Source organism: Alnus glutinosa, chromosome 2 (assembly GCF_958979055.1).
Source record: "Alnus glutinosa chromosome 2, dhAlnGlut1.1, whole genome shotgun sequence".
Lineage (NCBI taxonomy): Eukaryota > Viridiplantae > Streptophyta > Magnoliopsida > Fagales > Betulaceae > Alnus > Alnus glutinosa.
The window spans coordinates 12,114,796-12,258,974 of NC_084887.1; the positions used below are offsets into that span (position 1 = coordinate 12,114,796).

Below are 144,179 nucleotides of genomic sequence, written 5' to 3' on the forward strand. Positions count from 1 at the left end.
ATGAGTTTTTACTCCTAACTCAAATACTATCTATGAAACAAATAAAAACTTAAATACAAAATTTAAAAAAACTTAAAATTTAAATACCAATAAAATATTTAATCCCGTCTTTTATTACCCCTATGTGCCTTGTTAATGTCACTGGTTTCTGATGCTATGCTAGACACAAAGCCGCGATAAGGCCCATCCTTTTGTGACAAAGCCCACGACAAGTGGCATCTGGGTTGGGCGTTGGGATCATCAAATATATGATGAGACATCCATTGAGAATCAATGAATCATTTGAGACAAACTTTTTCTCCACCAAGTGAACAACAGGCAGTTCAATCACATCACACCCCTTGAGAAAAGTTTTGTTCAACAAGTGTATACAAATTACATATTAATTCCATGAACCAAAAGTTCAAGTTTTTACATTGATTGTTTGTGTTTTGCAAACTTAGCCTAATGCACTCTTGTTTTATTTTATCTATTAGGTTCCGTTTCTTTCTATGATTTTAGAATTTTTTTTTTTTTTTTTTTTTTTTTTTTTTTTTTTTAAATTTTATATATATATATATATATATATATATATATATATTTTGGTATTTGGTATGAAGAAAAATAATAGTCAACCGAAAATATTTTCGAATCGACGAAAAAAGCTTATTTAATTCTTCGTAAAATATTTTTCCTTTTGTGAAACCGTAAATCATTTTTTGAATTTAAGTTTCTCATTCTTCTACTGGACCTCCACCGGGCCTCCACAGGCAACCGTCGGAACTCAAACTTTTAGGTTAATTTTTTAAACTCTTTTATATTAATATTTTTATGTTGTGAATAAAAATTGATTTTTCTTGCTTAATATGAATGAAATATATATATAAAAAATATTTGTTATTTTCTGTACGTGTCAAATGTCTAAAAATATTTTCAGTGAAGAATATTTTATAGAAAAATGATTTTTTTGAAAACATTTTCTGGCAAAAAATATTTAAGGTCAAAACAAACGAAGCATAAAATAGAATTGTTAAAAGTGGAACACGACATGCAATGTATATGGGAATAAAGAGAAGGATCATTTCTATTTCATTTGAAATGCAGTGGAACTAGTTCCTTATTCAAAAGGCAAAATTGTCTAAGAAAAAGTAAATTGACAATATTACCCTAAAGAATCGGTTCCTCTCCATTTCATTTATTCCTAAGAGGAAGAATCCTGTGGAAATTACCAAGTAAATACATGTACTACTGTTGCTACAACAGTTAGTTCTGCAAATCTTTCCATTCTATGAAACTAGTTCCACTTGGTAATATCAGTCCAAGAGGCTCCACAAGCCTGCACGGCCCATTGGGCTCAAGACTTGGACGCTACTTAAACGAAGAAAATTAAATTCTATTTTTAGTCATAGTGATCATGTTTACAAATCGGGATTAGAAAATTAAGTGCTTCTTCTATAATTTGTCTTGTCATGTTGATTCTAATTTCACTATCTAATATTTCTCTGTTTTTTTTTAATTATTTTTTTAAACACCAATCGACCATTAACGTAGGCTTTCCCCAACCCATTCTTTTCAATAAATTAATCATATACTTACAACTCTTTTATACTTTGACGGTACTAAAAAGTTGTAAAAGAGTTGCAAGTCTAGTACTTTTTCATTTTTTTTTAATATATAATAAGAAGAAACTCTACGTGCATAGCTAATCATAGGGTTATACTGTGCTAATGTACGGATAAACGTTGAGCCCTTAAGTTGTCCCTCATCCAAGCATTAAGCCCGTCTAGAAATTCGAACCTCGGCCAACAATACGGAGAACAAACCCACTTTTACATGAAAAATTGAAGTTCATCTTAGGTCACTGATTAAAACTTTTTTTCTTCTTACAAAGATACTACTTAATTGCTTATAAACATTGAGAAAAGTTTACACTAGCTAAAAGTATGAGTTAAGGAAAGATACTGTAATTAATGTGTCTCACGTTCATCTTGGATTCAAATCTAACTATTAAAAGAAACGAATCTTAGAGTTGAAGTAAAATAATCATAAAAACCCAACTTTTTTTTTTCACCAATAGCTTTTTGGCCTAGTGGTGTTCTACTTTAATTTATAATATAATGGTTTTGATTTTTGAGTTGTAAGAGATCAAGTATATATGAGTTTATCCATAGTTTTTACCCCTAAAAAAAAATAAATTATAAAAATCATTTCCCAGTACATTTGTTGTACATCTCTGTACAATGAATTTACAAATTTACGAATAAATTTGCAAAAGGAATGAACCGAAAGCATACGAGAGAATGACATCTAACATCTCTTAAAAAATAAAAAATAAATGTTTCATCAAAGTGGATAAGCTACACTCGAAAAGGTTGCGGGGGTGGTGGGGAAGTGTAAGGAAGCATAACACATGATAAAACTCCTTAGAAGAAGTCTCGATGTCCACATGTTTTTATGAAAGAAAAAGACTTAATCCATTGGGGGGGGGGGGGGGGGGGGGGGGGCGGGGGGGGCAGGGGCCATTGTAGCGTGTGAATTACTTGACCAACTATTCCACAATCAATGTCCTGCTTTATAAAAGTACTTAAGTTAGGTAAATGCAGCCAATACAAAAGCAACACTTTGCTGTTATCATTGAGTTTTAATTATTATTATTATTATTTATTTATTTATTTTTAATTTTGTGGGGAGCAGGATATTACTCATTCTCCAAGCAACCTTCAAATAATTAATAAACACATTAAACTTGCTTGGCTTTCGCTGCATATATGGCCTACATATAATGTATGGCCTACACAGTTTCCAAATTATCTTGTCCTTCTTAAGCCACCCGATTTGGGGAAAAAGATGGCTTTAATCACTGATTAATCTATGTCTGGCTGGCTATCATCACAAAAACTGTCTTTTTGATTGTTTCATCGGAGACAGAAGACAACCTGTAAATGTGAGTCTCATATGGTATGGATGCCGATTGCCGGATAGTGGGTAGACCCAGCATGTTTAACACCCAAACATGCATACTAGTGGGCCTAGGTGGCATTTATACATGTCCGCCTAAAATATCTTTTGGATTTTTTTTTTTTACTGTTTGGCACACCGGAAAATATTAGTCAATTTAAACATATTCATAAGCCATTTGTTGCCATCCTTTCACACCCTTGGACATGCTATTGTGAGAGGGCTCCTTACGGGGCTACCTGTCCAAGTCGGTTTCAATTGTCTAAACACCTGCCTAAATAACTATGCTTTACAAATGTTTTCTTACAATTACCTGCCCAAATTGCTAATAATATGAGCATTGGGCAGGAAATTGCATTGAATCTCAATCCACCCTTGAAGGCCTTCTATTGTTATATACTCTCTTTTTCGTAACTCTTCGTCGCCGTCTCTTTTTCTTCCTTTGACCTCCTCATATTATTTGAAAATATATATATATATATATATATATATTTGTTGATTTTCTACACGATTCAAACGCCCGATAATGTTTTCAATTGAAATTAACATTTTATACTAAAACAAACGATGTCGTAGTTAGGAAATGTTGAAACGTGCAATTTGGATTTGATTCGAGTGCTGTTAATTAAATATATGCTACAACTTTGTTATAATCTTTTTACAAATTAATGTGATAATTCACATGTCACTCATCACATTAATCATTAAAATTTGAAAACTCATTTACTATATAATTAATCACTAAAATGTGAACGATCAGATGACGATTAACGGGACACTTATTTTGAATTGTCATGTCATTTGATTCATATTGTTCCCAACTTCCCTGTGATTGGCAACTTGGTTCAACCAAAACCAGCCAAACATGGCCCATTTGGGGCCTCCACAAATGATCACCTATTAGGCATACACACCCAACAATTGGCTCATCCCTTCTGGAATGGAATGCTTACATTGGGCCCGTTGGTTGATCGAAAGAGAAGTCAAACTTTGCCCAAATTCTCAATTAATTATCCCATATTATATATATATATATATATATATATATATATATAATCAATTGCCTAAGCATTTAATTATTTGAGAAGGTGACACTAATTAAATATAAATAAAAAACTGGGGTCGGTTATGAAGTCGATGGTGATGTGAACAGGCATGTGATTATGTTGTAAATATAGGCCATGAGAGAAACACTTTGTACAAAATGCGAATGGAAGCCACCTAGAAAGTGCTTATTCTTAGTCGTTTTGTTTGAAGATCGGACTGAGACTCCAAGAGAAGTCAATTATCAATTATGCATGATTTCTTCTGCAATAGCACCCACGCAAACGCCAAAATGTGCCTATCTCCTTGTATTCTACATTTAATTCGTCTCAAATTCGATTGGTTTTCTCTAAGGTTATTGAAAGTGACAATTTTTTTTTTCCCTTTTAAATTGGACCGTGAGTTTCTTTATGAGATGGTCTTAATATATGTTCTGTTTGTTTTAACATAAAATATTTTTTAGAAATTATTTTTTTTTTTTTTTTTGTACTTGGTACGACATAAAATGGTAGTCAAATTGAAAATATTTTCAATTGACTAGAAAATCTTATTTAATTTTTGTAAAATAGTTTCCATTTTTTAAACCCTTAAATCATTTTCCGAGCTTGAACTTTTATTTCTCAAGTTGTTAAACCACTGCCAAAACTCCACCGGACCTCAATTTTTTAGATTTTTTTTTTTAAAAAAAAAAACTTTTTTATGTTGTAAGAAAAATTAATTTTTATTGATTAATATGATTGAATGAAATTATTAAAAATATTTTTGATTTTTCATATAATTTAAACGCCGAAAAATATTTTATTAAATAAATATTTCTGACCGTAAACATTCTGAATATTTGGTATGAGGCGGAGATATTTTATCAGTTCAATTAATTAGTTGCCGTTCAATCAAATCTCATGGGGACACCTTTATTTCTTCCTTTTTGTGTGATATACAATAATACATATATGTCAAAAGGGATTGGCTGTTTGGTCCAATTTCAAAAGGCGGCAAACCTTTGCTTCAACCTTATCACACACATACTCAGATATATATTTAACGAAGAAAAAGACATTATACTAATCTCTAATCTCCCTTCCGGCCCCCAAAAAAACACCATTAAAAAAAATAAAAACAAAAAATCCAATCAAACAAACAAAAACACAGAATAAAACCACGTAGGATCAATATCCTCTCTAATTGACTGCCCTTATGTTATGAATTTAGTGTCAGACTAGTTTAAGCATAATCTGAATTATGTCTCTAATGAGCTTTTAGACACATTTTTCTTACAAATTGGTTTTCAAGAGCGAGTTCTATTCAAGGTTTATCATTTGGGATAAGAGCCGGTCACCACGTCGAGTATGAGATCGGATGCAGTTCGTCAAGTATAAGAATGGATTGCGACTTTGTGGTCGAGTCACGGAAGAAATGACTTATAGGCTGGATTAAAATGTCTTGATACTATATATGAGCATTATATTATGTCATTGAATACTGATAGATGAGCGGAGCCGCCATAAACGTTGACAGTCGGTGTCTACGCAGCGTGTATAATATGCTCTTGTTGAACACTCTTCCTTTACTAATTTTCAAAGTGACTTTTACTTAAAATTTATATCACTGAATTACAACGAATCTTAGCTATGTGTATAATAAATTGATCTGAGTCATGGTCATTACCTGTGACTCCACCATCTTAATAGACAGTTTGGAGTTGAGAGCACATGGAGGATACATGGCCGAGGTGTTAACATAGCTCACATTTTGTCGGCCACCCCAATGTACATATGAATCGATTTTTGTGTAGGAAAGTTTCTTAATTATGCATGTTAGCGTAAGGGAACATATATGGTAAGTTTCCGTTTGTGGTTGTCAAGAATCTATGACGCAATAAATAAAAATATCTTGTTAAATTTGAATTTTCAGAAAGTAAGGGAAAAAGGTCTTACTCCTCTTGTGGTTGACAACGCATCCCTTGCAAGAAAAGAAAAGGTCAGTAGCTACCAAACTCTCTCTTTCAAACTCGTCTCGTACAAGAAAGAATCAAACAAGACGAGTGGGCCTTGAGCAATTAACGCTGTGGTCCCTCGTTCCTTTCGTATACATTTTTCTTACTCAATTTTACATTACTAAAAATATTTACGTCGTTTATTTTCAAAATAGAAAAATGTAATTAATGTTGTTTACAAAGAAAACACGTGTTTTTTTTTTTTTTTTTTTTTTTTTTCACCTAATAAATAATCAATACAAATATATTTTTAGCTGTTGGGATTAATCCCGCTCGGTCCCGTTCATTTGAGGAATTACAAGCCTCTGAGTTCACATGGGCTCACTGGTGATCGTGGGCCTGTGGCCCATCAGATATGAACCTGTGAGTACGAATACCTAGGAGCCTCGGGAAGGTATTGTCCTGGGACCAGAGCAACGGATTGGAAATTCGCTATACACGATCCCAGATATTTTGGAATCGCACCCAATCCCTAGAAATCCGGGACTAAAACTAATCCCGAATTTGTTACCGGGAATCTCGCTTTGAGATTGCTAAGGAAAGAATATTAGTATGGAAAGTAGAGAATACCGAAGTTAAGGCCTTACTCTGACGACGCTCCTAGGTCAAAAAAGAAAAAAACTAATGCAGTAAGGTTTCTTATCATTCAACCTATAAATAGGCTTATACCTTTGGTATGAAAGGGGACAGAATTATTGTGCTTAAACATACTTTTCACTAAAATACTGACTTAGGCATAGGGGTGAGCAATGCCGGCCACCCCGGCGTGTTCTTTTGACATTATCTATTTTGTAGTGATCTGGAGACGTGAGGAACATTGAAGGGTGTGTTGTTAAGGTCATACCAAAAACTGTACCAACAGTTTGGTGCCGTCTGTGGGAACGTTTTTCGTTCTTATCAAAATATATCCGATATGGCAGTAACAACTCGCTCTGACAACCGAGTCACCTGGCCAAGAAGACATGCACCAGAGCCAGCGGCTCAACCAAATTCGCCTCCAGAAGGCCATAACTAACCACCACCTCCTTCGCTAGTCCCTCCCCCAGGCGATGTAGAACAGAGCGAGATGGCGGCATTAGAAGCCCAAATAGCATTCTTGACTCGATAGAATGCAAAGTTGCCGCTCTAAATCCCCATACAATCTTACTCTGAGATTACAAGAAATGGTAGGGGGAGGAAGAGCATAACAACAGGGCAAATCGCCGAGACCACCATGAGGACAATTTTTACGAAGAGGATCGATGGGAAAACGAGCCCCCGGTGGTATATCACGATGAGATTAATTTTAGGAGGGATTGATTGAGTCAATGAATAAAGGCGCATTTCTGACTTTGACGAGAGAAGAAGCATATCGAACCTTGGATCAGTTGTCCGACAACTCCCAACAGTGGGATTTTTCAAGCTATCGGGATAGATCAGCTCACATCCAAATGAAAGGAGGCATCTACGAGGTGAAGGAAGATATGGAACTAAAGATGAAGTTAGATGCCCTTACTAAGAAGATCGATGCCCTCGTTATAGGGAAATCCATCAATGTGGCGAACCCATTCCACGTGGATTGCTGTTCTATCTGTGCTAGCCCCATTCACTCAGCACAAACTTGTCCTTCTTTGCCAACCTTTGCCGAGTCATCAATGGAACAAGTTAATGCTTTCAATGACTTGGGAAGCAATCCAATGGACCCTTCTCCGAGACTTACAATCCTGGGTGGCGAAACCATCCTAATTTTTCGTGGAAGCAGAGCCCACCAATGAATCAAGGGGGAGGACCTCATCAAGCCCATAATCAATATCCCCCCAGATTTCATCATCTTGTTCATCATCATAGTCGCCAAGCACCACCAGCACCAGCATACCAACCCCCTACTCAAGCCCAAGCCTCTTCTTCACAGTTCACGTTAGAGGACACTATTAAGGCCTTCATACAGCTTACAGGCCAGTCCATCAATGAAGTGAAGAATGCGACCATGGTGAACACCCAAGCGATTGCCAAGATAGAGGTTCAAATTGGTCAAATCGCAAATCACTTGGGTGAGAGAGAGAAGGGAAAGCTTCCTAGCCAGCCCGTGCCCAATCCAAAGTTACAATGTACTGGTGAAAGTTCTTATGCACACAGGCAGGAGCATGTACAAGCTATTGTCACACTAAGGTCTGGGAGACAAGTGGACAACCAAGTGGTTCTTCATGAAGAGAACCCTGCTAAGCCTCATGGGCGAGATAGTGGCAACAATGAGGAGACAGAAGAGGAGCCATCTAAAGCCACACCCATCGTTGATGATCCTCCTAGGTCATTTGTGCCTAAGGCACCATACCCAGAAAGATTACTAGCGCCTAAGAACGGAGGGAAGTTTGAGGACATTTTGGAGGTGTTCGAGCAAGTTCAGATTAATATCCCATTTTTGGATGCCATCCAGCAAGTTCCATCTTATGCCAAGTTCTTGAAGGACTTGATTAAGGTTAAGAGGAAAACCAATGTCCCGAAGAGAGTTTGTCTAACCAAGCAGGTTAGCTCAATCCTTCAATGCAAGATGCCATTAAAGTACAAGGACCTTGGGTGTCCTACTATCTCTTGCATGATAGGACTCAGCCGAATTGAGAAGGCTTTATTAGATCTTGAAGCAAGTGTGAATCTTTTACCCTATTTGGTTTATCTGCAATTGGGGTTAGGGGAATTAAAGCCTACATCCATGACAATTCAATTAGCTGACAGGTCGGTGAAAAGACCACGGGGAATCATTGAGGATGTTTTGGTAAAAGTGGACAAATTTTATTTTCCTGTGGATTTTGTTGTGCTTGATACAAAACCAGTTCAGAATGTTAGGATTCAGATACCGGTAATTCTAGGGCGACCATTCTTAGCTACGGCTAATGCCCTGATTAATTGTAAGACAGGGGTAATGAAGATTTCTTTTGGCAACATGACAGTGGAGCTGAATATCTTTGATGTCATCAATCAGCCGTTAAAGTATGATGAGGTCGAAAGTGTATGTTTGATTGAGGAAATCAAGGAGGACATTGTAGATAAATCAAGCATTAAGGACCCCTTAGAGGCATGTCTTGCTCAATTTGGAGAGGATTTGAATTTAGGAGTCTACTCCTCTGGTGAGCAGTAAGAATGAGGAGAACATAGATGAATCAAACACAGAGGACCTCTTAGAGGCATGCTTCGCTCAATCTAGATAAGATTTGGATAAGTTACTTGAGCAAGCTGATGCCATTTTGGAGTCTGCTCCTCTGGTGAGCAGTGAGAATGAAGAGGTAGCAATACCTGAGCATCCCAAGAATGAACTTACACCTCTACAAGACATTGTTAAGTATAATTTCCTAGGCAGAAGATGTTTTACCAGTGAGTAGAGCTTTGGATTTGCTTGATGCTCCAGCGGAAAAGTTACCAGATGTTTTAAGAGAGCACATGAAACATAACGGCTGGACTATTGATGATAGCAAGTGGGTGGGCCCGATTCAAGACGTGCCTAAGCGGGTTGGTTTGACTATAGTAAAAAACAAGGATGACGAGTTTGTGCCAACTCGTATTCAGTCAGGATGGATAGCATGGATAGACTACTGCAAAGTGCATGCCGCAACGAGGAAGGCTTATTTTTTCACACCCATTCATTGATCCAATGGTAAAATACTTGGCGTGGCATGAGTGTTTGAGACGACCCTGTTGGAAGATTCTGGCTACTCAGAGTGATTATCGTCTTTTGTGGGAAGTCTGGCTGAAGACTAAAAACTTAGCGCTTGTGGGAGGCAACCCTCATTCTTTTACTTATCACTTGATCTTGTTTGTTTGTTTTGTTTTGTTTTGTTTTTCAGGAGCAGTGTCTGCCATTCAAGTTTGGGGGAAAGTTCTTCTATGGTACACCCTACTTACATCGTCCATTCGATATTATATTTCTGGACACATTGGGGACAATGTGTTATTTTAGTTTGGGGGTGGGGTAGACATTTCTGGATGTTAGTTTTATTGCTTTTGTGTGTCAAAAAAAAATATTGCTATGTTGTTGATTGAGCATGATTACATCTTACTATGGTTTGCATATCATTGGTTTGCTTAACATTCTGAACGTTGCATATCATTAGAAATTTGAATTTGTTGACTCATCTGCTGGATTTGAGAGACCTTACTTGTTTTAATTGAAATTCACAAGCACATTTGCATTGGTTTTGTGGGGCATGAAATTTGAATTGAGGAATGTGTATCATAAGGTTTGTAAGATGATTTATTGATGAAACCTTGGCTGTTTAAAAAAAATAAAAAATCATCAATTTGAGTTCTCATTGAGTAACATGGTCTCATGCCTCATTAAGCATTGAGTGTTCGCGTAAAAAGCTGCCGAATTTAAATTTAATTGATTGTATGGCTAGTTTAGCTTCGTAGCCTTGTTGACTTGAGTAATTAAGCCCTTAGGGATATTTCTACATGTAGTGCCCTAAAACCATCTGGTTTGGGAGTCATTGGCCCAACACTCGCTACATAGGTCAATTAGAAAGTTTAAGGGAGTCAAGCATTGCACGGCCTACACAAAAAAAAAAAAAACAAAAACAAAAACAAAAACAAAAAAAAATTACAGCCTTGGTTGTTTTCATCTAATAAAATTCCTATGAATTTTGGGTACACAAACTTGGAGAAAAATTGAAACCTCATGAGTCTATGTTAAATCTCACTTTGCACTTATTGGAACATGTGTTTTATCGATTTTCCAGCTATGAGTTAATTGATTTGTGATGTCTGATGTGATTGTGATGTTCGCCTTGTTAAGCCTACTCATGATATAAGAACCATGTGTTTGTATGGAAGTTTTTGTCTTAACAACAACATAATGCTTTAAAATGTTTGTGGGTATCATTTCTGGCAAACCCTCACGAGACTTCACTCGTCCTCTAGGGAGTCCTAGAGGTTTAAAAGGCTTATTGCATACACTAAATGCAATCGTCTCTCCCACGAAAGCGGATTTTATGTTTCTTGCTTTGATTTTATTTTGTTTTATTCATTTTGTTTTGCTAAGGGGCTAGCAAAATGTAAGTTTGGGGGTATTTGATGAGTGTCAAATATTGTATATTTGGACCCCTTAATTTGCATTAGTTAGACCTTTAGTTTTGTTATTTTCTAATATTTTTGGTTAGTTTTTGTATTTTGGTATTTTGCAGATCATGGAGAGAAAACGATAGTTTTAAAGTGAAAAAAATGCAAATTTTGGAAGTCAAAATCGGATTGGATTAAATTTCAAGTTCTGTACAAGTCATATTATTTTGATCATAACTTTCAGTTCAAGTATTAGATTGAAGTAAAATTAGTGACATTGGAAAGATAATTCAAAATGCTACAAATAATTGTGAAATAGAATTTTCCTAATTCAAACGTGTACTACGTTATAAATGTTCCGCAATATAAGAGCAAGAATTTCCTTGTTCCTGGCGGCTGCAGACACCTCAAACCCTAGCATTCTTTTCTCTTATTAGGGTTTTTTAGGGGTAGAGGTGGCATTTTGAAAATATGGCCCTAAACTCTATCGTTCTTTTCTCCTATTAGGGTTTAGAGGGGTAGATGTGTCATTTTGTAAAAGATTGGTTTAACCTAATCTTCTGCTATAAATACCCCTTGCTAGGTACCACTTAGAGCATCAATTTTTCTTCAGAGCATTGTTTTAGCTCTCGTCTTTTTCCTTATTTTGTAAGTGTTACTTTGTTCTTATATTATTTTAATTCAAAGTTATTTGTTTTTTTTTTAGTTCTTCTTTTCTTTTATCGCTTTAGTTTTATAATATTTAAATTTTCAGTTCTTCTTGTTCTTCTTCCTTATCAATTTTAATTCATAGCACTTTTAGTTTATTGTTATTTAATTTTTCGATCTCTCTTTCTTTTCCATTATTTCGTTTGTTGTTTTCTTTTATTTCTGTTCTTTTGTTCTTCATTTTTCTTTTCGTTTTATTTTATTATTATGATTTCATTTCAAGATTGCTCGGTGTTTTTAGTCATGAGAGGCTAAAATCCTCAACTAAGGTTGAGGATGAAACCTCATCAATGATAACACATTCGCTCTTGTCATGATATTCATAAATTCAATATTTATTTATATTCAAACTCTATATCAATCTCTTTAGATAGATGATTTTATATATATATATATATATATATATATATATATATATATATATATATATATATATATATATATATATATATATATATATATATATATATATATATTTGTGTAATTCAATCGATGGATACATCGATTGATTTCTTTAAAATTGGAGTATCTATTGTGATTTCCGGATACAATAGATGGTTTCAATTAAAAAAAAGGGATAATCGTTGTGATTTGTGAGTTGAGTTATTCAAATATTTTCATGTTTTGAATTTGAATATCGGGCCTATTAAATTGAATTTATGAATAAAATGTAAGAGTACGGTGTTTGATTTGGTTTGTGAATTCCGATACCTTAGTGTTTGTTTTATAAATTGTTCTTGTTTATTTTAATTTCGTTTATTATTTTGTTTACAAAAAAATTCCACATCTTTGGGTCTAGGTTAAAATAAGATTAATTTAAATAGAAATTGATTTTTTCTTTTGTTTACACACACTTCCCTGTGAATATGATCTCGTACTTGCGCATGCACTATGCTACATATGACTCGTGCGCTTGTGAGTATTAAAATTTGCACATCAATGGCTCCAAAAACTTGATGTGCAAATTTTAATACTCGCAAGCGCACGAGTCATTTGTAGCATAATGCATGCGCAAGTACGAGATCATATCCACAGGGAAGTGTGTGTAAACAAACGAAAATCAATTTCTATTTAAATTAATCTTATTCTAACCTAGACCCAAAGATGTGGAATTTTTTTGTAAACAAAATAATAAACGAAATTAAAATAAACAAGAACAATTTATAAAACAAACACTAAGGTATCGGAATTCACCAAACCAAATCAAACACCGTACTCTTACATTTTATTCATAAATTCAATATAATAGGCTCGATATTCAAATTCAAAACATGAAAATATTTGAATAACTCAACTCACAAATCACAACGATTATCCATTTTTTTAATTGAAATCATCTATTGTATCCGGAAATCACAATAGATACTCCAATTTTAAAGAAATCAATCGATGTATCCATCGATTGAATTACACAAATAAATAAATAAATAAATAAATATATATATATATATATATATATATAAACAAAATCATCGATCTAAAGAGATTGATATAGAATTTGAATATAAATAAATATTGAATTTATGAATATCATGACAAGAGCGAAGGTGTTATCATTGATGAGATTTCATCATTAACCTTAGTTGAGGATTTTAGCCTCTTATGACTAAAAACACCGAGCAATCTTGAAATGAAATCATAATAATAAAATAAAACGAAAAGAAAAAGGAAGAACAAAAGAACAGAAATAAAAGAAAACAACAAACGAAATAATGGAAAAGAAAGAGAGATCAAAAAATTAAATAACAATAAACTAAAAGTGCTATGAATTAAAATTGATAAGGAAGAAGAACAAGAAGAACTGAAAATTTAAATATTATAAAACTAAAGCGATAAAAGAAAAGAAGAACTAAAAAAAAAAACAAATAACTTTGAATTAAAATAATATAAGAGCAAAGTAACACTTACAAAATAAGGAACAAGACGAGAGCTAAAACAATACTCTGAAGAAAAATTGATGCTCTAAGTGGTACCTAGCAGGGGGAATTTATAGCAGAAGATTAGGTTAAACCAATCTTTTACAAAATGACACATCTACCCCTCTAAACCCTAATAGGAGAAAAGAACACTAGGGTTTAGGGCCATATTTTCAAAATGACACCTCTACACCTCAAAAACCCTAATAAAAGAAAAGAATGCTTTTCGAGTGTCTGCAGCCGCCAGGAACAAGGAAATTCGCGCTCTTATATTGTGGGGCATTTATGACGTAGCAGACATTCAAATTAGGAAAATTCTATTTCACAATGATTTGTAGCATTTTGAATTATCTTTCCAACACCGCTAATTTCATTTCAATTAGGTACTTGAGATGAAAGTTATGATCAAAATACTATGACTTGTGCAGAACTTAAAATTTAATCCAATCCGATTTTGACTTCTAAAATTTGCATTTTTTCACTTTAAAACTACCGTTTTCTCTCCATGATCTGAAAAATACCAAAATGCAAAAACTAACCAAAAATATTAGAAAATAACAAAACTAAAGGTCTAACTAATGCAAATTAAGGGGTCCAAATATACAATATTTGGTACTCATCAGGGATCAGGGAGGAGATGCTAGGTACTTGGAGAGAAAGGTTGTTGACTTGGAGAAGAAGTGTGCCAGTATGGCTCGGGAGATGGAAAGGAAAGACATGGGCAAGGCTGCCATGGTGGATAGGCTCTTGATGGGTACCAATACTCTGTTCACCCGGTGGCTGACTATCGCTTGCCTGAGAAGTTCAAAGTTCCTTAGATCCAAAGCTATGCCGAGATCGGGGACCATATTGAACATCTGGAAAACTTCAGGGTCCATCTCGACCTTCATCTTAAGGCCATGATTAGTTCAAGAAGGCCTCAAGAAGTAGCTCTAGAAATGAAGTTGTTTTGAAAGGCAAGCAAGGAGGAGCGGAAGCCGGCAAAGAAGTTCCAAGATTACAACTTCATACCTCTCAAAACAAGAGCAGTAGAAGCCCTCATGGAAATAAAGAAGAACCTAGAGTTTCGTTGTCCCCTAAAGATATCAAGAAATCCTCCTCCCCACAACAAAGACAAGTATTGTGACTTCCACGAAGCTGCAAGCCACCACATCGAGGGGTACATAGCTTTGTTGTTGCTGATTGAAAAATTCATTACGAACGGGAAGCTGGTCCGGTTCCTAGGGGAACATAGAAATCAATTGGGAAATGACCGGCCACAAGACCAACATCGGGATCACCATCCTCAAAACTACCAAGCTAGGGAATATCTGCCCAGGGACAGAGCCCCGGGATTACACCTCACGAGGACCTCCTCTGCATAACAATTGGGGACCAGACAATGCCCTCCCATACACTAAAGGAAGAAGGGAAGACTGCCAGTGGGAAAGAAGCAGGAGTTAACACTGCCGAGAGCCGGACAATCAAGAAGTTATAGCGGAGATCCGGACTATATCCGAAGGATTTGCTGGAGGAGGTGAATCCAATTCGGCCATAAAGTCCTATGCTCGGCGGGTTGAAGAATCAGGAAGTGCATGCGATAGAAAGGCCCCCGAAGTTCTAGAAGAAAGAATCCATGGTGATAGGATTCTTGGATGATGACTATAAAGGGATTTCTTAGCCCTACAGCGATGCCTTAATGGTTGCCTTGACGATAGCAAACCACAATGTCCATTGGATCTTGGTGGATAATGGGAGTTCCGCAGATATACTGAATTGGTTGGCTTTCGAGAAATTTAAGTTGAGCCGCGATCAAATAATCCTGGTTCACTTTCTGCTCATGGAATTCACGGGCGAGCAGGTGTAGTTGTTAGGGTCGATTGAGCTTCCACTAATAGCCAGAGCAATCCTGAAGCAGGTAACCATCATGGTGAAATTTCTGTTAATAGATCGCCCATCAATATACAATGCTATCATCAAAAGAATGGTTCTCAATCAACTTAGGGCCATAACCTTAACACCACATCTCAAAATGAAGTTCCCCACTGAGAATGGAGTAGGGGAGGTTAGGGTGATCAGTGGGCAACTTGTAACGACTCACTCCAACGACACAATATTGTTCGCTTTTGGCTCCCCGAATCAGACTTCCCAATAGGTCACCCATCCTGGTACTACTATCGCAAAAGCACACTTAACTGCGGAGTTCTTATAGGTTCATATGGCTGTCACGGCTTTAAAACGTATTGTTTTAAGAAGAGTACGAATATACATATAAGCTCATATCCATTCCTATACCCATCGATTTGGGACATCACAATTACCCCCTTTTAGGACCCAGCGTCCCCGGTGGTGATTCTCATGGGATCACCCCATTCTTGGCGTGATAGCATTTGTAACGACTCACCCAACGACACTATATTATCCGCTTTTGGCTCCCCCAAATCAAATTTCTAGGAGGTCACTCATCCTAGTACTACTCTCATAGAAGCACGCTTAACTACGAAATTCTGATAGGTTCATGGCTATCACGGCTTTAAACCGCATTGTTTCAGAAAGGGTGTGAATATACATATAAGGACATACCCATTCCCATACCCAGGCGATGTGGGACGTCACACAGCTCATCAGTGTTATAACGTGACTCTAAAGGACATCCCTGGAAAGCCATGCCCCAGGATAGAATGTACACCAGAGAATAGCAGTTGCAGAGCGGGGAGCCAGTCGAGGAATTGGAAGAGGTCCCAATTGAAGACTCCAATAGGAAAGTGAAGGTAGGTTCGCAGCTAAATGGGGAATTGAAAACACAACTGATGGCCTTTCTTCATAATAATATTGATGTCTTTGTCTGGAGCTACGAGGATATGTCAGGAATAGACCCCTCTATTATGGTCCACAAGTTAAATATGGATCCCAATTACGGGCCGGTAAACCAAAAAGAATGAGCTACACACCAGAGAGAAACAGAGAGGCAGCAAAGGAAGTGGAAAAACTGCTCCAGGCCAGGTTTATCAGGGAAGTATACAATCCAGATTGACTATCCAATGTTGTAATGGAGAAAAAGTCCAGCGGAAAGTGGAGGATGTGTGTAAACTTCACTAACCTCAATAAGGCTTGTCCAAAGGATAGCTTTCCCCTACTCCGGATAGACTTACTAGTGGACTCAATTTCGGGCCATGAATTTCTCAGTTTCATGGATACATTCTCGGGCTATAATCAGATATGCATGCATAAAGTGGACCAAGAAAAGACAACCTTCATAACTAACCAGGGACTATATTGCTACAAGGTCATGCCATTGGGATTGAAAAACGCTGGAGTAACATACCAACGATTGATGAAAAAAAGGTTCTAGGAGCAGATAGGGAAGAACATGGAGTTTTACGTGGACGATATGTTGGTGAAAAGTATATAGGCGACCAAACACGTCCACGACCTAGATGAGTCATTTTGGAAGTTGAGGAAATACGATATGAAATTAAACCCTTCTAAATGTGCTTTTGGAGTATCCTCAGGAAAGTTTCTTAGCTTTGTGATATCCAGGTGAAGGATAGAGGCCAACCTGAAAAAAGAGTAGGCAGTGCTAGACATGTAGTCACCCTGGAACATCAAGTAACTACAGCAACTCATCGACAGAGTTGTTGCCTTGAACAGGTTCATTTCGTGATCAACGGACCAATGTCTTCCATTCTTCAAAATTTTAAGGAATGCCTTTACATAAAGCGACGATTGCGAAGAAGCTTTCAGTCAATTGAAGCTGAAAATATTTCTTGACTTCTAATTCAAACCTAGTGTGTGTGTGTTTGTGTGCAAACAAATATCTTAAATGCAGAATTTAAATAAGACAAGATATTTGTTACGAACCGGAAACTCTATGAAGAGAAAAAACCACTCTGGGGCAGCCAAACCTAGGAAATTCACTATCCAAAAACAAAGCTAGTTACAAGATACTCATACTCACATAACCCTATGCAATAGTCATACCTTTAACTCTGACGTGTAACCCAACATGAATGCTTCCCAACCAGATCTTCCACCTGAAGGGATTTTTGATGGATTCCTTTACCTTAGGGCCGACCCCTAAGATTGACTTCACACGAACAACTTAGCACACACCGGCAACAGCTTGAGAGTTAGCGGATCTTTGATTATCCCTAAACACCCTATCAAAGCACTATGGAATTCACTGTCGAATTCTATACAAAACACTAGCCTAGACCCCCCTATTTATAGGCTTCAAGAGACCTCAAAAACTGTTGAGATTCAGACTCTGGCTGGCGAGCGTTCGGACGGAAAATAGCCTCTTCCAGACAGTTTTCTGCGATATCCTTTCAGAAACAGCGCAATTCTATCTTTATCAGGTTCACGTCCGGACGGTTTGACCGAGCGTCTGGACGGTATTCGTTAAAATCCTTTCTGTGTTCGAACAGAACTCTGAAATATTCTGAACTACTGGGCATCGTCCGGATGTGTTGCCACGTCGTCCGGACGGCTTGCAGAGACTTCCCAAACAATGTTGACTTCTGAAATCAAACTCCTTGTTGAATACTGATTGACCTATCGTCCAGACGGTGTTGCTCTGACGTCCAGACGGCTTCAATGTTTATCTGCTGGACACTGAGGAGCTTCCGGATGCCTTCAAAGGCCCGTCCGGATAGTTGCACAGGAACTGGTTGTTTTTGTCTTGGATTTTGCAAGGACTCTTCATGGACATCTTTAAGCAGCTTGTGATCAGTTATTGTCTTTGATTTGATCATTGTCTGAATACATGAAGATTCTGAATTGAAAACCGACCATCCTGTTAAAACACAACCATTACATAAAGTGTTTTTGTTTTATTCAGAATGTAGCCAATATAAAATACTAATAGAAGCGATACCTCTGTAGTCCTCCCTTGCTCAGCAAGGCTACCGAGGGAGAAATTCTCTTTCTCTACTTAGCCGTATGACTATCGGCGATAAGTTCAGTTCTGTTATGGGAGGACCAATGGATCTAGAAGCCAGTATATTTCACTAGTAAGGCCCTTCAAGGAGTGGAGGAACGATATCCCCAGATAAAAAAGCTGGCACTGACACTAATAGTCTCGGTAAGGAGACTGAGGCCATTCCAAGTGCACACAATCAAGGTCCTCACCGAATATCCACTCATGAAGATCCTCCAAAAACCGGATATATCCGAAAGAATGGTGAATTGGGCGATGGAGATTGGAGAGTTTGATATTGATTTCCTCCCAAGAATGGCGATAAAAAGGCAGCCTTCGGCAGTCTTTTTAACGAAATTCAATGGATTCCCGAAAGAGGTCGGACTCCCTGATGGTGAAGCATAGGTAGCATAAGTAGATGGATCTTCCATTCAGAAGAGGAATGGTGGAAGTGTTGTACTTATAAACCCAGAGGGGGAGCATATAGAGTTCACCATAAAGCTTGCTTTCACTACTACAAACAATGAGGCAGAAACTGAAGCTGTCATTGCCGACATGGAAGTAGCCCAGGTGTAACGACCCACCCCAACTACACAATATTGTCCACTTTTGGCTCATTCGAACCAGACAAAGAGGTCACCCATCCTGGTACTACTCACACAGAAGCACAATTAATTGTGGAGTTCTGATAGGTTTATGACCATCATGGTTTTTAAAACGCATTGTGTCAAGAAGGGTGCGAATATACATATAAACACATCCTCATTCCCATACCTAGGCGATATGGGACATCACACCGAGAGCTAGGAGTCAAGATCCTAGAAGTAAGAAGCAATTCACAGGTGGTAGTCAAGCATATCTGTGGAGAGTATGAAGCTCGAGGAGAAAAAATGAAGCAGTACTTGTCAAAAGTACAAGTAATAAAAAGATTCTTCGAAAGAGTGCTGATTACAAGAGTCCTCGAGAGGGTAATACTCGAGCGGATTCACTTTCCCGATTAGGTTCTGGAACGGATGAAGAAAAAGAAGCCTCGAGACAACAAGTACAGACTCTAAACCAACCTTCTAGTACATAGCTTGTGAACGTGATGCAGGTGCAAGCCACTAAAATTCCCGAGTGGGCTGACGAAGTCCTCCAATACTTAAACGAAGGAAAACTCTCAAAGGATAAGAAGAAGTCCCGGCAGGTACAAATGCACTCCTCCCGATACACAATGATTGGGAACACACTCTATCGAAGGGGTTACACGCTACCCCTCTTCAAGTGTATCTTGAAGGCCGAGGCAAACTATGTCTTACACTAAGGAATATGCAGCAACCATGTGGGCAGCAGAATGCTGGCCCATAAAGTAATCATATCTAGCTATTTCTGTCCCCACATGAACGAGGACTCAGCGAACATCACGCAAAGTTACGACAAGTGTCAAAGGTTCACCAAAGTGATGAACTGTTAGTATTTTGGCCTCATTTGTGATTGGACAAAATCACTTGTATATGTAAAGGGGTTGTAAACAGGGATTCCACTTGTCAGAGCATTTTCAGAAGACTCTGCACTGAAGATAGAAGATTTCAGATTCCCTGTCAGCCGTCCGGACGAAGTGTCATCCCGTTCGGACGCCCATCTGTCCACTGTTCCATCCGTCCGGACGAAGTGTCATCCCGTTTGGATGCCCATCTGTCCACAGTTCCATCCGTCCGGATGACATGTCATCCCATCCGGACTCCAGACAGACCAGCGTCATCCGTCCGGACGACGTATCTTTCCGTCCGGACCTTCCATTGTATCGAGAAGCTTCTGTTCTAGCTAGCATTCGTCCGGACGTTTCAGCAACACGTCCGGACGCCCATCAGTGATCGATCAGCTTCAGATTCTTTCCAAGTTCAGAATATGGGAAGATTGATACACCGTCTGGACGTGCTCATAAATAAGGCAAGAATCGCAGTTCGAATATCACCATCCGGACATCAGTCAGCATTGGTCCAGACGCGTGCTCATTAGTTAAGGAAATTGCCGATTCGACTTCAACCGTTCGGACTTCTGCCTCTCATGGTCCGGATGCACGCATAGCAGATATGGAAATTGCGTGTTGAAGAATTGCCGTTCGGACGTTCATCCCCCTTGGTCCGGACGCGCGAAGCCTTATATTGAAATTACTTGAAGCGGACGTGCAACCGTCCGGACGTTAGTGTCTCACCGTCCGGACGCGGCTCTTAAACAGGAAATATTTTTATCGAAATATTTGGAAAATCCTGTCGCATAGTTGTCCGTTCGGACGGCGTCCGTACATATTATAGCAGTCACCCATTCTGCACCTCAGCCTATAAATAGAGGCCCCTGGGCATTGAGAACTGCAAGAATTCGGTATTGAATTTCACAAGAGCTCAGAGAAGTTCAAGATCCCTCTGAAGCCGTTACAAGTGTGATGCGCTACATCTGAAGTCTATCTTAGAGATCGGCTCTAAGGTAAGGGATTCCATTGAAGACCCCTTCAGGTAGGAGACTTGGTTGAGAGGCGTTCGTGTTGGGTTACACGTTAGAGAGCAAGGTACGACCACTGCATTGGGTATATGTGAGTGCTACTATCTTGTATCTAGTCTTGTCTTCTGAATAGTGGAATAACTAGGTTTGGCTGCCCCGGAGTGGTTTTTCTCTTGATTGAGTTTCCACTTAGTCAACAAAAATCTGTTTGTTGTTTACTTTCCGCATTATTATTTTTGTTGCACACTTTACACACACTTGTCTTATTTTAGAAGACAAGATATTTGTTGACGAAGTGGAAACTCTGTGAAGAGAAAAACCACTCCGGGGCAGCCAAACCCAGAAAATCCACTATCCAAAAACAAAGCAAGTTACAAAGCACTCGTACTCACAAAACCCATTGCAGTAGTCATACCTTTAACTATAACACGAAGCCTATCGTGAACGCTTCCCAACCAAGTCTCCTACTTGAAGGGATCTTTGATGGATTCCTTTACCTTAGGGCCGACCCCTAAGATAGACTTCACACGAACAAGGAGCACACACCGGCAACGGCTAGAGAGCTAGCAGATGTTAAATTCTCCCTAAACACCCTCTCTAAGCACTATGGAATTCGTTATAGAATTCATACAATTTACAAGCCTAGAGCCCTCTATTTATAGGCTTACAGAAAACCTAAATCTGCTTAAATTCAAACTTTGGCTATCGAGCGTCCAGACGAAAGTTAGCCTCATTCGAACGATCTTCTGCTACCGCCTTCCAGAATAGCGCAAATCTTTCCATAACAAGTATACGTCCGGACGGCTTGGCCGAGTGTCGGATGGTATTCGCTATAACTCCTTTCCGCGTTCGAACGAAAGTATGGAGTATTCTGAAAAGCTGGACGGCGTCCGGACGTGTTGCCACGTCTTCCAGACTTCTTGCAGAAACTTCCCAAACAGTGTCGACTGCTGAAATCCAACTCCGTGTAGAAATTGGAGAAGCTAGACCTAGTGTCAGGACGGTGTTACTCTGACGTCTGGACGTCTTCAACGCTGAAGCTTCTAGACACTGCGGGGTGTCTAGACACATTCAAAGGCTCGTTCGGACGGTTGCACAGGAATCAGTTTTTCTGTCTTGGAATTTGCAAGGAATCTTCATCTTCTAGAAACTTGTGATCAATCACATGTTTTGAAATGAGACAATGTCCATATTACTTGAAGACTCAGAATAGAACCGATAATCCTGTTAAAAAGCAACCATTACATAAAGTGTTTTTGTCAACCAGAATGTTGCCAATATAAAATACTAACGCATGTTTTTGGTAGTGGCGGTAGATTACTTCACTAAATGGGTCGAGGTCGAAGCATTGGTAACAATCACAGCTGAGAATATCCGGAACTTCTTATGGAAGTTAGTCGTGTGCCAGTATGGCATTCGACAAGCTTTTGTAATAAACAATGGCAAGCAATTCGATTGTGATTCTATCTGACTATAGTGCGTGGAACTGTGTATCCGTAATTACTTTTCTATGCTAATTGAACTCGTAAGCAAACGGACAAGTGGAATCAACCAACAAGACCCTGGTAACAACATTGAAGAAAAAGCTCAAGGATAGTGAGGGAGCCTAGGTAGATTTCTTACTGGAAGTACTATAGTCATACAGAACAATGACTCGAACCCCCAGAGGAGAAACCCTGTTTGCTCGAGGTAGTAATACCGGTTGAAATTGGGTTGTTGAGTTACCAGGTTGAGCATTAAAACCTGGGGCTAAACATTGAAGGAATGAAGCTGCATTTGGACCTATTACAAGAAAAAAGAGATAATGCATAGTTCACGATAGCGGCGTATCAAAGGAGATCGAAACAGTATTTCAATAAAAAGGTCAGACATCGAAACTTTGGGATCAGAGATTGGGTTTTGCGGAAAGTAACACTTGCCACTTGAAACCTAGATGACAAAACTATTACCGAAATGGGAATGCCCCAATTAGGTAGTTCAATCTCATAGAAAAGGCGTCTACTACCTCTGAGCAACTGATGGATGACCCTTACCAAACTAAGGAACACAAAGCACTTAAAGAGATACTACCAATTATGTCTCAACACTTCATTTTTCTTTTATGATTTATGTCTATAAGATATATTATTGCCTTTCAACTGTCGTAAATCCATATCAATAAAAACAAAAAATTCTCTGAATTGAAAGATATTCCCAGCAACAAGACAGGGAGAAAACCTTGGAAAAAATAAGGCAGGGAAAAAACCCTAGAAAAAACAAGACAGAAAGAAAACCCTAGGAAAAACAAGGCTGGGAGAAAACCCTAGGAAAAACCAATCTTCCAAAAGGGCCGGGTTCCACCCTAGTCATAGGGTTTCCCGGCTCAAGGTCTAAAACTGATTTTTTTCAAAACCAAGTGTAAAAGTAAGAGCCGGGTTTCACCCTAGTCACAGGGTTTCCTGGCTTAAGGTTTAAAACTTGATTTTTTTTTTTTTCAAAACCTATTTTAAAAGGAAGGGCCAGGTTTGTTTCACCCTAGTCACAAGGTTTCCCTGCTCAAGGTCTAAAACTTGTTTTTTCAAAACCAAGTCACCAAGGAAGGGTTGAGTTCTACCTTAGTCACAGGGTTTCCCGACTCAAGGTCCCTACTTACAAAGTTTTTTTTTTTTTTTTTTTTTTTTCCATTTTTTCCTTTCTTTATTATCCCGGGCCAAATTATGCTTTAGCCTCGGCTATTGGGGGGCACACATAAGTATTATGTAGTGAAAAACACAAAGGAAGAGCAATTGGAAAATCAGAAGTTTTTTTCCATTCATTATCAAAAGATTACGAAGGGGCCAAGATACATAATCAATAGGCAGAGGCAGTTTCATCTTCATCTTCAGAAGACTCCTTGGAATTCGAAGGAAGCGGGGGAATCTCAGTGTCTGCAGGGTAAAGGCCGTGAATGTTGTCCTTAGCAACATCAAGGAAAAGTTCTGCCCCAAGCTCCACCACCTCATCAACCACAGTCTATGGGATAGGCAAGAAATTGGCAGCCACGTGTTGTGAGTTTTAAATGTACTCGCAAGCTCAGGAATCGTTTGCAATATAGTGTGTGTGCAAGTGCGAGGTCGAAGTGCGTTGCGAAAATTAATCTCTATTTAAACTAATCATATTTTAACCTAGTTCCAAAGTTAGGGCTTTTTAACAAAAGAAAACATAAACTAAATAAATCAAAAGATAGGGTTCTAAGGTTCAAGAATCCACATCCACCAAATCATAGCACCATATTCTCATGTTCATCAACACACATTTGAAGTTCTCACCATACAAAAAATCTTATGTTTGTTCTACTTTGCTTCAAAAATCGTTTAAATCATTCAATAAATCCGTTCTTTGCACAAATCACAAAAGATATATGATTTTTCACCAAATCATCAAATGTATCCATTAAACGAAACACAATAAATATCCAACGTTTTGATAGATAAAAACCAACCAAACAATTAAATGAGACAATCTCAAATCATCACATGTATCCGAAAATCACAATTGATACCCAAGAATCATCTCAATAATGGAATGGAAGTAGAATAATTAAAAATTAAAAGCCCATAAAATCAAATAGCATAAACTAGCATGAAAACATTGTTGCTCTTCAATGGTGAGGCTTCATCCTCAACCTTAGTTGAGATTTTAGCCTCTCCTGACAAAAGAAAGCATAAAAAAACTACAAGAATCCACTAAAAATCAAAGAAACTTACAAAATATGAGAGTTCTAAGTGAAAATCACTCAAGAAACCCTAAAAACTAGTGAAAACGGCACCCTTGGCGCACTGCCTAGTGTTCTGGGCAGCCTCTCCCGAAAATGAGAAAATAGTCGTATTTATAGACAAAAATTAGGTCTTCAGCGTGCAGGTGACACGTGTGCGCTTGAGCGCAGGTTAGGTTGCGCTCGAGCGCACTTGGGCATTTATCAGGCCTTGCGTAGTGCAGCGCACGAGCACTGCTTGCCCTGTCTGCAGGGGATGCGTTTGAGCAGTTTGTCGCTCGATCAGCATAAAAGTTGCTCGACTGACTTGTGCTGTCAAATTTTTTGTCCTCTCCTTGATTCTCTACAATTACACATGAAAAACACTATTTTTTTTTTCTCTCAATGACCTACAAAGCACTAAAACACCAAAACTAGCCAAATACATCAGAAAATAACAAAACTAAGGGTTTAACGAATGCAAATTAAGGGGTCCAAATATACAATATTTGTGACTCATCACCACAGTTTCTAAAGCAAACTGTTTTCTCCTTGGTTGTAGAATCAAGGTCCTAAACAACTCAAAACCCCAGGGGAAGCCTCGAGTCCACACTTGGTCCTGAAGCCAAGGTATGAGGGATAGCTACTTCATATACCAAAGAGCCTTGTCCTTCTAGTGCCTATACTTCAATTTGATCTTGTTGAAGGCTCACTCAGATTCTTGCAAAATAGCCTTCGTTGCCGTTAAGGAGTCATGAACCTGTCCCCGGGATTTCTCAGACTCAGCTAGTTAGGCCCTCGAACGTCACAATTCTTCTAGTTTTCGAGCATGCTCTTCAAAAGCTTTAATGGTGGCAGAGTCAACCTTGGCCGCCTGAGCTAACAGCTCCCGGGGTTCTTCTCTTAGCAATTGTCCAGTAATGTAGCCAACTTATTAGCTTGAGCGTTCTTCCCCATCAAATCCCGGTCCTTTGCTTCCAAAACCTTCTTCAAGTGCTTCTCCTAGGCACTGCACTTCACCAGCATATGCTGGAACTCCACAACCTCCCAAAGGTACCTGCCTCCTTGCCTCCTCAAACTTTTTGAAGAGTCCCGTCAAGCGAACTGATGACTAAAAAGGGGAAGGAAAAACCCAGGAATAAAACACAAGAAAAGAAAACTCATCCAAAACAAAAGCAGAAAGTTCAAGGGACTAACCATAAAGTGGTCATGGATGAGAATGTCCATCAATTGTTGGGGACAAAATCCTAGGCCCCTTCATATAATCTGCCGGGAGAAGGTTGTAAAGGGCTTCGAGAGGATTCCCCTGCAAACCCTTGCCAAGAGACCTGAGCAAAGGCGCCCTTCTCCCAGAGGGTCCCATCATCGGAGGACCTCTATAGACCACATTGGTACTCTCGGGAGCACCAAATGTAGAGGCAACTCTTGGAGAATTTACAAAGGGCCTGGAAGGAACGATGTCCTCGGGCACAGAGAGGTTATGAAAATTTGGCAAGATCGTCGACAGGGCAACTTCAAACATTCCCCCCGTCACCAGAGGAGCGACCAGAGGGCTAGAATCCCCCCACTTAAAAAAGCTCGGTCAGGGAAAGGCGAAAAGGGTCCTCGAAAATAGGTTAGAGAGTTGCCCGTCCCGGGTCCCCAGCCGGGTCCTTTTGGAAGGCTTGCCGACTTTGGCCTTTCCTTTGTCCGACTTACATTTCTCAGCAGGGCAAGGCTGAACTTCGAGCGGGCACCGCCCGGTTCCTCCCATCAAACTGAGGTCCCTCCAGAAGATAGCCGTCCGAGTTTGAGCCGAAAGAGATGGTCATAGGACCATTGCCTGGCTAACATGCCTCGGTGGACCCTCTAATAGCTGTTTTCGGTGGGAGAGAAGTTTTCACCATCTAGGACAGTCTGGGTGAAGGTGGAGAAGTCTTCGGGGAGGAGTAGCCTTGGGGGACCTGGGCGGAGTCTTGCTTACGACTGGGACTTTCCTCTTCGCTCATTCTTTATTCCTCGAGGTTTTCTTCGCTTGAGACGCCCCGAGAACCGGTGGCTTCAAAGGCCTAGCGGCTTTGGCTTTCTTCTTATTCTGCCTTCGCTTCAGTTTGACCTTGCCCTCGTGAATCTCGTAGCCGAACATCTCCTGGAGAGTAGCTTCAGTGACACTGGCGTCATAATTCATCCTCATGGCGTTCTCCGCGAGCCAGGAGAACTTGATGGCCTCCTTAACGCGCTTCTTCTGGGTGCGGGTCAAGTCAAGAAACAGTTCCCCTACAAGAAAATATACAAAGAATCAACAACAAAGAAATATACATATATAAATCTAGCATGAAGAATTAGTGAAATACTTACAATCTTTCTTCAGTGTGCCCTATTCCTAGGGCACCCTTTGATCTTCGAGCAATCCTTCGGGGAGATTTGACTCCCAGGAGCTCAAGACAAAGAAGAACTCTGCGTACCAGTTCTTGTTGTCCTAGTAGATCTACTTTATCATGATGATCTGAAGCTTCACTTGGATGATGAAGGCCAAGACCCCCATCTTAGAGTATACGGGCCGATAGATGGTGAAAAACTCTAGGATAGACATCTGATGCCCGGGGTTTATCTCCGGCCACAACATATATGAGGCGTGAAAGAGTCTTGACCCGTTAGGCATTATTTGGAATGAGGACAGCCATAGGTTACACAACAACTCTCGGGCGATGGGTTGAAGTGCGAAATGAAGACCAGCTAAGAGCATTTGTTTATGAAAATCGATGTCCTCAAAGCCGGGTTTCGGAAAGAGATTATGTTCTGCCTTTGGAATGCTCACGGATGGTAGGATGTCAAAAGTGACGCTGGAGGAACTTGTCCCCTGCTGTGTAGATGGAGCGTAACCCGCATGCATACTGCAAGTCGGGAGGAATGTCTCTGGCGATCGTGACCTCATTCATAGCCAAGGCTTCCCCATCATGACTAACCCCCGCAGGTACCAACTCGCCACGAAAAGCGGGACTAGAGACGGGGTTATCATCCCCAAAAAGATTGTTGCCGGAGAAAAATGAGCTGTTGGAGGATGACATTTTTTCTGGTAGAAGGAGGTTGGATTGCAGAGCGTGAGAGAAGGGTGAGAAAATTTTCAAAGTCAACAAATACAAATGAAGAAGCGCTGAGTTAGGAAGGAAAGGTTTTATTTATACTAAAACCCCAAGGACATGTGGCAATAACACAACAGCTGTCACCAGTGGGTAATCATTAAATACCTCAGGTAAAGCCCGGGACTGTTACACATCTGGAAGTGTAACGGTCGAAATGTCATGGCAGTGGAGCGACACTTGAGGTACAAAGATAGCTCATCATGAGGGATCCGTTGAATCCTCAAGAAATGTGGCGGCAATGCGATGGGTGACAACAAGTAATCATTAAATGCATCAGACAAAGCCCCGGACCATTGCATCTCAAGTAGTCTAACGGTTGAAATGTCAAGGGACTGGAACGATGCTTGAAGTACAGAGACAGCTCATTAGGGGAAATCCATTAAATTACCTAAAACCAAACCATAAGATTATGGATGTGTGTCTCGGGTGACGCGGCGGATAAGGAATCTTAAGGGTTACAATTGGTAGGATTTCAAAGCATTGACACGCGAGCGCAATAATGACACATTATACGAGGAAGCGAAAGACCGTTCTATGCCCCGGGAAAAATCGAGGCTCGGTTCATGAAAATGACAAAATTCTCATGATTCGAACTCTAAGCTCGGATAAGAGAATTGGAGGGTAACTGTTGGGAATAATCCCGCTCGGCCTGGTCCATTTTGAAAATTACAAGCCTCTAAGTCCATATGGGCTCGCTGGTGATCGTGGATCCATGGCCCATCAGATATGAACCCGTGAGTATGAATACCTTGGAGCCCCGAGAAGGTATTGTCCCGAGATCGGAGCAACGGACTGGGGATTCACTATAAAGGATCCTAGATATTTCAAAATTGCACCCAATCTTTGGAAATTCGGGACTAAAACTAATCTTAGATTTGTTGTCGGTAATCTCACTTTGATATTGCTAAGGAAAGAATCTTGGTATGAAAGGTAGAGAATTTTGACTTAAGGCCTTACTCTAATGGCGCTCCTAGGTCAAAAATGAAAGAACACGAAACCCTAATGTAGTGAGGGTTCTCATCATTCAACCTATAAATAGGCATATACCTCAGGTATGAAAGGGGGACTGAATTATTGTGCTTAAACATACTTTTCACTAAAATACTGACTTCGGCATCGGAGTGAGGAACGCTGGTCACCCAGATATATTCTCTTGACATTATCTGTTTTGGACTGATCTGGAGACATGAGGAACATTGAAGGGTGTGTTACCAAGGCCATACTGGAAACTGTACCAACACTAGCTACTCAAATTATCAACACAAATATATTTTTGTGCACCTCATAAATAATCAGCACCAACACTCAATATCAAACTTGAAAATAATTTATTGACTTATAATTTAAACCAAGTGTGTATTTATGTGCAAACAAATATCTTAAATGAGGAATTTAAATGAGACAAAATATTTGTTACGAAGTGGAAACTCTATGAAGAGAAAAAACCACTCCGGGGCAGCCAAACCTAGGAAATTCACTATCCAAAAACAAAGCTAGTTACAAGACACTCGTACTCACATAACCCTATGCAGTAGTCATACCTTTAACTCTGACGTGTAGCCCAACACGAACGCTTCCCAACCAGATCTTCAACCTGAATGGGTTTTTGATGGATTCCTTTACCTTCGGGCCGACCCCTAAGATAGACTTCACATGAACACTTGAGCACACACTGGCACCGGCTTGAGAGTTAGCAGATCTTTGATTCTCCCTAAACACCCTCTCAAAGCACTATGGAATTAACCACCGAATTCTGTACAAAAACACAAACCTAGAGCCCCCTATTTATAGGCTTTAAGAGACCTCAAAAACTGCTGAAAATCAGACTCTGTCTGTTGAGCGTCCGGACGGATTTCTGCGATATCCTTCAGAAACAGTGCAGTTCTATCCTTATCAGGTTTGTGTCCGGATGACTTGACCAAGCGTACGGACGGTCTTCGCTAAAACCTTTCTATGTATAGACGGAATTCTGGAGGTATCTAAACTGCTGGATATCGTCCGAAAGTATTGCTGAGTCGTTCAGACGATCTGCAAATACAGGACATCATCCGGATGTGATGCCGAGTCGTCTGGACGGATTGCAGATACTTCCCAAACAGTGTCAACTTCTGAAAATAGACTCCTTGTAGAATACTGATTGACCGAGCGTCCGGACGGGGTAGCTCTGACGTCCGGACGTCTTCAATGTTTATCTGTAAGACACTGTGGGACGTCCGGACGCATTCAAAGGCCAGTCCAGACGGTTGCACAAGAACCGGCTGATTCTGACTTGGAAATTGCATGGAATCATGGACATCTTCTTAGAAACTTGTGACCATACACATGGCATTAAATGAGAAACTGTCCATATTACTTGAAGACTCTGAGTAGAACCGATAATCCTATTAAAAAGCAACCGATACAAAAAGTGTTTTTGTCAACCAGAATGTTGCCAATATAAAATACTAACAAAACTCTCTAAACATACATAATCATAAGCAACACCAATATCAACACAAATGTTGGGAAATAATCCAATGGTGACCAGCCCATTTAGGAATTATAGGCTAGTAAGGTCTTCATAGGCCTAGGAAGACTTCCTCCTTACCTGAAGCCCATGAAGATACAATTATTCACAAACATCTTTTGGTCGGTGTTGGCTAATCTTGGATAGAGGATGTATCAGGATTATCATATCTTGGGAGCGCCAAGAAGAATACTCGTACCGGGTCACCCCAGAGGCATATACGCCCTAGGAGACCATGATCAATGAGTATCTCGCAAGCCAGTCTCGGGATAGCTATTGCCCGAGACAACGAAAAGAACTCATACAGTACATCCCAGTCCAGATGGTCCCGAAACTAGAGTTTTTTGGGACTGTCATGAGGTGACTGGAACACGGGATATGCGGGATCCTTATCCCGATATTCTAGAAAGGATTTGCGGGAAGAATCTATCACGTGATTCTTGGGAAGGGTGCAACGAGGTCTCAATCCTGGATTCTTCGGGATAAGCTCTTATCCCACACGATTTGGGATAAGAGATCTATCTAAATTCAACTAGGGAACAGTCTTGGCTGAACAAGACTCCCTCCAGGATAAGCTCTAATGAAGGAAAAACCTTTCTGTCTTCCTACTAACGCTTTTATCTTTAATAAAAATTTGTGTTGCCTTTGTGTTCAGTTGTTCTCATCTGTACAGCGAACAACAAATTATAAGATACTTTCAGAACCTTATCCGGGAAAGAGTCAATGTTGTTTTTTTGTCTCTTTCCTCTGTCCGGTACCAAAGCCATACCTTTGAGTGCAGTTTGAACTATTGATTTACGTAATTGGAAGCAGTTTCCAGTGCACCAAACACGTAGCTTACCGAATCAGTTACGACACAGATGGGAATGCATGCTACGAAAGATAGGATCGAGTCTATCCTACACGATTTGGGATAAGAGTTCTACTTGAATTCAAGTAGGGATAGTCCAGGCTGAACTGGACTTCTTGCATACAAATAGGCTCATACCCTAGGTATAAAAAACTCTCGGCTTTTATTGTGCTTTCACTACTCCATACGTATTGTAAAGAGAAACTAACTTAGGTATCAGAGTGAGACCCCGCTGGCAGACTCGTCAAGCTTATTTCTTTATTTTCTTTGTCTTGTAGGTATTAGACAAAGCACCCTCGAAGCCGTATGTCACCAAATCAGAAACTGTACTAACAACAAATATTAACACATGTTTATAAAAAAATAAAAAATCATAATCATAGGATTTCTCCTAACATACCAAAAAAAGAAAATACAAAAACATCAACAATATCAAAGTCTCTCCAAACTGTGAAACAAACTTTCATGGCTCCTTCATGCGAAAGACGACAACTTGTGGATCCAAGCATATGCTTCCAGCCTAAATAGCCAGGGACCAAACATATTGAGTAAGGCCCAAACATATGTTTGATAGTTTGGAATATTTTTGTTCTATTTTTTTTGGTTCTTTGGGATCCTAAAATTATTGTGACCACAAATTGGTATCAGAGCTCGAGTCTTGTTTTGTAAGATGGTAACTATAAAATTCGAAGTAGAAAAGTTTGAGGGCAAGAATATTTTTAAACTTTGGTGTGTCAAGATGTGTGCTTTGTTGTGACAATAAGGCTTGACAAAGATTTTGCATGGCAATGCGCCATCAACATCTTCAAAGGAAGAAATTACAAAACTTGAAGAAAAAGCCCAAAGTGCAATTCTGTTGTCTGTTTCAGATGGAGTCTTAAGAAAAGTCGTCAATGAATAAACTGTAATTGGTCTACTGATGAAGCTAGAGAGCTTGTATATGAAAAGTCCCTCACTAACTGGTTGTATTTGAATCAACAATTATATATCTTCAAGATGAAAAAAGTTATGCCTCTTTGTGATCATCCAAATGAATTTAATAAACTTCTTATAGATTTGAAAAATATTGATATTAAAGTTGATGATGAGGATCAGTTCCTGATTTTGTTATGTTCATTACCTGATTCCTTAGATAATTTCATTAATTAAACGTTGTACGGTAGAGATACCATATACTTAGTGGAGTTTAATTTTTCTTTCAATTATATAATGTTGAGTACAAGAATGAATAAGAAAGGTAGTGATAATTAAGCTGAGGATTTATTTGTGAAGGGTCATTTAGAAAATTCCTCTAATTCTAGAAGTCGATCTAGTGAGAGAGAGACACATGTAAAGGAAAAAGTAAAATCAAGAGGCCAATTGGGGTCTAAGTCAAATAAGAAAGTTAAATGTTACTATTAAAAAAAGTATGGACATTACAAAGCCGAGTGTCTGAAGCTGAAACATAAAGGGAAAGATGACAAGTCAAGTTCCTCTAATTTGGCTGGTGATGTTTAGATATCCTTAAATTAATTAACTAGTACGTAACATGAGCTTCCACCATTACTACCATAATATCAGAATATATGCAGTGGAATTGTTTAATTGATCTGAGGTTACCGCTATTTACCCTTGTGATCATTTTTTTTTCAAAGATTATGTGCAGCGGAATTGTATAAGTGTTCTGATCCCGTGGGACATATGGTACAATTTTGGTGCTTTGATATTGTACATAGCCAGCCATCATACATATGGCCTATTATCTCCCTTATCCTATTTAGGTTTACATGTCCTATGGGATATATGATATATCTCGGTGCCCCAATATTGTACATAGTTAGCTACCCCCTAGTTGCTCGACTGGGTTGATCCCCTGGTGACACACACTAGTGATGTCACAATGACCCCACCCATGGGAATAGCTCTCATATTTACAGAAAAACATTCACTCAACTCACTACTAAGCCATAGAGTCAAGTCCGTATAAACTAGTATGCACATGCCCCAGATACTTCACCCATTTTTTCATGGTGGCATGCCATAAAAATATTATCTTTCATTCTAGATACATAGACACAACTTCATCTGTGAATAAAACACATTATTTCACAATCCAGTTTAAATCAACAATTTCTCATAAATACAAGGGCTCACGACATATAATTTAAATTATTTCGTGTAAGTTAAAAGATGCACATTTATAACAGTGAAAATGATCATGCTCAGAAAAACAAATTGTTTAGGTGTTCTCATGGGCAATTACTTACTTCGTGCACAAAAGTTCAAGTTTGGACACTTTGAGAAGTCTAGCTTTTTAATATGCATTTTTACTCTATTATTGGTCATTTTCCTAAATTAGAAAACTATAATTATCACTTAAAATCCTAACTTTTATTTTCTTACCTCCACCATTCAATTGCAATCCAAAGATCGCTGTTTCAATCCACGTAAATTGACCAATCAGTGAAAGACACCATTTTCTGACCAAGCTCCAAACATTTTACCACCTAATTGTCTCTTATGAGTTATAGAGTTCTAGAGTCATCTATTTTATGAGCCTTGAGTATCTTTGGGTTTTAACAATACTAACTTTGACTTAAAGCCATTAAAGATTTTAACTTTCCTACCCATTTTCTACATGGTGAGCTCGAAGAAACCATTTATATGCATAAGCCAGGGGGGTTCATTTTTTAAAGAAAATAATATCATGTTTGTTGGTTGAGGAGATCATTCTATAGTTTGAAACAGTATTCAAGACAGTAGTATAAGTGTTTTGACAACTTTATGGGCAGTCATGGTTACTTTAGAGGTAGCTATGACAGTTGTGTGAACTACATGCAATTGTGAGAGGGTTTGTTTGTCTATATGTTGCTCTATGTAGATTACATGTTTATTGTTGCTAAAATAATATTAGAGATTAACACATTGAAGTTTTTGTTGGGTGATGAGTATGAAATGAAGGATTTTAGTGCTGCGAAGAAAATCATAGGGATTGAGATTCAATGGTATAGGAAATTGGGAAAGTTGTACTTTTCACTGAAAAAGTGCATTGTGAAAGTACTTGGAACGCTTTGTTATGCACAATTTTAAAAAACTAGTGAGTACTGCATTTGTTGTCCATTTCAGACTTTCAACAGGTTTATCACAACAGAGTGATGAGGAGGAGCAATTCATGTTACGTGTTCTTTACTCTAGTGTTATTGGGAGCATCATTTATGCTATAGTATGTAGTCGTCTAGATATTTCATAGGCAATCAGTGTTGTTAGTCGCTACATAACCAATCTGAAAAGGTTCACTGGCAGAAAATGAAATGGATACTTCAATGTTTACGATGCAATATAGATGTTGGTTTGGTATATAACATGGTATCGATTCCATTCTCATTGGATATATTGATCTAGATTATGTTGGTGATATGGATAAGAATAGATTTTTCATAGGTTATGTTTGCACTCTCTCGAGTTGTGTCATTAGTTGGAAGGCACCATTATAGTTGACAATTGCTTTGTCCACCGCAGAGGCAGAATATATGGCAACTGTAGAGGTAAGGAAAGAAGTAATTTGGCTAAGAGGTTTATTTGGCAATTTGGGTTTGCAACATATGAGACTATTGTGTTTTATAATAGCTAGAGCGCAATACATTTGACTAAAAATCAAATTTATCATGAGAGGACCAAACACATTGATGTCAGATATCATTTTCTTCGGGAGGTTGTAACACATGGTGATATCATAGTGAAGAAAATTGATACGACGAAAAATCCAACAGATTTGTTAATTAAGCCTGTTTTGGTTCTCAAGTTGAAGCACTTGGATTTAATTGATGTTTGTAGCCTATGAATAACCTTAAGGGTTTTGGAGGAGACATCATACGGAGATTTGCGTTGAGACTTAATAAAATTCAAGTCAATGTGAGGATTTGTTGCATGAATGACATGATTTCTTCAAGTCAACTATAACACCCCCAAAATTAAATAATTGTGTTTCTTTAACTTAGAGAGTTACTGGTGATTCCTCTTGACCAATTAGTTGGTAACTGATTGGTGGAATTATCCATAAACTTATCAAAGTAAAAAGCATGCGGAAAGAAGAAATCATGATTAGAGATTACTAAATTTAATCATCCACTAACGACACTAAGTGTCATCAATTATAGACTCAGAGCTTCCAATATCATTCTAAAATAAGACTTAAATCAACCAAACCTTCTACTGCAAGCCATTCCATAGGTGTCTTCATCCTAGCGAATTTCTTGCTCTGTATATTGGCAACCTGCTAAATCGTAGACACCAAGGTGTTCGACGAGTGTAAGGAAAGTAACTGCATAAGTCCTGGACTTAGTAAATAAATTATTACAAAACCGGTTATGCAATGAGCCTTAGGTGGCAGTTTATACTTCTTGGATATTAAACGTGAGTTTTTCACAAAAATGATGTGTGTTGCCTCCGTTATTATGCCAGATAAAAATGTAGTTTATTTTAAAGAAATGATGAAACGTAATTTCAGTAACAAGTACCAATATTTTAATGCAGAGAAGACATGTTATACATATTTATATAAAGTCATAGCTATCCACCAATGGTTTACTCAGGATATTAACACATTCCTGGCAGGGTTGACGCTGTTCCGAGGAACCTGTAATACAATAATGGTACTCCGAATATTATACGCATGCCATCATATACTAGCAGCCCGATCGAGTTCGACCTCGGGTTGCCTGTACTACTAGTAAAGCCGTAACCATGACTCCATACATGGTGTGCCAGTCACAAAAAAAAAACCATTAAATCTAAGGGTCATCATAATATAAAAGTAATTTTTTGTGACCATAGGGTCAAGCTTGTATAATAAGCTCATGATCGTTCTACCGTATGTACTAGTGTACCATGTCATACAATACAAATATTGTTCATTTATTATCATTATAAAATAAGTAAATATTCATTTCAAAGTAATTATAAAAATTAGTAGGCTCATGACATAATCCTTGAAAGTAAAACATGCTCAGTCCACTAACATATTGCATGTGCAAGTAATAACGGTTTCGTAAACATTTACTTACCTCATCTGCTAATCCATAATCTTGGACATCTCGAATTCCCGCTACTGTGAAACATAGTCTAATATTATTAATAATAACTCGAGAGTCTAATCCATGCCCGTAAAACTCTAATCATGAATTAGACACAAAACCCAACATTAAAACCCTAATCATTCATTCTGAGAACTGTCGAACGTTCGGCAAGCAAGGGTCGATCTTTCGACCAAGTTTAGTAGAACATTCAATAGATACCATAATGCATGAAAGACCTAAAATGTATCAACCCTTAACCAAAGTTTTTAATGATAAAACATATCAACGCGATGGGTCATGAAAATTATGAGTAAGTTTATAACTTCTTAGAAAACCATTTTCTTTAAAAGAAAAAGAAAGAAAGAAAGAAAAAAAAAAAAAAAAAAAAAAAAAAAAAAAAAAAAAAAAAAAAAAAAAACTACATTTATAAGACTCTACTATGTATCTTTTAACTTTATTTTATAATATATATATATATATAAATAAATAAAATAAAAAATAAAAATTTGAAGGACAATTTACTGGTAGTTCCCCCTTACCTGCGTGTGGCCTTTCCGAATTGCTGCTCTACCATCCTCCTTTGTCACTACAGTTGGTTTTTGGCGTTTTGTTGTATTTCTATTTTTTTTTTTTTTTGGTGTTTTTCCACAGTTTTTTGTTGTTGTTGTTGTTGTTGTTGCTTGTTTTGTGTTATTTGTGTTATCATCTCCTTACAATTATGCAAACTAATTTGTTAGTGGAGACTTTGGTTGCCGGCGTTTGTTCCTCTTTGACGGTTCCTGTATAGTTATTGGCAGTACTTCCCTTGTAACAACCATTTAACTGTGGTTGTTACCTTTACTGTTTGAAGCTCCTAACTGAGCCATTTTGCTCTTATTTACCGCTTCGTGCGACCCTGATCATTTTTTGATTCATTACCTACTATTTGTTTTCTTCTCTGTATTGCCTTTTCCTTTTAGTTTTATTGTTAGAGAGTCTATCTCGTTTTATTTGTTTTTTTTTCTCTATAACTCTTGTCCCATTATTGAATAGAAACAAAAAAAAAAAAAAAATAGTTTTTATTTTTTATTTTTGTAAAGAAGTTACCTTTTATGGCAAATAACCATATAAAAATATGAAGCAAAGGACGGTACTGGTACACTTCCTCCATTATTCCACTTAAAAAAAAAAAAAAAAAAAAAAAATACATATCGTCCATTATTCCCCACGTACTATTTATAATCGCAACCGTTGCTTTCATTTTCGACCAAAGGACTTTTAAAGCTAGCATTCAGGCACGGTTTAACAAATATTTAGTTAAAATCTGCTTAAAGAATATTGTTTTTCTATTCTAATTATTCATTTTATTAAAGTATTTACATCCTCTTCAACATTTTACCTATTCATTTTTATTATTTTATTTAATATATTCTTTCTTTATCTACTCTAAATTATTTTTTTTATTAATATAATTTATATATTGGTGAGTAACTTGAGTTCTCATATCCAGCAAAATTGGTTGAGCATATAAAAGATTATGGGCTTAATTCACTTTTAAAAGATGTCTTGAAAAAGGAGTAAACATCGTAATTTATAAAGTGCTCAATTCATATATCTCTTAGCGATATATGAGATTTTAACATAGCAATGTAATAATTCAACAAATTCTTAATTATTCTGACTAGCCCAATGTAAATTCTTAATTACACTATTAGTGAAAATAACGTTTTAACTATTTTAATTTGGGAGGCTAGCCTAATGAGAGTGCTAATCACCAAAAGTATAGAAATGGCATCAAATTCAGTCGCGTGCTTCAAGTTGAGTGATTAAAAAGTACAACGCAAGCGGCTTGTCACTGTCGTTAGGTCCCCCGTTATAAAACAATGATGGTGTCAATATATATCAACGGCAAATGGATTATTTTCACTATTTAATTTCAAAAAGTTTTATTTTCTATTATTTTTTTCTAAAAGAAAATGCATTTATCCCTTTGAACACACACCTTATTTACAATTACTCTAAAAATTATAAAAGTGGCAGCCATTAATTTTCTCTTTGTTCCATTGGTTAGTATTTTTCTGTTAACTTGAAACACAAAAACTGTCGCACGTAATTTAAAATGTTCTTTATGCACCTGCATAAATAAAATAATCAAAAAAAAATAATAACAAAAAAAAAAAAAAAAAAAAAATACAAAGAGAGGAGGAGACCTACGTTCCAGTCAGGGGTGGAGCCAACTTTTAGACTTTAGGAGGCAAATTAAATAAATAAAATAAAAATTAGGAGCTTTTGTTTTTTTTTTTTTTTTTTTTTTAGGAAAACCTTCCCCCCTCCCCCCAAAAGCCATTTTTAATCTACAGGTATAATTGTTTTTTTTTTTTTTTTTTTCATATATGATAAAAGACATTATGGATAATTTTCATCATACGTGGGCCACATGTTGTATTTTCTGTTCATTTTTTTTAATAAAAAAAAAATTAAGAAAGTGGCAAAAGGAAGGACACAATTTTTTTACAAATTGATTTGTAGGAAATTCATATAAACCAGTCTCGCAAAACGACTCGTGTCATTTTAAGCTATCAAAAAAGGAGATATGTTAGTTGCACAACAATGCTGATGTGTCCAGCATTTTTATTTTTAAAAAAAATTATAGACACATCAGCATTGTTATGCAATTGTTTTTTTTTTTTTTGGAACAAAATAACCAAAGCTACCATGCATTAATCTGAAGAGGCCCGAGGACAAATACAGTGAATAGAGGCACATTGGCACCTTACAGAGTAAGCCAAAAAAATTGACTTGGGTGCTGCCTACAAATAAACAAATATTACAAGGACAGATGTTTGAGCCCCTCTTTAACAATAAAGCACTCCTAACAAATAAACTATGGCTAATTTAGCTAACAAGCCATAAAAAGTCTAGTAAAATCAACAAATTTAACAAACAGACTTTCAAAAACTAATCTAAAAAAACTACTGAAAAGCAAATGCAATTTAAAAAACATATACTTCTCAAATGCAAAAGAACAAATGTCACTATTAAAAACTGATTTGTTTGAATTTCCTACGAACCAGTTTGTAGGGAATTTATATCTCAAAAGAAAAGTGTATAGTATTTTGAAAGATAGAATTGTCATTTTTAAAATTTTGGAAATTAGGATTATAAATCGAGAATTAGTTCAAAGAGGCAAATTAAAAAAAAAAAAAAAAAAAAAAAAAAAAATGCCGCACCCTGTAAATTAATGTGATTAGTACTTATTTAATTGGTTTAGAACAAAAGTTGGACACGTGTATTTTCAAACAGTAATGCTAGCTGGTGCAAATTTTAATTTATTTTAATTGGTTTTGGCGGTGGTATTGGAAGTCAGAACCCAAATTTCTTACAAACGATCATTAATTTGCGCCATGCTTATTCAAAACAACCACCGCTTACAAAACCATGCGCACATGCATTCACGTTCAAATGCTTACCGTGTTAATACTGTTATGAAAGACTGCCTATCATATAATTTTATGATGCGGTCGTAAAAATTAATTAGTGTATCAACATTTATAAAAGAATAAAAAAATAGAAAAGAGTTGATTTTCATTGTCACGTTATGTAAGTTGTATGAGAATTATGTATTATTTTACTAAAAAACATATTAACTTCGTATAGGCAAGGGTGTATTGTTTTTCAAAAACAAATTCTATTGGTATTTGTAATTTTTTAAAAACAAATTAGATTTTATTCAACTTTTTTTAATTTTGCTTCGGAATTCGTACAGTAAATTATAGTTGAATTTATATTTCAAAAAATTGAATACTTAAACGCCCCATAACAATTAGAGCTTTCCTCCACAAAAACTTGAGAATATAATTGACCAAGAATATTGTATTGCTAGATCTGCTCCCTCCTCCTCTCTTTTTTCCTTTCTACTCTTCACTCCTACTCTCTCCCTCTATTCTGGTTTTTTTTTAATTTTGTTTGTAGGTGTTCTCCGACCAGATCAGCAATTTTGGCGTCTCCGCTATGCATCTATTCATCTATCTCTGTGCTGTCTTGTTTATCTACTTTCTGACCTCCGCTGCTATTTGCTGATTGTATTTTTGTTTTGAATAAGAGTTTTTTTTTTTTTTTTTTTTTTTTTTTTTTTTTTTTTTTCTTTAGATCTGCCTTTATGGACAATCTATGAGATGGATGTTATCTCTCATGACCTGAATAGTTTCGGTGTAAGGAATTATTTCTTACCGCTGGTTTAAATAATTTTTTTTAGAATAGTTGACTATTCTTATCTTAGATTTAATCTACTTGGGAGCGATCATCATTCAACGCCAAAGAAATTGTCATAAGATTTGGGTAAGATCATGTTCTCCAAAACGTACTCCAACAAGTCAAAGTGCCATTTAGGTTGATTCCAACTCATATAAATTCAAAACCTAATGGCATCGATATATCGATAATGGCTTAAAACATATTTTAGGAGATTTATATATAGGATTTCATTTTTTGGTAAAGTGAAAAAATAAAAACAGAGAAAATTATAGGGTTGATATTTTGAGATCATCAATGATGTCTTAATGGGGGCACAACTGCGACAGCTCCGACATTACTCTGAAACCTACATTTTCAAAGGACAAAATATGCGTGAAACAAATATGAATATTTTGCCACTTTTATCTCCTTTTTCCTTTGAAAAAGGTCTTGATTCTTGAATCGCCTACCAGAAAATAACTTAAAAAATTATTTTCAATTCAATCTTTCTTGCCGGGGATAAATATTTTCCCATCATTGTTCTTATTTTAGAATCAAAAAATCATCATGATTCCAAAATTTTCAAAGCAAGGATTGGAGCCAACCCCACATGCCACAGTCCAAAGAGTCCACGAAAAAATAATTAGAATAAATCTCTCTCTCTCTCTCTCTCTCTCTCTCTCTCTCTCTACATTAAGCATTATAAAAGGTGCTTGCTTGAGACAGCTTTTCCTTCAATCCTCGTCCTTTTCTTGAGCGATTCCGGATCGAAACCCAAGGAAATTAATGGGTTTCCTACTATTCTTCCAGGCCTGGTTGTTTCTGTTCCTGTCTTTGTTTTCCCACCAAACACAGGGTGAGGATTTCATTTCTCTCAGTCTCAGCAATGCTACCCATTTCAGTGCCCGTAAACTTGCGGGCAAATGCAATCCGTTTAGCGGTAAATGGGTTTACGACGCTTCATATCCTCTTTACTCCTCTTCCTGTCCCTTCATAGATCCCCAGTTCGACTGCCAAAAGTACGGCCGCCCTGATAACTTGTACCTCAAATACAGATGGCAACCCTTCTCCTGTTCCTTACCCAGGTACCCTTTTGTTGCCGTCTCTCCCTCCTGTTTTTACACAGTACAGTACTTACTAGTGTGTATAAGCTAGCAAGCTCAGATTAACGTTTAAATTATGTAGTAGTGAATTTACTACCGGTGATTTGAGTACTGAAGTGGCAGTGGCACAGGTTTAACGGGCTAAATTTCTTGGAGAAGTGGAGGGGGAAGAAGATTATGTTTGTGGGAGACTCGCTGAGTTTGAATCAGTTCCAGTCTTTAACGTGTATGATTCAAGCGCAGGTGCCAAACTCTAAGACCACATTCATCAGGAAAGATGGGCTGGCTTCAGTAACATTCGAGGTGATGTTTCTGATTTTTGCTTCTTTTTACTGTTGTTATTTACACTTTATCTCTTTTCATGTTGAATTTGAATTGGAAGCAATCCTTGATGGTCTGTCTGGTCATACCGCATGCACGTCTTCTCCCTTTCTCCCCATCTTTTGAGAAAAGTAAAGTTGTTTTGAAATTTGAATTACACAAGTGCTTCTGTTCCAAAATGAAATATGGTACGGGTACCCTTCATATGTGTTATCATCAATTCCCTCCCTCTCATGTCGATCTCGAAATACGAAGCGCTCAGAATTATTTCTATATTGCCGGTTAGGATGTTCTTAGTGTTTTCCGTGAGGTTAAAGTTAGGATATAGTTCAACCGGTTTGAGAGAGTGCTTATAATTTTCTTATCATATTTAGACTCTTTCTATCATTGTTATCCGGCCATGATAGGTACTATTGCAGTGACGTATGAGTAGAGTAGTCATTTTGGTCGTTTTTTCTTGTATTTTTTGCTTAAAAAAAGAAATTTCACTTTTGTGAGTAGGCATATTTGGCGGATTAAAATCCGTAATAACTATATATTCGAATTGCTAGTCATTCAAATAAATAATATAAGAGATTTTATATAAGATATATCTGCTCAAATGAATTGTCGAACAATCTACTCGATTTTAAATTGCGACGAATCTGCTTTTATATATGGGTTGCCAAAGTTTTGAAATGGTTAATCACGAGGAATGAAAGTGCAGCCCTGTGGGGGTGTAGAGCTCAAGTTGAGGGCTCCTTTTGGCAACTATTTTCTCCTTTCTTTCTCTTATATTTATTTCTCTAAAATAAAATAGAATTTCAAAATGTTTAATTTTTTTTTTTTTTTTTTTATTTCGCATTAATAATTTTTTTAATAATAAAATTTATTACAATACAATCCTTTTAAATTTATATCACACAAATTACTATTACTACACCTAAAAAAAGTTTAAAATGAGTTACGAAACGGGCCAAACCTTATCAATATGTGTGGGTGTGAAAGAAGCATTGAAAAAGAGGAGCGTGATTGGTGGTATGCAGTCGAGGCAGGACTTTTCACTTTGTCAGAACATGGCAGGTTTGTTATAAAAAGGATTTGGCTTTTGTATGCCCTAATAAATGATTGAATATTTAACCAGACAAACTTCACTTTCACTGCTACTTCTCACTTTTAAACCAAAAGGTAGCAAAATAAAACCCTCTCTTCTTTTTTATTTTATTTTATTTTATTTTATTTTTCTGGTTGTCACAATTTATATCAACTACATATACTTATACTGTAAAATTTTGTTTTTTGAAAAGAAAGAATTATCAATAAACTATTTTATTTTTCATTTATAAGATCTCTAGTACCCGGCCACCAACCTAAAAATGAGTTGGTTACCCTCCCATCCAGCTATAACGTCATGTCATGAATCATAGGTGGGTCAAACATGTTGACAGTACCAAATTTATACGCTGTTCTACCCCTCTAAATACTAGAAAACGACCATAAAAAAGTTTATTGTCATTAACTCGTCATGGACCACGATACCATGTCCTAAAATCTCATCCTATGTCATAACATATTGTATTTACTCAAAGAAATATATATATTTGTGAAAATATTAAGCTATTTATAATATTTTAAAAATATATTAATACTCCCTTTGTTTTAACGTAGAATGATTTTTTGATTTGTACAGAAAATAAGCAACGGTAAAAAATGGTTGGGGACTTCTGGCGAAGGTCCAATGGCGGTTCAATTGTGGTCTGACAGTTTGAGAAAAGGAAATTTAAATTCAGAAAATGATTTACAAAATTTAAAAACAAAAACTATTTTCCAAAATTAAACAACTATTTTTAGTCAAATCGAAAAAAAAAAAAATTTCAATCGCATCAAACAGCAAATATTAAGAAAAATATTTTACACCTAAATAAACTGTCTAAACAAGTCTTACCTTATATATATATATAAGCATTTAAGTCCGTAGGCCGGCGATGTGGTTCTACGGTAAGGACCACATGTTCTGCATTATATATATACGGCTTTTGTTCCAAAAAAATCTGCGAGGGTCGCAGTCGGTCGACCATTTGATCAGAGTTTGACAATCTAAATAAACCTAACGTGTAACATCTTCTTGTGCAGATCAACACAATCTTATGTGCAATTATTCTTCTTCCTAATTTCTCCTATTTTTTTAAAAATTATTTACAGTTGTTTTTTAGACCGAAAATTCAACATTAAATAACTAGTTTTAGATTTTTACTGTTATTTATTTATTTATTTATTCTTTTTGTTTCTAAATAAAAAATTAGTTCTTCACTTAATTATATGATTGTATACAAAATGAGTATAAGACTGAACCAATTAAGTTCTCGATTTGCAAGCAAATGCAGAGTAGTTGAAAGTTGAAGTTATTTATTTATTTTTAGTTTGTTTCTGAATCATTTAATTCTTAGTTTGTCAAACATTTATTTTCTTCAACCTTTGGGAACTTTACCCCATTATTATTTGAGTAATGCTATATATATATATATATATATATATATATTACATTTTTATCTCACAATTATTTCGTAACGTATGCGTGTACTCTCAATCAATCATTAATTTTTTTTATTTTTATTATTCTTTAATAAGAACCGATCGATCCAACGGTTAATAATTAGACAATTAGTTGAATTGCAACTTTGTTTGTACACTTTGTGGGTGCAGGAGTTTGGAGTTAAAATACTGCTGTACCGCACACCATACCTGGTGGATCTTGTTAATGAGAACAAGGGCCGAGTTTTGAAGCTTGATTCCATAAAGAGCGGCAATGCATGGAGAGGAATGGACGCCCTGGTTTTTAACACGTGGCATTGGTGGACCCACACAGGAAGAACCCAACCGTAAGATCGATCTCATATATATATATTAATTAAGCTTAATTAATTATTGAGCATGAGTGCTAATTATATAGTTGTTTAATTTATTAATTGTTGCAGATGGGATTATATGCAAGAGGGCAATAAACTGTACAAAGATATGAACCGATTGGTTGCGTATTATAAAGGGCTAACAACTTGGGCTAGATGGGTCAACCTAAATGTTGATGCTTCCAAGACCAAAGTCTTCTTCCTTGGGATTTCTCCCACCCATTACGAGTATATATGCAAACCTCTCCTCAAAAACTCACACATTTTATATTTCTCTACTATATATATCTTAGCATTATTACATTTTATATTATTTCATCACTGTAATTGTAACTTTGATGGTCCAATATTGTGGAAAGTAAACATCATAAGGTATAATGAGATCGAAAATAGTGCAATTAAATTAATATGCTAATTCATTGATGGTTGTTTGCATAATGATCAGGGGCAAGGATTGGAATGAACCATCAAAATCATGCTCCAGTCAGAAGCAACCATTCTTCGGGCTAAAGTACCCGGCCGGCCCACCATTGGCTTGGGTGGTTGTGAAGAAAGTGTTGAGCAGAGTTAAGAAACCGGTGTATTTCCTAGACGTTACAACGCTTTCGCAGTATCGGAAAGATGCGCACCCATCGGCTTATAGCGGCGAGCATGGGGGCAGCGACTGCAGCCATTGGTGTCTTCCAGGGCTGCCGGATACTTGGAATGAGCTCCTATATGCAGCCCTCTTTAGTTGAAGACAGGGTAGGGTGTACGTGGGCAATGTACTTAGTCGATCGAATTAGAAAGAAAACCCATTGTTTTCAATTCTAGGAGTTTAATTATTGTTATTTTTGTTGTGTAAGTAGGCAATAAGAGGGCTGATACTCAAGCTGTAAATTTTTAAGATTTCTTTGGCAGAAAGTTGCCTTGAATTGGAAGCATTAATATATACCCTTTGCCAATTGAAAAGCTTTTGAGTTTTAACATCATTCGGATACCAAACAGCTGCTAATTACCATGCACAGTGATAAATCTAGCAAGCATTTATTACTTGCAAATCTTTCACTTAATGCTTAAACAATGTTAACGTATGCGTGATCATGATCTCCCCACCCCTCACCTGTTTTTTTCCCGTTTTCAGTTCAGTAACAAGTAACTTCTATACGGATGCCAAACGTAATGCTTAATCTCTGTCAAGCCTTAAACTTCACGAAAACGACGCCGTCATGCAGGCCTTTTTGTTGGTCAAAGAGAAGCTTGATGGGAAAAATTTGGCTCCATTCTCAAATTTCAGATCTGGTTTTTCCTCCTCCAAAAAACAACCAGATCTGTCGCTACAGTCATTAGCCGTAAATGAAGGCCATGGATGCTGATTAAGTTGCAATGGGCGGCATTGAAGCTTGATGACTGCATAAAAAACAAAATGAGAGAGAGAGGGGGTTGTTGCATGTTAAAACAGTTTCTGGTATGGTGTAGATATCACGTTCTTCAATACTACTCTCATTCTCACGATCACCGTAAAACAAACAATGTCCAAAGAACTCGCCGAAGGGGGCTGAAGCCAGACGGGTTTCACTCCGATGTCTAAGTAAGTTTCTGAGAGAAAAGTATGCTAAAGTGCAATAGTTTAGTCTTGGTTTCATACCTGGTGTAGGAGCCTATTTATAGGTTAGGAAGTGGAGTAAAGCAAATTAGGGTTTCATCCCCAGCCAGCACAAGGAATGCCGCCAGAGCTCAATTTGGACTTGGAATATTTATTAGACCCAAATTGGGATTCTTTCCCTATTCGTTTTGGAGTAGGATTCTTCCCTTATTTGCCTTGGACTAGGATTCTTTCCCTATTCGTCTTGGAGCAAGATTCTGGCTGAATTTCCTCGGATCGTATATGATACCGGGTCTACCAGAGTCGTGACCTTGCGACCTATTTAAGTAACTCATCATTTCCACTATCAGCGACTAGGTTGACATATCGGCTTTCAGAGAACATTTTATCCGAGGCACGACAAAAGAAGTCAAACCTCAGGCCTGTGACATGTTTGTTCTTGGGACTTGGAATCATCACTATGGCATGGCGATTATTCATTAAGCCAACATCAACTTAATACATCTCATAACATATACATAATATATCAGAGATAAAGATTTGAAGCGGAAACAAAATTCATTGACGAAATAAAGTAATACAACATCAGAGTCATACATCTGTCTATCTATTTAAGGCCTAATAAAAATATTATTTACATCAAAGAATGGTTATACAAAATAAATGTTACATGCGACACAAGCCATGTAACGTCCAAGATATTAATTAAGTGTTAAAAACATGAATTGGACTAATTAAGTGAATAATTAAGTAAAATGTGTAAAAAACACTTAGAATTGAGTTTCTGAGTTGTGCCTCTGGACAGACCAATTATGTGTCCGAACGGGTTAGTCAGTAAGGTCATTTCTTGGCATGTGTTCGGACGGGACAAATCTGTATCCAGAGGACGGGCTTCGCAGAAAGTAGCATTTTTTAGTGCATGTCTGGACAGGCCTTGTAGAAATTGTTCGAAGTGAATTTTCAACTCATTTCTTCCCCTTTTCTCTCATCTGAAACGATTTCTCTCCATCCTCTCTCCCCCTAAATTTTGGTAGATTGAAGCTTCTAACATCAAATCCAACACCGAAAACATGATCCTTGCTGAAAAATATAGAGACTTCTAATTTACCGTGTGTGTGCGAACAATGTGTAACAAAATATCAAAGTGCGGAATTTAAATAAGACAAATATTTTGTTAACGAAGTGAAAATTCAATTAAGAGAAAAACCACTCCAGGGCAGCTAAACCTAGGAATTCCACTATTCAGAAGACAAAGCTAGTAACAAAGCAGTAACACTCACATACCCCGATGCAACGATCGTACCTTGCACTCTAACGTGTACCTATACACGAACTCTTCCCAACCAGGTCTCCTACCTAAAGGGGTCTTCAAAACCATAATAACATGACTTAACAAGTTAAGTGATCCATTTTTTTTTTTCTGTGCGCGATGCACTTACTAACATATTCACATAGTTTAACAAAATAGAAATGCAATAAAGTAACATAGTGGGTGATATGATGACCCCCCAAAAGCCTAAGCATTCCGGCCACCTACCCATCTGCCTCAAAACCTGAAAAGGGGAGAAAGTAAGGGGTGAGCAAAAGGCTCAGTAATTAATATTCCCAACCGAGTTAAAACGGTTGAGGTTGGGACTTTTTGAAATAAATAACATTAAAAATTTGAAGGTGAGACTTAAGCATATAACATAAAGTAATTACTTGAGTTAAACTCCATTTATCTATCTTCAAAACATTTTTCTTTTCTCTTGTCATTTATGGCCTTGCATACTATTACGCCCCGTATGCGTGGGGTTGTGCGATCCAACCTTCGAGGATCGAGCATCACCCGTGGCCTCGGGGTGCCCTGGTCAACTAATTAACTTCTGGGTGAACTCAGCATGACATTAGTGATGGCCACACTTTCCCGAAACCGTACTTCAGTGTGGTGCACTCCATCTAGCCCGGTACCGTGCTTCTTTTCTTAAGGCCAAGTGTCTTAAAACCTTCATTTACGTAATTTGGTTTCACTTTACACATGCTCATCATTTACTTCCTTAAACTTTCAATAATCATTTAACTTAGCACGTGAAAAGGGATACCACTTCGTCCCGTAAAACTTTCTTTATTGGGAAAGTTTCCTAAAATGAAAACTTTCCTTAATTGGAAACTTTCTATAAATGAAAACTTTTATTTATTTGGGAAAAATCACTAGAATAGAAGCTCCCCTCGTTTGAAATCATCATTTTTTATACGGAGCATATATACCCACTTTTGAGTGACAACTTAGTTATAAATCATTCTAATGCAATGAGCTTTTTAAATCATATGATGATGAAAAAAAAAGGAACATATATAAAACACTAACAAATTAAGATAAATTCCATAACAAATACATGTCATTAAAATATTTAAGATAATAAAGCATTACTTTGCAAGGTAATTAAACTTTCAAAATAATCCATTATGACATGTATAGTAAAAAGAATTGAGAATCTTTAGAATTTAAATACATTTGGAAGGGGTAAGGAGTACACCTTACCTCGCTATTGCGGTAAGATATGCGAAGATCTGCTAAGACCTGAACAATAAAGTTCATCTGGGTTAGCCCAGTGCTAGTTATTCAACTACCCTAATTAAGAGTATGTCGTCTCTTACACAACTTTCCTAACCCTTTCCCCCAGTTAAAATATTTTTTTTTATAATAAATAAATAAATAATTAATTAATTAAAATTAATTAACTTTTATATATATATATATATATATATATATGGGGGCTTGGGTCAAGAATGGCCCATTTGGACATCCTCCTAACTAGGTTAAGCACTAAGGCCCAAAACTCACTAAATGTGTCTAAACTAGTGCTTTTTCACTTAACCTACTTGGGCCATTGGCCCAAAACACCTAAGGCTATTCACTTAATAAATTTTGGATCAACACCCACTCAAACATACCATGGAAATAAATTTTCCAAATTTAATTCAAACCTTCTTCTTCTTTTTTTCTTTTTTCTTTTTTTTTTTTTTCATATATGAGAAATATCGTATTTTCCTAAAGTAGTTTTAACATCGCTTTAAGTGTTAATGTTTAGAAATAATTTATCACTCAAAAGAGCCATACTATAAGACTATTTTTATTTTTATTTTGTTATAAAAGATTATGACCCAATCTAAAATCCAAACTCTTTACTCATTTTTTTTAAAAAAACCATTTTTCACATCATTTTACAACTATGGACATTTGGTATGAATCCTATGTCATTTCCATGGAGAATATTACTAAAGAGTCATTATGAAGTCTTCTTTATAGTAAGGTGGTGTTCATGAGCTCATACATTTAGTCATTTACAAAACTCTTGGTCATCTAAGATAAGGTAGATGTGATTTAAGAAAAATAAAACATAAGGTACATAGGTTTGGGTACAATACATGCTTTTATGAGGTCTTTTTAAAATGTGTTTTCATGATATAAAAGAAATTTGACAATATAAGAGTTAAGTTACCTAATAAAATAATTTAGTCACATTTTCATGGTTTAAACAAATATTTATACAATGTAGGCAAAATATCTCATCTAGGTTGAAGCATGCTAACACATGGTTTTAAATATCCAAATAAAATATAACATACAAGTTAAAGCATAACATAAATGGTTGCTTGAAAGAGGAGATGATGAGTTACTTACAAGGTGAAGGCAAAAAGCACACTAGAGCTTAAAGGCTTCTCTAATGGAGGAGTGGGATGAGCTCTTGGAGCAGTTGAGAGGTGAGGAAAAATGAAAGAGTGGATAGAGTGAAATGGGATGGCTTGGACGTGTAGGTGGGAATTGGGGGGGTAAGAAACAATTTCCCTATTTTGGGGAAGTCAAAAATGAGTCTTGTTCTTCCAAATGAAGAAAGATTTCTCCTATTAATTAGTTCATTCCATGTAAAGGTCCCTTTTCTTTTTACCTAGGTGGTCTTATGCATGGAGTGGTTTGTGATTTCAAGACCACTTAATTAATAAGGATCATCTATAATTAAACAAATTTGAAAATCACAAAGTTTTATTTCATATTGTTCTATATGCCATATGTTATAAATTAAACCTTAATTTATGAAATCAAGTATTTTCCATTATCTCTTTTAAATGGCTTGATTTAATTTTTATTAAGCTTACTAGGCCTAATGACATGGTTCATAAGTTTAGGCTAAAGACCTTGGTCAAATTCCTAAGTATAAACATGAGGGTGTTACAACCTGGATCTGCCAGGTGGAGACCAAGATGGGGAAGGCACAAATAGCCCAACGCCGCAGCAACTGAGAATCTCTGCTTGGATTTGCTTGGGAGAGACTATTTTGGAAGGGTTTTTTGTTGCAACTTTTTGTTTGGATTTAGACTCGATAGTGAGACAAAAAAGTGGTAAAACTCAAGAGAGAGAGAGAGAGAGAGAGAGAGAGAGAGAGAGAGAGAGAGAGAGAGAGAGAGAATGAAGTGAAAATAATAATAGAAAAATTTTGGAAAATAATATTTGAAGAAAGTAGATAGTGGAATGAATTAGGTGTGTACAAGCGGGGTGGTTATTAATTACTAATAATTGCCAACAACCACTAATCGAATAACCGGGAAATGGAAAACCAAAAATAACCGCAACCAGATAACTGGGTAACCAGTAACCGTTATATATATATATATATATATATATTTATTTATTTATTTATTGTAGATAGGCCTCAAATTAAAACTCAACCTCTAAATTCAAGGAATGAATCATCAAGTTTTTTAATATGAAGGTTTGGTATTTTTTTGAATTGTCATAATATTTTGATTACAATACAATGTCATTATATTTTATAATATTTGTTTGTTTGATTTTCTTTGCAATCATTTTATTTAATCTATGGACTTGATTGTGAGCTCATTGAGATGAATGAATGGTGAATGGTAAATGAAATTATGCACGTCTAGTAGTATTTACTATTTAGCATTGAATATTGAACAGTTGGATTAGATTAAAAAAAAAAAGTTCAACAATATATGAAAACCGGTTACCCGGTTGAAAATCGGTTTTTAATAACCAAATAACCGGCGGTTGGTATTAACCGCAACCGAAACCGGTTGCAGTTGCGGTTATTTAAATGGGAATAACCATGACCCTAATTGCGGTTACGGCTATGAAGAAATAACCGCAACTGATTGTACACCCCTAAAATAGATACTCTGTGGAAGCTTGTGTTAAAAAGCTAGTAACTAAAATAAAAATTTAAAAAAAAAAAAAATTAAAAAAAGTTTAAGTAGGTAATGAAAATTATTACTGAGATTCTCTTAGAGGCACTACAAAAAAATTAGGTATTCAGGGTCTTTTTTTTCACTGCCTTTTGCCAAAAGGTTGTTAATTGTAGAGTATCACTACCTTTTGTAAAAATGACTTCTTTAGCTAAGAGATAGAGTCATATTTTAAGGAAGCCGTTGAAATCAGGGTCTTTAGGTCTTTTTTCCTACTACCCTTTAGTAAAGTGATGTAATGTCAGAGTTTGAACTACTTTTTGATGAATATTACGTTGCCTTATTAGAAAGGTCTCATAATTCTCTTGAATTTCGTCCTTTAAAATATTATGCAGTTACCCATTGAAGAGATAGGTCACTTTAATTTGAAATTCATTTTTGTTGATAACCTTTCTTTTTTTTTTTTAAACAAAAGAAATTTAAAAACCTTAAATCCTAGCTAGCCATCTGATACGGTCAAGAAAGTTTGAATTCAATCTTGACCGTTCATTGGAGCAATATACCCTATATCTAGTGCCCAGAAGAAGAAAAAAAAAATATTGAAAACTATGCACTAAAACTGACGAAGCACCAGACTACTCAGTAGACTCATGATTACTGCAAATTAGACGTGATGGTGATGAGTCCTTTTTAAAGGACTTCAAGTCAAGTTAGAAGACTCAATACTGCAAAAGGGACCTCATGATGATGAGTCCTTTTCAGAGGACTTGGTGTCAAGTTAGAAGACTCACTCCTTTCCAACAAAAAAAACAAAAGGAAAAAAAAAAACACAGAAGACTCACTTTCATAAAAGGGACGTGATGTTGATGAGTCCTTTTTCAAAGGACTTGAAGTCAAGTTAGAAGACTCATTTTCATGGATTTGAGTCCTTTCTCAAAGGACTTGAAGACGTGTGCTGCCCAGAGTAATCGGAGTAATTCTATCCGTCTAACTAATGTCCAACTTGTGTCCAACTCTGCTGACGTGGCACCACGCCACGTCAGCCATCATTTTTTTTTTTTAAAAAAAAAAATCAAAATCAAAATCAATGTGAAAACAATTTCAGTATATCCATTTCACCATTTTCCCCCCAAACCCATTTCCCACCCAAATCTCTTCCTCCCTCAACCCCATCTACCGCCACCCAAAACCACCACCACCGTTGAACACCGACGAGCCCGCCACCAGTACGGACGTACAGCAGCATGTCGGCTCCATCTCCATCTCCATCTCCGGCTCCATTTCCAGATCCAGCTCCATCTCCATCTCGACCGGTGCGGTGGGTCCAGCTCCATCTCCATCTCCATCTCCGGATCTCCGTGAAGCTCCACCGTTCGTTCTCCATCTCCAGGCAACACTCTCATCATTGGAAAAGATCAAACAGTTAGGTTCGTTGTAATCGTCATTTTCTGTTTGCTTGACTGGAAAACCCAGGAAAAAGAAAAGAAAAATTTCCTACTAGTTCTTAACATTTTTGTTGTTCGTCCTCTATTATCTACATTACTCTGATAGAATCTGAACTATGATGATTGTGAATGAAGAACAGAAATGGATGAATGAAGAACAATAAGGAAGAAAGCAAAGAACAACGTAGGATTGAGTTGAGATCAAAATGATTCTCACTTTCTGTATATTGAAAACTGTTTAAGGTTACATTATATAGTAACAAGTTACATCAGGAAATTGAGTACAAGATAACCAACTTTGCCAACTGTAAATGACATGTGATGAAAAGGAAAATAACAAACTCTGTGATGGAAAGGAAAATAACAAGAAATCGATATTGTTTTCGTTTTTCTTTTTGAAAGTACATGTATTCAAGAGTGTTTGGTTGGCTGACAAATTGAGGAAAATACACAATGTTTTTGAAGGTTATTCTTACTGAGAGTTCATTCTTTTTCTTTTTCTTTTTCTTTTTTTGTGTTTTCCAATAATTTTTTTTTTTAAATCGCCATTTATTTGTTCAATTATCTTTTGTTCATCCCAAGTGAAATCACATGGTTTCATCTAGTTTCTGACCAACCAAAGAATGAGAATGATCATGATGGTTTTATTATGAATGAGGTGAATGATGAGGGGTCGAGCTTGTTTTGAAGTTTTGTTGGCTTTGTGTTATGGGTTATGTTTGTTGGGTATGGTGAGTCCATTTGATTGATGAAATTCTATATTATGAAGAGGATTTGGTGTATGTGTGGTTGACTCCAAACTGAAGGATTGGTTGTTAAATAGGCAGTAATAAACATATACAATTGATTATCTTCATTTATATAATATGGCTTTCATTTTGGTTTAATTTCATCGTTGCTAACTCATAGATGGACTTGTCACCATTGGTATTGGGGAATAAATGCGAAGATGATCATTCGTTGACACAACTTCCAATTGATAATGTTTTTCCCTTTGAAATTGACTCTCAAAATGGTATGTTAGGCGTTTCATTATTCCTTTAATCTTACTTCAAATATTAGTGAATGATATTATTCATAGTTGTTTCATTTTAACTTTGTTTTATTCGTTTTGATATAGTTGGAAATAAAACTGTATATGATGTAGAGTCAGAAGGTAATGATGTCAATTGCAAGAACGATATGAAGCTCATAGATGGAGTTGAAAATGTGGAAGAACCTAAAGAAGGAATGACATTTGACTCTTTAGTTGAACTTGCTTCTCATTATAGGACATATGCAAAGCAACAAGGTTTTGGGGTGGTAAAAATGAGCAAAAAAAAGCATGCAAGTGGGCATACACGTTACATTACCCTAGCATGTGCACGTCAAGGCATCAGAAAAGCCAGTTCAAACAAATAGAACGGGGTGCAAGGCCTGTTTGAATGCAAGGTTAGTTGATACAAAGTGGTTTGTAACTAGTGTATCTACTAAGCATAATCATGATTTAAGCCCAGACAAAGCTAGATATTTTAGATGCAATAAGAATTTGGACTCTACTGCGAAGAGAAAGCTTTTAATAAATGATAGAATTGGAATAAGTATAAGCAAGAGTTTTAACTCATTAGCAGTTGAAGTGGGGGGGTTTGAGCATCTATCATTTGGAGAAAAAGATTGTCGTAATTTTATTGCCAAGTCAAGGCATCTTCGGCTTGGCACAGGAGGCACTGGAGCTCTTTGTGACTATTTCAAAAGGATGCAAGCAATTAATAATGATTTCTACTTTGCCATAGATTTTGATGATGATTGTAGGTTGAGAAATGTGTTTTGGGCTGATGCACGAAGTAGGGCGTCGTATGAAGATTTCGGGGATGTGGTTACATTTGACACGACCTACTTGACTAATAGATATGAAATGCCATTTGCTCCTTTTGTGGGAGTTAATCATCACGGTCAGTCAATACTTTTTGGGGCGGCATTAATATCAAGTGAGGATACAAAGACATTTGTATGGTTGTTTGAGACATGGTTGAACTGCATGAATGGACGAACGCCAACTGTAATTATAATAGATCAAGATAGGGCTATGAAGAATACAATTGGCATTGTTTTTCCAAATACCCAACACAGATGGTGTTTATGGCATATATTGAAAAAACTTCTAGAAAAATTTGGATCACATTCACAGTACCATGCCATTAAGAGTGCCGTACGAAGTTGTGTGTATGAATCTCAGACATGCGATGAGTTTGATGTAAAATGGCAAAGGCTACTTGATTGTTATAATCGGAGGGATAATGCATGGTTGTGTGGGTTATATAGTGAGCGTACTTTTTGGGTACCAACATATTTAAAAGATGTATTTTGGGCTGAAATGACTACCACGCAACGGAATGAAAGTATGAATGCTTTTTTTGATGGTTATGTGCACTCATCAACCACATTGAAGGAATTTGTTGATCAATATGATAGCGCTTTGCGTAGAAAGGTTGAGAATGAGAGTGTTGCTGATTTCATCTCTTTTAATGAGACAATTGCATGTCTAAGCAGGTTTCCTTTTGAGAAGAAATTTCAACAACTTTACACCATCACAAAGTTCAAAGAAGTACAAGAGGAGATTAAAGAAGTGATGTATTGTAATAATTCTCTTATCACAAGAGAATGTGCAATGTGTACGTATCAAGTGACTGAAAAGGTACAAATTAATGATGCGTACACGAAAAATGTATGCTTTATTGTTTATTACAATGAATCTTCATGCGAAGTGAATTGTAGTTGTTGCTTGTTTGAATCAAGAGGAATTTTGTGCAAACATGTCATATCTGTATTGAATATAGTTAGAGTCACATCATTGCCTGAAAAGTATTTTCTTAACAGATGGAGGAAGGGCTTGAATCGAAAATATAAAGAATTAGCAGCAGTTATGATTTAGGTAGTTGCAACCCTAATGCAGAAAGATATTTCGACTTGTGCAAAGATTTGCTTGCTTTAGTAGAAATCGCCTCAAATAGCGAGGAGCATTACATGACAGTGAAAAATTTTGCTCTTATGTTAACGAAGCAATTTAGTGGTTCGATCTGTGAACATAGTCCACCTTCTCAAGCACTTGTTAGTGGTTCTACTACCTGTAATTTGTCTATTGATGGTACGACGGTAGAAAGTAATAAGGTTCGTAGTCCTCTCGTGGTTCGAATGAGAGGGAAGCCACCATAAAAAAGGATAGTTTCTGAAGTAGAAAAAGCGGTGAAAAAGAACACACGAGGAAAAAAGAATCGAACAAGTGACACAAATGGTAAACAAAATAGTTCCAACAAAAAGGTAAAGAAGATTGCTTCTGTTCCTTGTGTTTAATTATACTTATTTGAATATTTTTTAAATGCTTTTTTAACATGTTTATATGATTTATTAATTGAAGATTTGCGAAGAAACACAACAATATGCATTGGACACAAATAAAGCTTTGTTGCCTTCCATAACTAATATTCAGCATGACAATGTACTCGAAACTCAAAATAGTGTAATTACTCGAGTATTACAGAATAAAACATAAGTTTCACATGATAACTGAGGAATTATATAAAATGATGTTGATACTGTATATAATGTTTTTGTCATATTTTGCAGGGATCTCAAATCCTGCAGAATCATGTTGTGCCTTGTTTTTCCAACGAATGTTGATTTTCTAGTTCTCACTTTTTATATTAATGTAAGGTTTTGATGTCTTATATCTAACCTATAAGCATAGGGGCATGCATGTAAGCTTTTGGTGTTCAACTCATCTTAATTATATGTAATTTGATGTTCTTACTTGATTGAAATGTCATCTATTATCAGGTATATGCAGTTTGGAGAGGCTTTGAGATTAATGAAATTTAAGGAGTAAAGCTCTTGTCCCATATGGTGGAATTTTGTTGATGTAACATATGGTGGAATTTTGTTGATGTATGGTGATATTTTGTTGATGTATTTTTGGATTATGGAGGAAAGGGTTGTATTATACATGTTGCCTTGGATTTTATTTTGTAAGGAACAATGACACCTGATGCCTGATGGCTAAGTTTGTAACCCAATATGATGTATTTTTGTTAGAAACAATATAATGTATTTTTGGATTATAGAGGCTCTGAAGAAAATTGATGGCTAAGTTTGTAACCCAATTATAGGTGTTATGATATAAGCCTAATCCAGAATTTGCATGATCCATTCCTTTTCCAAAATAGTCACGACACTCTTGGAAATTATGTTGTTTGTAATCTATGCCTTGGTGGAGGAAGGGGTTGTAGACTATGCCTTGGTGGAAGACTATGCCTTGTAATTTTCGTAATCTTTTGCTCCTTTATTCTTGGGCAGAGAATAGAGATCTCATAACCTTGATTCTCTCTGACGCTCTTTGGTAAAAATTTAACAGTTTGTGACAGTTTTTTTATTATTATTATTATTGACAGTTTGTTCAAGAAGCAAAGCAATACATAGTGAAAAGTATCTTAACTCGATCAACATCTGGATAATCAAGGTTGAACGAAAAAACAATGTCTAACTTTTCACTTGATAAATCTTTACAAACAACTAATAAATTCATACATATATATTATATGGATTTGTGTGTTCAATTTTAAGTGAAGACAAAGAACACCAAAAACTATCTACAACAACTAATGTACAAACAGAAAACACTTAGCAACAACTCCAACTAGTACACCCATATTTCATGTACAAAAGTATCGTCCATCAACTAGCATAATTCTTCAACTGCGCTCATTACATATGCATCAATCAAACAGTAGATGGTCAACACATCTTGACGAGACCCACAAATCACATTACATTATTCAAAGACTATAGTTAGGACATGATTATATCCACCAGGCCACCACCATTCTCTTAACTTTAGAAAATAACACTGTCCCCAAAATCCAAGACATCTTCCAGATTCTACTTTTCCTGCACAAAGCAACATCAACAAGGCAATTAGGCAATTGCTGGGCTATCAAATTCAAATTAGACAAAGTAAAATTGGCCTAAACAAATTATTTCAAATTAACAAATAAAGTATGGGATTACAAGCTCCCTAGAAAATATAACTACCATTCTCAAGATCATAGTTTACAATACACAACTTAATAAATACAAGAGAAACATGTCAAACAAATAGAATATTGTACCTTGATATAATCATCCCAGACATTATTAAAGGCACCCAAAGGAATTCCCTATATTATCTTCTCGTAAAATTTTGGAGACCGAGGACCAAGAAATGAGACAGAAAATTGGTAGTTCATAATGAACCACATGAGCTAACAACCATCCAATGCAATCGTCCAAATATACACTTTTTTTTCTTTTTTCTTTTTTGAAATACAATGCCAAATTAAATATCAAATATTCAAACATAAGGTTTCTATATCTTTTGCCTTACATCCAGACACCATATCAAGCTTTTAGCAGTCAAGGCACAAACTGACACCAAACTAACATTTTATGTTGGACCAAAAGTGGATGTTATGTTTAAGATTACAACCAATCCATCCAATGTGAGGTTTACTTTAGAGCAGATATTATTTTGAAACATATTTCCAGAGGAGTATGATTATCCTTCATAACTTCATATATATCTCAATGTGAGGCTTTCAGTAGAGCAAAGATCACTGTCGCAACTTTTTCTTTACACAGGATCAAACAAAGACCACCGCAGTCCCACCCATCAAGCCGCCATGCTAAAGACCTGGAAAAGAGCACAATGGATTCTCTTTTTAGGATAGGCACGTTCTATGATCCCAAAACCCCCTCAGAGAATAAGATGCAAGTCAGCTCAGCTAACATGATAATGACCAATTTCAGAATAAATGTCCCTACATGTAATTTTGTCAAACAATTGGACTGCCCATCAACGAAGGAAATACGAGAATGACCCAGTGAATAAGAGAAGCAGATTCATACCGAAAAAGGAAAAACCAAAGACAAGATAAGCAGATTTCAACAAATAAAAGAGAGACAGAGACAGATAAAGAAACCGACGACGAGAGCCGGGAAGGGCCCAAATCTCACCCAAAAGCAACTAAAATAACCGGATCTGGAGAGGAAAAAAAAAAATCATACGGTGGATGGGCTCGTCAGCGGTGGTGGTGGCTCGGCTGGGGCTGCTCGTGGCGGTACGGTGGTTGGGTTGTCGGATCGTCAAAGCCGAACCGGAGATGGAGATGGAGCTGTATCCACCGGTGGAAATGAAGCAAATGGCCGGATATTCGGAGATGCTGCTGTACGTCCGTACCGGTGGCGGGCTCACGGGTGTTCGACAGTGGTGGTGGTCGTGGGTGGCGGTAGATGGGGTTGAGGGAGGAAGAGATTTGCGGAGAAAATGGTGAAATGGGTATACCGAAATCGTTTTCACGCTGATTTTGAAATTTTTTTTTTTTTTTTTTTTAAATGATGGCTGACGTGGCGTGGTGCCACGCCAGCAGAGTTGGACATAAGTTGGAAATTAGTTAGACGGATAGAATTACTCGAGTAGAGTAATCGTCGTGGGTTGAAGACGTGAAGGACTTGAAGACGTGCTACACGCAAAGGACGTGGGTTGAAGCCGTGATCAAGCTGAAAGACGCCGGACTTGAAGATGTTTTGCTATATGACGCTAAGTATCCACGTTGCAGGTCCCTGTATTTCAGCACATGAGGCAGCCGTTTTTGTTGCTTTTCTCTCTCTCTCTCTCAGCTTGGTCTATCTCTTTAGTAAAATGGGCATAATCTTATCCCCCAATTTCTCCACGTTGCAGGTCCCTGTATTGCCGCGTGTCTTTTATATCCCTTCCCAATCGTAATCTGAACTCTGAAGTCCTATATGACACGTACGGTGCATGTATGCATGCCTGAATGCACAATCGCTGAGTCACCTCCTTAGTTTGCACAAACCCAAACACGTTGCAGCAGACGACTCGCCACATGTCCACCCCATGCAAACACGTCCATGATCACCTCCTCCAAACCGCCATAGCCGCGTCTTTTTAACACCATTCACTATCATTCCCACACTCAAACCAGAAAAACCACCAAAAAACATATAGGCATACCGCGAGAAAAGAGAACAGCAATGGCTTCTGGGCAAGCACGTAGAGAGAACACCACCAGCGAAAGAGAAATTCACGTAGAGACAGACAAGGTCCCAAAGATGACGATCCACTTCGAGTCTTTGGCGGAGCAAGCCAGAGAAACTCCTCAAGAGGGTGTTGATAGAGAGGGGAAAGCAAGAGAGACCCATGAAGAGGAAAGCCAGTTTGAGTCTCTCACTGATAAAGTGAGGAACGAGAAGGAGAGAGAGGAGGAGAATGAGAAGTGGAAGGAGAAGTATCCTGATCAAGCGAGGAGTAGGTGTATTGCTGAAGACAGAGTGGCTGAAGCTGGGGAAGGAAGAGAAAAAGGTTCTTATGCTGTGGGAAAGTTTGAAGTGAATGTTGGGGAAGAGAAGGGTGCAGGTAAAGCCAAAGGCAGGGAAGGTGAAGCTGAGACTAGAAGCGTGGAAGAGGGTCCTGAGCATGGAGGAGAAGGCATGGAGATGGGAAGGAAAGAAGAGAGTCAGCAAGAGAGAGGAGGCCGCGCAGAGATGATCAGAAGCAAAGAAGAGGGCACTCAGAAAGGAGGAGGCAAAGAGGTAAGCAGAAAAAAATGGGATAAATTTAGTTATTTAATTTATATTTTAATTTTTTTTTTTACCTATAGTTTTATAGGCTCTTCCTTAATAGGTATGACTGGTCACTATACAAAATATTTATTAATTAAAATAAGAAGTGATGAATTGATGATTTCTCTTTTAATATCATATTAAATTAATATTCATCTTAAACGTAAGATGAATTAAATTATTTAATTTATATTAATGGTATCAGACAAAAGAACAACAACCTTCTCTAGAAGAGATTTCCAAGATCAGAGCAATGGCGCAGCAAAATTCTTTAGAGGCGCTAAGGGCTGCGGAGGAGCGATTCGAGAAGGCAAAAGAAACCATCCTAGAGAAAAGTGGAGCTGTGAAAGAGACTGTAGAAGAGAAGGGTGCGCAAGCAAAGGAGGCTATCCTAGAGAAAAGTGGGGCTGTGAAAGGGACTGTAGAAGAGAAGGGTGCGCAAGCAAAGGAGGCTATTGGCAGCACAGCCAAGACGGCGGCTGATTACACAGCATCAACGGCAGGGAAAGCCAAGGAGTATGCGCTACAAAAAGCGGTACAAGCGAAAGAAGTGGTTCTGCATGCAGGGGAGAGCACCGTTCATTTTGTTGAGGAGAAGGCCGTTGGTGCAAAAGATGTGACTTTAGAAACTGGGAAGCACGCGGTTGAGTATGCTGAGAAAGCAGCCGTCGATCTGAAGGACAGAGCTTCCGTGGCGGGGTGGACTGCGGCACATTACTCGTGTGAGAAAGCCGTGGAGGGAACCAAAGCGGCAGCCAGTGCTGTTAAAGGAGCGGCAGAGTATGCCGGTCATAAGGCTGCCGAGATCGCATCCAAGCCGTTGTCTGCTGCCAAGGAGGTTGCTGCGTCGACGGGAGAGAGTGCAAAGGAGTATACAGCGAGGAAGAAAGAAGAGGCAGAGTTAGAGTTGGAGGCTAAGAGGTCAGCTGAATGTCGGGTATGTTTTTACGAATACTAGAATGTTAGTCAACAAGTTCTTCGTTACACTAAATCCAATGTCTCTACTGATCTTAATTAGATCACTAATTTAAGGTTGTTACACGACTTGTGTACATTTATTTATACAGGATTATTACATGAGCATGTGGCAGGGTAAGGGGAAGTACTGTTGACACTGACTTAATTTGATTCAATTTGGCAGCAAAAATTAGGTTAGCGAGGAAGAGTCTTCAAAATAAATTATATTAATTAATCAATGTTGTTGTTCACCCTTCAATTGTGTTCAAATAAGGCTAATTATTATTAGTTTTTATGGCAATATGGAACATTTCACATAGTTTTCTTAAACTCGATCCGTCAAGTACTTAATATCAGTCAAATATTGATTCAGAAACATTTAATAATTTAATTAATATTTTTAGTACTTTTTCTCATGGAGAAAAAATATTCTAACTCTTTTCTTCAATTTTCTAACTTAATATTTGAGACTTTTCTTTTTTATATTAGCTTAAATTACTAAATTTAATTATTTAATTAATATTTTTAATACCCTTCTCAAATGTGAGATACAATAGTCTGGGTTCAAATTAATTAATGACTTTTCTCATGTTAAATTATCACCATTTGTCTACTTAATCTGATGATAGAAAAAAATTAATTTAATAATTTAATTGATATTTTAAAAACTGTCAACCCCAATCCTTCCTTGGCTATGTGCCTCCTCTTGATGCTAAACAAGTTTGTTGTTTACTAGGAGGGAGAAGATAAGAAAGGGGAATCACAGGTACTTCAACAAACAAAGACAGAGAAGTTGGAAAAAGAGGGCAAACCGTCCGAGAATGTCATTGGAGAAACCTTTCAGGGAGGCGAAGAGCATGGAAAAGGAGGAGAGGAAATTGGGGTACTCGGGGCCATTGGCGAAACTATAGCAGAGATTGCTCAGCAAACGAAAGAGCTTGTTATTGGGGAAGATCAAAAGCATGAAGAGGAGGGAAGTGATAGAAGTTTAAATAAATAAATGATTACTGGTTTTGATGCATGTTTGAAAGTTCATGTCCAGAGATGGAGGGGCATGTGGTTAATTATATAATGCAGGGTTTGTTGTATATTTTTTGAGTGTGTCAATAAATTTGAGTCCCTTGGGTGTTTCAATAAATTTGTGTCAATAACGTTTCTTCCATCTATCTATGCTTTGGGCAAATATTCCTTATGCTATTTGTCTGTTTAATAATAAAAGTTGGAACTTATTAAAAAAAAATAGTAATAATAATAAAAGTTGGTAAAAGTGTTCATTTTCATGGATTTTAAAACTTGCAAAATTCACAATGACAAATCCCTCTCAGCTCTCTCTCATTTCACTCGCCCCTCCCTGTCCTTCCTTTGCGTCCTTGGAGATCTTGGCTTTTGCGGTTTCTTCATGATTCTGCTCACATTAGCGATGGGGAGGAACATGTCTTGCTCTAGAGCCGAGAAGTCGCTGTTAGCGTTGTTGGTGTTGTTCGGCCCTCCTAAGTCGTTGTCCGAATCAGCCGTCGGGCCATCGGCAGCCAAAAACTTTTCGCTTTATGGGTATACTTGAGCTTCACAAACTAGACCCAATTCAAAAACTTTGACATTTGAACTTTTTTGGTTCTGATCGAGTTCAACAAAAATGGACCAAATTCCACAACTTTCAGCTATGAAGTATTAAGACTCAATTCAATAACTTTGAGCTAGAAAATCATATGGGTCTAACAAATCCCCCCTATGCTTTATTCCCAACCTTCTCTCTCTCTTCTGTACAAAAATTTTCCCAGAAGAATTCCAAAACCCCACTAGTTTCACATTCTCTATAAATTGAGCAAGACCCATCCCTCTCGATACCAAAAGAAACAAAGAAGCAAGAAAATGAAGGAGTATCGGACCTCTTTGGCTCTCTTCTGGGAGTTTTGGCCTTCTGCCAAACTCTCTTCCAAGTAGTATTCCTCTAAGTGGCATGTTCTACAACATTCGGGAAAAGGGGCTGGGGGTGAATGTTTTTTCCAACAAACTTGTTTTTTTTGCCCAGATGGCTTCAACGACTTAAAAAAGAAACGTTAAGCAAACGATTGCTTTAAAGGTTTGCTTTAAAGCCTAGATTAAATTCAGGCCATTCATGTTTTTACAACACGGTTAAACTACAGCACCTAACCGTACTCGATTCAGAACCATATATAATGTTTCTTTTGTACAATTTTATTAATGCATCATTGATTGCTTGTTTGAAAGTTGATATCTACAGATGTATTAATACATCATTGATTGTCTCTAATTAGCCGGATAAGTATTGGGGATGTTTTTGACAATCTTAATAACTTATTGCTTTGAATAAAAGAGTTTCATGGAGTTCAATATTTGGTCAGCATAAAAAAGAACAGGGAAGGAGTACATATATGGGAGAAACAGTACTGCACTCTTCTGCTTGAGCTCTTGGGAAATCATTTGTAAAGTTTTATAAATTGAGTCTTATATATAATCACATATATAATGAAATAATGAAGACAAGATGTAGCTTATAAAGATAAATTGAGTCTTGTATATAATCAAATAATCAAGAAAAGATGTAGCTTAGCATTTACTAGTAAATTAATGTAGGCTTTAGGCCGAATTAGTTAATTTTTTTTGTCTCTCTCTCTCTCTCTATGCTTTAATCCCTCTCCCTGAATTGACTTGGGTATATTTTCCCTGATTCAAGGAGTCTCAGATAAGTTTCCAAAAGCATCAAGGAAAATCAAGCATAAAATTTGAAGATTATTTCTTGAATAAGATCAGCCCAAAAATGGAAATAATCTTACAAAATATTTGAAGATTATTTTTAAAATTGAAAAATAATAGACTCCTAATTTATCGTGTGTGTGATCAAGTGTGCAACAAAATATTAAATGCAGAATTTAAATGAGACAAATATTTTGTTAACGAAGTGGAAACTCAATTAAGAGAAAAACCATTGCAGGACAGTTAAACCTAGGATATCCATTATTCAGAAAACAAAGCAGTAACACTCACATACTCTTGATGCAGCGATCGTACTCTGCACTCTAATACGTAACCCAACGTGATTGCTTCCCAACCAGGTCTCCTACCTGAAGGGGTCTTCAATGGAATTCTTTAACTTAAGACTCTTCCCTAAGCTAGACTTCACACGATCAAATCACACAACATACAACTCTTAGAGAGCTGGCAGATTTTCACAATTTCTACCTAAACACGTTCTCTAAGCTCAAAGGAATTCACTACCGAATTCTATGAATAATACAAGCCTAAAAACTTCTATTTATAGGCTTTTCAAAACCTAATTCAACACTAATTCAGAGTTCTCTGGACAGTGCCCAGATGTAGGCATAGAGCGTCCGGACGACAAACTGCAACCGACTTCCATAACGTGCTTCACACGTTTCCAAATTAAGGACCACATCAAGACGGTTGCAAGCTATCTTCACCAAACATGTCTGCTGCATAGTTCAGAATCTTCTCAAACACTGAGTAGCGTTCGGTGTTGCCCTATCGTCCGAATGGTTCATGATGACTATGTTAAGCTGTTCAGAATTTTCTCGAACTGATGGGCGTTCAGACACTTCATTAGGCCGTCCGGACGGTCAACTGAGGATTTGACTTTTGCTGAGTTGTTACGGCGCAGAAACTTCCAAGAATCTGGAAATTACCTTTTTGATGCTTGTGACACTGATACTTGTCATATTAAGACATTTTCATAGTTGAGAATTAAACTCTGAATATTCTGGAAAACTCTAGATAAATACGGCATCTCTGTTTCAGCATCACACTTACATGGTAGTAATTTTGTCAACAGAATGTAGCCAATAAAACTTTCTGTACAAAAATTTTACTTTGTCTCCAAGTTTATGGTTATGTTTTTTATTTTTATTTCTTTCTTTTTCTCCGAGTATTGTGCTTGGAAAATACTCAAATGTTTCCTATATAAAGGCAGGTATGTATTATTTTTTAATAAAGTTTTTGAAGTATCAATTAAATTTTAAATATTTCAGAACTATTTCTCTGTTTGCTTATTTGGAGTAATTAGAGGTTTTCTCTTCCCTATTTGTCATTTTCTCTTTTCCCGAATTCCCTTTTCTATCTTCAATTCATAGTTTCTACTGTTATCATATACTGTCAAAACAATCTTAGTTCTGTCCTGCGTCAGTTGGTATCAGAACTTAGCGACTTCTCGGGGTGAATTTTTATCAGTTTTCATGACTGGTGGTCGTGGTCGTGGTCGACGTGGACAGGTTCCGAGTAAGGAAGTCCCTTACTATGAATGCAGTGTACAAGACGTGATAATTGAAAACTTGCAGAGTTAACTCAGCATTTAACGACGCAAAACATAGAGATGTATTGCGATATTAACAATCGTGACTTAAAATCCAATTTCGAGAACTCGTATCACAATCCTGTTCTAGTTCGGGAACAATGTGGTCAGGATGAAAAGCTTCAACATGAAGAAGACATTGAAGATCATTCTCAATATTTTGTAGATTGAAATTTTCCACAAACTTATAATACATATATCAATGATGAAGATCTTATAGAGGTAAGTTTTTTCTCATATGGATAAGAGGTTGAACAAAAGGTGGATAATCATGTGTTTAATGAAAGTCCAAATAGTGAAATATCTCAACGGGGTCTTCAAAAAATTAATTATGTTGATTTCTTGTTGGGAATTGGTTTGCAAAAACAATATTGCAAAGCGGAAAATAAAATTCTCAAATCCAAGAAAGAACTTTATGAAGAATAGGCGAAGAAAAATGCTATTTTAAAAATAAACTGCAAATCAGAAACACTTACTTGAACATGTTTAAAAATAAATGGCCACTCCTTCGCTATAAGGGCAAGATTAAGCTCCTTGCTCCTCGACGAAGAACGCGTGATGAACCTTCAGATCTTTTCACCAATGATTGATGATAACCAAGAGAGTGGGCTCTCAACTTGCTCTTCAGAATTTAAACTTATTTTCGAGAATTAACTCTAGAATATTGGTTCTTTATAAAAACTAAAGAACTGTAAAAAAAAAAAATAGCTTATTATTGAAGAGCTAAAGGCATGTCTATTTATAGGCTCGAAAAATACTAGAAGACTGTGAGTTTTAAGCAATATGGGACAAGGTGTTGTTGAAGTTCTAGATAAACTAGAATTCCCCTATAGTGGTGGACGGCTAGGGCTAGGAAACTCCTAGCCTTTCACCACTTGTAAGTGACGCATGGGGCCAGGGATTAATTCCTTGGCCCATGCGTCCACTTCATGCCTATGGGCTTAGGTTTGAGTTTTATCCTAAAGCCCAATCTCCTCTTGCACCAAATGCATAGTTTCTCTCTAACCTTTGTTGTTATTTAAATAAAAACAACTAGCCTGATAAATAAAAAGCTTGATCTGGTTAAATTAAATAAGCTTGGTGAGAGACGTAAAGGAAAAATAAAAACTAGCCAAAATAGTTCCGACTCTTCCAGTCAGTATTTAATTACAATTGATTCCATTAAACAATTGTAATTGCACTCTAGTTTATATTTTTTGTTAAAACAATTAATCCTTTAAATTTACTTAATTTTGACTTTTGATTCCTCCATGAAATCTTCCATAGTAGAATTAAAGCCAAGATACTATCATTTAATTCTTTACTTCTTTTTCCTTGAGTCCCCTGATTTTATATATTATTCTAGTACTCATGAAAGATTTATAACATGTACTTTGTATTTTAGAATCTCATACCAAAATGCTTCGGCCAGAGACTTAGAATAATCTAATCCATAAAATCAATCTCAAGTGAAAATTTCTTATCCTTTTAATAAAGGACTTCAATTTCATCTTGAGAAAAGCTTTCTCACAATGTTAGTTGCGATCACTCAATACACTGAGTATGTTAACCATCATTTTGATCTCACCCATAAATGCATCAAATTGATTTACACTTCACATCTAATTACACAATCCTCTCATGATTTATGATCAATATCTTAAGTAATATTGGGAGTATGAGATTTTCCTCTGACAATATTTTCATGGAAAAAAAATTCTCAAGGTCCGTTCAGTGCATAATACCTACACATCAACACAAAGCCTTCAACTTCGTCTGATCAAGATAAATCACAAAGATTCGATGTGTAACAGTCTTCGCAAATGGAATGCCCAATTCCATATTGGAGTTAGCAATACAGAACTGCTTCACACTTCTCCAACTAATTGCCCATCCACTTAAGGTATAGACGTATCCTGGGGTAAATTTCTGAGAATCACAATTTGACTGAAAATCAAAATTTGTATAACCAGTTCTTGTCAAATCCTCTCAATGTCATACAAGCATATAATCCCTCATTCTCTGAAGATACTTGAGTATATGCTTTACAGCTACACAACGTGTTGGTCCAGGGTTTGACTGATATCTGTTGACCATGTCAATTGCAAAACATATATCAGGTCTAGTGCATAGCAAAGCATACATGAGGCTTCCTACAGTCAAAGTGTAAGGAACATTCTTCATCTACTCTTCCTCTTGAGATTAGTTAGATATATAGCTATAAATGTATTTAGTTACGATTAGTTTGTTAGATCAGATAGATAGATTGCTTAATCATTTCCTCATATAAATACTGAACTCAGTGTATTTCTCATTCATTACGTGAAACATAATACAAACAGAGAACAATACCAAATCTGTAGTACTGGCCGTAGGTTGGAGAGAGAGAGAGAAAGAGCTGGGAGAGGGACAGCGTCGGTCAGTGGGCAGTGCTCAGTCGGTGGGGGAGGGGGACGGTGGTCGGTGGGGAAAATGGGGGGAGATATGGGAAATGGGAGAAAATTTTGAAAACTGAACTGAAATGATAGGAACTCTCTCGATCACCCACATTTTCACCCTTTTTTTTTAGGAAAAATTGCACCGTTTGTCCCTGTGGTATGCCATAATTATTTTTTTTACTCCCTATGGTTTAAAAAGTTCATGGGAGGTCCTCGTGGTATGCAATAATTACAAATCGATCCCTGACGTTAAATTCTGTTAAAATTTTTAATAGATTCCGTCAAATGCCACGTCAGCGACACGTGTCGCCAATAAGATGGCGACAAGTGTCCATTTTAATAAAAAAAAAATATAAATTTATTAAAAAAATAAATAAAAATACTTATTTTTTTAAAAAAAAATTCAAAAAAAAAAAAAGCTGAAGGGGTGGCCAAAGGGTGGCTTGGCCACCCCTTTGGGGGTGGCCTGGCTGCCCCCAGCCACTGGGGGTGGCCGCGCGCCACCCCAGAGTTGTCTGGGGGTGGCGCGCGGCCACCCCCAGTGACCTGATGGCCACCCCTGGATCTTCGGGCCACCCCCAAAGGGGTGGCCAAGCCACCCTTTGGCCACCCCTTCAGCTTTTTTTTTTTGTTTTTTTTTTTGAATTTTTTTTTTAAAAAAATTAAGTATTTTTATTTATTTATTTAATAAATTTATATTTTTTTATTAAGATGGACACATGTCGCCATCTTATGGCGACACGTGTTGCTGAAGTAGCATTTGACGGAATCTGTTAAAAATTTTAACAGAATTTGACGCCAGGGATCGATTTGTAATTATTACATACCACGAGGACCTCCCATAAAATTTTTAAACTATATGGAGTAAAAAATAATTATGGCATACCATAGGGACCAATGGTGCAATTTTTCTTTTTTTTTTTAATAAAAAAAAAATAAGGAAAAACCTAGTGCCACATGACCCTCATCCCATGATAGACTAACTCATTGAATTTTGATCAAATTGTAACTTTAAAAACTACGTAACATTTGGGAGGACTCTAGTCCTTATAGCATTATTCATTTAATCTATATATATATATATATAAGCCCGACTTGTAGGCTTAATTCTACACCTAGAGTTATAATCATATTTTTCAGTAATTCTCCCACTTTCTTTGGAGCGGCTAAAATTTTATTTCCTATTCATTATTTTTCTCAATTCTTTTTTATTTTTATTTTTTTATATAGATTATTTTTCTCAATTCTCGAATTACCTTTCATTTTCATTATTATTATTATTATTATTGCTTACTAGCCCATGCTATCAGAATAATCCTACTTCTCCACCACGTCAAACATTTTGCATGAACATTGAATTAGTCGATTTCTATTTTAGGTGAAATAATGAACGGTGATGGGGTTGGCTACATTTGATTGGGGGGTTTCTCTAGAAGACTATCCAGAGTCTTTAACCAGCCCTTGAAGCTAGTAGGATAGGTCCAAATAAAAGAAGAAAATTACCAGGCAGAAAGAAAAACTAGAAAAGTCACAAAGGATCTCAATAATAATTGTATGAGAATTACGTTAAAGAATACCCAGGACATCATTTCTATATTGAAAAGATACATATAAAAGATAGCTAAAGACTCAATTAAAAGCAAGTCAAACGCACCTCACCATCGGTCAAGCCCAATTACAAGTGGCAGAAAGGTTCCAAGGGCCTTTCACTTGTATTTTTCTGGTAGGATTTGACATTTTTAAGACTTCACATTTAATTCTAAATCTAAATAAAGTAAAATTAAATCTAATCCATTAAAAGTATCTCATGAGCCAAATCCTTTCCGGTCAGGATCATAAAAACTGAAGCCTACAAAGAAACTCTTGCCTTTACAGCAAAAGTTCATAGGCAAACAATAGGTTTCTCTTCATTTTTAAAAAGATTAAAGAACCAATTTGAGCCATGGAATAGCTCTGAATATTTCATCCATTTGCACATAATATCACTCAGTTCCAAAAACTCAAATGAAGCATCAACATGTCAAGATTTCAAATAAAACCACAATCAAAGGCCATAAAATCACACTATCATCTTGCGTCCAAACATAACTAAGCGCTAATAAATATCATGAAAACCAGCAGCACTAGAAATTAAAAAAGCTAACAAGGAATCTTAGAAGTAAACCACTCCATGACATGAAATGGGGCCTTGACTAACTCCAACGCCAGTTCCACGATCACAGTAACGCACAAACAGCATGGGCATATGCAGGTCAGTAACAACCTGCCAAAGATTTACACAATTTTCCCATCAAACAAATAACCAAATCACATCAAAACTAAGAAATCTATGATACCCAGAAGGTGAAATTGCATCGAAAATCACATCATAGTCACAAACTTCAGAAACCCATCAGACCAAATTGCACGAAAATCAAATCAAAATTGTAAAATTTCAGATACCCAGAAGATCATAATTGCATTTATGTCACATCAAATTCGAAATTTTGCATACCCAATAGATTAAATCACGACAGAATCAAGAAATTTTAGATATCCAGAAGACTAAGTTGCACGGAGATCAAATTAAAATCAAGATATTTCATGTACCCAATAGATTAAAATTTCAAGGAAATAGTAGAGTAGGATGAGGAGGATTCTACTACCCTACGATCCAGACGACGATGCCGACGATGGAGATAAGGAGGGAGAGAAACGCAAACGGAAGGCCCAACAGAAAGCCCAACGGCCTGCAATCACCGTCTCCACTGCACATTTTCTTTAACTTTCTTTCTTGAATTTGCTTCTTCTTCTTCTTCTTCTTCTACTACTACTACTTCTTTCGTGCGCCTTCTGTTTGTGAAAAAGCGACTGAGAGACAGATGAAGGAGGCGGAAGCCGGTGATGATCTTATCTGCGTTTTCTTTTTCTTTACCCTTCCGTTTGACTGATGATGACGGTGGCTGGAGGCATATTTTTTCGAGGGCAGAAGTACACGTAGATGGCTTTTGCTTAAAGTAAGAAAGCGATGATGGAAAAGTAAGGGAACATGTATTTACTCCGGTCAACGAATTTATATTGTGTATAAAAGCGATTAGCACACAACAATTACGTATAACTTGGACATATAACAAGCAGGGATTTAATTCTTGCACTACACCATCACAACAGAACACCATCACAACAGCTGTACAATAACTCCTCAAATAAAAATAGGTCCCAGTATGTAGGATATACCTTCATGTGAAGAGTTATTGTGCAGTTGTTATATTGGTGTTATAAATCTAACATTTTCCTAACAAAATATATGAGATGAGATCTATGTAAAGGGTCATACTGCATAAATCTCACCCATTTATCTTGTATTATGCATAACTGTATGCAAAAATCTTTTCCCATTTATTCTTCCTTTCCAAAATGTTAACCGTAATTTTGCATAAATACTTTGCAAATCTGAGCTGTGAACTTCAGTGCGATGTGGCATCATGGCATGCAAATGGTCACGTGGAGTCGAGATTTAGGTTTACACGAGGCAAAGATTATAAATATAGAGTTGAACCAGAAACAATTAAAAATATTTTTTAAAAAATATAATTAACGAAATAAATAAATAAAATTTAATTCTGATTTAAAACGTATAAATATAGCATATAAGTTTATCTGATTGCCTGCTAAAATTTATTAGAATGCGTTGTTTTATGTTTAACAAAACTCAAATTTTGGTCGAGCTTGATGATGTACATTATCGTATGCCCCCACATGACTTTTAACTTATTTTTCTTTTTTCCAGTTTCTAAATCATTCATTAAAAGAGATGAACGAACGGCGGAAAATTCAGCTTTCATCTTTTCATAAAAGTTAAAAAAATAAAAATAAAAAATAAAAGGAAAAAAACAAATAGAAGAGGAAGAAAGGGAATTCTCCCTCCTCCCCAATGATACTCTATAGAGGGGAGTGGTGGGAATAATTTTTTTTTTTTATTTTTTTTTTTTATTTTTTTTATTTTTTTATTTTTTATTTTTTATTTTTTTTTTAACTCAAAGATAGATTCCATGATAAAAGTGCCTAATGTTCTCGTGCTTTTTTCTGACATCATTTTTTTTTTTTTTAATCATGAGTTATATCTTTTTCCTTTGACATTTAGTGTCGGTAAAAAACAAGAGTAATGTAGATTCATAGTAGTCAGGTTAACCTCTCTCCTATATCATTTTATTACGTACCTCTGATTAGCCCACGTCTAATGATGATGGTTATTTATGTATTTAATTTTATGAAAAAAGTAGTTTTATGAAGTTTTTACTGCTTTGAAAAAAGAGCGTTAAAAAAAAAAAAAAATGTAAAATCGTTTTTTGACAGGTCCAGCCCGAATGGGTTGGCTTCCATATCATACGGTCAAAACATAAGGGAGCACAAGCTTTTGTTTTCAGGCAGGCAAATAATAAAGAGAAAATATACAAATTTATTCCATACTCATTTCATTTTTAAATTTATCATTAAATTTGTAAAATTTACATTGATTCCTGCAAATTTAATAACGAATTTAAAATTTAGTTGTATGAAGATGATTATAAGATAAATGTCTAACATGTCTCAATAATAAAAGGACCGGCCATGAATTTTTTGGCAAGCAAGACCTCCCTCGACCTACTTTGCCTCTTCCCCTAAACTTAGCAATGCTTCCCAAAAAAGAATATGTATTTGAAATTAATATGATCATGTAAATTTTGTTTTTATTTTTCTTTTTGTTACCAATTATTATTTTATGACCCAGGCACATCCTGAATTTCAAGATCCATTCTATAGTTCAACTTTAATTTTACAAACTTTTTTTTTTTTTTTTTGAGGGATAAATTTTACGAACTTTATGGTGTATATGTTGATATATTGTAAATTTATTCTATGTCGTTTAAAATTTTTACATAACGTGGCATTATCTATACCGTTAAATGTAACAAAATAAAATTTAAACCATGAATAGACTACCCTCAATTTCACTTGAAAATAAAAAATAAATAAATAATTCAACCATGAATGCCTAATGAAAAATAAAATAATAATAATAATAATAAAAAAAAAAAAAACTAGGTACTTACTTAAACCAACCATGAGTCCTTATGTATGACCTAAATGGTGAAATCCTAAGGCTCAAATCCTTGCAAAAATCATATTTATATTAAAATTATTAGTTGTCTCAAAAGCTAAGTTTATAAGACCAGTAAATTTAATCATTTAAGTAAAATTTTAACCTTCCCCTCTCATATGGTCTCAATGAACATTAATTGAAGAGATATGTTTTGTATCATTTTGTTACACATCTGTTTTGCAAATTCACTATTAGATATAAACTAAAAAGAATAAAAAATTGTAAATTTAATCATTTAATTATTTTAACACTATTAAATGTGCATATTACATGGGTTTGCAGAAATTTGGACATAATAGCTATGGAAAAGTTCAAAACAAAATATGGTTGAAGTCCAGGTGGAGATTAATGAGGTGGTTACAGTATTTTCATCACTTTGTAAAACATGTGTACCAGCACATGGATGGTGGTTGTATTATTTGGACGAAAAATGATCTATTGGAATATTAAAAAGCTAGCACATGATCCACGTGCAAATATTCTCCCTTTGCAAAAAAATAATAATAAATAAATAGAGAAGCCATCATTTGTGTCATCTCAAATGTCACGTGACTTTAAAATTACCATTAGATCAAAATTCAGTAATGATCATCTCAAATTCAATGGTGATATTTAAAACCTACATGACATTTGAAAAGACACAAAGAGAACTCTAGTCCTTATAAACTTACTCTCCTTTATTATGGCAAGACTGAAACAACACTTTTTTTTAGCAATGGAGATACATTTAACCTAGAAAAGTGCTGACACAAACCGCTTCTCTGACCCACAAGGCATCATAAAAACGCCTTTGGGGATTTGAAATTTATGATGATATTTTAACAATACTATAGATTGAAGGCCTTCATGAAATTATAGAACTGAAATTCCTGAAGTCATATGATATGGACCTTTAAAATAAAAATGAAATTAATACTCATTTTGCTCAGAAAAGAAAAGAAAAAATTATTACTCATTTATTTTTCTTTGAGTGAGGTCTAAAGGTCATTATACTCTTTTAAAAAAATAAAGTTGGATCTGGATTCAGATTTAAACCATATACAATTACTTTGCTCATTCACCTAACACAATTATGAGCTCGTTTGACAACACTTTTTAGATAATTTTTTATGCTTTTTAGTTGTGTTGTGACGTAAAGGTAAAAGTTGTCTTAAGTGTTGTGTTTATTAATGCTTTCACTTTTTTGCTAAAAAGCAAAAAACTACCCTAAAAAAACTATGTCAAACGAGCCCTATGTTACCATCCATATTGGCAACATTGATCCTTGATTGATCCTACGATAGACATTTATGCTCCTTGCTATCTTGTACTCACAAGGTGTTTCTATCTCAAATAAATAAGTTCTACACAACAAGACCTGAATGTCCTCAACTAATGGCTTTAGTTTTATTTAGAATGATCGAACATTAGACACTCCAGGGATGTAGCGAGATGTAGAACAGATTTACTGTGGAGGCGAAGTCTTTTGCTTTTGTGGTTTTGGATGGGGCGTCGGTGCTGAGGGTGGTGAAGAGAAAAAGCTTTTTGGGCAAGGTTGTCCTGAGTACTCAGTGCTCAGAATGGTTATCATCGACGTTGGAGATGCTGTTGGGTATTCCGGAAGAACAAGGTTTTATCAAATCATTCCCAAAATGCTCAAAAGTTCTGATTGCTCGGAGGGGTGGGAACAAAGCTGGGCGCTTCTTAGAGGCGACAACCTTTGGGTTGGGCAGTCGGAAAGGGTTCATCTTCATCCCTGAGGGTCGTGAAGGGAGGGGATGGCAGAAATTCTCCTGAGAGTTGAGTAAGGTTGTTGATTTCCTCTCTGCTACGGTGGAGTGTTACGTACCTAGAGTAATTAGAATTAGGTTTTAAATTAGGTCAGTATCATATTATTATTTAAGAGAATAATTAGGTTAGGTTTTTAAATAAGGTCAGAGTTGGAGGTTATTATTATTATTAGGTAAATAAGGAATATTGCTCATTAAGCAATATCTCCAATAGGAAAATAAGGGATTTGTCTCCCTTTAGAATTAATATTTATTATTTAGAATTTGTAATATTTATTTAATTATCATTCCGAAATTCTAGCTTTGTAACCCTATTAATAGGGGTATTGAAGAATGAATAATCAAGCAGAAAAAATATTAAAATTCAGCTCTTGTAGTTGATTAGGAGTTTTCTAGGGTTTCTCGAATAACCCTAACTTAGGAGGCCCAGGGTACCTCGAATACCCTACTATCCCAAGCTCACCACTATCCAAATCGTCACCGTTCATCCCCCGTTACGGAGGTCCGTAACATCTTGGTATCAGAGCCAAGTTTCGACATGATGGATCAACGGTTAGATCGCATGTTGAGCACGTTGGAATCAATGGAAGAACGGCTCAAGAAACAATTTGATGAGATAATGGCAACCCTCACCATCCAGTTCCAAGAATCTCGTGCAAAAGACACATCCCACACAAGCTCTTCACAGGTAATATCACTCTCATCTTCACCATTAGAAAAGATACCAGAAAAACAACCCGAACAACTGCCTAAACCCACAAATCCACCACAAATCGACCCGGCAGTACAATCACTGCCCAAAACCACATCCCCACCACCATGCAAGGACCCAGAACCCATCTCCTCTCAAAAGGAGGACCAACCCCCATCATCGGCACAAACACCACCCCAAAAGCTTTCAAGTCCAGCCACCCCCACCATTGCAAGCCCTCAAACCCGCCACAAACCACATATATTAGCCTCACCTTCGCCCAATACCCACAGCCCCCTCAATCCACATAAAGCCTTACCACCATTGATCAAACCATCACCACCCAAAACCCCACCCAAAAATCCATCAAAACCCACCAATCACGATGCAATCCCACATAACCATTTCTTTGGGCTCTGCCGCAACATTCCATCTCTGGGTGTTGCTCTGCTTTCGGGTGCAAGAGGGAAGAAAAGACGGGCTTGTGACTGGTTTCGAAGAAGGAAAAGGTCACGGTACAAGCCAAGCTGTGTAGCCGACAGAAGAAACGCAACAAAAATCAAGGGAGAGCTTGCCGAGTTTCTTGCTTTGGGCGTGAAGGTGTCTGGCCGTGGAAAGGAAGACCATGGCTCGGGCAAGGGAGGGCCGAAGAGGCTGAAAAAGGGGCTTCGGCGCAACACCTGGCGCTCCTTGAAGCCGGCGAATCGGCGTTGGGTGGCAAGGAGGAGGCTCGGGGAGCCGACCCAAACTGGGCCGTGGCCCAGAGCGTCGTTCCCTGGCCGGTGGCAAGAAGCAGGAGCCGGAAGAATGGGTAGAGGTCCGAAGGAGCGAGTTTCCCCTCCGGACGAATTTTCAGGTCGCCGGCGGCCACCCAAACGACCCCCAGACGGTGATTGCGCGAGGAACGGCGATTCCGGCATGAAGAACGGCAACCCAGACCTTGCCGTCCAAAACAGGGAGTTCGTCCGGCGAGCTATGGACAGACGAGCCATATCCGGTTTCATGGACGGAGGAGGCCGTTCGAGCTTGCCTTGCGGAGAAAGAACAAAGATGGAGTCCGAGACTTTCGGATTTTTTGCTGGAAGAGATACGCCATCAGGATCGGTTGCGGATGGGAATTCAAGAGGAGTTTTTGCTGAAGGAGGAAGGAAGGGCATCCAGGGCGGCGTGAAATCCGGGCATCTAGTAGAGAGAAATATGGTGCCCGATCTTGCTACCCCTAAATGGAAGATTGCGGATAAGGGAAACATGGAAGCTACGATTTGGGGGAATCAACGTCTGTGATGCTGAGTTTAAAAAAGAAAAAAAAAAAAAAAAAAAAAAAAAAAAAAAAAAAAAAAAAAAGAAAGAAAGAAAAGAAAAGAAAAGAAAAGAAGAAGAAGATACCCTCCACGTCAGCAGCAATTAGCAGCATTTTTAGGACCTTGGGGACAAGGTCCATTTTAAGGGGGTTGGAGTGTTACGTACCTAGAGTAATTAGAATTAGGTTTTAAATTAGGTCAGTATCATATTATTATTTAAGAGAATAATTAGGTTAGGTTTTTAAATAAGGTCAGAGTTGGAGGTTATTATTATTATTAGGTAAATAAGGAATATTGCTCATTAAGCAATATCTCCAATAGGAAAATAAGGGATTTGTCTCCCTTTAGAATTAATATTTATTATTTAGAATTTGTAATATTTATTTAATTATCATTCCGTAATTCTAGCTTTGTAACCCTATTAATAGGGGTATTGAAGAATGAATAATCAAGCAGAAAAAATATTAAAATTCAGCTCTTGTAGTTGATTAGGAGTTTTCTAGGGTTTCTCGAATAACCCTAACTTAGGAGGCCCAGGGTACCTCGAATACCCTACTATCCCAAGCTCACCACTATCCAAATCGTCACCGTTCATCCCCCGTTACGGAGGTCCGTAACAGTACCGGGCTAGGTTCCTCGTCTTCGTCGACCAAGAAGGATGTTACAAAGGATTTAGGGCCGAGATTGGGTTTGGTTTCAAAGTGGATGGGACCATCTTTTGCGGAGGTGTTATGCTTAGTTCCGTCCACTGCTGTGAAAAAGTTGCCCTTCGTGGGGGCTCATCGTTCCGGGTTGAGGGCATCGTCAAAGGGATCCCCTCCCGGCGACGAGTCATGCTGAGCAAGTCCTGAGCTCGGCAGTGGGTTGTTTCGCTATGGAGTCTCGTCCTTCTGACCCGTTGGTTAATGACCGGTCGCTTGGATCGCTGGGTAAAGAAGCCTTCTCCAAGTTCAAATTTGAATTTCAAATTTTCGATGTTGCGCAGCTTGCTCCACGGTTTGAAAGTGGTCTTGGGTCGAGCTATTAAGAATTTTTAGGGCCGGTTTGTCAAGTTTGGCCTGGGTCGAAAACGTTTTGGTTTTCGCTTGGCCCAACTCCTGCCAAAACCTAAATCTCGTTCGTCGAGAATCTTGCTGGAGTTGATGCCAGTCTTTTTTTGGGTTGTCTCTGGTTCAGCCTCCTCCTAGGGGTTTGGTGGTTCCTTTGTCGGGGGAGGGTCTAGCACCTCTAGGGGCGTCTCCTTTTCTGGCACCGTCTCTTGTTCTTCTTCAGCCGAAGCCCTCATCGTCGGCAGTTCCAGGGGCTTCTCCTGTTCGGAAGTCTTCTTCTAGGTTCTCTCTGGTTCCTCCTCCTCCTGGAGGTTTGGAGGCTCCTTCGCCGAGGGAGAGTTTTGCAACCCCAGGGGTGTCTCCTGCTCTTTCGGCGCTGTCGCCGGCTGTTCAAGGGGCTTTTCCAGTTCGGTTTTCCTTTTTAAGGGGAGGGTCTAGCTGTTTGAAGGTAGTTCCTAGCCGAGTTACTGCCTCTAAGCCCTTCGGGTTTCCCCCCTCGCAGGCTCAGGTGTCCCTTCCTCCGGTGGTCCCGGTTGATTCTCTGCCGGCTCAGGTGTCCCCTCCTCTGCTGTGTAATCCTGACGGTGCTTCTCTGGCGGTCTCTCAACTCACGACCCCTCCTTCCTCTAGAGCGACTGAGTTGGGGGAGAAGTTGCGCTCTTCTTTCCCTATGGTCTCGAAGCCATTTCAAAGTTATATCAAGAAGGCGAGGGTACTCAGGAAAGGGGTTTCATTGAAGTGGAACGATGTGCTTCTATCAGATTCCCTGAAAGCCTCGAAGATGGTTGCTGACTTAACTATTAATAAGGTTTCAGTTGCAGAGCCTCCAGCGAAGAAGGTTGTAGAGCCTCCAGTGAAGACAAGCATTTTCAAAAAGGGGTTTCTCAACCCTCGCCCAAATATGCCAGCCACTCCCGCTTCGCCTCGGAAGGTCTTCGATGTAGGGATGGTCAGGCCTTCCTCCCCACCTAGAGGTTGCTCCATTTCTTCACCTGTTGAGGGTAATGGATTCTCCCAATCTCGGAATTGGCCGATCGGTTTTAATCATAACGGGGAGATTGTGGTTTGGGAGGAGGACGTTGATCTTTGGGATGTTTCGCCTTTGGATTGGGCGTTGGAGGGTGCTTTTGGGGACAAGGCGTTGGCCATTCGAGATGCCATGGAAGAAGAATTTCAGCGTGACAAGATGATATCACGCCAAAAGTCCAAAGACAAGAGGGAGCTTCTGAATCTGCATAACTTTATCAACTATGGCGACGCTAAATCTTCCGCTAGACGTAGGAAAGGAAAGGACCTTATGTTGTAGAGTTGTGTGCCTTTGTGTGTCGTTCCTCTTGCTTTCGGTTTTTGCTTGGATTCTTTTGAAGGGTGTTTCTCTTGGGTTTTTCTCGGGTTCTTGGATTTTTTCTCTTTGGGTTTAAAGGGTCCTATTGGGGGGTTTTTGGGGTTGATTTGGGTGCTTTTTAGAGGCTTTTATTGTATTACGGGGGTTACTAATGGGGGTTTCTATTGTATTGTGGAGGTTACTATTATGCTTGTTAGGGGTTTTCTTGTGGGTTCCTTGTGAGTTTTTTTGGGTTTTTTATGTGGGCTAGCTACCCCTTCTGTGTATACTTCATGTGTACTTAGGAGTGCTTTGCGCTTTTTTTAATGAAATTCTCTTACTTATAAAAAAAAAAAAAAAAAACCATTGATCCTTGATTATTGCAACTAAATTGCTTTGATAACTCACCCTAGATTGCATAAGCCAGAAAAACGAGAAAACTTCTATATGATTATAAGTTATAACAGCAAAAACAAAATTTACAGTAATATAATGCCAAAGCAGAAGTAATGAAAACCACCCAGTCATCTCTTGCAGTAATAAACAGAACAGGAAGACAAATCTGAGTTGTTACCAGTGTAGTTGCAAGTGGATTCACATGGAGAAACCAAGTATGAACACTATCGCTACTCCTTGTGTTCAAGCTGAACAAAAATCATCCAGGAGGCCTATTCAAGCTTGAGTTCTCACTCTCCATAGAAATGATGGAAGCAAGCCTCTCATAAACCTGTACAAAAAGTTTGATATATTATATTAGCTTTTGCCAAAAGTATAAACAATGTTTCTAAATTAGTTTTACAGCAAGTCTAATTGCCAAGAAAACATACCATAGAAAGCTTCTCAGTTTTGTCCTCTTTGTCATTCTTATCCTGTTCTTTTGAAGATGCTGCATCATACCTAGACAGCAGATGATACAAAGAGAATGTCGAAAACAGATAATTCTAAGCATTTAGTTTCAAGCAAAATTTACTGTCTTTCGGTTGCCAAGAAAATAAGTACAGTGGAACATAAATATGGTATCAAACAATCACAACCCAAAATCCATCAAGGTTCTTGTAAACCAAACAAACAACCAAAATCATACAATTTTCTCACCAGTCACGGGGAAGGCCGGCTTTGTCCCGAGCTGAATAATTGAACGGCCCTTTCAACTCCACATTGTACTCATTCAATAAATCTGCATAGTTATCTAGAAAGGTCCACATGAAAATTTCGAATGCCTTATGTAGGATTTTATTGTTTCAACCATATGCACAAGTGAGCATACAATGGATTAGCTGCCTAAACCTTTAAAAGTGGAACAAGGGGCACGGCCCATCTTTTGACAGACTGAGACAAACCAATGTACGCCAACAGCTACATGTGCAACTTCCTCATCAGCAATTCTAGCTACAACGTTAGATGTCCGGAGATCTCCAAAGCCAACCAATTTTTGCACCAGTCGTGGCCCAGCATCAAGTCCTCTAGCCTCCTACACCATTACAAAGAAACTTACCTCATCCGATACGAATTGGAACCAAAAGAAAAAAGTCTTTAAAAGTTATGTACAACTGAATGCCTCAAGGACTAAGCAAATCATATGGAAATATGTTCAGGTCTGCAAGAATCAAAAAGATGGAAGTGCCAATGAACTGTTGTTTACTTGCAACTTCCCCATGTGACCTTATCCATAGTACCTACCTACCTGGGTCCTATCAATTCATAAATGGAATACGAGCAATGAGGAGACTCTCCTCCCTACTAGGATACAAGCACGTGTGAAAATCCTAATCCTAATCCAAATATATGTAACATACTAAACTTCACCTAGCAACTCCCACGTGCATCTCTCCTCTTCCAAATGTTCTTGCTCAGATGGAAGACTGCTCAGAAATGGCTTTCTAATATGAGCTCTAAAGGGTCCACCATCAGCTTACAACTACCTGAAGGTGGGGTGTTACAGACCTCCTTAACGGGGGATAAACAATAATTGAGAATGATAATTTGGATAGATTTGGGTAGGATAATTTGAGGTATCCTGGGCGTCTTAATGTTAGGATTATTCGAGAAACCCTAAAATACTCCCAAGCAACTACAAGAGTTGTCTAATAATTTTCTTCTTATATTTTTATTCCTCAAGACCTCTATTTATAGGGTTATAAAGCTGAATAAAATACCGAAAACGATAAATAAATATTACTAAACCTAATGGGATAAATAATTCCCTTATTTCCTTTCAAATAGAAAACCTAACATACTGGGATATAATTTCCATAAATTAGGGATTCTTGCTTTATGCGCAAGAATCCAAATCCCTTAATATCTTTTATTTAATAAAGCATAATATATAATTCTATGAATGCCCTTATCCAGAATGCAGTTGTCCATAACCCTAGATACGTAACACTCCTACCCTCTTTAAATGGACCTTGTCCTCAAGGTCCTAGAATTATGGCTCCAATAGCTGCTGACTTGGGAGTGAAGCAAAGAAAAAAAAAATTGCATAATGCCTTCCATATTCAGCCAGTGCCGCACACGTTTTTATTTTTCCCCAAATCGTGGCTTCCTTATTTCTCTCATTTGCAATCTTCCATTTAGGGGAAAGTAGGGCGGGCAAAATATTTTCCTTGTGAGGCCCTGATTTCACCCTGCCAGCTACTCCACAAACGTGCATCCCTTCTCTTCCAGTTGCAACTCCTTTCCATTTTCTTCTAGCCGCATATTCCGGGATGGTTTCTCTTCCAGCAGAAATTTCAAAAATCTCAATCTGCGTTCTTCCTCCGCTAGTCAAGCCGGAACTTACTCCTCTGTCCACCTCTCAAAGGAAACTCCCTCTTTCGGACGAAATGATCTGAGTTGCTTCTAGTCACACCGAGATCGCCATTCTTCCTGTAATCACCGTTTGGGTGACGTTGGGTGGCCACCGATGGCCGAAAAAATCGTCCATAGGAGAAACTCACTCCGTCAAACCTCCACCCATCCTTCAGGCTCCTGTTTCTTGCCGCCGGACAAGGGACGACGCTCTGGGCCACGGCCCAATTTGCGTTTCGATCTGCTCCCTGAGCCTCCTTGCCTCCAAACGCCGAATCACCAGCTTCATGGAACCCTGGGTGTTGCTCTGAAGCACCTTTCTCAGCCTCTTCGGTCCTCCCTTGCCCGAGTCCTTGTACCCTTCCCCACGACCCGAAACCTTCACGCCCAAATCAGACACTGCAAGGAACTCGTTTCTATCCACGAAATTGCTTGGTTTGTACCTTGCTCTTTTCTTTCTTCCAAACCAGTCACAAGCTCGTCTATTCTTTCCCCTTGCACCAGAAAATAGAGGAACATCCAAAGATGGAGAGCTACAGTATAACTTGAAGAAACGGCTATGTGGGCTTGCATCGTGATTGGTGAGTTTTGTTTGCTTTTTGGGTGGGATTTTGAGTGGTGATGGTTTGATCTGTGGTGGTGAGGCTTTATGTGGGTTGATGGTGTTGTTGGTATTGGGCGATGGTGCGGTTGACAGACATGGTTGGTGGCTGGTTTGAGGTTCTGTGATGGTGGGTATAGTGATTGTGGTTGTCTTTTGAGTGGGGGTGGGTTTTGGGTCCTTGCAGGATGGTGGGGTTGGGTTTCCTGGTAGATTTTCTGGGTAGGATGGATCTTTGGCTAGGTGCCCAAATCTAATTTGTATTAGTCTAACAAAACTATTCCAATCCGTAAGATTTTTAAAGACTCCCCTTATTTCCCTTTCTTCCAACTAAGTTAGAGCCTCACCTTCCATATGATATGAAGCTACCATATATCTGTGATAAACGAAAGTATCATAATAGTTGAAAAATTGGTGTATCTTGTACATCCAATCCGAAAGATTCTGACCATTAAATTTTGGAAGATAGTAACCCACCATTGTAGGAACCTGGTTCTGATACCAAGATGTTACGGACCTTCGTAACGGGGGATGAACAATAATTGAGAACGATAATTTGGATAGAATTTGGTAGGATAATTCAAGGTATCCTGGGCCTCTTAATGTTAGGATTATTTGAGAAACCTATAAAACTCCCAAGCAACTACAAGAGTAGTCTAATAATTTTCTTCTTATATTTTTATTCCTTAAGACCCCTATTTATAGGGTTACAAAGCTGAATTAAATACCAAAAACGATAAATAAATATTACTAAACTTAATGGAATAAATAATTCATTTATTTCCTTCCTAATAGAAAACCTAACATAATAGAATATAATTCCCTTAAATTAGGGATTCTTGCTTTATGAGCAAGAATCCAAATCCCTTAATATCTTTTATTTAATAAGGCATAATATATAATTCCATGAATGCCCTTGTCCAGAATGCCCTTGTCCATAACCCTAGATACGTAACACTCCTACCCTCTTCAAATGGACCTTGTCCTCAAGGTCCTAGAATTATCGCTCCAATAGCTGCTGACTTGGAGGGTAGCACTGGAAAATATATATATATATCTTCCATATTCAGCCAATGCCGCATGCGTTTTTATTTTTTCCCAAATCGTGGCTTCCTTATTTCTCTCATCTGCAATCTTCAATTTAGGGGAAAGTAGGGTGGGCAAAATATTTTCCTTGTGAGGCCTTGATTTCACGCTACCAGCTGCTCCACAAACGTGCATTGCTTCTCTTCCAGCTGCAACTCCTTTCCATTTTCTTCTAGCCGCATATTCCAGGATGGTTTCTCTTCCAGCAAAAATTCCGGAAATCTCAATCTGCGTTCTTCCTCCGCTAGTAAAGCCGAAACTTACTCCTTTATCCACCTCTCTCAAAGGAAACTCCCTGTTTCGGACAGAAAGATTTGAGCTGCCACTAGTCACGCCAAGATCGTCATTCTTCTCGTAATCACCGTCTGGGTGACGTTTGGGTGGCCGCCGATGGCCGGAAAATTCGTCCGGAGGAGAAACTTGCTCCGTCGGACCTCCACCCATCCTTCAAGCTCCAGTTTCTTGCAGCCAGACAGGGGACGACGCGATGGGCCACGGCCCAATTTACGTTTCGATCTGCTCCCCGAGCCTCCTTGCCGCCAAACGTCGAATCGCCGGCTTCGTGGAACCCCGGGTGTTGCTCCAAAGCACCTTTCTCAGCCTCTTTGGTCCTCCCTTGCCCGAGCCCTTGTCTCCTTCCCCACGACCCGACACCTTCACGCCCAAATCAGACACTGCAAGGAACTCATTTCTATCCACGAAATTGCTTGGTGTGTACCTTGCTCTATTCTTTCTTCTGAACTAGTAACAAGCTCGTCTATTCTTTCCCCTTGCACCAGAAAATAGAGGAACATCCAGAGATGGAGAGCTGTGGTATAGCCTAAAGAAACAGCTATGTGGGCTTGCATCATGATTGGTGGGTTTTGTTTGCTTTTTGGGTGGGATTTTGAGTAGTGATGGTTTGATCCGTGGTTGTGAGGCTTTATGTGGGTTGATGGCATTGTGGGTATTGGGCGATGGTGCGGCTAATAAACATGGTTGGTGGCTGGTTTGAGGTTCTGCGACGGTGAGTATGGTGATTGGGGTTGTCTTTTGAGTGGGGGTGGGTTTTGGGTCCTTGCAGGATGGTGGGGTTGGGTTTCCTGGTAGATTTTCTGGGCAGGATGGATCTTTGGCTGGGTGCCCAAATCTAATTTGTATTAGTCTAACAAAACTATTCCAATCCATAAGATTTGTAAAGACTCCCCTTATTTCCCTTTCTTCCAACTAAGTTAGAGCCTCACTTTCCATATGATATGAAGCTACCATATATCTTTGATAAACGGGAGTATCGTAATAGTTGAAAAATTGGTCCCAAAAGATTCTGACCATCAAATTTTGGAAGATAGTAACCCACCATTGTAGGAACCTGGCTCTGATACCAAGATGTTATGGACTTCTGTAACGGGGGATGAACAATAATTGAAAACGATAATTTTGATAGATTTGGGTAGGATAATTCGAGGTATCCTAGGCCTCTTAATGTTAGGATTATTCGAGAAACCCTAAAAAACTGCCAAGCAACTACAAGAGTTGTCAAATAATTTTCTTATGATATTTTTATTCCTCAAGACCCCTATTTATAGGGTTACAAAGCTAAATAAAATACTGAAAACGATAATAAATAAATATTTCATAAATATTACTAAACCTAATGGGATAAATAATTCCTTTATTTCCTTCCTAATAGAAAACCTAACATGAAATCTAATTCCCTTAAATTAGGGGTTCTTGCTTTTTGAGCAATAATCCAAATCCCTTAATATCTTTTATTTAATAAGGCATAATATATAATTCCATGAATGCCCTTGTCCAGAATGCCCTTGTCCATAACCCTAGATACATAGCATGGGGTGTCTGAAAGTAACGGCTTCTCCATGCATCTTATTAGGCATGGTCCTACAAAGACCACAGTCTGAAGGTCAAAAACAGGTGCTACGGGAGTATACTCGCAAAGTGAGAACACACTCACACCTACGGCCTAACCCAAAAAACTAAGCATAATACCTCCAGAGGAGAGCACAGAGATTCGGGGAGTTTCAGATCCCAATAAAGAAGAAATTCAACGATAACAAATAATAAGATAAACATCTAGCTACCTAAATAGCTGCTGTTAGACACTGTGAAATAAGCTGACAGGGAGAACTTCCAGCTTTGGGTTTACAAGCATCCTTGGAAGAGAGTTCCCTCAAGAGGAACCTAACCAGAGAAGAGGGAAGGCATGCCCTCCCGTCGATACTGCCGTGAGACCATAAAGAAATCTCACTGGCTAGGAGCAAACAAAAGAAGAAGAAAAAAAAAAGGGAAAGAAGCTTGCGTAAAGCTAGTAAGAAGAGAACTGGAAGAGGATGCCCAGGATTCATAACAATGGTAATCAAAGCTGAAGACACAGCTTTGACCAAGAAATAATAATAGTTAAAGAGACACAGTATACAATCATATGAATCTAATGCATGGAACACTAGTTAAACTCAATATAAATAGATCACAGTGAGCACTAAGAAAATAAACGTAAACATATAAAGTTTTCCTTTTTATTTATATGATAAAATAACACAAGATAAACCATGACAGCATAACTCCAAATCCTTAACTTCATTTAACATAAGAAATATTTGCAACCATGACTCCTTATTCAGAAGTAAACCTGACATGTGAAGAGGAGGAAGGTAGAGGAAGGGCATACAGCTTCGTGACAAAATAACTGTTAAAACATATTTTAGTCAAGGCTTACAATACCAACAATAACGAATATACACACCCAAGAGCAAACGACTACCTGGACAAGTGGGATCACTGCCAAACGTGCACCGACATTGTCAGATGACTTTTCACACGCCCTCCAAAGCAGATTATGGGCAGGCATATCACCATATCTTGTTACAAGGAAAAACTGAAAGTCAGTTTGATGAAAATGGTCAGTTATAATACCTAAAGCAACAGTTATTCTCACTTGAAACCAAGCTCAGAGAGTCGTTGTGAACACCAAGCAAAATGGCGACTCTCATCATCAGCAACATGAGCAAAATCAGCAAAGAACCCCTCCCCAAGAATCTCACTAAAGGGCGAAAACCGAACAACAGTATCCCATGCCAAATCGATTGCATTTAACTCCACATGCGCAAGATTATGAAGCATATAAGCATTGAGAGGCAAACCTGAATTTTTTGGAGCAGGAATTTCCTTTGGGGGAACCTGAGTTCCACATAAAACAGGTCAGAAATGAGAAAACTCAAGTTGCTTTAACCCAATTAAAAAATACAAAAGCAGAAGCCACAGCATGAAAAGGGGGGGGAAGGGGACAAAGATGCTAAAAAATTTAAAGAAGACAAAGCCCATCGAGAATAACAGAACCAGCAATCATAAGCGAAAGCAATAACCACTTTGCAAAATCATCGGAAATTTCAACTCAAACTGTACAAAAGTTTAAAGGAATCAAAACTATCAAAGCTAATCACAACAATCAAGCACAAGTACAACACTAATCCCTCTAGAAATTAAGTACCAAACATGAAATAAGCAATACACATATCGCAAAATGATAGGAGTATGGGGTTTCTATCGCTTGAAAATCAGAAAATAAAAGAGAAAACGAAGGAAAGATAAAGATAATCAATCGCTTCAAGGGGGTCGGCCCTCAAATGTGTTAGGCAATTTTGTATTTCTTTTCTATGAATTAGCTATATGGCATCTACATATTTATATAAAGGAGATTACAACTTATTACAGAAATGAAATTTACATTACTAATGAAATTAAAATCAGAATATTATGCTAATAATGAGGATACTATCATAATAACATCACAATAAAATCAAGGAAGTTAGGAAATATTGGGTTTCCTAACAATCCTCCCCCCCCAAAAAAAAAAAAATTCTTCAAGGTTGATTATTAACGTAACATGTCTCCAATCTATGTCCTCGATCCCATGGTGGCCACATTTCCTCGTTAAGGGCAATCTCAATGAATGATGCATAGTGCAAGTGGAAAAAGAAGACTTTTTTAATATAGCTCCTTTTACTAGGGGCAACAAAGAAGAATTTTGAATCAACATTACCCTTCGTAGACACCCTCACAATTCCGGGCAAACATCCCTTTGCAGTCATTTGAGTTTGTTGAATCAACTTCCTTCCAATAAAGCCTCATCAAACCTGATCATAACTTGCTTCTTCATTGTATTGTAGAGAGATACTTCAACTAGTTCTTTATCCACTGTGTACCTTACACTCACTAAGGATAACAATTTATCATCTTCATTCAACATGGGATTCATGATCTCCTTAATATTAGAGAAGTATGAAAATTCTAATAAAAGGAACTCCAGCTCCCGGACTTTTACCTTTGTCACAATTGACTCCCTCGTCTGCTAAACAAGTGGTAGGAATTTGGAAGTTGGGGCAGGAGATGAGCTACTTTTGTTAGTCGTTGGTTTATCTACCGCTTTGACTGTTTGGCAGTTTTCCTCGCAGAGTATCTCCTCCTCTCTCCTTGCAAATGAAATGACAACTGTAATAATCCAAGGATTATAGGCCTTAACCTTACGTTGAATGTCCGAGCAAAGACCCTCAATAAATGTCTATCAACTGTCTTTCTGTTAAATCACAGGCTAGATTAGATAACCGCTCAAAATGACTTTGCTATTCTCCAACTCTTGGTGTTTAACAAATTTTTGCTAATTTACCATCAATGTTTTCTAACTTATAGGGACCAAATCAGGGAAACTCCTTTATAGGCAGGAATCTTTGATCATGATTGTTAGGATAACGTGCATCTGGTGGAATTCGACTAGCAACTGATCTCGATCTCTGCTCTTAATCATTTTTGCTAAGAGCTTGTTGGATGGATTTGTTAATAAACTCCTTTAGCTGCTCGAGGAACTTCGAATCAACTAGTTAGTCAAGCCGGACATACAGTTGTGGGTGAGAATATTACGTTACTAAAAAGAAGAAAATCAGAATATCATGCTAATAACGAGGATAATATCATAATAAAATGAAGGAAATTAGGAAATATTTGTTTTCCTAACACAAAATAATCAAAAAACATTAATTATAGAATTCAAAAGAGTTCTACGGAATAGTGAAAAAAAAAAAAAAAAAGTGAAAAACAAGTATTATACAACGGCTACTAAACCAAACGCAAAGCTCTGAAATGCTGAAACAGTTCAACTAGGTTTGCATCAACAATTCAACAACCAATTTGATTTTGAAAAATAAAAAAGCTAAAATTGTAAATTCTATTCTACTAATTACTGAGTAGCCCATTAAAACGAGCCAAAAAGGCATAAAGCTTTCCAGAATTTAAATCTTTGAGAGCCAGAAAACGAACCAATTCGGGTTTTGGAGGCCGGGCAGGGCGCGAAGGCGGGTCAGACACCACCCCAAGCGGGAGTTTCTCACGGCGCCACCTAGAGTAAGCCAAATGCGAAAGCCTGGACTTGGTGAGAGGGTCACCGGTGGATAGGACCAGAGCACCAAGCTCCGCTAAGGAAGAAGCGGACTCTATTGGACTGTCACCGTTGTCAATTACTGAAGAGGGTGACTGAAGCACAAGAGGTTCTGGGCCATTGGGTCCCCAAATACGGTTCTCGTTGAGAGGGCTCTCTCTCCAGGCCTGGAGACCTGACCATGGTGAGTATTGCAAGGAGCAAGAAGAAGAGGAGGAGTTAGATTTGAAGGTAGAAGGAGGGAGATGGGAGCGCAAGGAGGATCGTAGTTTTGGGGACAGCATGGATTGGAGCTTTGAGGCGCTGGCCGCGCTGCATTTCATGTGGCTAGATTTTCGGTATTTTGATCCTAAAAGGATCCGGCTTCCATGCTGTAAAAGTTTTAACAGCATATCTCCTGTTAAAATAACGGACGGCTCAGATTTAATTTGGATAACAAAACGTTTGTCAACTCACGCCGTGTCGGCCATTTTCTGCAAGGGAAGTTCCTGCTTCTCCAACAACTAGAGCTTCATACAATCTAAACCCTCTCTCTCGTCCTTGGTTTTTTTACTATTTTCTACTTTTCTCTCTGTGTAATCTGACTCTTCTTTTTTGCAAGCTAGGTTTCTTGTTTTCTTTGTTATTTTTTCTATTCTCCCTCACGTTATGGATGCAGGATATTGGGGTTCCTTTTACAGGGGAAAGTCTTGATGCCCTCTTAAAGAACAATACCTCCATCTGGAGAGATTTCTTTGGTAGGCTTGAGAGTTTAGAGTTGAGAAATCTCTCTTGTATGAGTTGCAATTTGGTGGGTCCGTTGCCAAGTTTTCTGGGCAAGATTTCTTCTCTATCAAACTTGAAACTTTGTAGGAACAATTTGACCGGTGAGATTTGGGCGAGTTTTAGCGGTATGAGGTTGCTGATATTTTCTATGAGTCTTTGTAATATGAGCTCTGTTTGTCTTCCAAGAAAACATAGCAATATGAAATAAATCCTGTGTTTGTTTTCTTTCTTTGGAAGAAATTGGGAACAAATTCAATTAAAATTAAAGATTCTGACCATTTTTCCTAATTTTCTCGGCAACAAAGATGGAACTTTAGTGTTCTCCCTTCTCTAGTTCCCGAATCAAGTTTTGTTGGGTTTTTTATCCAAATTTTGTGCGTTAGAGCATCTATATCAAGGTAGCTATTTCAAACTTTTCGCTAAAATTTGGAAAAAAGCTTCAATAAGCATGCTACATGAAGCTCTTTATTGTTTCTCTAAGAGCACTTGTAGTAAACTCACCAAAGTTTAGTTAAATTTTGGTTAAAAAGTGCACTTTAGTTATTTTAGTTACCCACTTTTCAAAGACATCAAATATCAAACTCTCTAAATATTTTCTACTTCAAATAAATACTATTTTTTTATTGGTTTTAAAACAACCACTTCCAACCACTTTTAACGACCATGAAACCAAAATTTATTAGAAATTCAATGACCATATAGCTCCAACGTCCAACGTCCATACATGCTCCAACGTCGTTTTGTTAATTATTGGTATGCTTTTCAATTTGCAAGTATATAGTTTCAGGTCACAAGCACAGTTTAATGGTGAAGGCACTGACACGAAACAATTATTGCATTTGCTGCACACTTCATCACGAAGTTCTGCTTACTTTCTTCAGTCTCGTGGTGATTACCCTCTATCAAGTAATGGGGGGTAAAAAAAAAAACCATTAAAGTAAAGGCAAATAGTTGTATGATGCTGAAATGGGTGTAGTTAATATGCAAAGTTCATTGTTTTTTGTTGTTGTTGTTGAGCATGAGGTTTTTCAGAGAGTTTTCTTTGGTTGCTGAGAAGACTGAGAAAAGGAAAAGAAAATAATAGGCATTGAAGAGGGAGAACAAGCATCAGATAGTCAAACAAGCATACGTATATTCTTTTCAAGCACTTGTTTGAACTCTAAGCACCCAATCAAATTCTTATGCTCTGTTTTCATACTTTCCAAATTGAATAAAATTTCTACTTACCTGATCAATAATTGCTGAAATATTATTCCTCTAGTTATCAATTTTCTACTTGATGTGCACTAGTTGATACGAACATTCAATTTCAATCTCTGAAAAAAGCATCTTCCAAAAAGCATTAACAGATACTTTTCTAAAATATTATTAATGTGAAACCAATACATTTGAGTAATTTTCTAAGACAGGTCCTACCAAAATGGCTTTTCAATTCTATCAGATGGTTTAGGCTTTAGAATGTATGCGGAAAGTGTTTCTAGAAACTTGTAATTGCTTCATCTGTAAAGGGGAATGGGTATGGTATGTTGAAGTTCCTGCCCTTGGACACCTCAGCATTGCTAAGACACAAGCCAAGGCAGGAGATGCTGCCACAAGAACTCAACGTGTTAGTGGAGTAGAGTCCAAGCCAAGAGAGAGCCACGTGTGTGCAAGCCAATATGGTAATCCAGCAGCATCCCAACAAATATGCAATCTGTCTAGCTGACTTACAAACAGGAAAGGAAAAGTCCAGCTGCAGAGCGCATGGCGCGACATTCAAATCAGACTCCACGATTGCAGATCAACGAATGTGTAGCTGCTGCCCTTATGCAGAAAAGGAAACTTCCAGCTGCAGCAAGCCATATCTATCACGATGCATAAAGGAAAGGTCCAGCGCCATGAAGCTGTGCCTATCACGATTTGATCTCTAAGGAAATATACATTCAATGTGTATATTAGACATAATTGACAATCCAACATTCTCTGTAATTACCTAATTGCTTGCCTTATTTACTAGGCAGCAAGTCTATATATAACAACTAATGTACAATGTAAAAATCATCAAGAAAGAAACAATTTTCACACTTGTCCTTAATCTCTTTCACGGTAAGCATACTAGCAAACCTAAAGCCAAAACTGTTATATGAAAACATTTAATCAGTGCAGCAATTATTTACCCTCTATATCTGAATTTCCAGCTTATTAGCCATCTGAAAGTGTACTTGCGGCAGTAGCACAACCAGGCTTAAAGTTCAAGGTTCCACTTTAAAATTATATTTAACTTACAGATGGCATACCTTTCTTCCCCATATGGCAAAACAAATTCTCCCTCCATCAAGCTGTCCAGCAGGGATACTGTTGATGGCATTAATAAGGAGTCCAGCCCATGCCCATATTACAAGAGGATTAACAGATATGTGGGTGCCTTCCTTAAGCACATTGCCAAGAAGCAGCTTTGCTATAAAAGTTGATGTGCACTAGTTGATACGAACATTCAATTTGTAATGGGCTGCAAGTGGTCAATCTGTTAAGATTACTAAGTGTAAAACTGATTAATAATCAGTATGCTTATCAATGAATTTACAAATTCTCCTCGAGTCAGTACATTTGCTTTTATCTACGTTACAAATGATAAATACACTTCATTAAGGATATGAATCAGGTTATGTACTAAACAAACAGATATTAAAGCTATGAAACTGTAAATATCATTTATAATTGTATATAATAGGCAAGAAGAGATGGTATATATAGTTAAGTACTTAAAACTCCATTGAGAATGTGGGTGGGGTTACATATGATGGGTCAAGGACTCACATGCGACAGGAACTCAGAGAGCTCAAGAAAAAGAAAAAGAAAAAGAATTGGCTCAGAGGTGTTAGAGTGAATACCACAGCTGCCCTTGCAGCTGTCAAACATGCAGCACATTCAGCCCTTGCAGCTGTCAAGCATGCAACCGATTCACCCTTGCAGCTGTCAAATATGCGATCCCAATTACCAAATGGAGAACACGTTGCTGTCAATCATCCAAGGAAGGAAAGGATTACTACAATCAAGGACAACAGAGATCATTCCGACTATTATGTTGCTGTCCAAGATATGATGCGTCTCAACTCACCAAATATAGACTCTGCTACTGTCAACCATGCAAGAAAGGAATGTCCAACAGAGAAGATCACACATATAGAAAGAATTAACTAGGAGATATTTTATAATTGACAATTCCATGATATGTGGAATTGTCTTGCTGTACACAGTAACTCTCCTTTACTGCTCTATCTTGTCCATCACGAATGGTCCTTTGTATAAATTGCTATGTACACTTTGTGATTATCATATACTATAATCCCTCTCTTTATTCAATTCTTTTTCAAGAGGGATGTTTGTCATCTCTCTCTCTCTCTCTCATGTATATATATACAAGCAAGCAAGGAAGGTAGGTCTGCGAAAAATGTATATATAGAGAGAATTGAAGAGATTGACGTTTGGGAAATGATAAAGCGAAGTTCCACTGCCTAGACAGGAAGGTGATTGCAGAAAAGTGAAGGGTGGTGGGCTATGGCACACTTCTAAACCCATGTTCGGTTTTTGAAATCCGGTGCCCTTGTAGGTTGCATTTTGTCGGGCAGAAATAGAGAAAATAAAAAAACGAAAAAAATACAATAGGTGGTGGTATCTCAAAAAGCTGCTGCTCATCAAAGGAGAGTGTTGGCAGAATGGATGAATGGGTTTGATTGCTCTTTTCATCATCAGTTTTGCACTCACATTGATTGACACAATAAACATGTTTTTAAGCACACCGCATTCACCAAATTGGCAGAGACAGTGAGAGTAGCAACACCAACGAAGACACCATTGCTTTTCGTCTATTTGCACCCATTCTCGCCCTATACCTCTGTTCCCCAACCACAACATTCCAATGAAACAAATTTATCCAAGAAACCCATAACCAAAACCCAGTAAATCATTTGTAACCCCTTCAACCACAAAGCACACAAATTTATCTCAACCAGTCTAGCTCTAGAAAGCACAAAAAACTAAACTAAATAAAGGGCATTTTTAACAAGAACATGCGTCAATCACATAGATTAATCGTATATAACTGATTATAGTTAAAAAAGGAAAAAGGAAAACCCATTTCTAACAAAATTATATGCAGAACCCTTTTCAACTTTCATATATCTAACGAACAAACTCACAAAAAGTCTCTCTCTAAGTTTCTATTGGTGGATTTACAATTAACTAAAAATTATCACGCAACTCGGCCACAGACAAGAGGAAGAGAGATTCAAAACCCACACACCAAAATCAAAATATGAGATTCAAAATCAAAACCCATAAACCAAATCAAACCAAACCCATAAAACCAAAACAAACCTGGGATTCAAAAGCTTGCAGAGGTGATTTGTGAGAAAAGGCGCAAAGGAGCTCCAATTTTCGCTTCAGGAGATCGAGAACGCGGGAAGGGTAATAAACAAATGGAAAATAAGAAGAGACGAGAGGAAGTTGGCTCAGCAGAACAGACGAGCCATTTCGGCACTCACCAAATTTCCTATAGCAGAGACGAGTTCGTTGCAGACACAATTTTGATGAAAGTCGTCTGATTTTGGTGATTTCGTCTCTTTGGTGAGTTCACTACAAGTGCTCTAATTCCTCTCTTGTCAGATTTTCACTACAAATCTGGCTCACGAATTCTACTCTCTATTGAATTTTTTAACAATTTTTTTTTCCATTCGCGCCTTCCGTCTTCACTTCCATCTCTCTGGCACCTTTCGTCTTCACTTTTGGGTGGGTCATCAAAATCTGGACCGTATAAGGAGATTGAGAGATCGGGAGAGGGAGAAGGAGAAGTTTCTGGTGGGTCGGCCGCTGCTGGGGAGGAAGTTGACGTTGGAGGGTCACGGACGGCCTCGGCGATGCTGAAGATAGGATTTTTTCCGGCGTTTTCCCGAAGCCCAAACAGTGGGGATTCAATTTTTGGGTAAGTAGATTCTCAGGTTTTGATTTCCGGTTGATGGGTACTGAATTTTTGGGTAGAAATTCTCTGAGAGAAGCCGTAGAAGAATGGAAAATTTTTCTAGGTTCTTGAGGTTTTCAGGTAAATAAAAATTTTGGGGTTATTTGAGAAGAAAACCGAATGGGCTTTGGGTAGGATTTTTTGATGTTTCTGTATGAATTTTTCCCCTGTTTTTCGGCTGTCAGTAGCCTAGTGTTTGCAATCTCATATAAATCCCTGTTTGAGTTTTAGGGTTTTTGGTGCTTTCCTGGGCTGAATCTGAGATGGGTTTGTGTGATTTTAATGTTGACGACAGTTAAAGTAGTTGTTGTAAAAACTAATAAAAAATAATATTTAGTTAAAATAGAGAAAAATTTAGAGAGCTTTATGTATGAGACTTTTTAAAAGTGATGAATAAAATCAAAAAAGTACATTATTTAGGTTAAATTTGGAGAAAATTTTGGAGAGCTTGATAATGATGCTCTTAGTGACCGTTCAATAGATTCATACCCCCGGCGGTTCCAAATCAAAAACATGCCATCCATTGCTCTTGAAGAAAACTCCATTTCGCATTTTCACAATCTAAGACACGTTATCGCTTTGCTCCTCCCTGACTTTTGTGGTATTGTTCCTCTACAACGTGACATAAAAAATGGACGAAGAGGATTTTAAGAGATCTCTTCCGTTGAAGCTAGTGTTGGGACTAACTACATTGTTCCTTGCCTTGGCGACTATGATGGTTGCTTTTGCTGCTACGCTTGTACTTGTGTTTGGGAAGAGCCTACCTTGAACTGCAACTCCAATTTACACAGAGAACATGGACGGCGTGTTGGTCTTGAAAAGAGACGACGTGAATCACTTCAGACATTTTGTTAGCTCCACACGACGTCATTTGCCTTTAAAATAGGCAAGTCAAATCTGAGCCGTCCATTATTTTAACAGGAGATATGCTGTTAAAACTTTTACAGCATGGAAGCCGAATCCTTTGTAAAAAAACCTCCGCTTTTATACTCTTTTTCAAATTGTTTGCGGGAGTTATTATTTTTATATCATAAATAACAAATCTTCAACAAGATAAATTTTTGTCGGAATAATGCCAATCGCCACCTATCAATGGATATAAACGTATTGGGCTTGGGCGAGTATTGCCTGTCCGAGCTATACTTGTCCAAGCTCGGCTCATTTGAACTGTACAAGAGCTCGAGCTCGGCTTGAGTTCGTGGCGAGCTTAGAAAACTTGGCTAGGCTCAACTCGGCTAGGCTCGCCAAGGGAAAAATCTTGTCTGAGTTCATCCATTATCCAAGGCGAGTGTTGGGGATCATGCGTTAATCCAATTAGACGTAGCGGAATACCGATCCCATAAATTTTATTCAGGATAAACAAGGTTAGATAATTTAAACAAACATGTTTAGAGTACTTACTTGAATGTGTTTAATAATAAACTGTCACTCATTAGCTATATGGGCCAATTGAATTTAAAGCTTTCATGTTGAATGACGAAAAACTTGTTCTTCGTATTCTTGACTCAGCCTCTAGATCTTCTTTTTGATAACTGAATATGATCGTGAGTATGGACTCACAACTTGAAGCAGTGAATTAGTAAATAATACTTCACTATAGTCATATATTTATAGACTTAGATTTACATTTAGGATAGGGTTAAGAAATAAGTCAAAGCTGTAACAGAGATAGGATAGAAGTAATAGGAGGATTTGAACTCCTCCTATCATCTAGGGTGCACGGCCAAGGGGAGGGAAACTCTCCCATTGGCCATGCACCAACCGGGCATGGGGAGTGTTTATCACCTCATACATCTAGGGATAGGGTTTTAATTTTAGCTCATTGCTACATATTTTTCAGCATGGGCTTGGGTTTTATTCCTAAAGCCCAATACTCCTTTATCTCAACTTAAGTCTTTGGAATTAATTCCAAGAGCTCATAGCTCTTAACCACGTAAGTCCATAGAAATTAATTCCTAAATCCATAGCAATTAAATTGCTTAAACCCTTAGAAATTAATTACTAAGCTCAATCATCTCTAAGTAATGAGCTACTTAAAAATCATATTCCTCTGGCCTATGTTTTATTAAATAAAATAATCCAACATAAGTAAATATATAATCAAGGCTAATAGTATCTAGTCAATTTACATCAGCTTAGAGAGGAACCTAAAGGAAAAAATACAATTAGCTTTAAATAGGTTTGTAAGCATTTCACTTGACCCTATTTAATCACAATTGATTCTACTAAACAAATGTGACTGCACTCTAATATGTATTTTCAAGTTAATGAATCAATCTCGTGACATATTTATTACATATTACCCTTCCATGGACTCATTTCGTAGTCGAACCATAATCAATACACTTTTATTTAGTTCACTACCTCTTTTCCTTGATACTCTTGTTTTAGTTACATAATTATTCTTTTTGTACTTTGTGAGTTTTTCATCTCACCTTGCACAAATTAAGTATTAGTAAATTCCATTGAAACACTCAAGTCCTAATGTAATAACTAATATATTTATTAGGTTAATAGGGATGTTCTATTTAATAGATTATGGTGTTTTACATCATTTTCTAACTTGGATGTTCATGGAGCATGTTGTTACTCCATAAAATAGTAAGTTGGTACCATTAACAAAGAACTTCGGTTTGTAGCAAATGGTAGTCTAATGCTATCTTTTGGTCGAGAGTGTTAGTTCATGCTGGTATGTTGATAATGTCAGGTAGTTAATAGGGATAAAAGGTAATTGCCCCCAAAAATTAGATGGCATAAACTTCGGTTGTTGCATACAATTTTTTTAATGAAATTTTTTGTTGAATGTTGCATATAAATTGATAGTAGTATATCGCAACACCTTCCGTGTAGAAACAACAAGTTGCTATCATTAACATAGCAACAATTACAATCCCATATCACCACATACAACCCTATTACAATCTCAAGTCATAAACAATAGATTGGGGAGATTTCCAAGAAACCAACACAAATTGTCCTTTCTTAACACACCTAAACAAGCTTGTCATAAACAAACACCACATCTACATCAAACCAACATAAACAATTAACAATCCCCAATATTTCTACTTCAACATCAACAAGGTTGTCATAAACAAACACCACATCAACATTCATCAACATATATAAACAACAATATTTCCAACAAACCAACCAACCTCAAAATACAACCAAATGTATTAGGAGATTTCCAACAAAATAAAGAAATTGTTCTTTCATAACACACAACCAACATAATATTTCCATTAAATCAACCAAATTGTCCCTTCATAACTCAAACAAATTGTTCTTCATAACACACAACCAACACAAAACATCAAGGTTGTCATGCAGGTCTTTTCCCTTTCTTCTTTGCTTCTATTCGCTGGATGCCCTTCTCCGCTGTTGGTGTAATAACTCTTTCTGACATCCTTGTTGTCCTTACTGGTTCACGAATCAATATTCCTACTGCTCTTGCTAGCTCACCAAGCATTGTTCCTATTGTCCTTGCTTGTTCATCACAAGTAAGATCAACTGTTGGTACCTCTATGTTAGGGTTGGTTTCCTTAAACGTGGCTAACAACCTACCAGATCTCTTAATAGGTCTTACACATCCAGATTTAAGTCTCAAAGTCTGTTGTCTTGCACCAATAATTGTGAAGTTCCTTTTTTGTGCAATACATGGATGAGTTAATGAGTAGATGGATGAATTAATGAACAAATAAACTACATGTTATAATAATTGTATTTACTTACGGTTTCAGCGTGAGAAGGCTGAGTACCCATAGTAACAACATTACTTGATGATGTATGCATGCCCTTACCCATAACTGTTACAGACTTTTTACTTTGTACTGGTGTCAACTTAATCTTTTTGCAAGAAGCAGGCTGCATATGCAAGATCGTCATTAGAAATAACACAATTATTATAAGAGGAATGCTAGGTATCCCAAATTTTTTTCCCAAAATTTAGTTCCCAAATAATGTGTCACAATCTCATGTGATTTATCATTTTGGAAAATGTGCCACAATCTCATGGAATTGTGACACATGATTTGAGAATCAACTTTTGGAAAAAAAAAAAAAAATTGGGATGTCTAGTATTTCTCTTATTATAAGACTCCAAGAAGAGTATTCTGGGTTTTGAATCGATCAAATCGGAGTTTGTTGATCCATCTTTGATATGCCCAAAGTTTCAAGTTTGTTAAACTTATCCATCAAATTGGACCCCTAAATGTGCCCCAATTGATTCTAAATTTTTACCACATGTTCCTTACCCATAAAGATCATATGATAATATTATTGCAGAAAAGCGCCTCTGAATTGATCTTCAATTTTTGAGCCACACTCTTATTACGTATAATGAGTAATAAAAGAGATAATATTCTTTATTAACCTCTTATTCATGTTTTAATGTTCTTTATAACTCTCAATAATACCTTAACTCCTTATTACCTTAAACATTCCGGAAATAAAATCTACTACCTCAAATATCAATAAACATTTTATTCTATAAATATTCATATAGGCCTCATTTTCTTTTCAGATTTACTATTTTATATTATTATTTGGTCTTAAATACCAATTAAAATGCTATATTCTAAAATTTAAAATCTGGAACGGTACATATGCACTGGGTGTACACCCTGGTGATCTACAAGTAGCTATTGCCCAAGGGGCAAGCGCATCAGTACACCAGGAACCGCGTCCCAAGCATGCCGCGTTCCACTTGGGTTGGTCAGGTGGGTGCCCAGTATATCAACACTATCTACACACGGCCTCTTTTTTAATTTTCCCTTAATCTTTACTATATATTAATTAATGACAAATTCTGAGCTGACAAAATCTAAACTATATAATTCAAAATGAATTATTAGAATTTCAAAAACTCGTCAAAATTACTTACATTCTTAAGGATCTTAATCTAACCTATGGTTACCTCACATTACGAATATGTTTAAGACCACAAGCCCACATCTTCTTCAACCCTTCAACCCTAATGACTAATGAGCTGGTAAAGGCCCTTGGCACTCGGGTTTAATAAATGGTCATTCGGCTTAAATGTAAGACATTTCAAACAGTAAAAGAGTCCCGAAATGTAGCCGTCTCTTCTGCCTTTTTGAACCATTTCTTGCCCCGTGTAAGGGACCTGCCCCCATGACCAATTCGCACGCATAGATAGATTCTTCAGAACCTGCACTCTTGTAATCAAGCTACCCCCCACCCCCAAGGAATTTCGAGAACAAAACCCCATTGTCCAAAGCATACATGAAGAGAAATCTAGTAGTTGTAAAATCAGTAATAAAATGCAAGTATGCAAGTAATGAAGCTACCCAACAAATCCACCAAACCCAGGTAAGGATATATGAGGCAATTATAACTTAAAGAACTTGAATTACAGAATAGTTTTTGTATAAAACCAAAGAATCCTGAATCTGCCAGCACTAAACTGAAAACAAGTAACCGAAATCTAGATGAGCAGTAGTTAGCAATGTACAAATTCTACACAAGACAAACCAACTACATCTAATTATCATCAAATTCTACAAATATTATACAAATTTGAGACTAGAAAAATGAGGCCAGATGTAGATAAATGAGGCCATGTTCTAGCAACAGCAAGAAATAGACCCCCACCCCGAAAATGGCAAGAAAGTGGTGGCCTTGACAATGCTTTTGCTGTACACCAAACGCAGATTGAAATTCATGATGTGGAAAGCTTCAAATCACCATATGGGAAGATCACCATCTAGTCTAAGTTTCTCTGATCTGCAAAATAAGCAGCATAATCAGCAACCACTAGAGCTGTATGTAAGTAACAACCTTGAGGTTGTCACTTGTCAAATCACATAATTTCTACCACAGTAGATGCAAATGCATGGTGGTGGGGGAAGTACGGGAAGTCATGCCAAAGTACCTAGAGGGCAGAATAACAAAAATTTGAGGAAAAATGCACAATCAATAAACTGTTGATTGGACAGCTTTCACAAGGAAATCTTGGATAACACTCAAGTTCTATGTTCAACGAGACTGAAGTGTCTTAAAATTTAAATAAAAATTACTTGCAACACTGAACTTAATTGTATGCAGTATTAGAATTTACCAAGATTTGACAATTATGACAAATTCACCTGTGTCAACTTCACAGGAGATGTACCGATTGCAGGTACATCTACAACACCAAAATGGGGGTGCTGTTTGGTTCCATAATTATCTAAACGCAAGATGCAGTTGTTTTTTTTTTTGGTAAGCAAGCAAGATGCAGTTCTAAAACCACTTAAACAAGTTCTTTAACAGTTGGAAGCTGAGAAACTATGAGATCCTATCTCTGTGTTCAAAGTATCAAAGAAACCACCATGACCGAGTGCATATTTCACAATAAGACATTCAAAAACGCACCAACTGAAAAAAAAAAAAAAAAATTCTGTCAAGGACTCAAGAAGTAGTATCTAAACATACGAAGAGCTACACTTTTATTAGCTCATCGAAAAATGTATGTTAACGGCAACTAAAAAGAATTAACTGCTTGTAGTAACCACCTTCACCAACACAATAAACTGTTATCATTTCTTGGTATTTGTGAACTTATTTTGACCCTATTCAAGTTTTTAGGTCCAACTGATCTACTTTTCCTTTTCATCTCTACAATCTTGCACCAATAATATTTCATTCAGCAACTTGCAAATAAAAACTATGAGGTTAACCTTCCACAAATGTCAAAGCATCAAGAGAATATCATTGCTCTATTTGGTATATAAGGATAAAAACACATTTTCTGTAAACAAGTACAAAATTTTCAAGAACATTAATACTTATTAAAAAAAAAAAAGAGAGAATTCCAAGAACACAAATATCACATTAATATGCCCTTGCTTTGTTAGATGGTAGAAAACAATTTCCCTATCTCTCATATGGTAGAAACCAATTTCTACATCAGCACTCCAACTCTAGCAATAGGATGAGAATGTTATCCACCACTTTTCATCCTAGTAACAACATGAATATACATCCTTTAATAGCAAAGAGAAATAACCCACCTCCACCTAATAACCGGTTTTCACACTAAATTCAATCTTCAATCATTCTCCAGTGCATCTTTCTCCAATCTACACTGTTCAGAAAACTTCAGCCTCATCCTTATGTATTAATTTTGCACATGCAATGCATATGGCACGCCCAAATGCATAATTTGAAATGGTTCATGGTTTCAATTTTGTAGTTTGAACGTGTATATATGTCATGCTAGAAGGTATCAATTTGGGTAACTTTGGATTAGCATCAAGTCTGAACCAAAATGACAAAAAGTGGCACAGATTTTCCCCATTCAACCCATCAAGCACAGACCAACACAAAAGGCAAGAGGATGACTTCTTTCCACCCAAGCTCTAAACCGTCCTGCATTAAATTGTTTATACATGACCTTTGACTTGTACAAAATAGTCCAGCATAAAAATTCTAAGCTAACACACATGCAATGGAATTTCTGAATAGAACACTGTAAAGGTCACCAACTAAACTTAGTTGCTTCAACCACATGACAATTCAAACAACAACCAGCAAAAAATCATAACACCTTCTGTATCAGCAAAGAACCAGATATGACAGCTTAAACCCTGAAAGGAGGATTAGGAAAAAATGATCCATGGCTTATGCATCTTAAACTCCACAACCTCAAAAACTTATCTGGTTCCTTGGGATCGAGATCCTCTACAATACCTAGGTATTGTAGGGCTGCAATTCTCCAAATCATGGTCCACAAACATGCCATGTCATCGATCTGGGTGAAAACCCAAAACAATGTTAAAAAATAAAAAGAAACCCTAACTAATGCCGTCTCTCCCTTTCTCTCTCTTCCATCTTCGCCCCTCAACTCCACCCACGCCGTTTGAGCCACCATTGCCACAGCCACCTCACACGACCATTCTCACCGTCACTTGTTGGCACCTCTCTCTCTCTCTCTCTGCTGCAACTCTCATGATGCGAATCTACCATCACTGATGACGATGATTAGAGCGATTGAACCGTCATTGAAGGACCGGGAGTCAATCTTCTCTGCTGCAACTCTCCTGATGTGAATCTACCATCACTGATGATGATGATTAGAGCGATTGAACTGTCATTGAAGGACCGGGAGTCGCAAATGGAGTGCAAGCATAGGAACTTCCAAAATGTTCTGGTGATGTTGATGAAGTGCAAGGCGGCAGCAGAGACTAGAGTCACAACAAAGAGGATAGCTACATGAGGTGGCTGTGACATTGACAATTCAAATGGCGTGGATGGAGGAGACAAGCGGATATGGAAGAGAGAAAAAGGGAGAGACGGAGTTAGTTAGGGTTTCTTTTATTTTTTTAACGTTGTTTTGGGTTTTCACATGGATTGATGACGTGGCATGTTTGTGGCCGTTCAATTACAATGAAAAACCCCGATTTGGAGAATTGCAAGCCTTGCAATATCCTAGGTATTGCAGGAGATGTCAATCCTCGTTCCTTGCTCCTTAAAGGCAAAGAAAATAGCCAACCAGCTCACTCACAACATAAGCCAACCTTCAAAAGAGCTCCCAATCCAACCTTAAGACAGCAAACAAAAGAGAGAGTATCTCCCTAAACCCTAAACAACTTTGGAATGCAACAAAGATGGTCCAAAATTTCTTCCTTTCTCTTGAACATAGAATATCCGTTTTCAAAATACATTCTCATCCTTACTCAAGCAGATACGAGCTTAGTTTCCCTAAAAACCAAGTAAGATGTATTATCAAGTAATTCAAAAGATTTGCAGAGAAACTAGAAAGTGTGTTGACGTGACCAATCCAAATGAGATTATCGACCGAAGAATAGAAGAGAAGAGAGGGAGTTGGGGAGGGGGAGGGCAGGCTGAAAATTTAACAATGAAGTCAATGAATCATATTATCAAGACAAACTTGATCTCTGGTTTTAGAGGGGAAAGGAGAGTTTGCTTGTCACCCGAAGACAGTGATGACATTCTAGGGATTAAGAAACAGTATCCAAGTTCCAAAACCTGGAATCAAGTCCCAAAGACGGACAAAAACAGGATGATCTTGATCTTTAGGCTTTGTAGGGGAAACAGGGTCTCATTTGTCACCCAAACAAAGCAAATGGCATTCTAGGTCTTGAGAAATAGTCTCAAGATTCCAAAATCGAGATTCAAGTCTAGAGCCTAACATTCTCGATCCTCGGAAGAAAACAGGACGATCTTGATCTTTGGGCTTTGTACAGGAAAGGGCAATTCGTTTGTCACCCAATTAAACCAAATGACATTCTACGACTTGAGAAATAGTATCAAGATTCAAGTCTAGAGCCCAACATTCCTGATCCTTAGAAAAAATGAGACGATCTTAATCTTTGGCTCTAGAAGGAAAGCAGAGCTCCTTTTCAATTGGAATGAAGAAAATGCAATCTAAGCCAAGCCGAGAATAATATATATGCTTGAAAGCCCGAATTCAAGTCACCATTCTCACTCCTCAGACGAAAATGGGATGATCTTGGCCTTTGGGCTTTGGAGGAGAAAGGAAGAAATTTGTAGGATTCTCTAGATTTGAGGTGGGAGGTGGGGCTAGAACAAAATTTTGGAATGATTTGTGGTGTGGGAACTCAACTCTTAAGGAAGCTTTTCCTGTTTTATTTGGAATTGCCCGTGCGAAGGATGCTTCAGTTGCGGATAATGTGGAGCTTGTGGGTAGCTTCAATCAATGGAGCGTGTGCTTTTTTAGAGAAGCGCATGATTGGGAAGTGGATACCTTTGCTGCTTTTTTCCAGGTGCACTCAGTCAGTTTTAATAGAGGTAGTGAAGACAAATTGTGGTGGATCCCCTCCAAAAAAAGTTTGTTCAAGGGTGGGTCTTTCTTTAGCTCTCTGGCTTGCGATGTGAGAAGTCACTTTCCTTTGAGGAGTGTATGGCGGACTCAGGCTCCTCCCCGGGCGGCTTTTTTCGCGTGGTCTGCGGCTCTAGGCAAGATCCTAATGGTGGATAACATTAGGAAAAGGCATGTCATTGTGGTGGATAGATGTTGCATGTGTAAGAGAAGCGGGGAATCAGTGGATCATCTTCTCCTTCACTGCGATGTTGCATACGCTATGTGGAGTGCTATTTTTTCTCGTTTTGGTCAGTCTTGGGTTATGCCTCTGAGAGTCCTTGACTTGTTTGCCTGTTGGTGGACGGCTGGTAGGCCGAGGAGTGCTGTTATTTGGAAGATGGTGCTGACATGCATTCTCTGGTGTGTTTGGAAGGAAAGAAATGATAGGTGTTTTGAGGATTTGGAGAGATCCTCAAAGGATATTTTAGCTTCTTTTTTTCATACGTTGTATCTTTGGACGGTGGCTTTTGTGTCACCGTTGTCGTTTACCTTTGATGAATTTCTTGTTCGTTTTTCACTTTCTAGCTAGGTGCGTTCTCTTGTATACTGCCGGTGTATTGAGGGGCGCCTTACACTTTTAATAAGACCAACTTATTACTTATCAAGAAAAAGGAGAAAGGAGAAACCATTTGCCAGCCAAATAGAGGAAATAGCTGTCCAGCTCAAAATTGGACTCACTTGAAGCATCTTTAAAGGTTTTGCAAGGGATGCTAACGCGACTGAGTATGGGGAAGTTGACAAGAATTTGCATAGACTGCACAGTAAGCAGTTACATATCTGTTACACAAAAGACAACAAGCTTGCAGGGGCAGCCAAGTAGAAGGGTACGAAGATGATATGTAACCCAAAACCTCCATGTACCATATGGTCCCTATGGGAGATACCAACAACCTGCCATTTTTCAATAAACAATACAAATAAAATAATATATATATATATATATATATATATATGTTAAAAAAGAAAACAACATTTACACCCGATGTGGTTTGGTGTTAAAACATGACCTCCCTTGTGGTTTGTTTTGTGACTCATATGCCTTGTGGTCGCAAAAAAGGGATAACAATTGGATATGATAGCAAAAACGGTAACATTACAGTTACATTACACCATCATTAGAACGTCATTTTTGGCTTGACCATATCCAAATTCCACCATGAACCACCAATCCCTCGCAACCACATATAGCCACTGCACCAACTTTGGCCAATTCCATCCATTCTGATTTGTGCCATACCTCCTAACTCTTCATCGTTGATGATATTGAACCCCACTCGTGCCATGGTAAGAGCTTTAATTGAGAGAAATAAACTATGTTATCTGAAACTTGTAATTCCATGGATAATTTGTGGTTGAAAGGAAATTGTTTGATCAAATATCGAGAACAATACAGTTTAATTGGTTAAGTATTTTGCAGTGTCAGATCTGCAATATCTAAAACTTAAATTGCACCTGACTAGGTAAAATCTACACTCAACAGAAATTACAATAAAAAACTAATAGTACCATCTAATTTTTGGAAGCCTGAAGTAATTGTAAAGCCACACTGAAGCAGCCACCATCATCTCCTCCTAAAACCCATACTCTCCTTCCCTCTTCCTTCATGACCATCGTCAACAATAATATCAAACACCATTGTTGCCAGACCAAAGACAAAACAATAGCAATTAACTTTTTAAGGGAAAAAAAAATCAATTTGTAAGAAATTTTTCACGAATTTTATCATGAGAAGGAAAATTAGAAAAAGAAAACCAAAGTCAGCCACAATTCTACCCTTTCCCACTTCCCATCACCCACACATGCATGCACACACAAACACACACACTAGTTAAAATCCATTGGGGGTAGAGGAAAAGGCATAAGACTAAACAATCAATACATAAGTACATCCACATGCACTGCAAATATATATATATATATATATATATATATGTTTGAGTTGCATCCACGCAAGAGAATAATTCTAACCGTCCAACAACATGGTTTAACCACACCCAAACAAAGCCGACCAGCTCTTTCACCATCTATGTAGCATCAAGATGTCATTGTATATGCCATACACTATTTCTTTTATGGTAAGAATATGTCATAAACTATTTTCATGAAGAAACGATAAGTAAAAGCATTTAAAGACATCACTAAGAAAGGTACTGCCAATCTTGGCTATCTTCGTTTCAAAAATCGCAGGTGCTTACCAAAATTTTGAAAGTATTGGCGTAAGTTTTACAAGTTCTGGCTTAATACGCAAAAAATATACGGGTGAATAAAACAATTTCAAATAAAAAAGAACATGGCTTTGTTTGTTAAAGCGTTTTGAAAGTTTTTTTTTTTTGTTTGAAAAAGTGTTATGATGCAACACAAAAGTAAAAACTGCTTTTGTGTTTTTAGAAGTGTACAATTTTGAGAAACTTATTTAGCCACCCTTTTCTCACACCCAAAGCTCTACTGATGGAAAACCTCGCAAAGACTATGCATACCCCCAAGAGACTACCCACACACCTATTTTAATCCTTCTTTTCGTGAACAAGGAAAAGACGCAATATAATTGGAAAAGGTAGGTCACTGAAGCAGTTCAGGTTGTCTAATGTAAATAAGGGATTGCCTATGCCTCATATCTCCTAGCTGGATCATATGGCAGATGCGCAGTAATGCAAACCTATTTTGACATTTAAACTAAGGATATATCGTAAAGTATGCCCCCATACCCTCCCTCTTTCAAAACCAAGGTTATCCATGTTTGGAATAATGTGGAAATTTAGTAGCATCTGATGTTGTAATCATGAATTCCTCAACATACATAATATTTGCCGACTTCATGCTTAGATGACAAGTTCTCCCAATATGAGCAATCACTTAATGATGTATTACTAAAGAAAACAACTGAGAGATTGCTCAGTCTGAATGCAGCAGGGTAAATCTCAAATCACACAATAAGGACTTGAGAATTTACCATCATAAAAATCATCTTTGTAATGATTATCCAACAACTCATGAATATCTCATTCAGAACAAGAACAAAATCATGCTATCGATAAGTGTGTGGGGGAATTCGGTGGAGATGGTCGAGAAGTGTGTGGGGGAATTCACTCTCGCAGTCTCCTTCAAGAACGTTGCGGATAATTTTGTATGGGCCTTTGCAGGGGTTTATGGCCCGAATTCTGGGTTCGATAGAAGACGTCTTTGGGATGAGTTGGCTGGTTTGTGTAGTTGGTGGAGTCTGCCGTGGTGTATAGGGGGAGACTTCAATGTTACACGCTTTCCGAGTGAAAGATCTGGTGACGTTCGTCTTTGCTCGGCTATGATTGAGTTTTCGGATTTTATTGCAGACCAAAGACTCGTAGATCTCCCCCTAGCTGGAGGCACCTCTACTTGGTCGATTGCTCATGATCCTCCCATGTGGTCAAGGATTGACCGCTTTCTAGTGTCACATGATTGGGAAGCCCGGTTTCCTTTGGTTTTGCAAAAGAGGCTTTCTCGCCTTATTTCGGACCATTTTCCGATACTTCTGGATTGCGGCGATGTTTCTAGAGGGAGAAGGCCTTTTAAGTTTGAAAACATGTGGCTCAAGGAAGAAGGGTTCGTGGGTTTGGTGAAACAGTGGTGGGATTCTTACTTGTTCCAAGGTTCGTCTAGCTTTGTTCTAGCGTGTAAGCTGAAGGCTTTGAAGCAGGATTTGAAGAAATGGAACGATGAGGTGTTTGGCAACATAGAGCAAAACAAGAGGAAGCTGACTGAAGGTATTCAGGCTTTCGATGCTATTGAAGAAAGAAGGGCATTAGGGGAAGAGGAGATCTTGAGAAAGGCTGAGACTGTCAGGGAGCTAGAGAAGTGTTCTCTTTTGGAGGAGGCGAGTTGGAGGCAGAAATCTAAGATGCTGTGGTTAAAGGAAGGGGTTAAGTGCACTAAATTCTTCCATTCTATAGCCAATTCCAATAGAAGGTACAATTCTTTGAACTCCTTAGTGATAGGGGACTCTCTATCCTCTGATCAGTCAGAAATCGGTGTGCACATCGTCAAGTTCTATAAGAAGCTGTTTACGGAGCAGTGCAGGTGGAGGCCGTCGGTTGAGGGTATCTCCTTTGATTCTATTCTAGAGTCTGAGGCCAGTTGGATGGAGAGAGCTTTTGATGAGGAGGAGGTCAGGAATGTAGTTTCAGCAATGGAAGAAGATAAGGCGCCAGGTCCTGATGGCTTTTCTATGGCCTTCTTCAAAGGGTGTTGGGATGTTTTGAGGGGGGACATTATGAAGGTGTTTCGGGAGTTTTTTATCGGGGGTTCTTTTGAAAAGAGCCTCAATACTTCGTTCATTTCTCTTATCCCGAAGATTCCAGGTGCTAACGATTTAAAAGACTTTTGACCTATTAGTCTTGTGGGTGGAGTTTACAAAATCATTGCCAAAGTTCTAGCAAATAGACTTAAGACGGTTTTGGAAAAGGTTATTTCTAAATCTCAAAGCGCCTTTGTCAAGGGGAGACAAATTTTGGACCCAATACTTATTGCTAATGAATGTCTGGATAGTAGATTAAGATTTGGGGAGCCTGGAGTCATGTGCAAAATGGATCTGGAAAAAGCTTATGATCATGTTAATTGGGATTTTCTCTTGTTTGTATTGAGGAGATGTGGATTTGGGGAAAAATGGTGCTCTTGGATAAAACATTGTATATCCTCTGTGAGATTCTCAGTGATGGTTAATGGCTCTTCTAATGGATTCTTCAGCAGTTCTCGTGGGTTGAGACAAGGGGATCCTCTCTCACCCTTGTTGTTCGTTTTTGTGATGGAGGCATTGAGCCGAATGATTTCAGCTGCGGTAGGAGGGGGCTTACTCGAAGGATTTAGTGTGGGTAATGTCTCATTCTCACACTTGTTATTTGCAGATGATACTTTTATTTTTTGCAATGCTCACCATGCTCAGTTGCGTTATCTTAGAAGCCTCTTTCTTCTGTTTGAAGCTGCTTCGGGCTTGAAGATTAATTTGGCCAAGTCAGCTTTAATTCCTATGGGAGATGTAGTTCAAGTGGAAGGTCTTGCCGATATTTTAGGGTGTGGGGTTGCCAATCTACCGGTGAAGTATCTAGGCCTTCCGTTGGGGGCTTCCTACAAATCTATTCATATCTGGGATGGTGTTATTGAGAAGGTTGAACGTCGGTTGGCTAGCTGGAAAAGGTTATACCTTTCCAAGGGAGGTAGAGTTACCCTCATCAAGAGTACTCTTTCCAACTTGCCCACGTATTTTTTGTCTCTTTTTCCTATCCCGGCAAGTGTAGGTGCTCGTATTGAGAAGCTACAATGAGACTTCCTTTGGGGAGGAATTGGTGATGAGTTCAAGTATCATTTGGTGAAATGGTCTAAAGTGTGCACTCCAGTTTCAAAAGGCGGGTTGGGTATTAGAAATCTGGTGGTGTTTAACAAGGCTCTATTAGGCAAATGGCTGTGGCGTTATGGGATTGAGAGGGAAGCTTGGTGGAGAATAGCGGTGGATTCCAAGTATGGAAGTTTATGGGGAGGTTGGTGCTCCCTAGAGCCTACAAGTACTTTTGGGGTGGGGTTGTGGAAGAACATCAGGAAAGGGTAAAAGAATTTTGTAGGATTCTCTAGATTTGAGGTGGGAGGTGGGGCTAGAACAAAATTTTGGCATGATTTGTGGTGTGGGAACTCAACTCTTAAGGAAGCTTTTCCTGTTTTATTTGGAATTGCTCGTGCGAATGATGCTTCAGTTGCGGATAATGTGGAGCTTGTGGGTGGCTTCAATCAGTGGAGCGTGTGCTTTTTCAGAGAAGCGCATGATTGGGAAGTGGATACCTTTGCTGCGTTTTTCCAGGTATTGCACTCGATCAGTTTTAATAGAGGTAGTGAAGACAAATTGTGGTGGATCCCTTCCAAAAAAGGTTTGTTCAAGGTTGGGTCTTTCTTTAGCTCTCTGGCTTGCGATGTGAGAAGTCACTTTCCTTGGAAGAGTGTATGGCGGACTCAGGCTCCTCCGCGGGCAGCTTTTTTCGCGTGGTCTGCGGCTCTAGGCAAGATCCTAACGGGGGATAACCTCAGGAAGAGGCATGTCATTGTGATGGATAAATGTTGCATGTGCAAGAGAAGCGGGGAATCAGTGGATCATCTTCTCCTTCACTGCGATGTTGCATACGCTATGTGGAGTGCTATTTTTTCTCGTTTTGGTCTGTCTTGGGTTATGCCCCTGAGAGTCCTTGACTTGTTTGCGTGTTGGTGGACGGCTGGTAGGCCGAGGAGTGCTGTTATTTGGAAGATGGTGCCGACATGCATTCTCTGGTGTGTTTGGAAGGAAAGAAATGATAGGTGTTTTAAGGATTTGGAGAGATCCTCGGAGGATATTTTAGCTTCTTTTTTTCATACGTTGTATCTTTGGACGGTGGCTTTTGTGTCACCATTGTCGTTTACCTTTGATGAATTTCTTGTTCGTTTTTCACTTTCTAGCTAGGTGCGTTCTCTTGTATACTGCCGGTGTATTGAGGGGCGCCTTACGCTTTTAATAAGACCAACTTATTACTTATCAAAAAAAAAAAATGAATACGCAACTCAATGGTAGAAGCTCTGACATGAAAACAACATTGTAAATAGGCATTATGCCATATAATTTCAGAAAGCAAAGGTGCACTATATAATTATGAATTTCTTCATCAAATGTAGAAGCTACCAAGAGCGAGGTGAAGGACAGAAGCCATATAAACTGTTAGTGCACGAACATAAACCTACCTACACAAAATATGCTCAAGTCCTTGGTGACCCTGCATCAGATCCAGATGCGGATGAGGTATCGCTATCAGAGTCTGCCACAACAAGCATATATTAGACAAAGGAAAAGTATGACTTAACACAAGAAATCATATAGCTAAAAGCCCAGAAATATAACACCGACAATATCTGATGATCTAAAAACAAACTTAAAACTAAATCAAGTACCACTTGAAGAGGATCCAGAATCACTGCTAGAGCTGCTTGAACTACTCGACCTACTCCCATTGTCCACCTGCTTTTCCCCTTGTACAGGTGACAAAGTGGAAACATTTCTTTCATCTGCTCACAAAAGGAAAGATTTTTCAGCTTATCAAGTTATGCAGATAGTCAATATTGAAAATGCCATCATTTCTCATATGAAAAAAAAAGGCTTTACCTGCTTTGTTTTCCTTTGCTACCTCTGCAACAACTGGAGCCTGAATCTGTATTTATTTATTTATTAAAAAAACATTATCCACTTAGTAACAGAGGAAAAAAAGAAAAAAAATAAAGGTTAGAATATGTGATTCGAAGCTTTACCTTATTATTCTGGACATTCTGTTCAGCTTCTGCTCGGGCTTGAATAGCAAGTTCAGCTTTTCTCTTGTGCTTGCTCAAACTCTTCTTGTAGTTGGTTACAAACCTATCAAGCTCCCAGAGAGTCTCAGCATCCACGCTATCAATGTCCACTTCAATTTCCTCATCATCTTGTCGAAGTGATGAATTTCTCTTCTTAATAATCTGTACAATCGCATCTAGCTTCTCTGAAGGTAAATTCTGAAGGTTTGTACTAAGTTTTTGTTTTTCATCATAAGTCATGTCTCTTTTATGGGGATCTTTCGCCTTAGGCTTCTTTGGTGCAGGGGTCCTAGCCGAAGGAGTAGTACTCATGGGTTTAGACTTGGGATCAAGGGAATTCGTCATCGACTCAGACCTATCCAAAATCCTTCTCATATCAAGGGGGGGTGGTGGCAATGGAGGAGCCTTTCTTGAGGTAGGTGTTGGAAGCCCTACCCCAACGTCCATTGTATACCTCAACTCTCGATTATAATCTGACTCTATTATAGCCCACCTGTCCTCAAATATCTTCAATAGCTGCTCTGCCATTACATGAACATCTTGCCCTTTTGGGTTATAGGTCATTGCATTGCTAAATGTAAGTCTCACATCCTCTGCAAATTCCTTTGGAGACTTGTACCAATTCTTGTTCAGCCTCGATTTCACAGTACCCAAGTCCATCGGATGCTTGATAATGGTAAAATAATCGTGCAAGCCAAGACCCTGTACATCCACTGGTGTATTAAACACCCACCCATGCTTGTGCTTCATCAATTTCTCAAGCAAAGAACTACAGCTCTTGTTAAACTTGGTGCCCATCCAAAACCCATGTCCCATTTCTCCTCCACCTTGCTTCTTGCTATTTGATTTTGATTTCTTGTTACTCTCCACCGGCGGAAACTTATCCTTTGCAAGCAAAAACTCTGAATTCCGGTAAAACTGGTTTGCCTTTGGCGTTCTCTTCTCTTTCTCCACATTTTCAATCACACCCTGACTATTCTCCAACACCGATAAATTCAATTGGTGCAAAGGCCTATTCACCTCACGAGGAACACCAACTCCAACAGAAGCCACCTCTGACTGAACCCGCTTGGCTCCACCGCCACAATTGTCGACCCCATCATTGGTCAACATATGAGAATGACCATACCCACCAATCTGCCCCTGCTTGGCTTCAATCCTCTTCACCAAATTCCTCACCTTATCCAGCTCACCCTCCAGCTTCCTCCTTAGCTCCCTCGTCTCCTGCTTCGACCTAGACCCCAAATTGATCTTAACCCTATTCTCCAACCCTGGCCTCACCGCCCCATTCCCCAAGGGCTCATCCCGAGTGCCCGGCACTGCCACCACTTGCTCCTGTTGCCGGTTGAGGCTCGACGAGTCGTCCGACCCAGTATCAAGTCTCGAATTTAGCTGTTTCTGAGCCTCGTTCCCATCCTCCGACGCTAGTACCATCTGCTCCGGGGGCCGAGCCAACTCGTTACTCTCGTTCTTGTTGTAGTTGTTGTTGTTATCCCTATTATTCTCATCGTTCTTGTTGTTGTCGTCATCGTTGTTGGTGGTAATGTTTGTGGTCGCGGAGTTGTTGTTTATGGTCGCAGTGGTGTTGTTCTTCTTGGGGCCTTTGAAGGCTTTTCTCGTATAGACCTTGCTCTCTGTGTACCTCTGCCTCTCTCTAGCCCCATCTCCAACTATAGGCCCCGAAGCCATACATCCAAAACCCTAGCTTTCTCGCAACCAATATCCCAATCCCTCCACCCTAGGGTTTTACTCTCCACCAAACAATCACCAAAATTTTTAAACCCTAATTTCCCAACCCCAAGTACAAAAAAGATTTAACAATTTCTCTCCTCCACGCCACACAAATTAACCAATTCAATTAGGGCTTTTCCCCAAAATCACAAATCCTCGCCCTCACACACGCACACACAAAGAAACATACAAAGAAAGAGAGAAAGTAAGAGAGAAAGAGAGAATTGGGGCTTACAGGCTTAGTAGGGTTTGGAGCTTCGGTGCCTTTGAGAGAAATCTCGATCAGATCTCGCTCTTTTTACTTTCTCTCTCTAACAACAAAAATCGAAGCACTTTCTCTCTCTAGAATTGTTCTTTCTCTCTCTATCCTTATCTTACAGGTGTACGGCAGCAGTGGATTCGTGTGGCGAATGCGATTTAGGTTAAGCGTTTGGATGCGCCAAAGAATCGTGCCCGGGAAGGATATTATAGCGCATATTGGGAGCGTGGACTCACGTTATGAGTGGCCGCGTGTAAACCACGGCCGAATAGGAGGCTGAAGAGATGGGCGCGTGGTGAAAATGATGGTGGAGTGGATGAGAGCGAGGTTGTGGCGGGGTTTTAGTTTGTGAAATTTTGAACGAGTTCCCCAGGCGAGGTAATGGCGCGTGGCGGGTAGGGAAGAGGGCGTGTAGGTGAGTGACAAGCGGTATTTTGCACGCGCCGGTGGTCGGTTGGTGGTACAGATGGAAGTTGGTGGGCCAAATTTGGGTTGAAGAAGATCCGAGCCCAAATTGGCTCCCATTTTTTTTTGGGTTTGAAAGGATACCAAACAAAAGCCCAAAGCACGAAGGTGTGTTTGTAACAATAATAAATGAGTAATGTTTATTACACAATTTTTATACAACTTTTACACAACTCTAACAACTTTCTTTTAAAATCAGCCATTGAATATTTAGGACCCACATGTTGGAAAACAAATCCAATGGTTGATCATAACAAAAAATAGTTAGAGTTATGCAAAAGTTGTGTGAGAGTTGTGTAAGAAACATTACTCATAATAAAAAGATCGGGAACACTTGTGGTATATTTTTCATTTTGATCAAAATTGTCTAAAGGAAATTATAACTTATAAATGAATTTTTGAGAAAACTTGTGGAATAAGTTTTTATGGCTTATTAATGAATTTTTTATTTATTGTTTTCCAATTTATGAAGAATGAAATGTAAATTTTAATAAACAACAGTCATATTTTCAACTATAACTTTTTATTTTAATAAAATAAAGGACGCAATTTATAAATTAAAAAAAAAACTATGGCCTTGACTAATCTCATTTACAAATTTACTTAAAAAAATTTGCATGTCTGCTTTAATATGTAGGGAGAAATAAAATATCAGTCCATATGATTATACAAATTCGCAATAAGCTCTGTGTGGTATACAAATGTTTTGATAATTTCTTATGGTATAAAATTATAACAAATAGGTCCATAAATTCAATTTTCATCGAATTTTTTATGGAAATAATTAAATGCTATATCAGTACCAATAATATTATGACACGTGTCATCAGTGATGGAGTTGGGGGTAGTCATAGGGGCCATGGCCCCTTCCAACTCATTTAGGCCTCGTTTGGTTTGCAGAATGGTCATTCCATTAAGAAAAATGAATAGCTATTCTTAGGAATAAAATATGGTGGAATGGAATGACTATTCTTATTCTTTTATTTGGAAATAAACTGGTGGGTGGCCGACCACCCATTGGAGTGGCCGGCCACCCACTGTTGAACTGGAGGTGGCCACAGCCACCCCCGATTGGGCTCCAGGGGTGGCCGCGGCCATTCCAGAAGCCCATCGGGGGTGGTCGGCCACCCCTGATGAGAAGGTCACCCCCAACAAGACAGGCCACCCCCGGAACGCCTCAATGGTCCCCCCGAGGCATTCCAGGGGTGGTGTGACCACCCCTGACCCTCCACAGTGGCTAGCTGACCACCCATTGGGGTGGTCGGCCAACCTCTTTGGGGTTTAGTTTTACCTTTTATTATTTTTTTTCCCTTTTTTTTTTTTATAAAAAAGGGTTTAAAAGAAAATAAAAATGAGTTTTTTTTTTTTTTTTTGGGGGAAAATGTCGTCTTTACCTCAAGGAATAGCTATTCCTCTCATTTTTAAATGGAATAGGTATTCATATTCGTAAGGGAATAGCTATTCCAGAAAATATACCCCTACCAAACTAAAGAATAGTTATTCCTATGGAATAGCTATTCCATTCCAGATGGCCTATTCCGCGAACCAAACGGGGTCTTAATTTTTTCTTTTTTAAAAAAGATTAAATATTATTTAAGTCCAGTTGACCCTTTTTTTTTTTTTTGCCCTACACTCCCTCACCTTCCAAGTTTTTTTTTTCTTTGTCGATTTTTTTTCCCCTTCTTGCCGTTCGTTTTTGTTTTTGTGTTTAGGGTTAAGGAGTAGGTCAAAAGAAAGGTAGAAGAAGGAAGATGACTATTCTAATTTTTTGTCAAAACACATCGTTTTTTAAATTTGAAAAATACAATTTGTTTTTTAAAGTTAAAAAGAGAGTTAAATGATGCAACGCTGACTGAAATGACTTCCTTGTGGGCCTCTTCGTCTTCTCTCTCTCTCAATTATTATTGTTTCCTGCTTTGCTCTTTCTTTCTATTTCATCATTATTTTGCTAGATAAAGAATAAATATGTGCAGCATGACAAAATCTCCTTGAAATAAAGAGAAGTTTGCATCAGAGTGAACTACATACATCTTCATAACTTCATGTGTCTTTATTTATTTTCCCAATCAAGTAGGCATGTGAGAAATGATTTTAGTATTTTGACTTTCATTTGCTGAACAAGTATTTGGGTACATATATTCCGTCATTGCTAAATTTTTTTTCAAACATTAATTAAATAATTATTACTTTTTTTAGTTTAAGCTTTTTGAATAACTAATAATTTAATATGAAATCAGAGCATATGTCATAAATTCAAACCCTCGCTCTAAAATTCTCATTTTGATTAAATATTTTACATAAGGTGAGTGTTAAAATATTAAATAAATGTGTGATTTGTTAGGTTGTGATTGACTTCATTCTGTTTGGACAAAATCACTTGTATGTAAAAGATGTTTTTTAATAGGGATTCCGCTATTCAGAAGTGTTTCAGAAAATTCTGCACTGTTTGCAAGTCAGAAAAGTTGGTTCCCTGCCAACCGTCTGGACGACGTGTCATCCCGTCCGGACGCCCATCTGTCAATACTTCCAGCCGTCCGGACGCTAGACAGACTAAAGCATCATCCGTCCAGACCCTTCACTGTATCGAGAAGCTTCTGTTCCAGCTTGCATCCGTCCAGACGTCTCAGCAGCCCGTCCGGACGTCTCAGCAGCCTGTCTGGACGCCTCCCAGTATTCGACCAAGCTTCAGATTCTTTCCAAGTTCAAATAAAGGAAGATTGATTCAACCGTCCGAACGACGTGGATTCCCGTCCAGACGCGCTCATTCATAAGGCAAGAATCGCAATTCAAATACAACCGTCCGGACGTCAATCAGCATGGTCTGGACGCTCGTTCAACAGATATGGAAATTGCGTATTCAACTTCAACCGTCCGAACGCCTACTTATCATGGTTCGGACGCGCGCTCATTAGATATGGAAATTGCGTGTTGAAGATTAACCGTCCGGACGGCCTTCCCCCTGGTCCGAACGCGCGAAGCCTTATATGGAAATTACTTGCAGCGGACGTGCGACCGTCCGGATGACAGTGCCTCACCGTCCGGACGTGGCTCTCAAACAGGAAAGATTTTCAGCGAAAATCTCAGAAATTCTGTCGCACAGTTGTCCGTCCGGACGGCCCATGATCACCGTCCGAACGGCGCCTGTATTTATCAAGCCTCTCACCCATTTGAACCCTTAGCCTATAAATAGAGGCCCTTGAGCATTGAGAGTTGCAAGAATTCGGTATTGAATTCTACTAGTGCTTAGAGAGTTATTTTGTGAGGTTATTGAGCTGATCCGATCTCTCTAAAGTCGTTGCTGTGTGTGTTGTTGTTGCGCTTAAACTGAAGTCTATCTTAGGGGTTGGCGCTAAGGTAAATGATTCTATTGAAGACCCCTTCAGGTAGGAGACCTGGTTGGGAGGCGTTCGTGTTGGGTTACACGTTAGAGAGCAAGGTACGACCACTGCATCAGGGGTATGTGAGTGTTACTATCTTGTATCTAGTCTTGTCTTCTAGATAGTGGATATCCTGGGTTTGGCTGCCTCGGAGTGGTTTTTCTCATATTGAGTTTCCACTTCGTCAACAAAATATCTGTCTTCTTTAATTCCGCATTGTGATATTTTGTTGTACACTATTGCACACACTTGATAATTAGAAGTCAATTTCAATTATTCACGATTTAACAAAAACAACACATCTAAGAGGTTTCTATTTACTTGAAAAGTTTTTAAGTTTTGATTTATCTTCATTGTAAGCTAAGTGGTGAGTAGAAACCTAAAGCCTCATCTATGAGAACATGTGTATATATATAGAATGTTTTATATATTAATATAATATATTTTCCATTTATACTTTGATCTCCCCATTTTAATATAAGGATAAAAAAAAAAAAAAATTGGCCCCTCCATATAACAATGGCTAGCTTCGTCCCTACGTGTCACCTATAATAAAATTATAATAATCTGAAATGGGACTAAATGAAGGGTTGTCAAATCACCCTCAAATGACCAGAGATGGTTCGACCACCTATAGAAATCCAATATTTGTAACAATGTTTGAAATACCAATCAAATGTAGGGAGCTCAATTGAGTTAAGCTTGTTGAGGGGAAGCAACATTATGCTTCTTTTATTTGTTTATTTATTATTTTTTTTTCTTCTTTGGTTCAAAGTGTTGTGCAAATTTATTTAACTTGCAAGTGCATGAATCGTTTGCAATATAGCGTTTTGCAAGTGCAAGGTCGATCCTACAGGAAATTGTGTTGTGAAAATTAATCTCTATTCAAACTAATCTATTTTAATCTAGTTCCAAATTTATATATTTTTAACAAAATAAAAACATAAACTCAAGAAAACAGAAGATAGGGTTCTAAGGTTCAAGAATCCACACCTACCAAAATTAATGCCACATATTCTCATGCTCATCTATATCGATTTGAAGTTCTCACCATACAAATCTTATGTATGCTCTACCTTGCTTCAAGAATCGTTTGAATCATTCAATGAATCTGTTCTTTACACAAATAACAAAAGATACCCGGTTTTCCCCAAATCATCTATTGTACCCATTCAAAGAACAAATCACAATGGATACTCGGTTTTTCACCAAATCATCAAATGTACCCGTTGAATAAAACACAATGAATACCCAAGTTTTGATAAATAAAATTCAAGCAATCAATTAAATGAGACAACCTCAAATCATCACTTGTATCCAAAAATCACAAGAGATACCCAAAAATCATCTCAAAAATTGAATAGAAATAGAACAATTAGAAATCAAAAACCTATAAACTCAAATAGCATAAACAGCATGAAAACATAGTTTCTCTTCAATGGTGAGGCTTCATCCTCAACCCTAGATGAGAATTTAGCTATACATGACTAAAGAAAGCATAAATAAACAACAATAATCCATTAAAAATCAAAAGAACTTACAAAATATGGGAGTTCTAGGTGAAAATCACTCAAGAACCCTAAAACCTAGTGAAAACGGCACCTAAGGCGCTCTCCAAGCGGCCTCCTTGCAGAAGAAACGAGAGAGGAGATTTTTATAGAAAAAATTAGGGTTACTAGTCCAGGTCAGCAAAGTGTGCTCGAGCTCACTAGGGCTGTGCTCGAGCCCACTTGGCTTGAAGGCTTTGTTGTGGACACGTGTGGGCACGTGTGCTCGAGTGCAACAGGGGTGCACTTGAGTGCAACATAGAAGTGATTTTGTCCAACAGAATGTAGCCAATTACAAACTAGCACTCTGGGACTTATCTTGACAGCTTCTAAGATATCCTTTCGTGCACATACATAACATTAGGGGGCTTTCCTCGTAGCAGTGAGAGCTCGCAACTCACACCTTCAAAGGACTCGTCCTTCATAACATCATTAACATTCTATTTAAAACATCGAGGGTTCGCCCTCATAGACTTGTCCATTAGTGTGATGCTTGAGACTTATCTCGATTCTTAAATATCTTATGCATTTCTCTCACATCCATGCTCATGCTTCATGCTCAAATCATCATACATTTACTTTCATGATCATGTTTTCAATACATAACTTTCTCATAAAACATAAACACTTCAACGGGTCATTTCCTCAACACAAATCACATTATTTATATCTCAACCCTGGCATAGATTAAAACTCATGAAAACTTAAATCATACTTTCATAATCATAATCTCAAAACACATAAAACATCGTCATCATAATTCAACATAATTGAAAGTACTCATATCACTCAAACACATATCATCAACATATCGTTGGTTCGAATCAAAACAACATATCCTTTTGTATTTCTATAAAATACATTAAAACGTAGTAACTTTTCTTAGTGAGTAGAATACTCACATTGACTGCGCAGATATTAGGTGGGCTCAACTTATGGATTCTATTAGTTTTTGTGTTGACTGCATTTTGTTGGACAAAATCACTTCTAGGTAATATTGCTGCTTTCACAGGGATGCCGTATATTTTAGAGTCTTCAGATATTCAGAGTTTATTTCTCTAATGTGGAAAGAGCCTTATTATGACAAGCTGCAAGTGTCACAAGCTTCAAGAAGGCTATTTCAGTATTCAAGGAAGATTCTATACAGATTCTAACTCAATGAAGTCGGATCCCATGTTTCCGTCCGGATGACCCAGTCTAAGAGTCCGGACGCTCATCAATCAACAATTTACGTCGGACGAGGTGGCAAAACCGTCCGAACGCCCATCAGTGTCTAGAAACTTCAAACTAATCAAGGTTGCATCCGTCCAGACGTAATGGCAAATCGTCCAGCCGCTATTTAGAGTTCATGAAGATTTTAGTGTTCTAGTGCATCTGTTTGGACGACGTGATATTTTGTCTGGACTCTCAACTGTCCAAGCATCATCTGTCCGGACGACCAGAACTTTTCGTCTGGACCTTCCTCTATGTCGAGAAGCTTCGAACTGTTCCAGTTTGCATCCGTCCGGACATCTCAACAGCACGTTCTGACGCCGTTCAGTATTCGATCAGCTATGGAATCTCTTTCCAAAACACAGATATGAGAAGATAGCTGCAATCGTCCGGACGCGCTCATTTATAAGGCAAGTCGTGCATTCAAAGTTCAACCATCCGGACGATAGTATTCATGGTCCGGACGCTCAAGCTTCATATATGGAAATTGCGTGCATCAGACCAACCGTCTGAACGACATCTGTAATGGTCCGGACGTGCCAAGCCTTGATATGGATATTGTGTGCAGCTAAAGTGCAATCGTCCGGGTGCGGCTCTATTCAGGAAAGAATTTCTGTGAAATTCGGAAAGCCGATCACACAGTTGTTCGTCCGGACGCCTTATGTATACTGTCTGGACGGCGCCTAGGTATTTCAAGTCTGACGCTCATTTGAACTTGTAGCCTATAAATAGAGGCCCTTAGGCTTGAGAATTGGAAGAATTCGGTAGTGAATTCCGTAAAGCTTAGAGAGTTTATTGTGAGGATTATTGTGCTGAAAGTGTTCTCTCTGAAGCCGTTGCCAAGTGTTGCTACTGTGCTAAAATTGAAGTCTATCTTAGGGATTGGCCCTAAGGTAAATGATTCCATTGAAGACCCCTTCAAGTAGCTGACTTGGTTGGGAAACGTTCATGTTGAGTTACACGTCAAAGTTCAAGGTACAACCACTGTATAAGGGTATGTGAGTGCTACTACTTTGTAACTAGCTTTGTCTTCTAAATAGTGGATATCTTGGGTTTAGCTGCCCCGGAGTGATTTTTCTCTTAATTGAGTTTCCACTTCGTCAACAAAATATTTGTCTCTTTATTTTCCGTATTGTGATATTTTGTTGCACACTTTTGCACACACTTGTTAAAATTAGAAGTCCTTTAATTTTCAGATTCCTAGACAACGACTTGCAATGCACCACTACGTCAATACATTGCACCACATATTAACGTTTTCTAACACTAAACTTCCCAAAAGCTCTTGAATTGTTCAAGGGCTTACGTATGGAAAATCCATAAAATTTTTAGGGTTCCATTCAACAACCCAAACACAAATAACACTAACCCATAAGATAATCTTAGGGTTAGGCACTTAAAATCATAACTTAGACAAATACCCAAAAGTTAGGGTTTTGGAAAGCTTACAAAAAATTCACCAAAACGCAACTCGGAGCTTGGGAATTGTTTAGGAAGCTCCAAAACACCCAAAACCTAAAGAATAGTAAAAGATTAAACTCAATCTTTTAAGAATCAACCCGAAACCCAAAGAGAGAAGGGTTTTCAAAATTACCTCAAATCAATCGGTGGAAACATAGATCCCTTCATGTAGATCGTGTTCCCGATGTTGGATTTGAGTTTGGGGGCTTGGATCTTCAAGAACCCAAGAGGAAATGGTGAGGAGGGGCGTGTGGTGGTGTGTAAATGAGCTAAAAGAAGCTCATTTTTCATTTTATATCGTGAGCTATCTAGACGGATTAGTGGCTGTCCGGACACGCGTCGCAGAACTGCAGAATCGACATTCTGCTTTGGTTGTCCGGACAGGGGGTATAGCCTATCCGGACACAACTGCTAGGGAGTGAATTTTCACTCTCTAGAACTCTCGTCCGGACCCCGTTCTTGGCTTGGCCAAACTTGACTTTCTGTGAAAAATAAAATAGTCTAATTTACTCTGTGTGTGTGATCAATTTGTAACAAAATATCTAAATGCGAAATTTAAAGAAGACATATATTTTGTTAACGAAGTGGAAACTCAATTAAGAGAAAAACCACTCCGGGGCAGCCAAACCACTATTCAGAAAACAAAGCTAGTAAACAAAGCTGTAATGTAATACCCCGTATTTTAAGATATTAAATAAAATATCTTAAAATATAATTTGAGGCCTAATAATAGGAATAATATATATATAGCACGACCACATGTCGCTCAGCCAACATACGGTACACATTTCATAACATGTACCTGATAATTAGAGTTACATCTACGCATCGGATAACACATAATAACATTTAATCACAACAAAAGGGCCATTAATAAGTCTATCTGTTTAAGGCTTCTACATAGTTATTAAATACACATCAAAAGACTGGCTCATAAATACAAGTGTCACAAGTGACCCGAGCCATAAACAAAACTACCAAAAGGTGGACGTCCAAGTCCACGCAGCTATGACTCTAGCGGTATGCCTCAGTCCCAGTACCCCAATTACAGAGCTACGGGGTCATCCTTTACATCCGCTAAACCTGCAGCCAAAGCATCAGTATCTGTACGGTGGTGGGGTTAACCACAACCGTACAGGTGAAAGTATGAGTTCACCACCTCAGTAATAAATTACTGAGGCCTCAGCAGTATAGTTCTCACTGGAGTAAACAAAGCACACAAACATACGTATACATATACAAGGTTCAACATCACTCTCAAATCATTATGTCCACCCGCCAACACATCATCGCATACAAGTCACTCATATAGATTGTCTTTAATTCCAACTCTGAAATTACCAACACCGCAGCTAGAAAGAGCTACTCTAAACTCACGTACAGAATATCAGAATGACAATATACACCGCCCGTGAAGCAACATACTCGTAGGGTAAACAACACACAACTGCTAGAAACTCTATACCCTAGACTTGCCTTGCATAATACACCGCCCGTGAAGCAACATACCCACAGGGCAAACAAATACACGAGTGCTAGAGCCACATACCTTAGACTTATCTTTTACAACATTGCCCGTAAAGCCACATACCTGCAGGGCAAACAAATACACAAGTGCTAGAGCCACATACCCTAGACTTACCTTGTATACTAGTTACTTATATACTATCATTATCACAACATATTCAATTCCCACGATCCACAACTCAACCACATTATTCTCATTCATCTTCCTTCCGACGCATACCACATTCATAATATAATTTCATGTTACTCGATCCCCAACGATTCCAATTATATCAATTTCCATCATCTCAACATTAACTTATCATCATATTCTCAAGTCTACAATTCTCATTTCAATCACACACACACACACACATATATATATCCAACATCATGTTATCCATCCACATGTAGCTTCATGCATATCTCTACATTATCTCATTATCACATTTCCGTTCACAATACATATCTCATACATTCTTCAATATCATTTTATCAACATATATCATATTCACAACATAAATCTCATGCAATGTTCAACATCAATTCAACGTCATGCCATCATCCACAATACAAATCTTATGCATTCTTCAACATCAATTCATCAACATATTTTATTTTCACAATGTAGTTCATAATTACATATACCAAATCATCATAATAGATTTAACATCCAATTAAACCAAACATATCAATTTATATATCTAAAATCCTAAGGTCCCTCAGTGAGTAGAATACTCACCTGACTGCGCAGATATCAAGCTTAGGTCTCCTAGACACCATCTTGCAATGTATCACTGTGGAATAACACTTGCACTATTTAGTACTTTAAATAATTAACACTATAATTAGCACTTGAATCGCTCAAAGCTAAATCGTTGGAAAACCCATAATATTTTAGGGGTCCCAATTATACACCCATAAACATTACTCACTAATTTTACCTACAACACTACTAACCCAAAACACTTATTTTAGGATTAGACATTAAAATCACCACCTTTAAATAATTACCTATAACATTAAATACTAACCCAAATTATATTTACTAATCGATAAATTATTTCCACTAACATTTTCTCAATATCATTAACCCTAAAATTATATTTACTAATCTTTTTACAATAATTTACTAACTTATTAGCATAATTTAGCAATCTAAATTTTAATCACTTAAAATCCCTAAATTAATTTAACCCATCAAATTAGGGTTTCCAAACTTAAACCCATAATTACAAAACATTACTCCAATCCCAATATTATTAACCCAATAACATTTACTAAAGGTTAATCGCAATAAAATACAACTAAAATTAAATACCCAAAAGTTAGGGTTTAAGGAAACTCACGAAAAAATCATCAAACCAAAACCCATGGTTTAGGTAGCCTCAAGCAAGCTCCAAGTAACCCATTACCTCAAAACGTTCGGTCAAAACGTATATCGGGCTTCGAGGATTACGTTACCGAAGTCGGATCTAGGATTAAACGGCTGGATTTCAAGATATCACGATTTTTAGGTGAAAAACCGTAGAGAAATGGGGAGAAAACCGAAGAGACCGAGATAAATAGGCGTTCTGCCCATATGGAGCAGGTCCCGTCCGGATGGCAATACCCAGCTGTCCGGACGCGCGACTTGCAGTAACCTGCGTCATTCATTTTTTTGTTAGCTGTCCGGACGGCATTACAATCCGTCCTGACACGCGCCTTATTAAACTAGGCGTGCGCCTATTTAGTGCCCGTTTGGACGCAGATAATTCGTCGTCCGAACGTGCTTGAAAAGTGAGGCCTCCACCTCATTTAAGTGAGGTACCGTCTGGACGAGCCTCCGCGTCGTCCGGATGTGCCACTATTTATTTTGATATATATGTATTTTTATTTTCAATTTCTATTTCCTTTATTTCTTAGACTTTTTATGTGTTTTTGTACGCGCCCTATTGCATTTTCTAGACATCTAGTTAGTCTTAGTCGTTTATCCACTAGATTTTATTCTTAAAATGTAATTTAAAATTCGGGTTATTACAAGGCTCTCATGCGGTCTGGACGCGCGACATTTTAAAACAAGCCATGCGTCCATTTAGTGCCCATCCGGACTCGGATAAGTTACTGTCCGGACGTGTGTGAAAAATGATGCCTCCGCCTCATTTAAGTGAGGTACCCTCTAGACGAGCCTCTGCACCGTCCGGACGTGCCACTATTTATTTTAATACATATATATATTTTTATTTTCACTTTCTATTCCCTTTTCTTATATTTTCCTCTTAAATAACTTATTTCTTTGGACTATAAAACATTCTTTGTGCGTCCTACTGTCTTTTCTAGTTGTTAAATTAATCCTAGTCATTTATCCATTAAATTTTATTTTTAAAATGGTAAATAATATTCGGGACATCACACTAATAGTGTATTAAATTAGCAGATAAGATAGCGCTAATGATGTGTTAACAAGAGATATGGTTTGAGTATGTGAATAGTTAAAGTAGAGGAACAAGCATGATTATATGTGAATGTGATTATGTATTTGGGAATATAATTGTCATCATTTGGATGCATTGTATATGGTTATATAAATTAGTGTCACTATGTGGTTGCGGACTGTTGACTCACTCGACCACAGTATGAGATTGTGGTGTTAACCACAATCATATGCAAGTTTTGCAGGAACAAAAGCAGGAGTTGCTAGGTTATGGGTGAGACCTTTAGTTTGTAAATGTTAGATACAATGGTTATGTAATGTTTGTGCAGCATGTGGTCCGTATGTTGTTAATTAGATGTATTTTATTATATCAGAACAAATGGTTATTATTTTATATATTGAGGTTATTCAGTCAACTCCGATGTGTTATTGTAAAAGAAGAAAATGTATTCCGCTGTCAATTTATACTCTGATGACGTCGTTGTTGATGTCATAACGATACGTGAAAATCAAAATTTTCACTTATGCCTTTTTGTAAAAGTTCAGGTCGTTACAAGTAACACTCACATACCCCTATCTAGCGATCGTACCTTGCACTCTAACACGTACCTATACGTGAACGCTTCTCAACCAGGTCTCCTACTTGAAGGGGTCTTTAATTGAATCCTTTAACTTAGGGTTCCTTCTTAAGCTAGACTTCCCGGGTTGATCAAATCACATAGGAACCACCCTAAGAGAGCTAGCACATATCACTATCTCTACCTAAACATATTCTCTTAGTATAAAAGAATTCACTACCGATTTCTGTAAGTAATACATGCCTAGAGGCCTCTATTTATAGGCTTTAGAAGACCTAAATCTAGTCTGATTCAGATTTCTCTAGGCCATGTTTGGACATAAGTTGTTAGTGTATGGACAGAGAATTGGAACCGCCTTCCATAGTGTGCTTCATGTTTTCCTTATTAAGGCTGCGTCCGGACGGTTGTAAGCTGTGTTCCTAATTTGTGTTAGCAAAGGACTCTGGATTCTTCTCGAACAGTGAAGAGAGTTCGGACGGTGTTGCCTTGTAGTCCGGACGGATGCATGCTAAGCTGTGCAGAATCTTCTCGACACAGATGGGCGTCCGAATGTGTCTCTGGTCTGTTAGGACGGAAACAAGGGATCCGACTTTTGCTGAGTTGTAAACTGTGCAAAACCTTATTGGAACTCTGAAATTGCCTTCTTGATGTTTGTGACACTGAAACTTGTCATATTTAAGGTCATTTCCATATTAGAGAAATAAACTGAATATTTGAAGACTCTAAAATAGTACGGCGTTCATGTTAAAGCAGCAATCTACAATATAGTGTTTTTGTCAACAGAATGTAGCCAATAAACTAACAAACTCCCCCTTTGGCCAATCTGGGACAAAAAACACTTGTCCGATTTTAAACATACAATCCCAGTCCAAAAATAAAAATACTCCATCTTTTTATCTCAAAAGGACAAAGGGTAAATATAGTATTGAAAACTACAAACAAAAAGTTCTAAAATTCAAAAATAATAGGGATAATAGAGAAGTATCTGCAAGTAGCCCAAATAATCAGAAGTTTGTAAAACAACTGATAGAGGAAGGAACAAAAATCCTACATGTACCAAATCCTGCTAATCCATTGAAAGCAAGTGATGGAGAGAAATCCGTACAATAAGCAAGATTTGTGCTACTTCGGCTTCTAGCTCTTGAAGCCGGGTACCATAGACTGAAAACCTTCAATTGCTTGAGTTTGTAAAGCCTGAAATTGATTATCCCCAGATTGAAATCCTCTAGTCAACTAGTCTGCAAGATAAATGAGAAGATTCACCATTGAACCTTTAACTGCTGCAAATCTGAAGAAAGATGCTATAGAAGGCTCTGCATGAGTTGGGGAAAAAGCTCATCTAAATCCTCAGACCTTTGTAGTTTGACCATATGACTTCAACAATAGTCTATTTTCCAAAGGATCCATCTGTCAGATGTTGTGCTGGGAGCCTCTGGTTGTCATATTCCTGAAAAGATTTAAACATAAATATTTCCAAAAATACTACCACAAAGAAAGATTAGATCCTGTTAGTTTCAAAACAATTGTGGTATTATGACGGCTGTCAATTAGATACCAAAAAAAAAAATATAAGCAGATATAGCAATCCAAAAGGCACATATATATCAATATCAACCCAACACATAGACAAATTAAGATTTTTATGCACAATATCTCAAAAATATTCCAGTCAATAAATATTCCATTATTCTAAAAAGCATAAATACTTAAAAGAACAAAGGAAAACAAAAATAATAAAATGGAATAAGAAGAGAGATGTGCAGAGAATGTCAAAATCTCAGGAGAAATTAGCGAAAAACACAAAATGACATGATACATCAATAAAAATGTAGTGGTGTGCGGCTGGCTAAGAAAGAAAGCGACAGATAAATGTGTTACCAACTCGTTCGGACGGTCCACTGCCAGATTAGTAATCGGTAGGGCCGCTTGCGTCCGATCTGTAAGCCAAGTCTGTCCGGGCGCTTCACAATGAAAAGCTAAAAATCAGAGAAAAATTTGTGAAAAAATAATTTTCCCTATAGTTAGCTTTAGAACACGCATGTATAAATAATTGATAAGATAGTCAAATAACAATTCAAAAATATGCAATGATATTGTTAGTTTGTAATTGGTTGCATTCTGTTGGACAAAATCACTTCGTTGTAATGATGCTTTTTAACAGGGATTCCACTATTCAAAAGTATTTTCAGAAGATTCTACACAGTTTGCAAGTCAGAAATTTCAATTCCCTGCCAGCCGTCCAGACTACGTGTCATACCGTCCCGACGCTCAGCTGTCCAATGCATCATCCATCCGGACGACGTGACTGTTAGTATTTTTATTGGCTACATTCTGGTTAAAACAAAAACACTTTATGTAATGGTTGCAGGACAGTCGGTTTTTAAATTGGAATCTTCATACATAGAGACATTTACTATTCACAAGCTTCTCGAAGATACCCATGAAGTGTCCATTGCAAAAACCAAGACAAATCAGCTGGTTCCCGTGCAACCGTCTGGACGGGCCTTTAAAGGCGTCCGGACGCCCTGCAGTGTCTTACAGATAAACATTGAAGACGTCCAGACGTTAGAGCAACACTGTCCAGACGCTCGGTCAATCAGTATTCAACAAGGAGTATGTTCTCAGAAGTCGACATTGTTTGGGAAGTTTCTGCAATCCGTCCAGACGATGTCTAGTCTTTGCAAGCCGTCCGGACGACTCGGCAACACGTCCGGACGATATCCAGTAATTCAGATAACTCTAGAATTCCATTCGAACGCAGAAAGGATTTTAGCAAAGACCGTCCTGACGCTCGGTCAAGCTGTTCGGATGCAAACCTGATAAGGATTGAATTGTGCTGTTTCTAAAGGATATCACTGAAATCTGTCCGGACGGGGCTAACTTCCATTCGGACGCTCGACAGACAGAGTCCGAATCTCAACAGTTTTTTAGGTCTCTTGAAGCCTATAAATAGGGGGCTCTAGGTCTGTGTTTTGTATAGAATTTGAAAGAGAATTCCTTATAGCTTAGAGAGGGTGTTTAGGGAGATATTGAAGATCTGCTAGCTCTCTAGCTTTTGCCAGTGTGTGATTTGATCGTGTGAAGTCTATCTTAGGGGTCGGCCCTAGGGTAAAGGAATCCATCAAAAACCCCTTTCAGGTGGAAGATCTGGTTGGGAAGTGTTCATGTCGGGCTACACGTCAGAGTTAAAGGTATGACTACTGCATAGGGTTATGTGAGTACGAGTGTCTTGTAACTAGCTTTGTTTTTGGATAGTGGATTTCCTGGGTTTGGCTGCCTCAGAGTGGTTTTTCTCTTCATAGGGTTTCCACTTTGTAACAAATATATGTCTCATTTAAATTCCACATTTAAGATATTTGTTTGCACACAAACACACACTTGGTTTAAATTAGAAGTCAATAAATTATTTTCAATTGGTATCAGAGCGGGTTACACTTTTGTTTTAGATTTATTTCTTGAATGTGATCCATGACTTCTTCTAACATAAATATTTCTGAGTTCTCTGAAGATGATTTTCATGATTTCTCTATAGATACCCTTTTGATAGGTAAACTCTTTTGGAAATCCAATAAAGAACTCAAGAAGATTAAGCAAGAAAAAGAGTATTTGATTTTACAATTATCTGAATCACATGTTTTGATTGACTCTTTGAAATCTGAGAATACCATGCTTTTTGATACTGTTGATGCACTAGGGAATAAATTAAAAGAATTAGAGGATCTCTTGAAAAAAATTCTCTAGTAATAATTTGAAAAGCATGCTTTGTATTCATACAGATATTTCTAACAAGCCTGAATTAATTGTTAATGATTTAAGTACTTCTACTTCACATGCTTCTGATTCTAAATTAGATTCTACTGATATTAAGCCTGTAATAGAAGATACAGCTTGTTTAGATAATTCTTGCTTAACTAATCATGTGATGCCTAACTCCAAGGAATCAGGAATACAAGGTAAGTTTATTCCTAAGTGTCATAATTGTGGGAAGGTTGGTCACATTAGACCAAAGTGTTATTTGTTAAAATCCCACAGACCTTGGAAGAAGCAGGAGGATTCCAAAAAGGGCTTTATTGAGAAAACCTCTTCAGATAAATATGTTCCGCCCCATAGGAGGCATATATCTCAAAGAGGTAAGGACTTTGTTATTTGTGAAAATGCTAATCTTAAATTTGCAGAATCTTTCAAGAAGCATTTCAGCAAAAGAAGTCAGCCTACCTGCTTTCATTGTTGTGTCTTTGGACACATTAGGCCACACTGTCCTCAGATCCGACATTAGCAGCCTCTGATCAAGAAAATAGAGCAAAAGACAGGTAAGTCTAGCTCTAAACCTTCCAAGCCTTATCATGCTTTTCAGCAACAACGACATTATCCTCAAAGGGGTTCTCCCTCTTGCCGTCAATGTGGTAAGTATGGCCACACCAAGGCCGAATGCTTCAGAATGAAGCCTCACAAGCCCAAGAAGAATCAGACTAATGAAGGGCTTGTCAACATGATGAAGAGTGTCTTAGTCAGACTGAGCAATTTGGACATGGCTCACACCCCTGCCTCACAGGTAGAGAAGGTATGGGTAAGGAAGATGAGACCATTTACCCCTTGAGGGGGAGTGGACTCACCTAGTAGGTGAGGTCTCCCATGCCGATTTTGGTTCCTAAATCCTAGTGCATGTCAGGTATGTTTGCATTGCATCTTTATATAATCTTATCTCATGAATGCTTTGCATATTGTTGTGGAACCACCTTTTCTATCCCCATATTTTCTCTTGCTATCTTGAGAAACATCTGTAGATATTTTTTTTGGGGTTGACAGTTAAAGCAAGAGAAAATATGGGGATTTCTTGGTATTTCTTAACCTCTCTCCCTGAGGACATGTTTGATTTTACCTTACATGCTAGGACTAGATGTTATTTCCTTTTCCATAAGCATGTCCTTGTTGTTTTTCTTTTTTATTGTTTTCAACAAAAAAGAAAAAGAAAAAGGGGGGGGGGGGGGGGGGAGAGAAGATGCAGATATTTATTCTTGTATTTAACTTTTCAGATATCTTATGTATTTATACTGATGTCTCAGTTCTTGGTGCATTAATCTTTTTGCTTTTATATAACTGAGAGTTCTTGTTTGATATTTGCAAAGTTTTCCTGTGCATCTTAATAGTAGATAGTTGTTTTTCTTATGCGATGAAAAATTGTGCACTATCCAAAGCTCCCCTAAGGTACATTTTTTTTTCACTCTGACTTTTAGCTTCTAGAAATTTAATGAGAGAGATTTTTTGCTGAGATTGTCAAATTGACCAACTCGTTAGTTGAACCTAGAACCCATAAATTCTGGCATTCTTTCTAGGTTGCAGCACCAAGTGATAAAAAGCATTCAAAACTGAATAAATATGGATAAATAAAAAGATCCACTGCTTTTGTGCTATAAATTTGTTCTTGAACTTGTCCCTATAGAAACAGTCAGTGACCAAATCATTGCGAAAATAGACGGTCACTAAAGGACGAAGTAAAAGAAAAGTGTTGCAACTTAGGGGGAGTGTATCAGATGAGGGTGGCTAGGCCCTAGTAAAATAAGGTTTGACTTTTGACTGATCTAACATTGATTTTCTCTCTTTTTTAGAAAATTCTGTTGCTTTAAGTCATATCAGTAAACTTCATACCTTATTGAGAAAGCTTTTTCACACACACACACACACATTGCATGAGTTAAGTTTACTATTGAAAAGTTTTTATCTGCAGAGAAATTTTTGTGCTTATTGACTCTTAACTCTCAATTATATCTTGGTATATTTTTGAAATGCTATTTGACTGTTTTATCATTTATTTATACATACGTGTTCTAAAGCTAAAGTTAGGAAATTTTTTCTGCATATTTCCCTCTGTTTTTCAGCTTCTGGTGTGAAGCGTCCAGATGGGCATGTTCTTGCGTCTGGACCCACTTGGCTCTATCAATATCATATCTGATAGCATGCCGTCCGGACGAGTATGTACCACGTCTGGATGCGAGCTTTTTGCTTTCTCTGCCAAACACACTACTTTTTGCCTATTCTATCATGTCATGTTGTGTGTGTTTTCTCTCGGACTGATCCCGAGATTTTGGTATTCTCTGCACATCTTTTCTCATTTCCAAGTATTTTCTTTGACTTTCCTTATTCTATTAAGCTTTGGTTCTTTTTAGAATATTGGAATCTTTAATTGATTATGATTTGAGAGATTGTGCATGAATATCTTTTTCTGTCTTTATGCTGGATGGATATTACTAATCTGTGTCTTTTGGATTGCTATATTTACATTTGTATTTCTTTATGCATCCAATTGATAGCCATCATAATACCACATTCTTTTTGAAACTAACAGGATCTAATATTTCCTTGTGGTGTTATTTTTGGATAGATTTCTGTTTAAATATTTTTTGGAATATGTTGTCCAGCGGCCTCCAGCATAGTGTCAGATAGAGAGCTCTTTGTAAAACAGACCAATGTTGAAATCATATGTTCCAGAGATCTCAAATTTTAGATGAGCTCATTCCCCCTGCTCATACAGAGTCTTCCGTAACCTTTTCCTCTAGATCTGCACCAGCTAGAGATTCAGGGGTGAATCTTCGTTATCATCTTGCATACCACTTGTCTAGAGGATTTCTTTGAGCGGATGATCAGTTTCGGGCAAGAAGACTCAAGTGACTGAAACTTTTCAGTCTATGGTTTCCCAGCTTCAGGAGCTAGAAGCCGAAGTAGTTCAAATCTATCTTTTTATACGGTTTTCTCTCCGTTACATGATTTTAGTGGATCAGCAGGATTTGGTACTTGGAGGATTTTTGTTCCTCTCTTTTGGGCCACTTGCAGACTCTTCTCTAGTTTCCTATTGTTTTGGATTTTAGAACATTTTTGTCTGTGGATTTTATATACTCTGTTTACCCTTGTTCTGTTGAGACATCAAGGGGGAGTATTTTAATACTGTGGTCTTTCTATACTCAGTACCTTTGTTCATTTGAGACAAAAAGGGGGAGTATATGTTAATTTTTAGACCGGAGATGTATTTTCAAACCGGTCAAGTGTTTTTGTCCCAGAATGGCCAAAAGGGGAGTTTGTTAGTATTTTTATTGGCTAACTAGAAACAAAAACACTTTATGTAATGGTTGCAGGACAGTCAGTTGTTTCAATCTTCAGACATTTGACAGTCGGTTTTTAAATTGGAATCTTCATACATAGAGACATTTATTGTTCACAAGCTTCTAGAAGATACCCATGAAGTGTCCATTGCAAAAACCAAGACAAATCAGTCGGTTCCCGTGCAACCGTTTGGACAGGCCTTTGAAGGCGTCCGGACGCCCCGCAATGTCTTACAGATAAACATTGAAGACGTACGGACGTCAGAGCAACACCGTCCGGACGCTCGGTCAATCAGTATTCAACAAGGAGTATGTTCTTAGAAGTCGACACTGTTTGGGAAGTTTCTGCAATCTGTCCGGACGACTCGGCAACAAGTCCGGACGATATCCAGTAATTCAGATAACTCTAGAATTCCATTTGAACACAGAAAGGATTTTAGCAGAGATCGTCCGGACTCTCGGTCAAGCTGTCCGGACGCAAACTTGATAAGGATTGAATTGCGCTGTTTCTGAAGGATATCACTGAAATCTGTCCAGACGGGGCTAACTTCCATCCGGACGCTCGACAGACAGAGTCTGAATCTCAGCAGTTTTTGAGGTCTCTTGAAGCCTATAAATAAGGGGCTCTAGGTCTGTGTTTTGAACAGTATTCGATAGAGAATTCCTTATAGCTTAGAGAGGGTGTTTAGGGAGATATTGAAGATCTGCTAGCTCTCTAGCTTTTGCCAATGTGTGATTTGATCGTGTGAAGTCTATCTTAGGGGTCGGCCCTAGGGTAAAGGAATCCATCAAAAACCCCTTTAGGTGGAAGATTTGGTTGTGAAGCATTTGTGTTAGGCTACACGTCAGAGTTCAAGGTGTGACTACTGCATAGGGTTATGTGAGTACGGGTGTCTTGTAACTAGCTTTGTTTTTGGATAGTGGATTTCTTGGGTTTGGCTGCCCCGGAGTGGTTTTTTCTCTTTATAGAGTTTGCACTTCATAACAAATATCTATCTCATTTAAATTCCGCATTTAAGATATTTGTTTGCACACAAACACACACTTGGTTTAAATTAGAAGTTAGTAAATTATTTTCAGTGAAAAACCATCCGGACGCTCTTCAGACTAAAGCATCATTCGTCCGGAAGACGTGGATTCCCGTCCGGACCTTCCTCTGTGTCGAGAAACTTCGAACTGCTCTAGCTTGCATCCGTCTGGACGTTTTAGCAGCCTGTCTGGATGACCCTCAGTGCTCGACAAGCTTCAAGATTTCTTTCCAAGACACAATTATGGGAAGATTGCTGCAACTGTCCAGATGACGTGGATTCCCATCCGGATGGGCTCATCCATAAGGCAATTATCGCAATTCAAATACAGACGTCCGGACGCCAGTCAGCATGGTCCGAACGTGCTTTCATCAGATATGGAAATTGCGTGCATCAGATTAGCCATCGGGGCGACCATCAGCCTGGTCCGGACGACAGGGCAACACCGTTCGGACGCGGCTTTCAAACAGGAAAGATCTTCAGCGAAATTTTTAGAATTTCAGTTGTACAGTTGTCCGTCCGGATAGCCTATGACCATCGTCCTAACGGCGCCCAGCTTTATCAAGCCCAGCGCTTATTTGAGCCCTTAGCCTATAAATAGAGGCCCCTATGCTTGAGATTTGCAAGAATTCGGTATTGAATTCCACTAGTGCTTAGAGAGTTATATTATGAGTCTATTGAGCTGAGTTGATCTCTCTGAAGCTGTTGCTGTGTGTATTGTTGCTGTGCTTAACTTGAAGTCTATATTAGGGGTTGGCCCTAAGGTAAAGGATTCCACTGAAGACCTCTTCAGGTAGGAGACCTAGTTGGGAGGCGTTCGTGTTGGGTTACACATTAGGGAGCAAGGTACGACCACTGCATCAGGGGTATGTGAGTGTTACTACTTTGTATCTAGTCTTGTCTTCTGAATAGTGGATATCCTGGGTTTTGTTGCCCCGGAGTGGTTTTTCTCATCTTGAGTTTCCACTTCGTTAACAAAAATCTTGTGTTATTTTATTTCCGCATTTATTTTGTTAACACATTGTGCACACACACACTTGCTTTAATTTAGAAGTCAATTTTCATTTTTCAATTGGTATCAGAGCTTGGTACACTTTGAGAAGATTAATTTCTTGAGTGTTATTTTTGACTTCTCTTATTAATATGTATCAAACTCTTAATACTGTTCCTACCTTCGACGGCTCGAACTATGGCTATTGGAAAGCTCGAATGCGGTTCTTTTTTAAAATCTATTGATTGTTGGAGTATTGTTGAAACTGGTTGGACTAAACCAGAGGATACAATGCTTGAACTAGTCCCTCAAAAAAATGCATGACTTTCTAATGACAAAGCCCTCCATGCTCTATGTCTAGCACTTTCATCGTCTGAATTTGCAAAAATTTCAAACTGTGAATCTGCTCAAGAAGCATGGCAAATCTTGGAAACAACTTATGAAGGCACTAAACTTGTGAAATTTGCCAAACTTCAAATGTTGATTTCCAGATTTGAAGAAATTAAGATGTTGGGAAAAGAGATATTTGGAGAGTTCTACTTCAAGATGAGTGACTTGAGAAACTCCATGGTGAGTTTTGGGAAGCCTGTCTTGGATGTAAAACTCATCCGAAAGATTCTAAGATCTTTGCCTGAGCGTTTCAGGATCAAGGTGACTACAATTGAAGAAAGCAAAGATTTAGAAGAAATGAAGATTGAAGAGTTGGTGGGATCTCTTTAAACTTATGAGCTGTCCCTGCCCTCGGTCAAGAAGCTAAAGACCATTGCCATAAAGTCTTCCAAGAAAAAGGTAGAAGCCTAATCTGGAGATGACTCTGAAGAGGATGCTGTGGCTATGCTGGCCAAAAATTTCAGAAGACTAATGAGAAATGACCGATTCAAGAAGAAGTTTTCTGAAAAGATGAAGAAAGCTCCCAGAGAAGCTAAACCTGATGAAGAAGAAAAGAAGGATCCCAGAGGCCCAAGATGTTTTGAATGCTCAGGATTTGGGCACATACGGGCTGATTGTGGGAACCTCAAAAAGAGCAAGGGGAAGGCTTACAACGTGACTCTTTGGTAGTCGACTAACCGGCTACATGGATTTTAAATTTATAAGTTTGAACCACTCGCAATAGTACGTATCGATTGTACTATAGTAAGGGTTATCGAACCACAGAGATTGAGGGTTGTTTTGCGTAACAGGATATTTAAAGAACGTATTTAACTTAACTTTGGAAAATAAAACAAAAGTAAAGATTGTAGAATTGAAGCTACAACAATAAGGTGAAGAAATGAAAGCAGAAAATGAAAGCAAACTTAAAGAAAACTTAGGGTATTGATCTTATCCACTCCTCAACCGATAAAATTCTTAACGTCTATATGGATGTTACTAATATGCATGATATGAGCTCGTAATGGGCGTCAACCATTACGACGACCTCGACACGAAAACACTTTCGTTAAGACGTAATCATAGAGCACCTAGTTTCACATCAATCACTTACCACGTAAAGACTTAAACTATAATTGAAAAACAATTACACTACCAAAGGTGTGGGGGATTGATGCTCCCTAGCTTACTACTTTATAACACATCCTAATAAGCATACACAATACATGAAAACCCTAATTAGGCCACAATGATAAGATATCTAGTTTTGCACTGGTCTATTCCATGTAAAGAGTAAACTACAATGGAAAGACAATTACACTACTAAAGGTATGAAATGACCGATGTTCCCTAGCATACCCTATAAGGTGACTCTAATAGATAAACACACATCATGTCAAATAGAATCATTGCAAAAGACATCGTTCTTGTTTCCAAGAACGTTGGTTTTACTCAAGAAATCGAAGAAAACTCATAGACAAGTTTAACTCTTTTTCATGAATAATTAGATTGGAATCTTGAAAACAAAACCTTTTAGCATGGGTTTTGATCCTCTAGCCCTTAACAATCATCAAACATATCTATAAAATTCTAAGAACTTCAAGAACACTTCATGGTTTTTGGAGAGGATTTTGATCAAATCCTAAGAACTAATTTAGCTAGACATAATTGAATCTAATCTAAGCATGAAAATTAATGAAAACAGTAAAGGAACAAGAAGAAAATGAACTAAAACAGTAGATTAAAACTTAAGGAATTCAGATTACAAGGAAAGAAAATAAACCTAAGCTAGAACATGAAATTTAGAGGAAAAACAACAAAGGAAACAAGCTCTCTGGATTTCGGTCCAGAGAGTAGCATCAAAGTAAACTAGAAATACAAGAAATTAAGTTGATACACCTGAGCAAATCCGAAATCCCCAAAAGGATGCATGTCTAAACCTAAATCCCTAATCTCATATATATAGAGAATTGGATTTACAAAAGACCATCAAGAGTTAATTCTAGCCGCACAAACAGAGCTGGTCGGCGTCCATTTCTGTCCACAAAATCCAACTTATGATTTGAATTACATAAAGAATTCAAAAGATCTTGAAATATCTGATCTTCTGGAAGATGGAGAATTCGATCGATTGATTATAAAGTTGATCGATCGTATTCCGCTCGATCGCAGTCGGGGCTGTCCTGGTTCGATCGATCAATTTTATCTTTGACTGATGAACTTCGATCGATCGAATTGCCTTGGTCAATTCTTCAACTAACAGGAACAATCTCGAACTCTGGAAATGACTAAAATACCCTTGATGTATTTTCAGGTCTAATTCAAGTGTTTTGAATTAGATTTCAACTAAGACCTGAAAATAAGACATAAAACAAAACTACAAAAAAAGGTTATATATACAATACGAACTAGGTATAACAAATGTAAATTAAAGGGTCTTGAATCGAACAATTCAAGACTTATCACTCTTAGTGATGAGTCAGAAGAAGAAGCTCTTGAGTCTGAAAAATTTCTAGCCTTTGTGGCTCCACTTGTTGAAGAAAAGACTCTTATTACTCGGAGCATAGTGATAATGGGGATGAACTCAAGGAGGCGTACAAAACTCTCTATGTAGGGTACGAAAAACTGAGGGAAGGACGTAAGCAGCACCTTCATGATCTGAACAGTTTGCAGACTGAGAAGAGTTCATTGCTACTCAGAATACAAGAGCTCGAGGAAAAGCTACTAGAGACGTAGCTCCAATTAGAAAGAGTCACTGATGAAAAACTGACTCGCATGCTGTCCATTCAGAAAAGCCCAACTGACAAGACTGGTCTCGGGTATGTAGCTCCTCCCACTGACACTCCCTCTACTTCTAAGACTGTATTTGTCAAACCTGCAGTCCTAAAGCCTCCCCCATGGCTGAAGATAAAGGGAAGGACAAGATTAATGATGAAGTTCTAGGCACTCAAAAGCCTCATTCCATCAGAAGATCTCCTATATCCCATCACTGCGGTCTAAGTGGGCATGTTCGACCCCAGTGCTTCCTCCTTAAAGTACAAAAGGCGAAGGCCAAGAAAGAAGTGACTAGACAAGCTAATCATGGCACTAGACCTCTGACCTAGCATCATACTCCATGGCATCAGGCACCTTACCAAGCTCCATGGAGGCAAGCACTAAGGCATCAAGCTCCTCAATATCAAGCCCCTTGGTCTCATGCACCGTGGCACCAGGCATCTCAGCATCAGTGACCTCAGCAGCGATTTGTACCTGCCAATCATAGTGGCAAATCCAAGATCAAATCCAAGCACTCTAAAAGGTCGCAGAAGGTGGAAAAGGATCAATACTACAATGAGCCACCTATTCGGATGCAGAGCATGATGGAGTGGATGGGTCAGCAGATGAAGTCCTGCCAGTAACCACCCACTGGAAGGCAGGCTTGGGTCAAGAAGAAGAATAACCCCATGAGGGGGAATAGATGTACCTAGCATGAGAAGGTGTTCATGCCTAGGGTTTGGTTCCTAATCCTAAGGCATCAGGTTTGATTGCTTGACTTTTACTTGTTATATTTTATGCAATCTAGGAACCAGTTTTGTTCTGCCCCCTATTTCTCTTGAGAGAGCATTGCAGGTATGATAAGTGCTGAATGTTACACATTCAAGCCCCTTAATTTACATATGTTATGCTCTTAGTTTTGTTATAATTTGATGTTTTGTGTTGTTTTTGTGTTTTCTTATATTTTACAGGTTTTAGAAGAAAAACCAATCAAATTCCAAGATTATAATGAAGTCAACAAACTCACTTTTGGATAGATTCAAACTCCAAATCAATTTTGAATTTAAGGAAAGAGAAGTTGGCAAAAATTCGTTATCTTTGGAAAGAATCCAGAATGAGCACGTCACAGTAATTTAATCATAACTTTCGGCTCAAGTATCAGATTGCAACAAAATTGATGGCGTTGGAAAGCTAATAATAAATACAACAAATATGTCAGAAATAGGTTTTTCCTAATTCGGACGTTTTCCATGCCAAAATTGCCCCGCAATAAAATACTGCAAATCTGTACGAATTTTGGAATCCTTTTCCTACTTGGATAGAAATTTCAGAAAAGGAAAAGACTTGTAATTATTCTTTTTGGACTAGAAAACCTACTTAGAATTGTAATAGGAATTCTAGAGCTTCTAAAGCTTCTCTAATCCCTATAAATAGGCCTCTAGCCTTTGAAGAAAGACATACAAGTTTTGAGGAAGAATTAAAGGCTACATCAAGAAGGAGGTTCTTTCTAGTTTTTATTTTCTTTCTTTATTTATTTTCTGTATGTATATAATTTTAGTTTATATTAGTTGTAACTAATACTTTAGTTAGGGCTCGATTGAAGCCCTAATCATGTCTCTTTAAGTCTTTCAATTTGCTTTGCTACAATTTATATATTGATGTTTAACTTGATTAATTCTAGTTTCTTGAATTCCTTGCATGTTTATGTTTGGCCATCATATGCATGTGGTATGGATTTGTTATTTATGTCAATTTGGATGACCGAGTCCTGGGCATAATAGAGTAACGGAAGAACCCCGACACAGGTTCTTGGATTAATCAACATAAAGACAACTAGAATAGATACCATATTCTAATCTGAGTGTGTTTACCGATTTCCATAGATTTATGCTTTCTTGAAGAACAACTTAGTAGATACCATGCTAAATCCTTTAAGGAAGAAAAGAGTTAGAGTAGATACCATGCCTAACTCGTTGATTAGGGAAATCAATAGCTTTAGGAGAAGATACCATTCCCTTGTGGCTGGTAAACATTAAACATCATGTTATGATTGTAGTATTGTGCATATTGCAAATCTTATTTGAGTATGATTAGCGGTGGATATCGAAGCCCTACCTTTTCTACATAGTATTTTTAATTCAATCTTTTATCTTGTCTTATTCAACATATCGCTTTTAGGAATTTCTCTTTAAAGACAATTTATACCAATCCTCGTGGGAATGATCTCGTATTTGCCTGCTATACTATTTTTTTGATCTTGTGCACTTGCGAGTAAAACGTACAAGTATTTGCCTATTTATTTAGGTAGATATTTGCACAACAAGTTTTTGGCGCCGTTGCCGGGGATTGTGTTAAATTTTGTTTTTAAAGTTTTTCCTTTTATTTTAGTTATTTCTGTTTATGATAATCTAAAAAAAAGAAAAAAAAAAGAAGAAGGCTTTTTTCCTTTAATTTTTATTTTTTGTTTTTGTTTTCCTTTTGTTATGCTTATGTTCATGTAATAAAAAAAAATAATAAAAAAATAATAATAAAAAAAAAAAACGTATTCAAAGTTGAGGACGACATGGCAGAAGTATGTGTAGAGAATCCACCCGAGCGGGAGCCAATGAAGAGTTCCTTCATACCACAAAATCCAAATCAACCCTCTTGCATTGCTTTTCAACCAATTGTGCAAAGCAATTTTGATTTGTCTCCGTTGCTCAATATGGTTCCACACTATAGAGGCACACCTACAGAGGATCCATATCTACACATTCGGGACTTCTTTGATCTTTGCAAAACTCAAAACATCCATGGCTTAAATGCGGAAGGAATCAGGTTAATTCTCTTCCCTTTTTCCTTGAAAGATAATGCGAAGTTATGGTTGAATTCTTTGGCTGCAGGGTCTATTCACAATTGGGAGGAGTTGACCACAAAGTTCTTGAAAAGATTCTTTCCAGCCCAACGTACTAGGCAATTGAGGAGGGAGATTCAAACCTTCCAACAAAAAGATGGAGACCTATTCTTTGAGGCATGGGAACACTTCAAGAAGTTACTTCTAAAATGTCCACATCATAATCTATCTCAAGACGATCAGGTACAAGCTTTTTATGAAGGTTTAAATTATTCTAACAAAAGTCTTGTAGATTCAGCTTGTGGAGGCATGTTAATGAAGAAGAATAGCGAGGAGGCCATAGAACTTTTTGAGACTTTAAGCGAGAACTCCCAACAATTCTCATCCTGTGGGAGGCAAGGACTCAAAAGAAAAGGCGTCTATGAAGTGAATGGCAATAATGGAGTTCAAACTCAGATGGCTACCTTGGAGAGGAAACTGGATATGCTAGTGAAAGTCATGACCACTCATAATATCTCTCTCATTCAACAGATTGCTCAAGTTGAGGTATGTGCCATATGTTCTCATTCTGACCACACCACTGAGACTTGCCCCATGCTTTCATTTACAGATCAGGAGCAAGCAAATTATGTACAGAATAATTACCCTCCAAAGAACAATCCATACTCCAACACTTACAATGCAGGGTGGCGAAACCACCCCAATTTTTCATGGAGTAACAATCAGAATACACAGAATCCACAAAGGCAGCAAAGAAATTTTCAGCAAGGATATAACTATCAAGCTCCACCACAAGCGGTCCAACCAAATCCAAAGCCAAAGAAGAATGACCTCGAAAGTGCTCTACTCCAATTTATGACTATACAACAACAGAGCAATACTCAGACCAGTCAAGCTATCCAAAGATTGGAAACACAAGTGGGGCAGTTGGCCAAAGAGTTAAGTGAGAGAAAAATGGGCGAATTCACAATAGAAGCTGACTATGAACAAATCATCAACCACCTTAAAAGAGAAAGAGAAGAAGAGCTTCAAAGTCAATTGGTGGCTGATCCTAATGGATATTACGTGGAGGATTGGAGTTCTTCCTATCATGAGCAAGCTATCACCACATTGAGGAGTGAAGAAGTGGTCGAAAATCAGGAGGAAGATGGGAACGATAAGCAAATTGAGGTCACACATGATCTACATCAGGAAAAAGGCAAGGAAGTAAGCACTGAGGCTTCTTCAGCATTAACTCCTATTCCCGAATTACCAAGATGCCATGAGAGTAGTCTATTAGGACCATTAGACGAGCAAACTGAGGTCATCAAAGTAGAAAAACTCTCTAAGTATTTTCCTCATAGTATTTCAGTTCATGATTCCCTTCCGGATGAGAAACTGTTTGAAAATTCTCAGAGTGATTTACCCCGATCTGTGAAAATTAGGAACTACCTTTTTGTAGGTAGAATTCATTCTCTGTGGTCCAAGAGAAGAAAAGATTGGTGCTTCAAGTTTAAACTCAAACGCTACTACCAAAAGCGCTCGAGCAGTCTAGGAGCTCAAGCACATCTGCCTAGATTAGTGGTACTGAGGCCACTGCATGCACTGAAAATCCATATCCTTAAAGAATTCTGGTTTTGTTTTTAATCATAGTTTATTTTATTTTGGTTAATTTTAGTTTTATTGTGGTTAATTTTAGTTTCTATTCTTTTTTATTTTTTAGTTTTCCTTTTCTTGGTTTTGTTTTTCTAGTTTTGTTTTTCAGGGACAAGTGTTTTTGCATTCAAGTTTGGGGGTATGCTACGAGCCATACCTAATCCAACCAATTTTCTCATCTCCCGGGTATGATCTTTCCATTCTATCTACACATTGAGGACAATGTGTAATTTAAGTTTGGGGGTATGGGACACACACACACTTTCTGTTAAAAAAAATAATAAAAAATAAAATAAAAATGAAATTGCATGTTCATGTTATTTTTAAGACTTTGGTTGATCTAAAAATTGTGATTTAAATTTCATTGGTGAGCTTAGAATGTTGAACACATGATCATTTGAAATTGATTCTAAAGTCCTACTACTTACTTTTGGCATCTAAGGATTCATTTGTTTCAATCTAAACTATCACAAGCACATTAGCATATAATTTGTGAGGTATGATATATG

At 37.8% G+C, this 144,179-nt stretch overlaps 8 protein-coding genes, 2 long non-coding RNA genes and 1 other non-coding gene across 16 annotated transcripts; 5 read left to right on the forward strand and 6 right to left on the reverse strand.

Annotated features, from left to right (window-relative positions):
• The first annotated feature begins 7,724 nt into the window (after nucleotides 1-7,724).
• On the forward strand, nucleotides 7,725-9,086 carry LOC133860287 (uncharacterized). Its single transcript, XM_062295923.1, has 2 exons — nucleotides 7,725-8,390; nucleotides 8,478-9,086. Exons 1-2 carry the CDS (start codon nucleotides 7,725-7,727, stop codon nucleotides 9,084-9,086), a joined length of 1,275 nt encoding a protein of 424 aa, XP_062151907.1.
• A 32,090-nt stretch (nucleotides 9,087-41,176) lies between these two features.
• LOC133861132 (protein trichome birefringence-like 39) lies at nucleotides 41,177-45,714 on the forward strand. The gene is made up of 5 exons (XM_062296848.1): nucleotides 41,177-41,539; nucleotides 41,689-41,860; nucleotides 44,561-44,736; nucleotides 44,833-44,991; nucleotides 45,209-45,714. The coding sequence occupies exons 1-5, from the start codon at nucleotides 41,241-41,243 to the stop codon at nucleotides 45,498-45,500; spliced, it is 1,098 nt and encodes a 365-aa protein (XP_062152832.1). The 5' UTR covers nucleotides 41,177-41,240; the 3' UTR covers nucleotides 45,501-45,714.
• Nucleotides 45,715-53,886: 8,172 nt separating this feature from the next.
• Nucleotides 53,887-56,634, forward strand: LOC133860288 (protein FAR-RED IMPAIRED RESPONSE 1-like). The gene is made up of 5 exons (XM_062295924.1): nucleotides 53,887-53,992; nucleotides 54,098-54,268; nucleotides 54,588-55,651; nucleotides 56,372-56,452; nucleotides 56,581-56,634. Exons 1-5 carry the CDS (start codon nucleotides 53,887-53,889, stop codon nucleotides 56,632-56,634), a joined length of 1,476 nt encoding a protein of 491 aa, XP_062151908.1.
• A 994-nt stretch (nucleotides 56,635-57,628) lies between these two features.
• Nucleotides 57,629-59,671, reverse strand: LOC133861236 (uncharacterized). The gene is made up of 2 exons (XR_009898981.1): nucleotides 59,053-59,671; nucleotides 57,629-57,897 (listed from the first exon to the last, which is right to left on the reverse strand). It is a non-coding gene; the product is annotated as an uncharacterized LOC133861236 (long non-coding RNA).
• A 136-nt stretch (nucleotides 59,672-59,807) lies between these two features.
• Nucleotides 59,808-62,748, forward strand: LOC133861235 (seed biotin-containing protein SBP65). Its single transcript, XM_062296975.1, has 3 exons — nucleotides 59,808-60,597; nucleotides 60,833-61,564; nucleotides 62,321-62,748. Exons 1-3 carry the CDS (start codon nucleotides 60,040-60,042, stop codon nucleotides 62,582-62,584), a joined length of 1,554 nt encoding a protein of 517 aa, XP_062152959.1. The 5' UTR covers nucleotides 59,808-60,039; the 3' UTR covers nucleotides 62,585-62,748.
• A 7,582-nt stretch (nucleotides 62,749-70,330) lies between these two features.
• Nucleotides 70,331-71,269, reverse strand: LOC133861112 (signaling peptide TAXIMIN 1). Its single transcript, XM_062296826.1, has 2 exons — nucleotides 70,971-71,269; nucleotides 70,331-70,588 (listed from the first exon to the last, which is right to left on the reverse strand). Exons 1-2 carry the CDS (start codon nucleotides 71,078-71,080, stop codon nucleotides 70,465-70,467), a joined length of 234 nt encoding a protein of 77 aa, XP_062152810.1. The 5' UTR covers nucleotides 71,081-71,269; the 3' UTR covers nucleotides 70,331-70,464.
• On the reverse strand, nucleotides 70,331-90,185 carry LOC133861111 (uncharacterized). Of its 5 annotated transcripts, none has more exons than XM_062296823.1 (9): nucleotides 89,366-90,183; nucleotides 86,991-87,232; nucleotides 86,817-86,913; nucleotides 86,685-86,741; nucleotides 80,869-81,052; nucleotides 80,677-80,758; nucleotides 80,409-80,478; nucleotides 80,156-80,308; nucleotides 70,331-70,588 (listed from the first exon to the last, which is right to left on the reverse strand). In XM_062296823.1, the coding sequence occupies exons 1-8, from the start codon at nucleotides 89,873-89,875 to the stop codon at nucleotides 80,237-80,239; spliced, it is 1,314 nt and encodes a 437-aa protein (XP_062152807.1). In that variant the 5' UTR covers nucleotides 89,876-90,183; the 3' UTR covers nucleotides 70,331-70,588; nucleotides 80,156-80,236. The 5 variants fall into 5 exon arrangements, with proteins under 5 accessions (XP_062152807.1, XP_062152805.1, XP_062152809.1 ...); XM_062296821.1 differs by having other exon boundaries at nucleotides 80,677-80,770; XM_062296822.1 differs by lacking the exon at nucleotides 70,331-70,588 and adding an exon at nucleotides 71,108-71,315 and having other exon boundaries at nucleotides 80,677-80,770; nucleotides 89,366-90,185.
• Nucleotides 90,186-91,538: 1,353 nt separating this feature from the next.
• On the reverse strand, nucleotides 91,539-95,610 carry LOC133861204 (uncharacterized). Its single transcript, XR_009898969.1, has 3 exons — nucleotides 94,605-95,610; nucleotides 92,525-92,736; nucleotides 91,539-92,154 (listed from the first exon to the last, which is right to left on the reverse strand). It is a non-coding gene; the product is annotated as an uncharacterized LOC133861204 (long non-coding RNA).
• Nucleotides 95,611-100,589: 4,979 nt separating this feature from the next.
• On the reverse strand, nucleotides 100,590-114,576 carry LOC133861114 (transcription factor GTE4). Of its 2 annotated transcripts, XR_009898958.1 has the most exons (6): nucleotides 112,379-114,576; nucleotides 112,236-112,281; nucleotides 112,025-112,138; nucleotides 111,818-111,891; nucleotides 102,261-102,329; nucleotides 100,590-100,992 (listed from the first exon to the last, which is right to left on the reverse strand). XR_009898958.1 is itself a non-coding variant. In XM_062296828.1 (5 exons), the coding sequence occupies exons 1-4, from the start codon at nucleotides 114,104-114,106 to the stop codon at nucleotides 111,833-111,835; spliced, it is 1,947 nt and encodes a 648-aa protein (XP_062152812.1). In that variant the 5' UTR covers nucleotides 114,107-114,576; the 3' UTR covers nucleotides 100,590-100,992; nucleotides 111,818-111,832. The 2 variants fall into 2 exon arrangements, 1 of the variants encoding a protein (XP_062152812.1); XM_062296828.1 differs by lacking the exon at nucleotides 102,261-102,329.
• Nucleotides 108,153-109,451, forward strand: LOC133860289 (uncharacterized). The gene has a single exon (XM_062295925.1). The coding sequence runs from the start codon at nucleotides 108,153-108,155 to the stop codon at nucleotides 109,449-109,451; it is 1,299 nt and encodes a 432-aa protein (XP_062151909.1).
• Nucleotides 114,577-142,155: 27,579 nt separating the features above from the next.
• Nucleotides 142,156-142,262, reverse strand: LOC133862100 (small nucleolar RNA R71). The gene has a single exon (XR_009899124.1). It is a non-coding gene; the product is annotated as a small nucleolar RNA R71 (small nucleolar RNA).
• Between the last annotated feature and the right edge of the window lie 1,917 nt (nucleotides 142,263-144,179).

Excerpts from the sequence above, each read along its gene's own strand:
- LOC133860287 (XM_062295923.1), top strand. The coding sequence starts at position 7,725 with ATGAATCAAGGGGGAGGACCTCATCAAGCCCATAATCAATATCCCCCC. Across the intron at positions 8,391-8,477 it reads TTTTGGATGCCATCCAGCAA|GTTAGCTCAATCCTTCAATG; the intron begins GTTCCATCTTAT and ends CTAACCAAGCAG.
- LOC133861132 (XM_062296848.1), top strand. The coding sequence starts at position 41,241 with ATGGGTTTCCTACTATTCTTCCAGGCCTGGTTGTTTCTGTTCCTGTCT. Across the intron at positions 41,861-44,560 it reads TGGCTTCAGTAACATTCGAG|GAGTTTGGAGTTAAAATACT; the intron begins GTGATGTTTCTG and ends TTGTGGGTGCAG. Across the intron at positions 44,992-45,208 it reads ATTTCTCCCACCCATTACGA|GGGCAAGGATTGGAATGAAC; the intron begins GTATATATGCAA and ends CATAATGATCAG.
- LOC133860288 (XM_062295924.1), top strand. The coding sequence starts at position 53,887 with ATGGACTTGTCACCATTGGTATTGGGGAATAAATGCGAAGATGATCAT. Across the intron at positions 54,269-54,587 it reads GACATATGCAAAGCAACAAG|TTGAAGTGGGGGGGTTTGAG; the intron begins GTTTTGGGGTGG and ends ACTCATTAGCAG. Across the intron at positions 56,453-56,580 it reads CTAATATTCAGCATGACAAT|GGATCTCAAATCCTGCAGAA; the intron begins GTACTCGAAACT and ends CATATTTTGCAG.
- LOC133861235 (XM_062296975.1), top strand. The coding sequence starts at position 60,040 with ATGGCTTCTGGGCAAGCACGTAGAGAGAACACCACCAGCGAAAGAGAA. Across the intron at positions 60,598-60,832 it reads AGAAAGGAGGAGGCAAAGAG|ACAAAAGAACAACAACCTTC; the intron begins GTAAGCAGAAAA and ends TAATGGTATCAG. Across the intron at positions 61,565-62,320 it reads AGAGGTCAGCTGAATGTCGG|GAGGGAGAAGATAAGAAAGG; the intron begins GTATGTTTTTAC and ends GTTGTTTACTAG.
- LOC133861112 (XM_062296826.1), bottom strand. The coding sequence starts at position 71,080 with ATGTGCAGTGGAGACGGTGATTGCAGGCCGTTGGGCTTTCTGTTGGGC. Across the intron at positions 70,589-70,970 it reads ATCGTCGTCTGGATCGTAGG|GTTGTTACTGACCTGCATAT; the intron begins GTAGTAGAATCC and ends AATCTTTGGCAG.
- LOC133861111 (XM_062296821.1), bottom strand. The coding sequence starts at position 89,875 with ATGCTGTTAAAACTTTTACAGCATGGAAGCCGGATCCTTTTAGGATCA. Across the intron at positions 86,914-86,990 it reads CTCTCTGAGCTTGGTTTCAA|ATATGGTGATATGCCTGCCC; the intron begins GTGAGAATAACT and ends CCTTGTAACAAG. Across the intron at positions 81,053-86,684 it reads TCCTCCTCTTCACATGTCAG|GAGGCTAGAGGACTTGATGC; the intron begins GTTTACTTCTGA and ends GTAATGGTGTAG.
- LOC133860289 (XM_062295925.1), top strand. The coding sequence starts at position 108,153 with ATGGTCGAGAAGTGTGTGGGGGAATTCACTCTCGCAGTCTCCTTCAAG.
- LOC133861114 (XM_062296828.1), bottom strand. The coding sequence starts at position 114,106 with ATGGCTTCGGGGCCTATAGTTGGAGATGGGGCTAGAGAGAGGCAGAGG. Across the intron at positions 112,282-112,378 it reads AGAATGTCCAGAATAATAAG|ATTCAGGCTCCAGTTGTTGC; the intron begins GTAAAGCTTCGA and ends AAATAAATACAG. Across the intron at positions 112,139-112,235 it reads AGCAAAGGAAAACAAAGCAG|ATGAAAGAAATGTTTCCACT; the intron begins GTAAAGCCTTTT and ends TTTTGTGAGCAG.